General features: G+C 40.6%; 2 protein-coding genes and 7 long non-coding RNA genes across 9 annotated transcripts; 4 read left to right on the plus strand and 5 right to left on the minus strand.

The window, feature by feature from the left end:
* Nucleotides 1–30,620: 30,620 nt before the first annotated feature.
* On the minus strand, nt 30,621–31,461 carry LOC124270363. The gene is made up of 3 exons (XR_006896743.1): nt 31,381–31,461; nt 31,081–31,179; nt 30,621–30,678 (listed from the first exon to the last, which is right to left on the minus strand). It is a non-coding gene; the product is annotated as an uncharacterized LOC124270363 (long non-coding RNA).
* On the minus strand, nt 31,460–33,198 carry LOC124270361. Its single transcript, XR_006896741.1, has 3 exons — nt 33,022–33,198; nt 31,739–31,782; nt 31,460–31,537 (listed from the first exon to the last, which is right to left on the minus strand). It is a non-coding gene; the product is annotated as an uncharacterized LOC124270361 (long non-coding RNA).
* On the plus strand, nt 32,135–36,653 carry LOC124270354. Its single transcript, XR_006896736.1, has 2 exons — nt 32,135–32,296; nt 36,619–36,653. It is a non-coding gene; the product is annotated as an uncharacterized LOC124270354 (long non-coding RNA).
* Nucleotides 32,391–32,732, plus strand: LOC124270350. Its single transcript, XR_006896732.1, has 2 exons — nt 32,391–32,497; nt 32,699–32,732. It is a non-coding gene; the product is annotated as an uncharacterized LOC124270350 (long non-coding RNA).
* A 3,720-nt stretch (nt 36,654–40,373) lies between the features above and the next one.
* LOC124270358 lies at nt 40,374–40,904 on the plus strand. The gene is made up of 2 exons (XR_006896738.1): nt 40,374–40,570; nt 40,780–40,904. It is a non-coding gene; the product is annotated as an uncharacterized LOC124270358 (long non-coding RNA).
* A 1,483-nt stretch (nt 40,905–42,387) lies between these two features.
* On the minus strand, nt 42,388–78,308 carry LOC124270360. Its single transcript, XR_006896740.1, has 2 exons — nt 78,081–78,308; nt 42,388–42,664 (listed from the first exon to the last, which is right to left on the minus strand). It is a non-coding gene; the product is annotated as an uncharacterized LOC124270360 (long non-coding RNA).
* Nucleotides 78,309–102,768: 24,460 nt separating this feature from the next.
* Nucleotides 102,769–104,786, plus strand: LOC124270332 (mucin-12-like). The gene is made up of 2 exons (XM_046705379.1): nt 102,769–103,980; nt 104,697–104,786. The coding sequence occupies exons 1-2, from the start codon at nt 102,769–102,771 to the stop codon at nt 104,784–104,786; spliced, it is 1,302 nt and encodes a 433-aa protein (XP_046561335.1).
* Nucleotides 104,787–109,845: 5,059 nt separating this feature from the next.
* On the minus strand, nt 109,846–111,063 carry LOC124270362. Its single transcript, XR_006896742.1, has 2 exons — nt 110,945–111,063; nt 109,846–109,906 (listed from the first exon to the last, which is right to left on the minus strand). It is a non-coding gene; the product is annotated as an uncharacterized LOC124270362 (long non-coding RNA).
* An 8,039-nt stretch (nt 111,064–119,102) lies between these two features.
* On the minus strand, nt 119,103–121,175 carry LOC124270333 (probable splicing factor, arginine/serine-rich 7). The gene is made up of 4 exons (XM_046705380.1): nt 121,137–121,175; nt 120,777–120,913; nt 119,930–120,103; nt 119,103–119,289 (listed from the first exon to the last, which is right to left on the minus strand). The coding sequence occupies exons 1-4, from the start codon at nt 121,173–121,175 to the stop codon at nt 119,103–119,105; spliced, it is 537 nt and encodes a 178-aa protein (XP_046561336.1).
* Between the last annotated feature and the right edge of the window lie 17,188 nt (nt 121,176–138,363).

The following is a 138,363-nucleotide window of genomic DNA, read 5'->3' on the forward strand; positions in this document are numbered from 1 at the left end:
TATAAAACTGATTTTTTAAAGTCTGCTCCGAAAAGAAATTCAAGCTCTCCAACAGAGACATAATAAAGGAAAAATGTCAGTATAAACATCGGTGAGGCTCTAGCAGTAACTATAATCTGAGACATGAAGAATTATTAGTACAAACCTTTCATGTCTATTGCCCATGATATAACATTGAAAATATAACATCATCTGGGACAATGTCTCCTTTGAGTACAATGAAAATACCAGCCCAATCAAGCTAACAGAAAAGAAACATTATATAATTAATCCTCTGAGATCGTACAGATCTTGTTGCTGTACAAGTTACTTCCCCTTGTAGCTCAATACAGAAAGTAGGATTTTTTTCCTTGTTACCTGGCAGGGCAGAGACATTCCTCTGTACGTTCTTCACATTTGACAAGGTAAATAATACAAATAATACTGATTGTTACATGAACCCACCTTCATCCACTCACTATAGTATATAGCAAATATGGTCCATGTCTATCCCATAGACCTCACTTACCATACAAGGCGTTATGCTTTGCTGTTGTATCTGATTAATAATGTATGTCCATTTAAAAACTAGTGTCTCCCCATTTGTCAGAAACCTGACCTTTTAGACAAGTAGGGATTCTAAAAGCAAGATATTTTGGGATGCGGGATATACTTATTGAATACCACTAATTAACATGTGTGGACCATGTTATTTTATGAATATAATTATATACATGTGTAGCAAATTATTGGGATTAATATGTATGACCACTGTTACTTGGAGACCCCAAATAAAGTCACAGCTAACATGGCATTTCGGTTAAGATCATGCAATAATGGAGCAGTAAGGGTCACCTATAGAGGAGGATACCTAAACCAACATAGCCACATGTTGTCATGTGATATAATATGATATGTAATTATTACTGATTCTGAAAACCGATGATGAAAATCTGTAAAAAAGACAGCATTTTCGAAATATGAGTGATTTAGAAGATTGCAATGATATGTTAATATACCTTTAATGAATAACTACTATATAGGGGTTTCTCAACAGTTACTATATTCTGAGACAATCAGCATTATTACTACAAAACTTATGTTCATGTCTAATTGCTGTGATATATAATTGAAAACATATCCTCATCCGGGACAATGACTTTGATTACAATGAAGATACCAGCCCATTCAAGCCAACAGAAGAAAAAACAATCAAAACATTTTACAATCAAACATATTAGTCACCTGACTTGAGGCTTGAACTCTGTCACTAGGCTACGGGTGTATGACTTATCTAAACCTGTACAGATCTTGTTGCTTCACGAGTTACTTCCCCTTGTAGTTCAATACCGAAAGTAGGATTTTCTACCTGGGCAGGAGAGACATTTGCACTGAACGTTCTTCACAACTGACAAGGTAAATAATACAAATAATGCTGATTGTTGCATGAAACCACCTTCATTCACTCTCTATTGTGTGTAGCAAATGTGGCACTTATCTATTCCTAGACCACTAACCATACTTACAGGTTATCACTCGAGTGCATTAGGAATAAACATTGTATTTAGCGAGCCTTGGCAAGCTGAATACACAGTGTGTATTCCTAATGCAGGATTTTAACCACCCCAAAACACACGAGTGTGATAACCTATTTATCATTCAATGTCATTCTTACTTTATAAATATAGAAAACCCATGCGATTTCAATTGCCACAAATCATGAAACTAAACTTCGTGGAATGCGCGCAGATATCTATGACGTCACAAATATGTGCGTAGTAATACATGATGTAACAGCTCACGCCGAGAAAACACGACTGGCTATGGGGAGAGAATCCGTTTATTGTTGAGCAGAAGAAAAATACCCTGTAAATATTTCATTATAAATATACACCACAGTGCATTGTATCACAGTGGTATCACAGATTCATTAGCACGTATATGAGAAAAGAAGAAGGAAGACAACTGAAAAAACATGTAACGCATGATCACACTTTAAGAATAAACAAATACATTGATAACGAACAGTTTTCTCTTTGAAATATATTTCACTTCAATAACGATACTGTGTTTGTAATAGGAATTCAATATAATAGGTATATTCTCCATATGAGAATGAAAGGTACATGTTTAACATTTCATAATCAAAAGTAACTCACCCGTCCATCAGACAAAGCAACTGCGTTATCTCCCCGCCGGACGGCAACGTGATAAAAAATCTTAGTTACACAAAATGGGCAATTGTACATACATGACACGCATCCACAAATAACATGCCATGCACATCTCACTCCCTGCAGCCATTACCACAGCGCGGACATTCTACACATTAGATAACTTGGAGAGAATAAAATAATAGAATCCAACATTAAGTGTGGATATTTTACAGCCTAATCCGGTGTAAGCTAAGCATAACGTTTACATTTTTAAAATGCTAATATTAAAGAATGTTTAAATAGACGTTTTAGCCTAGAACAGTAGGTTAACTACATTACTAATACTTTGTAACCTGACAACTTTATAAAGCATTTGTACAACCAAGTATAAACTAACCTTGTGACAACTCTGACTTGGCCTCACTTGTTCGGCTCTCAGAACGCAATGACAACCACAAGACACCACGGGGTGTCATCTTTTTGAAACAGATGATTGTTGTAACCAGGCTACTTGGTGACTAAATCGTCCATTTTGAATTTATAATGAGACACCTGGACACCTGGCGTGTCTATTTTTAGACAATGAGTCACTGCTCTCTATTGTGTTTTGAGATCTATGGTGTGCACACCTGGTGTGCCTATTTTTAGACTCGGGTGGGTAATATAAAGTCCCCCGAACAGTCCTCCATATCATTCTGACTTCAGTCGGGCTACGTACGGATCTTATGTTCTTGACTCTACTGATAGCTGTTTACCTCGAAGATGGAAGCGGTTCACCGTGAGAGTTGTGATAACGAGGCCCTGTTAACACTTCCAAATCCCAGATGCCATTTACATTTAGGGGACGACGTCTATGTGACAGCCAAGACATGGAATGGAAAACTAGAAATTCATGTGAGGAAGTACGAAGTATACCCAAGTGGCAAGTGCTACCCAACCAAACGAGGCATCGTGCTTACCTTGAAACACTGGCTGGAAGTGTCTAGTGTTCACGTGCAGCTGAAACAGCAGGGAAGGTACTCACACGTCCATGTTGGAGGGAACATGTACGCTTCCTGGGACGACAATGGTATTGATGTGCGACAGTGGGAGAATGATCAGAAAAGTGGTAGAGTGATACCTACCAACCAATGTATTCTGTTGTCCCTAGATCAGTGGGAAAAGCTGGTAGATTGTGTAAGAGTCATGTCAGACTTTGTGCCAGAACTGAAGGACATAGTACCCTGTATGCTTCAGGACGATCATCAAAACCAGATGGGATACTTCCAGTGTTCCTTTTGCAACATTAGTGACTACAGTTACTGGGTGTAAAGCCATTCTTGGTTTAGACGCTGTACTGTGCTGACGTGTTACCATTGGTCTGGGATATCATGGATGTGTGTGGATATTACCCATTCGACAAGACTGTCGTTGCCGATTGCTGTGCAATCAAGACTGAATGGACTTCATTCCAGAAAAGACTCGATTCGTTTAAAGACTGGCCAGTGCAGATGAAACAGAGTCCTAGTCAAATGGCTCAGGCAGGATTTGTGTACTTAATCAGAGGGGACGCTTGCAAGTGTTTTCAATGTGGTCTCGTTCTCAAGAACTGGGAAGTAGATGATGATCCCTGTGCCGAACATGAAAAATGGTCTCCTGATTGTCCGTATTTGGCCCTGGTGGGAGTACCTCAGAAAGAGGTGACCCGTTGGGGTAGTCATGTGGATTTGCAACCAAGAGTGTGATGTAAAATGTGTGACTATTGGAAATAAATCAATGTTAAGAGTATGTCTGCCTTGGTTGTCTATGGATAGTATAAATAGAGGTTGACTCAAATACTAATCTCACTGAGATCCCAACCACGATAAGAGTTTGTTTGCTAGAAATAGTATGGCTAGGTACGTGTTAAAACATTACGAATTTTTAAGGTTCATGTTAATGTTTCAAGACATTGAGGAGATTCGACAAGACATCTTAGAAATGAACAGAGAACAGATTATTGCCATCAATGGTATTATCAATAGGTTATTAAAGGGAAGATTACCAGTGACTCGATATGAAAGGCGTCGTTTCCTGAGGAAAATAACTATCTAGCGGTGTTACGAAGATTAGTTCACCCCCTGTGGACGACAGACAGTAGGTGGAAGAGTCTTTTTGCCAGTAACATGCCAATCGTAGCATTTGTTTTGAAACCATAGTTTGTCAATGCACTTAGAGATGAGGCCATTCAAAATGCCTGGTTGTTTGACAGAGCATCGGCTTAGTATGTTTGGTACACCCGGTTTAGTTTCTCATAGTAGTGCATCCGAAACATCCTGGCAGCGATGTTGAAAGATATACCAAGGTTAATGAAGATATCTGTATAACAGGCCACAAGGGCTATCTAACTTCATTTAGCCGCGGACCAGCGACAGTGACGCATCACCTCAGACCGCCCCGCTTTCATCATGAATAATCCACGATACAAACTCTTCGCACCCGATGCCGAAAAAATGGACACGATTTTACATGCTCAGGGCTGAGGGGAAAGGAGACCCTTATCATTCTATAACACGTGGAGGAGAAAAATCTGCCATGTTGTCTGTCGATCGATATTTGGAACTGTATGATCCAGAGTGGAAGAAAGACAAACAAAAACCAGAAACCACAGAGCAACCTAAGATTAATTTCGTTACCCCTACTCAACAAGTGGTCGAACAAGCCAAGGCTCTTATTCAGATGCAGCAGAAAGGGGAATCTAAAGTTGGAAGTTCCTCCCAGTTTCCCATGAAGAAACGGAAGACGACTTTTTAGATAAAAGCAGTCTAGGACATGGTTCCCTGCCATTTAGACTCGGACCACCATGCAGTCAACAACGTGTCCCGTGTGCTATCAGCCGTTTTCCAGAAGGGATGCCATGCTTAGACATCTCAGGAATCAACACAGACAAGCAATGCAGCCCCCACAGCCTCCACCACCACCACCACCACCACCACCACCAACACCAACACCACCACCTCCACCACCTATGATACCACCAGTGCAACCACATGTGGGTGCTTTGGAAGAATGTAGACTGATTCACCCCTTCACCATGATTGTCTCAGGGCCAACCTCCTGTGGGAAAACCTACTTAGTGAAACAGAGTCTAGAAAGGATGAACATTAAACCTTATCCTGAACGTATTATATGGCTCTACAAACGATGGCAGCCCTTGTATAATGCCATTCAAACCCATGTTGATCCCTATGTGGAATTTCATCAAGGCATTCCTTCTGATCTCGAAAAGGATGCATTTCTAGACCCCCATGTGGTGAACGTGGTTATCCTCGATGACTTAATGTCGACAGTGAGCAAAGATCCACGCATTACAGATCTGTTTACGGAAGGAAGTCATCATCGTACTCTCTCAATGATCGCCTTGAACCAGAATTTGTATTTCAGTAAGGATCCCACACAACGAAGAAACTGTCATTATCTGCTTCTGTTCAACAACCCTATCGATCAACAACCCATCATGACTTTGGCGAGGCAAATGTATCCTGGTAACACAGACCATTTCATGGAGCCGTTTCAAAGGGCTACCCAGAAGCCTTATGGCTACTTGTTGGTTGATCTAAAACCCCAAACACCTCCCCATAGGCGACTTTGTCCCAATGCATTCAGTTTAAAAGGACACCTCCAAGCCAGGACAGTTCAGTCCGAGTTAGATGTTCAGCGTGAGCAGACGTGTGAAGAAAACCTCTCAACCATGCCATCTTGTGATGACTGTGGACTCATGTTTCAAGATGTGCAAGATTTGCAAAACCCAGAAGAAACTGGTGTCCCGAAAAGTCTTCAGTGGGTCCTCCTGGGATACCCCAAGTGAAAAGGCAGTGGGTGGAAGACAACAACTTCTCACCTGTGAAGAGACCACGTCCTCTGGTGGACTGTGACTATTGTGGTCAAGTGTTTAGCACTAACCATAACTTACAAAGACATTTACACGATAAACAATGTCCTGAAATGGAAAATGAGGACGATGATGTTGAATCATTAAGCGATGTCACACACAACAGGAAAAGTAAGATGGCTGATCTGGGAGAGCAAGGTATAAGACAATTGTATTCACGTACGCGTGAGCTGAATAAAGACTTTTTGGATGAGAAACGACAGCTGTACATAAAAAGAGGTTTAAACGAAGACATGATTCAAGCCAAACTGAACAAATTGATGTGGAGCACGTTTAAAGAGACGTATGCCCGATTTATTACTTATCTGTACCATATGCAGTATGGTCCAAAGACACAAGGAATACTGAAACAAGTAAAAGACACAAATAATATGTATCATGAAGTGATTTCAAAATTGTACCAATATAAGTCTTGGGTCGAAGGCATGACCGAAGATGAAGACATAACATCTGATGAAGAGAGTGAAGGGCAGGTGGATGATGATGAAGGGTAATAAGACAACAGATGTTAAGTAGGCATTTGGGAGAGCTCCTATCCTAATGTCTACTCATTCGAAACGGAGCTAATATACAATGAAATCTGTATATCTCTCTTGTTTCTTAATGTATTGTACCTCTGGGTTACCCTTCAGTAACCCATGCTTGTCATAAGAGGCGACTAACGGGATCGAGTGGTCAGGCTCGCTGGTTGACACATGGCACATGGTGTAGAATGACGCTCATGCTGTTGATCACTGGATTGTCTGGTCCAGGCTCGACTATGTACATTATGTACAGACCACCTCCATAGAGCTGCTGAGAGTGTACTTGACTCACTGAATGTATTGCTGTAGGATTGACATAAGACAACTGTTGTGCAATTCTTGGTTTTTATGGTACCAATTTCAACCCTATTTCACTGAATCCACAAAAATGTTTAACCTCCTCATACTAGTATCAGACATACAAGTTTCAGTTTAAACGTCATTCCTGTTGATTGAATACAAGATAACCACTGTTTCAGTTCATGGTATTGAAGATAGCCACTGTTACAGTTCATTGTATTGAATACACCAACAACTTTAATGATCTGTAATGAATATATTTATATATATATAAACGGTTTATAAATACATAAGCTATTACAAATGGTCACTAGTGTTGTAAAGCCATTTTTGGTCTACAAAGCCGTTTTGGACATGTAGCCGGTTTGGACATGTAGCCATTTTGAGTCAGAACCGTTTGCGAACCGGTTTGATAGACCCGTTTGCGATCCAGTTTGACAGAACCGGTTTTAGGTCGGGGCTGTTGGCGCCAAGATTTAATGCTCTTTGTTCACTGTGATGTGCAGCCGGTATGTTGTGCTGTGCGTGTTTAGGTATTCTGGCGGTTTCATGACCGTTTAAAACAGCACAGTAGGTGTGGAATTTATGTGATGGATCATTCTCTATTCTAATTTGTGAGTATTTTTGCGTATGAACGTATTGTGTGAATAATGTTGTTGACGACAGTATCGTGAGTACACATGTTAACAATGCGAGTACATCTACACACTAAAATTGGTTTTATCCAAGCTATAGTTTAGAAAAAACGATGAATCTAGGGAAAGGTTCTGATTATGATTGGACTGTGTTTATTGTGTTGGGATTTAAAGATTCGTGGCATATGGGAGTCATGTGTAATCAACTTTCTATCGATCGTACCCTGTGTGTGTATCGGGCTGTGTTTATTCATGTGATTGTGTGTGAGTTTTAAAGTAGGCTCATGGCATATGTGAGTCATGTGTAATCAACTTTCTATAGGTTGTATTCTCTGTGTGTATCGGGCTGTATTTATTCATATGATTATGTGGGATTTTAAAGTAAGTTCATGGTGACTCGTTCTACATGGGATATTTTGGTGAGAAGCATGCTGTGTGTGATTTCGCTTTGAGTTTCAACATTTTACTCAGTTTTTTTCATCGGCGGGCATGGCTAGGACTTTGTTATTTGTTTAAATCTATTTATTTATCATTTTTTTTCAAAATGGCGGCGGGGGACGCGGTCTATGACCTGGTTTCTTCAATGGGCGTGAAGGCCGTCATGCTTCTCGGTTCATTGAACGTAGGGAGAGGCAATGTTATGGTAGAATGAACATGACACACCTCACTCGGAGGCTGTCGCAAATTAAAAGAAAGTATTAACGTGGACACTCGGTAACATGTATTTGAAGGTATTTATTTTCACCCATTATACGCTTGTTTTCTTAATCCTCATGCTTGGGTGGGAGAGGGGATTCCCTTCCCGTAAACATAGCTTTGAATGGCTGTAGGTCGGACTTACGGGTGGGCGAATGAGTCATTCATTGTTGGAGTACAGTATGAATCAATCTGTTTCTTCACATGAATGGGTTACTTGTTCCAACCCCTCTAAACATGACGAATTGGTACCTATGGATGTGTTATTCCCTGATGTCATTCATATGGATATGATGAACAGAGGTAAGTTGACTTCATGTACACTAGTCTTTATCCCCAACACTCGTTCAATCTGATGATGATGTAAATCTTAATCTGTGTTACAATGTATTCTGTGTTATAAGATATGGACTGAAGGTAGGACGTTGTATACATTTGAATTTCACATTTTTAATAGTTATGGTTAGTCAGACGGGAATTGATACTGCGATAACGGGCGCTCGCTTTGAGATAAAAGAGAAATACACTGGTAGTATAATGTGTAGTCACTCCAGTGTATAATCCAAAGATGTTTTGTAATCCAGTGAGAAATACACCAGTATGTATATCCACAATGTTTAATTACTCCAGAGATGTGTAGTTGAGAGGCTGAGCTATTGAAAATATAAACCCAGTGAATCACACAGTATAATCCAAGGTTGTTTAGTAATCCAATAAGAAATACACTGGTATGGAGTGTATCCACAATGGGTAATCACTAGGTGTAGTGACTGAAACTGTGTATGAGGGCTGTTAGGGGAACCTTTTATTACCCACCCGAGTCTAAAAATAGGCACACCAGGTGTGCACACCATAGATCTCAAAATACAATAGAGAGCAGTGACTCATGGTCTAAAAATAGACACGCCAGGTGTCCAGGTGTCTCATTATAAATTCAAAATGGACGATTTAGTCCCCAAGTAGCCTGGTTACAACAGATGATCCAATCAGTCAATCAAAATCCTCAATATTACCACAAAGATTCCCACTAACATGAAATGCATGTGATATGCATATTCATCAACCTGGTGTAACCAGGGAACAGGCCTAGAGAATACCATGAATGCTGTTACTCACAAAACTGTACAAAACAAAATAAAAAAAGGAAATGTGTTTGTATAACTTGTTATTGACTTTTAAATAAAACAAACTACAATGTATAAAATACGTGAAAACGTCACTGCTACATTTACATCACAAGCTGGGTGGCACAATTTTCTACTGCTCACTCAGTTGGCTGTTAGGTCATCTAGTTCCAATATGTTGTGCTCGTTAACACTGACTATGGGTCAGGGAACTTTTATTAATTATCTTTGTAAGCATATGAAGTTCTATCTTGCCTCGTAATCCACTTCATCTATCATTAGCAGATATGAATATTCTTTCATCAAAGCGCTGACAGTACCGCATACACGGCCGTCACTCCGGACACGATCCCCGATAGATGGGCGTGACGTCATGTTTGTTTACACTGTCAAAGTAGTCCCTAAAGTTTGCATATGACCTCTCTAATTTGCATCGACATACGTATATGACCCCAGCGGATACCGAAAATATCCGTTGGCTTTATTCTCCTGAGAACAGTAGCCATTGTATGATAAAGGGCGTTGTGCTTTACTTTTGTATCTGATTAGAAATGTATTTCCACTAAAAACTAATGTCAAGTAGTCATCCTCAAAACAAGATATTTGTGGATACTGAATATATTTATTGAATACCACTAATTTAAGATGTGTGGACCATGTTATTTTAGGATTATAATTATATACATGTATAGCGAATTATTGGGATTAATATATATGACCACTGGTACTTAGAGACCCCAAATGAAGTCACAGCTAACATGGCATTTCGGTTAAGATCATGCATTAATGGAGCAATAAGGATCACCTATAGAGGAGGATACCTAAACCAACATAGCCACATTTTGTCAGGTGGTATAATATAATACGTACTTATTACTGATTCTGAAAACCGATGATGACAATCTGTAAAAAGACGGCATTTTGTAAATATGAGTGATTAAGAAGATTGCAGTGATATGTTAATGTACCTTTAATGAATAACTACTATAAAGGGGTTTCTCAACAGGTACTATATTCTGAGACAATAAGCATTATTACTACAAAACTTATGTTCATGTCTAATGCCCGTGATATATAATTGAAAACATATCCTCATCCGGAACAATGACTTTGATTACAATGAAGATACCAGCTCATTCAAGCCAACAGAAGAAAACATATTTTATAATCAAAGATAGTCACCTGACTTGAGGCTTGAACTCTGTCACTAGGCTACGGGTGTATGACTTATCTAAACCTGTGAAGATCTTGCTGCTGCACAAAGTTACTTCCCCTTGTAGTTCAATACCGAAAGTAGGATTTTCTACCTGGGCAGGACAGACATTTGCACTGAACGTTCTTCACAACTGACAAGGTAAATAATACAAATAATGCTGATTGTTGCATGAAAACACCTTCATTCACTCATAATTGTATATAGCAACTATGATACATATATATCTATTTGATAGACCACTGACTGACCATACATACAGGTTATCACGCGAGTGTGTTTTGGGATGGTTAATATGCTGCATTAGGAATAAACATTGTATTTAGCGAGCCTTAGCAAGCTGAATACACAGTGTTTATTCCTAATGCAGGATTTTAACCATCCCAAAACACATGAGTGTGATAGCCTATTTATCATTCAATGTCATTCTTACTTTATAAATATAAAAAAAACCCATGCGATTTCAATTGCCACAAAGCATGAAACTAAACTTTGTGGAATGCGCGCAGATATCTATGACGTCACAAGTATCTGCGTAGTAATACGTGATGTAACAGCTCACGCGGAGAAAACACGACTGGCTGTGGGAAGAGAATCCGTTTATTGTTGAGCAGAAGAAAAATACCCTGTAAACATTTTCATTTTAAATATAAATCACATTGCATTGTATCACAGTGGTATCACAGATTCATTAGCACGTATATGAGAAAAGAAGAAGGGAGACAACTGAAAAACATGTAACGCATGATCACATTTTAAGAATAAACAAATACATTGATAACGAACAGTTTTCCCATTGAATTATTTCACTTCAATAACGATACTGTGTTTGTAATAGGAATTCAAAATAATAGGTATGTTCTCCATATGAGAATGAAAGGTACATGGTTAACATTTCATAATCAAAATTAGCTCACCCGTCTATACTACAAAGTAAATCCGTTACCTCCCTGCCCGATGGGAACGTGATGAAAAATCTTAGTTACACAAAATGGGCAATTGTACATATATGACACGCATCCACAACTAACACATGCCATGCACAACTCACACCCAGCAGCCATTATCACAGCGCGCACATTCTACACACTAGATAACTTGGAGAGAATAAAATAATAGAATACAACATTAAGTGTGGATATTTTACAGCCTAATCCGGTGTAGCTAAGCATAACGTTTACATTTTTAAAATGCTAATATTAAAGAATGTTTAAAAGACGTTTTAGCCTAGAACAGTAGGTTAACTACATTACTAATACTTTATAACCTGACAACTTTATAAACCATTTGTACAACCAAATATAAAGTAACCTCTGACTTGGCCTCACATGTTCAGCTCTCAGAACGCAATGACAACCAAAAGACACCACGGGGTGTTATCTTATTGAAACAGATAATCCAATCAGTCTATCAAAATCCTCAATATTACCACAAAGATTCCCACTAACATGAAATGCACGTGATATGCATATTCATCAACCTGGCCTAACCAGGCAACGGGCCTAGAGAATACCATGAATACTGTTACTCACAAAACTGTGCAAGAAAAAGAAAGAAAAGAGTTTGTATAGCTTGTTATTGACTTTTAAATAAAACAAACTACAATGTATAACATACGTGAAAACGTCACTGCTACATTTACATCACAAGCTGGGTGACACAATTTTCTACTGCTCACTCAGTTGACTGTTAGGTCATCTTGTTCCAATATGTTGTGCTCGTTAACACTGACAGTGGGTCAGGGAACTTTTTATTAATTATCTTTGTAAGCATATGAAGTTCTATCTTGCCTCGTAATCCACCTCATCTATCATTAGCAGATATGAATATTCTTTCATCAAAGCGCTGACAGTACCGCATCCACGGCCGTTAATCCGGACACGATCCCCGATAGATGGGCGTGACGTCATGTTTGTTTACACTGTCAAAGTAGTCCCTAAAGTTTGCATATGACCTTTCTAATTTGCATCGACATACGTATTTGACCCAAGCGAATACCGAAAATATCCGTTGGCTTTATCCTGCCGAGAACAGTAGCCATTGTATGATAAAGGGCGTTGTGCTTTACTTTGTATCTGATTAGAAATGTATTTCCACTAAAAACTAGTGTCAAGTAGTCATCCTCAAAACAAGATATTTATGGATGCGGAATATACTAATTGAATCCCACTAATTAAGATGAGTGGACCATGTTATTTTAGGATTATAATTATATACATGTATAGCGAATTATTGGGATTAATATATATGACCACTGGTACTTAGAGACCCCAAATGAAGTCACAGCTAACATGGCATTTCGGTTAAGATCATGCATTAATGGAGCAGTAAGGGTCACCTATAGAGGAGGATATCTAAACCAACATAGCCACATTTTGTCAGGTAGGTATAATATAATACGTACTTATTACTGATTCTGAAAACCGATGATGACAATCTGTAAAAAGACGGCATTTTGTAAATATGAGTGATTTAGAAGATTGCAGTGATATGTTAATGTACCTTTAATGAATAACTACTATAAAGGGGTTTCTCAACAGGTACTATATTCTGAGACAATAAGCATTATTACTACAAAACTTATGTTCATGTCTAATGCCCGTGATATATAATTGAAAACATATCCTCATCCGGAACAATGACTTTGATTACAATGAAGATACCAGCTCATTCAAGCCAACAGAAGAAAACATATTTTATAATCAAAGATAGTCACCTGACTTGAGGCTGAACTCTGTCACTAGGCTACGGGTGTATGACTTATCTAAACCTGTGAAGATCTTGCTGCTGCACAAGTTACTTCCCCTTGTAGTTCAATACCGAAAGTAGGATTTTCTACCTGGGCAGGACAAACATTTGCACTAAACGTTCTTCACAACTGACAAGGTAATTAATACAAATAATGCTGATTGTTGCATGAAAACACCTTCATTCACTCATAATTGTATATAGCAACTATGATACATATATATCTATTCGATAGACCACTGACCATGCATACAGGTTATCACGCGATTGTGTTTTGGGATGGTTAATATCCTGCATTAGGAATAAACATTGTATTTAGCGAGCCTTAGCAAGCTGAATACACAGTGGTATCACAGATTCATAAGCACGTATATGAGAAAAGAAGAAGGGAGACAACTGAAAAACATGTAACGCGTGATCACATTTTAAGAATAAACAAATACATTGATAACGAACAGTTTTCCCTTTGAATTATTTCACTTCAATAACGATACTGTGTTTGTAATAGGAATTCAAAATAATAGGTATGTTCTCCATATGGGAATGAAAGGTACATGTTCAACATTTCATAATCAAAATAAGCTCACCCGTCTATACTACAAAGTAACTCCGTTACCTCCCTGTCCGATGGCAACGTGATGAAAAATCTTAGTTACACAAAATGGGCAATTGTACATATATGACACGCATCCACAACTAACACATGCCATGCACAACTCACACCCAGCAGCCATTATCACAGCGCGCACATTCTACACACTAGATAACTTGGAGAGAATAAAATAATAGAATACAACATTAAGTGTGGATATTTTACAGCCTAATCCGGTGTAGCTAAGCATAACGTTTACATTTTTAAAATGCTAATATTAAAGAATGTTTAAATAGACGTTTTAGCCTAGAACAGTAGGTTAACTACATTACTAATTAGGAAATAAAGTTCGCTCTACCCCAATGTGTTTTGTAGTAAAGTATAGTTTTGCCCTGAACTATTATAATTAAAGCACGAGGATAATTACGATTAATTTAAGGCAGAAAACAAATGACGGTGTCGGTGACCTAAATTAAGAATCCTCGCACAGGGCTAACTGGTGCGCTGTTCTATTGATGTGTCTGCCCCCCTTCGTTAAGACGAACGTTACCAGAAAACCAAAAAGATAACAGTTTGATGACGGTTTACGTTCGGATTAAATATCTTCTCTGAATTATTTTAATTACATCTGTCATTAACGTAAACCATATGGGCCAATATGAACGTCGCATTTCTACTACCAACGTAAGTTTAGATCAGTACATCCAGATGAAGCTGAGTAGTCAAGCGACATTCCACGATTGCATTGTGGGAATGTAAACATTGCGAACGTTACCGTGTCGCTGAAAACTTGTGAGTCGAAATGACACATTTTAACCGTCATAAAACATAAACGTAATGTTTCCACCAGTGAAGTTAGCTGCGTGAAGCAACTGCAAACCAAGAAACGGGATGCAACGAGTAGTTTACTGTAGGAGGCCGTACGAGGCGATGACAACTGACATGCATCGTAACGTCACTTACATTGTGACGTAATGTAAACTAATTCGATTACGAGGGGGCACACTAGAATGGCGCAGTGACGGGATAACGTCATTCACTTGTTACATCATCGAAAAAATAATACCTCTATTGTCTCATAATGTATTTTTTTTCCAATTGTTCTAACCGCTAGGCATCTTAGAATACTTTATAACCTGACAACCTTATACAGCATTTGTACAACCAAATATAAACTAACCTTGTGACAACTCTGACTTGGCCTCACATGTTCGGCTCTCAGAACGCAATGACAACCACACGACACCACGGGTTGTCATCTTTTTTAAACAGATGATCCAATCAGTCAATCAAAATACTCAATATTACCACAAAGATTTCCACTAACATGAAATGCACGTGTAATGCATATTCATCAACCTGGCCTAACCAGGCAACGGGCCTAGAGAATACCATGAATACTGTTACTCACAAAACTGAACAACACAAAAACATGAAATGTGTTTGTATAACTTGTTATTGACTTTTAAATAAAACAAACTACAATGTATAAAATACGTGAAAACGTCACTGCTACATTTACATCACAAGCTGAGTGACACAATTTTCTACTTATCACTCAGTTGACTGTGTAAGGTCATCTTGTTCCAATATGTTGTGCTCGTTAACACTAACAGTGGGTCAGGGAAGTTTTGTTAATAATCTTTGTAAGCATATGAAGTTCTATCTTTGCCTCGTAATCCACCTCATCTATCATTAGCAGATATGAATATTCTTTCATCAAAGCGCTGACAGTACCGTATCCACGGCCGTCAATCCGGACACGATCCCCGATAGATGGGCGTGACGTCATGTTTGTTTACACTGTCAAAGTAGTCCCTAAAGTTTGCATATGACCTTTCTAATTTGCATCGATATCCGTATATAACCCCAATAGATACCGAAAATATCCGTTGGCTTTATCCTGCCGAGAACACTAGCCATTGTATGATAAAGGATAGCATTGAGTACAATGAAAATACCAGCCTATTCAAACCAACAGAAGAGAAATATTTTATAATTTAACTTATCCACCAGACATGAGGCGTGAACCGCGTCACTTGGCTGCAGGTGTGTGACTTAGATGAGATTAACAGATCTTGCTGCTGCACAAGTTACTTCCCCTTGTAGTTCAATACCGAAAGTAGGATTTTCCACTTGGGCAGGACAGACATTTGCACTGGACGTTCTTCACAATTGACAAGGTAAATAATACAAATGATGCTGATTGGTGCATGAACCACCTTCATTCACTCATTGTATATAGCAAATATGCTACATATCTATCCCATAGACCACTGACCATTATAACTGAGGAAGTATCAGATTAGAAATGTATTTCCAAAACGTATTGATTCCCCATTTGTCAGACACTTGACTTACTTGACAACTTTGGATCCTAAAAGCAAGATATTTATTACCAAGATATTTTTATGGATTAATCTTCTTTAATCTTGTACAAACAACGTTTCGGGACCATTCCAGATCCCTTCATCAGGTGAACTGACAGTTGATACTATGACGTCGACCCTATGACGTCATAACTGCGCTATGACGTCACAATGCATGTGACTTCACAATCACAAGGAACATTACAGTATAAGTGTAGTTGAAAACTTGACCTGACATAATGATGATAAATTCATGCTAGAGTTGAAACTTGAATTGAAACTTGAATGTTAATGTTAATACACAATGATTGCCAATTACACAATGATTGCTAATTACACAATGATTACTTGGTAGTAGGTTTCTCAGAATGAATAGATTATAGACTTCACATTTATCAAAAGTTAATAAAAAAAAGTTCATCAAAAGTTAATCAAGAGGTCCCATGCACTTGTCAGGTAGACACCTTGGTCACGATTCATTGCCGGTTTATGTCTTCTTTTTTCAACAGCCTCCTGTAGTTTTTTCTGACGCCAGTGATTGTTATTGCTCGAAAGGACCCTGATGTTATTCCACATGATTACATGATTTGTGCTATTTGTTATGTGTTCCGATATAGCCGACTTGTCATTTTGTTTACATCCTGACGACTTGCATTCAGGGACATGAGTGTTGATGGGCCGCTAAAAGACAAGATATTTATTAACGACAACTTCTTTATTCTATAATGATGTTGTTGTTTCCTTATACTGTCTAACACTGCCATCTCATTAACTGAGTCAGTCTACTGTCCACACAGCTAAGCTAAGGGCGCTGAATATACTTATTGAACACCACCTATTAACATATGTCTACCATATTTTTGGGATTATAATGATATATAGTTGAATCATTAGGATTAAGATATATGACCACCTGCATTTAGACACCCCAAATCAAGTCACCGATAATATGATATTTAGGCTAACAATGTGCATTACTTTCTTTGAGAGGCAGTAAGGAAGGATAACAGTATATGGATGAACAAATTCTTTATTGCTTCTTCCTGAAGGTGAACAGAGTGGAGCAGTAAGGTCATATTTTGAGGGGGCACCCAAACCAGCATAAGCACATTTTGAGGGGGCACCCAAACCAGCATAAGCACATTTTGAGGGGGCACCTAAACCAGCATAACCCCATTTTGTCTTGTGGTAAAATTTGATGACCATTTATTTCTGATAAAGCTCTTGTTGACAATCTGTAAAAGGATGGCATTTGGAAATATGTATTATTTAATAGATTTCAATGATGTTTCATTTCAATACTTCATATGTTAAAGTGCACTGAATGAATAACTACTATAGAATAATGATACATGATTAGTCAGCAGGGACAATGATTTTGATTACAATGAAGATACCAGCCCATTGAAGTTAACAGAACACAAACATACTGAGTCAAAAAAGAAACTTCACAAAATGTAATTTGAAAAATAATGAGTAATTTTTCTCTGATGATACATCTATGTATCCGAAATGGGATCCCTATCTTTCGACTCTAGAAAAACGCTAGCAAAACCCACTCAAACCCATCCATTCGTCGTACAAATGACGTTAGTGCCAAATCAGGTTTTGCACGTGCAGTCAATCACGTGATCTTCGCATCGTAGTTTTTTTCATAGGCACGTGTTTGCATTGGCCTCAAGAATTGAAAAAACATTTTTAAACCACAGTTCTAACGGTACTTGAAATGCCACGATTGTCAAATGTGCAACGTGAACGTTGGCATGTTGCAAGCGGGCAGATCAGTTATTGACGTCGAAAGAGCAATGGGATGCAGCCGTCGTACTGTGTATGACTTGCGAGGTCGTCTACAACAAACTGGCACCACTTCTGATCGCCCAAGGTCGGGTCGTCCACGTGTGACGTCACGAGCAGAAGACCGTCAAATCGTCTTACGTCACCTACGTGACAGATTTCTGCCGGCTACACGAACCAGGGCTGAGATGTTTAGAGATCGACTGTCCTCACAGACCATTTGAAATCGGTCGCGGGCTGCCAATCTCCATTCTCGACGTCCATATCGTGGGCCAATATTGACGCCGTTTCATCAACGTCAACGTCCTGCTGTGGGCCCATCGTCACCTCCGATGGACCCAGAGAGACAGGAATCGAGTCGTCTTTAGCGATGAATCCATGTTTACCCTCAGATTCGCGGACGGCAGGCATAGAGTCTAGAACGGTATGGGCAATGTTGTGTACAGGAAGTCAACAGATTCGGGGGCGGAAGTTGCATGGTGTGGGGTGCTTTCTATGGGAACAACCGTTCCCGACTTCTGGTCATACGTGGAAACCTCACAGCTGCTGCTCACCGCGACCAGGTGCTCACCCCTGAACTCGTTCCTTTAATGGCGGCTCATGGCCCAGGTCAACAGTTCCAGCATGATAATGCTCGGCCGCATACCGCCATGTTGACACGAAATTTCCTTCAAAACGCTGGAATCAACGTCATGGACTGTCCATCGAGGTCCCCTGACCTTAATCCAATAGAGCACGTTTGGGATGCACTTGGGAGAAGGCTTCGTGGTCTTAGGAACCAACCTCAGAATTTACAGGAACTTGGCGCTGCTTTGCAAGAGCAATGGCGCAGAATCCCCAACCACGTGTTCACAAGCATCAGGCAGTCGATGAAGAGACGGTGTTTGGCAGTGGTGAATGCGCGGGGTGGCCATACACAATATTGAACTGAGAAATTTCGCATTTTTATTCTTGTGACTTAACATTCTGTATACCCATGTTTTGGAACGGCGGTGTTGCCTATTGGAACTGATTATGGCACTGTCAGTGTATCGAGTACATCACACAGATCTCAGCAATGAAATTATAACAATTTAACCATCTTACCATCTCTTGTTCTTTTATTGTGCCCTGAAGAAAGAATGTGAAGTTTTTTTTTGGATATATTTTATTATTAAGCATACTCACAGATCTTGTTGCTTCACAAGTAACTCCTCCTTGTAGCTCAATACAGAAAGTAGGATCTACTTCCTTGTTACCTGGCAGGGCAGAGACATCCCTCTGTTCGCGTTTCACAAGGTAAATAATACACATATTGCTGATTGTTGTATAAAAGAACCTACATTGACTCATTTGTCCATGCAGTAAATGTTGACACAGAACTTTTGACAAATAGATGAAGGCTCATCCCTGAAATACAAACATACTGCTACTTTTTCTGCTTTGGTTTGGATTGGATTTGACAGCCTAGATTGTTTTGATGAAACAGGATAATACACATATCGTCATACTACCGTACAACCAGAAATTATTGAGAATTTAAGATTGTAATTATCTTTTTCACTCATTACTCATTATATGTGAATATTAGCAGAACATAACTCCAGATTAAAAGACAGGTGAACAGTTAGTATTTTGTCAAGACACCATGGGCAGCAATGCAGGCTTCAATGCAGCGGGGCATACTACTGATCAAAGAAGTTAGTAAGTCGTGGTCCATGCTCTCCCAATATCGGACCACCTCTTCTTTCAATTCAGCAATGTTTGTCAGATTTTTCTTATTGACACTTTCCTTTATAAGTCCCCAAACATTTTCTATTGGATTTAGGTCAGGGCTATAGCTTGGCCAATCTACTAATGTCATATTTTTGGTCCGAAACCAGGTCTGTGAATGCTTTGAACGATGTTTTGGGTCGTTGTCCTACTGGAAAATGCAAAAATGTCCATAGAACATGTGAGCATATGGAAGTAAATGTCCCTCGAGAATATCTGTGTTCCGCTCACTGTTCATGTTCCCTTCAAATACACAGAGGGGCCTTGCCCCTAACACAGATATGCCACCCCACACGTTAAATTTCGGACTGTACTTTGGGTGGTGATACAAAGGTTTTTTAGTTTGTTTGGTCCAGAATTTCAGTGTATTAGAAAACAGCCGCACAGAACTTTGATCTGAGAAAATCATATTGCCCCAGTTAAAATGTATATCCTGTAAGCACCAGTTCAAGCTTCGCTCCTTTTGTTCAGGTTTCACGATCGGTGATGGAATTCCTCGACTTTTCTGCCAACCGATTGCATGCAGCTCAGTTCTAATTGTCTCCTTACAGACAGCCACAGTTCCTCTATCAATCATATCCAGCCTTAAGTTTTCTAAACTCCTTCGTTTGTTTTTAGAAACAAGAATACCAAGCTGCCGCCTGTCACCGACAGTCATTTTTCTGGGCCTACCCGTCCCTCCCTGTCGCTCAGTTCCATATCCATTTGCAGTATTTTTCAAAAAACGATAAACAGTGGACAAAGGGATGCCTGTCCTACTTGAAATCACTTTAGCTGATCTGATGTCCTTGTTATAAAACTCTTAAATCAACTTCCTCTTCTCTAAATCATCCATACTGAGGATCACTGAAATTGTCGTCTGCTAGCAAGTAAACAAAGGGGGATAACTCTTCACAAACTAATGAAAAAGGATTAACGGAGTTGTCCCTCTTGAATGAAACCAAGCACTTGATAGCTGGTCAAGATTGTTTATACTAGAAATCAAATTAAACATATTCCTAAAATTCTCAATACTTTCTGGTCATACTATATATTCGTGTTTGTCTATGGCTCGTCGCCATCTCTGTTATGTTGTCACACATTGTTTCGTTTCCTTGAAGGTACTGAATGTAGGATAGCATTTCGGTTTCGTGGGCTGTCACAAGCCAGAGATCCCGAAGTAGCCTCTTGAAATTTTCCAGGGTATCAACAATTACTGGACTTGTTTAGAAAAACACCCACTCACGCATGCATGCATGTCATCCATGCATGCATGCACACACACAAACTACTGCTCCCACTGCTGATGCTGCTACTACTACATACTATGGCCAATGGTTCACTTTGTTCATGCTGAAGAAGTATTACTTGAGTCATCAATAATTATGACTATTTGGAACACTCACTCCTGCTTACTACTACTACTACTACTTCTACTCACTCACTCTAAACTATTGAAATGAAAATTCGATACTTATCAGTATTCTAAAATATGGTTTGCATAATATTTCAGAAAACTGGATTGCGGTCAAAATAAGCGATTGGTATAATGGCAACATGTTTCTTGGGACCTGAAATGCTGTATATGGAAGAAACTATGATATTTTGAAGGATGGAAACTGACAACAAGCTGCCACGAGATGACACTGTTTCTGGATCCTCCACAAATGCATTTATTGCAACCAGGGGAAGACAACAGCCAGGGAAACAACATAGTGCAACACTGACAAAAGGTGGCGCTGTGGCTGGATCCCCTGCAGGTTCTTCTGTGGTGACCAGGAAAAGAAAGAGGCAGGGGGAACAACATAGTACAACACTGACACCAGGTGGCGCTGTGACTGGATCCCTTGCAGGTGCTTCTGTGGTGACCAGGAAAAGAAAGAAGCAAGTAGGACAACATAAGACAACACTGACACCAGGTGGCACTGTGGCTGGATCCCCTGCAGGTGCTTCTCTGGTGACCAGGAAAAGAAAGAAGCAGGGGGAACAACATAGTACAACACTGACACTAGGTGGCGCTGTGGCTGGATCCCCTGCAGGTTCTTCTGTAGTGACCAGGAAAAGAAAGAAGCAGGGGGAACAACATAGTACAACACTGACACCAGGTGGCACTGTGGCTGGATCCCCTGTAGGTGGTTCTGTGGTGACCAGGACAAGAAAGAAGCAAGTAAGACAACATAGTACAACACTGACACCAGGTGGCACTGTGGCTGGATCCGGTGCAGGTGGTTCTGTGGTGACCAGGACAAGAAAGAAGCAAGTAAGACAACATAGTACAACGCTGACACCAGGTGGCGCTGTTGCTGGATCCCCTGCAGATATTCTCACTGCCACAGTGGCAAGACAGCAGCAGGGGAGACAACCCACTACAACGCTGGCACCAGATGGCACTGTGGTTAGACCTACCACAGAAACTGTCACAGCCACAGAGGGAGGTCAGCAGCAAGGGGTTCAATCCTTTTCAACAACCACACACAACTACCTACCGGGTTAGACTGTTTGCAAAACTTGCATTTGTATTTCTTTTTAGGAAAGGGGGATGGGGCTCGGGTGCATGTGTTTGTGTGTGTGTGTGTGTGTGTGTGTCTGTCTGTCTGTCTGTCTGTCTGTCTGTGTCTGTGATATCAGAGCACCAAATGTTCGCCAAGTTAAATCCCTTGGTTGTATAAGAATCCTGTGATCTTTGTGTTCACATTGAATATTTACATTGATTAAGTATTTTGGATTGCCAGAATCACTTCTGAACTGTGCTTTTAGGTATTACCAAAGTCTAAGCCTTGCATCTTTTCCGGACTATCATTAATGTGGTTAACATGGAAGACTTTGGTTATTTTAGAATGTATGTCACTCCCTTACACCCTATCTCACTCACATCAGTGAAGAGGCTGTGTTATTAACAAATGACAAGTCTGATAGAGAGATGTCTAATTTCAATGGATTATAATGGAGTTCTTTTCCTTTCTTCAACCCAGGTTGTTCAGTTTCACATTATGACATGTCCAACTCCTCAAACACTGCAATCGGAGACAGCGGACATCGAGGCTGTATATCACAAGGTGGGATAAATCTAGATAACTACTTGATGTTTGTAAGTGACCAACTGTATAAACGACCTGCGCTTTGTTCTGAAGTTGTTCCATCAAGGTTACAACATCCATCTAAGTTCAGTAAAGTTTCAAAAGGTTTTACGGTAGATATGAAGAGAACATTTCCAATGTCTGTTGCATAAATGGTATGTATTAAATGTATTAAATGGTTCCCTGTTTTAAATGACCCCTATACATAAATAACCCACTGTATTAAATGACCCGCTGTATATAAATGATCCACCGTACATAAATGACCCGCTGTATATAAATGACCCGCTGTACATAAATGACCTGTTGTACATAAATGACCCACTGTACATAAATGACCTACTGTACATAAATGAAATGCTGTACATAAATGACCTGCTGTACATAAATGACCCACTGTACATAAATGACCTACTGTACATAAATGACCTGCTGTATTAAATGACATGCTGTATTAATGACCTGTTGTACATAAATGACCCACTGTACATAAATGACCTACTGTACATAAATGAAATGCTGTACATAAATGACCTGCTGTACTAAAATGACCCACTGTACATAAATGACCTACTGTACATAAATGACCTGCTGTATTAAATGACATGCTGTATTAATGACCTGTTGTACATAAATGACCAACTTTGCATAAATGACCCACTTTGCAGAAATGACCCGCTGTACATAAATGACCTGTTGTACATAAATGACCCACTGAACATAAATGACCCACTGTACATAAATGTCCCACTTTCCATAAATGACCTACTGTACGGAAATGACCTCCTGTACATCAATGACCTGCTGTATTAAATGACACGCAGTATTAATGACCTGTTGTACATAAATGACCCACTTTACATAAATGACCTGCTGTACTAAATGACACGCTGTATTAAATGACATGTACATAAATGACCTGTTGTACATACATGACCCGCTGTCTCAAATGACCTGCTGTATTAAATGACCCTCTGTATATAAATGACCAGCTGTACATAAATGACCATAAATGACCCACTTTGCATAAATGACCTGTTGTATTAAATGACATGTACATAAATGACCTGTTCTACATACATGACCTGCTGTCTCAAATGACCCGCTGTATTAAATGAACCGCTGTATATAAATGACCAGCTGTACATAAATGACCCTCTATATAAATGTTTTTAAGTGACCAGCTGTATAAACGATCTGCGCTTTGTTCTGAAGTTGTTCCATCAAGGTTACAACATCCATCTAAGTTCAGTAAAGTTTCAAAAGGTTTTACGGTAGATATGAAGAGAACATTTCAAATGTCTGTTGCATAAATGGTATGTATTAAATGTATTAAATGGTCCCCTGTATTAAATGTCCCCCTATACATAAATAACCCACTGTATTAAATGACCCGCTGTATATAAATGATCCACCGTACATAAATGACCCGCTGTATATAAATGACCTGTTGTATTAAATGACATGTACATAAATGACCTGTTGTACATACATGACCTGCTGTCTCAAATGACCCGCTGTATTAAATGAACCGCTGTATATAAATGACCCTCTATATAAATGACCCACTGTGTTAAATGACAAGCTGAATATATATGACCTGTTGTACATAAATGAGCCACTGTACATAAATGACCCACTGTATATACATGACCAGCTGTATAAATGGCTAGTTGTATAAATGACCTGCCTTATAAATGTCCCACTTTAAAAATGACCAGTTGTATGAATTACCCACTTTATATAAATGACCTGCCATACATAAATGAACCGCCGTATAAATGACCCATTGTATAAATGGTCCACTGTATAAACGACCCGCTGTATACTTGACCTGCTGTAGAATTGAACTGGTGCATATGAATGACCAGCTGTGTAACTGCCCTGCCCTATAAATGACCCACTGTCTAAAGGCCTGTTTATACGGCGACATTTGCACATGTGTATATTTTTTGCGTATGTATAAATTTGCTTACGTGAGTATATTTGGTCGTATAAACGCAATTACACATATGTAAATTTTACTACCCCAAGCTAAAATACTCCTGGCCTGGACCAGGTGCAAATGTTTTACTACCGGTAAATGCTTATTTTTTGCTACCCAAAGCAAATGCGGTCGTATGAACGCATATCAAATTTACTAAGGGTGAGTATTGTTTTAGCAACCCTTTTCTTTACATCCAGTTGGTTCCTCAACTGTATGATCAAAGGGAGAGAGCTCATCCTTCCGTCAAATGCAGATTAATTGATATGTTTCTCGCCACATTCTAAATGTTTCCACATTCGGCATCAGTGATACGGGCTCTAGCAACTTCAGCACCAAAGACTTGATGTTTGTATCTTCTAGAATTTCAGTCATGCGAACATCCAAGACCAACACTGATGTAATTAGGGAAATGCCGTGTCCTCCCATTCGTCAGACAACCCATTAGTTAGACACTTTGAAAAACCTAATTACACGGTTGAGTGAACAAATTTTGGATGGCTGTTACCCATGGGGAAATGGACTAATCCAACTTTCACCCCATTAGTCAGACATAAAGAGATTATTGAGATGAGATTAGACCAATTTCATTCCCTTTTATATATTATTTACCCACATTCAACATCTTTTGTAATTTTCATTATATCTGTCACTGTCATAATATCACACGAATATAAGTAAGATCGTCACATTCACTAGCACTACAGGCATAGTATGGAGGTGCAAAGTCAAATTCAGCCAAGCTCCACGAGCTTTCCAACAGCATCCAAATACTGCACTGGATTCTTGATTTCGGGGTCCTACTGCTTTCACTATCGGCCAAGTCGGTGGTTGATCTCCCTGTAAACCTTCTTGCGTGGCCCAGGAGCTGCACCAAAGTCAATCTGGATGATCTTCAACTTGCCGGCCTTCTCAGTCTTCTTGAGAATCTATATCAGTCTGAAGACATTCGGGTGTTAAATCCCTCAAGGCAGTTGTTGGTCCTCGGGCCGAAGGTCTCAGGATGGTCCCACAAAGACAGCCTAAACAGAGAATCATCATCCCCGTAGTGACCATGTAGTCGTTGAAGGCATAGGCCCTGGAACATCAGGGCAAGTTTTCATACATCAATCCAAGTCACCCTGGACGATTGCAAGAGGAAGCAGATGCGAGGCAGGTGCACTAGGAATCCGCTTCTCAACTTCGGGGTCGTCACGGTGTCTTTGAACGAGTCCGAGGGCTTGCACCTTGCGCCATTCAGCCGACATACTGTGAATGTCTTGACATTGCATCTCCAGTGCACATCTCTTGTTATTGTATACATGACGATCAAAGAGCATCCGAATCGTGCCTCTCTGCGATGTGATGAACTCTGCTTTCTGCAAACCCGCCGTTATTGTGCAGTACAGACAGTTTGGGAAAACTGAGTTGAGTCTCAATTTCTGTTTCTTATTTTGTATTGATTTACTCACAATAATGATTAAGCCACACCATTAACTATGCACAAGGAGACTCTTAATATTATGTGAGTAGATCAATTAAAAGGGATTAAACTTTAAAGTCAATGCTGACCTATGGGAGTTTGATCTTATTGTGCTTGAGATAAGCCATTTAGGCCTATTCCATTATCAATGTAGGTGGTCCACCCCAACTCTACTGTCTAACTTGTTGGGTGTCTGACTATGGAGGTATCACCGGGAAATGCCAATCCCTTCTTGATATCTCACCTCTTACTCCATCCAATTCTAGGGCAGAAATGATCTATCATCAACATTTACTACCACTTTGCTTACTGAACTTAAAGTCCGTATGAACGCACAGCAAATTGCACACTCTAGCAAATTGCACACCCTATGTAGATTTACTCATGCAAATTTGCACATGTGTATATGTTTGCCGTATAAACAAGCCTTAATTGACCTGCCTTATGAATGACCCGCTGTATAACTGACCTGCTGTATAACTGATCTGCCTTATTTTTTATTTTATGTTTGTTCTAATTTTCTCCAGAGAGTCTCAGTATAAGGATCAACCAACTCAGTGACATGTTAGTACAAACCCGTGCTCTTCACAAAGCAGAAGATCTTCTGAAGAGGCACAGCCATGTTGCAATCTGTGGAGCCCCTGGAGATGGGAAGACTACTGCTGCTCTCAGGATCTGTGAAACGTATATGAAGAAAAACTATCAAGTATTGTTTGTTGAAAATATTGAAGAGTTTGACATTGATGTCATCATTAAGCGAAAGTGTGACATGTTGGTTGTGTTTGATGATATCTTTGGTTCTGTTGCATTTCCTAGCAGCTTGGAGAAAATACACAAAGTGTTCAATGCCTTGGTTCATATTTTATTTCGACTTAAAAGAGACGAGGAGCTAGCAGCCGAGGAAGAAAGAAAGAAGAAAGTGAAGAAAGGTATGAAAAAGGAAGATGAGAAGAAATGTAATGATGAAACGACAAAAAACTGTCACTACAAGATTCGCTTCATTTTCACATCCAGGAACTACAACTGGAATGAGGGCTGTGCAAGACTACATCAGTTCAAAGTAAATCTGTTAAAACCTGAAACCATTGTTGATATGATCGAGACATGTTTAACCACTGAAGAAAAGAAACAGATCATGACATTGTTCAGGACCAGAAGCCAAATCTGCGATATCTCCGATAAGGACATGAAAACTATTACAGAGTTAAAAGACAGCATGTTTGGATATCCTTTGACCTGTAAACTGTACTTCACCAACCCAGTGTTCCAGATGCACAGTCTTGGAGACTTTTTCCTGAAACCGGTGACATACCTGAGAGGTGACCTTGACACCATTGTCCGTGAAGGCAGCAGCAGATCGGCTGCTCTGATTCTCCTGGTCCTGTGTGGAGGGAAACTGGACCTTGCTTCCTTGATGTGTGGGACAGACAAGAAGGTCACAGATCTGTTTCATGTTGTAAAGGAGAAGGTAGCACCATGCACTGATACAGACATAGAAAGAGAGATAGGCAATTTTACCGGCACCTACTGTGTCGTGGAGAATCATATGGCCTCCTTTTCACATCCATCCATCCACGATGCTGCCGCATGTGCTTTTGGGAATATCAACAGTGTTTTATTAGTAAAACACTGTTCCCTTCAGTTTTTGTATGAAAGAGTAAGACCATGCATGACTGATGCTCAACAGACAACCCAAGCTGATGATGTGACAAACATGATCTACATCACTTCTCGTCTTTACCAATTGATGATCGACAGGCTAGTAGAAGGTATCCGTGAAGATTGCTTCAGATGGACAGTAGGCTACCCTGTATTCAGAAACGATGAATTAGCATCCTCACTGATGACGGAACTGAAAAATGACTTGCCTCATATAGTCCATCGAAAGGACAACACATCTGGTGAATGTTTTCTATACTGGACTTCCTGTCTAATAATGATTTACTGTTCCGACAGTCGTTATTACTGATGAGTAAAAGGAAAATCTCTCCCCTGAAAATGTCAAAGACCTGTATGAGAGTATGTCAGGGTTGCATAAAGGCTGACAAGATGGGGAATCTGCAACGTATTGTTGATGTGCTAAAGCATCATGGAGAATATCATGCAGACAGAAGGATGGTGTCAACAAAACACTGCTCATAATTGCTGCAGAGGCTGGACAGTTGGATGTGTCTCAACTTTTACTGCAAGGAGGAGCAAATGTTTTATTGAAGGATAGGAAGGAAACAGTTGCCTTCATCATGCGTGTATTTCAGGAAAAAGAGATATTGTTAAAGTTGTTGTTGAAAAGTTTCCAGGTATGACTGATGATTGGAATAATCGGGGTTTTACATCTACAATGTTGTGTGCTGAGACAGGACAGGAGGAGATACTCAAGCTCCTGGTGTCACATGGTGCTGATCTCTCTGTTAAGACATTTGAAGGTCAGACTTGTTTGCATTGGGCATGTGCGAGTGGTCATTTATCAACCGTACAATATTTGTTGTCTTGTGAAACTATCGACATTAATGAAAGAACACTATTAAACACAACGCCGATTATGATGTCTGCTGAAAGGGAGCACTCCGATGTTTATCACCTTCTTGTGTCAGAGGGAGCTGATGTGTCACTTACTATTGAGATCGACAGAGACTGTCTGATGTATGCATGTGAGGGAGGTAACATGTCTATAGTTAGGCACCTACTATCTTTGGAAAAAATCAACATCAACAGGACAGATCACGACAACATGACACCAGTCATGATAGCAGTTACAGCCGGACACTCTGATGTTTATCACCTTCTTGTGTCAGAGGGAGCTGATGTGTCAATTACAGATAACAGGGACAGAGACTGTCTGATGTATGCATGTGAGAGAGGTGATATGTCTATAGTTAGACACCTACTATCTTTGAAAATAATCAACATCAACAGGAGAGATCACTCCAACATGACACCAGTCATGATAGCAGCTAAAGCCAGACACTTTGATGTTTATCACCTTCTGGTGTCAGATGGAGCTGATGTGTCAATTACAGATGACAGGGGCAGAGACTGTCTGATGTATGCATGTGAGAGAGGTGATATGTCTATAGTTAGACACCTACTATCTTTGAAAATAATCAACATCAACAGGAGAGATAACAGCAACATTACACCAGCCATGATAGCAGCTAAAGCCAGACGCTCTGATGTTTATCACCTTCTTGTGTCAGAGGGAGCTGATCTGTCAATTACAGATAACATGGGCAGAGACTGTCTGATGTATGCATGTGAGAGAGGTGATATGTCTATAGTTAGACACCTACTATCTTTGTACAAAATCAACATCAACAGGACAGATCACGACAACATGACACCAGTCATGATAGCAGCTAAAGCCAGACACTCTGATGTTTATCACCTTCTTGTGTCAGAGGGAGCTGATGTGTCAATTACAGATAACATGGGCAGAGACTGTCTGATGTATGCATGTGAGAGAGGTGACATGTCTATAGTTAGACACCTACTATCTTTGTACAAAATCAACATCAACAGGACAGATCACAACTACATGACACCAGTCATGATAGCACTTGAAGCCGGACACTCTGATGTTTATCACCTTCTTGTGTCAGAGGGAGCTGATCTGTCAATTACAGATAACAGGGGCAGACACTGTCTGATGTATGCATGTGAGATAGGTAACATGTCTATAGTTAGACACCTACTATCTTTGGACAAAGTCAACAACAACAGGACAGATCGCTCCAACATGACACCAGTCATGATAGCAGCTAAAGCCGGACACTCTGATGTTTATCACCTTCTTGTGTCAGAGGGAGCTGATGTGTCGCTTTCTGATGACATGGGCAGGGACTGTCTCATGTATGCATGTAAGATAGGTAACATGTCTATAGTTAGACACCTACTATCTTTGAAAACAATCAACATCAACAAGAGAGATCACGACAACATGACACCAGTCATGACGGCAGTTCAAGCCAGACACTCTGATGTTTATCACCTTCTTGTGTCAGAGGGGGCTGATGTGTCGCTTTCTGATGACATGGGGCAGAGACTGTCTGATGTATGCATGTAAGAGGGATATTTAGGTAACTATCTTTACAACATGGGAGATGTCACATGAACCTCATGATAACAGTTGAAGCTATAGTTAGAGATGGGAGCTACTATCTTACAGAAAACAATTAACATCAACAGGAGAGATCACAACAACATGACACCAGTCATGACGGCAGCTAAAGCCGGACACTCAGATGTTTATCACCTTCTTGTGTCAGAGGGAGCTGATGTGTCACTTACTGATGACATGGGCAGAGACTGTCTGATGTATGCATGTGAGAAAGGTAACAAGTTGACATGGGTGTCAAGAACCTCAGATAACGTGTCTATAGTTAGACACCTACTATCTTTGAAAATTATCAACATCAACAGGAAAGATTACGCAAACATGACACCAGTCATTGAAGCAGCCAAAGCCGGACGCTCTGATGTTTATCACCTTCTTGTGTCAGAGGGAGCGGATGTGTCACTTACTGATCAAAGGGGCAGAGACTGTCTGATGTATGCATGTGAGAGAGGTGACATGTCTATAGTTAGACACCTACTGCCTTTGAAAACAATCAACATCAACAGGAGAGATAACCGCAACATGACACCAGTCATTGTAGCAGCTAAAGCCGGACACTCTGATGTTTATCACCTTCTTGTGTCAGAGGGAGCTGATGTGTCAATTACAGATAACATGGGCATAGACTGTCTGATGTATGCATGTGAGAGAGGTAACATGTCTATAGTTAGACACCTACTATCTTTGAAAATTATCAACATCAACAAGAGAGATAACAGCGACATGACACCCGCCATGATAGCATCTAAAGCCGGACGCTCTGATGTTTATCACCTTCTTGTGTCAGAGGGAGCTGATTTGTCACTTACTGATGACAAGGGCAGACATAGTCTTATGTGGGCATGTGAGAGAGGTAACATGTCTATAGTTAGGCATCTACTATCTTTGGAAAAAATCAACATCAACAGTAGAGATCACAACAACATGACATCTGCCAGGATAGCAGTTGAAGCTGGACACTCTGATGTTTATCACCTTCTTGTGTCAGAGGGAGCTGATCTGTCAATTACAGATAACAGGGGCAGAGATTGTCTGATGTGGGCTTGTGAGAGAGGTGGCATCTCTATAGTTAGGCATCTACTATCTTTGTACAAAATCAACATCAACAGTAGAGATCACGACAACATGACACCTGTCATGATAGCATCTAAAACCGGACGCTCTTATGTTTATCACCTTCTTGTGTCAAAGGGAGCTGATGTGTCACTTACTAATGAGAACGGCAGAGACTGTCTGATGTATGCATGTGAGATAGGTAACATATCTACAGTTAGACACCTACTATCTTTGAAAACAATCAACATCAATAGGAGAGATAACAGCAACATGACACCAGTCATTATAGCAGTTCAAGCCGGACACTCTGATGTTTATCACCTTCTTGTGTCAGAGGGAGCTGATGTGTCACTTACTGATCACCAGGGCAGAGACTGTCTGATGTATGCATGTGAGGGAGATGACATGTCTATAGTTAGACACCTACTATCTTTGAAAACAATCAACATCAACAGGAGAGATCACGACAACATGACATCAGTCATGACGGCAGCTAAAGCCGGACACTCAGATGTTTATCACCTTCTTGTGTCAGAGGGAGCTGATGTGTCACTTACTGATGACATGGGCAGAGACTGTCTGATGTATGCATGTGAGGAAGGTGACATGCTTACATATGTGTCAAGAACCTCAGATAACGAATCTATAGTTAGACACCTTCTATCTTTGAACATTATCAACATCAACAGGAGAGATCACGGCAACATGACACCAGTCATTATAACAGTTCAAGCTGGACACTCTGATATTTATCACCTTCTTGTGTCAGAGGGAGCTGATGTGTCACTTACTGATGACATGGGCAGAGACTGTCTGATGTATGCATGTGAGGGAGGTGATATGTCTATAGTTAGACACCTACTATCTTTGTACAAAATCAACATCAACAGAACAGATCACGACAACATGACACCAGTCATTGAAGCAGCCAAAGCCGGACGCTATGATGTTTATCACCTTCTTGTGTCAGAGGGAGCTGATGTGTCAATTACAGGTAACATGGGCAGAGACTGTCTGATGTATGCATGTGAGAGAGGTGATATGTCTATAGTTAGACACCTACTATCTTTGTACAAAATCAACATCAACAGAACAGATCACGACAACATGACACCAGTCATGATAGCAGCCAAAGCCGGACGCTCTGATGTTTATCACCTTCTTGTGTCAGAGGGAGCTGATGTGTCAATTACAGATAACATGGGCAGAGACTGTCTGATGTATGCATGTGAGAGAGGTAACATGTCTATAGTTAGACATCTACTATCTTTGAAAACAATCAACATCAACAGGAGAGATAACCGCGACATGACACCCGCAATGATAGCATCTAAAGCCGGACGCTCTGATGTTTATCACCTTCTTGTGTCAGAGGGAGCTGATTTGTCACTTACTGATGACAAGGGCAGACATAGTCTCATGTGGGCATGTGAGAGAGGTAACATGTCTATAGTTAGGCATCTACTATCTTTGGAAAAAATCAACATCAACAGTAGAGATCACGACAACAGGACACCTGCCAGGATAGCACTTGAAGCCGGACACTCTGATGTTTATCACCTTCTTGTGTCAGAGGGAGCTGATCTGTCAATTACAGATAACAGGGGCAGAGATTGTCTGATGTGGGCTTGTGAGAGAGGTGACATCTCTATAGTTATACATCTACTATCTTTGAAAACAATCAACATCAACAGGAGAGATAACAGCAACATGACACCAGTCAGTATAGCAGTTCGAGCCGGACACTCTGATGTTTATCACCTTCTTGTGTCAGAGGGAGCTGGTGTGTCACTTACTGATCACCAGGGCAGAGACTGTCTGATGTATGCATGTGAGAGAGGTAACATGTCTATAGTTAGGCATCTACTATCTTTGTACAAAATCAACATCAACAGGAAAGATCACGACAACAGGACACCTGCCAGGATAGCACTTGAAGCCGGACACTCTGATGTTTATCACCTTCTTGTGTCAGAGGGAGCTGATGTGTCACTTACTGATGACATGGGCAGAGACTGTCTGATGTATGCATGTGAGGAAGGTGACATGTCTATAGTTAGACACCTACTATCTTTGAAAACAATCAACATCAACAGGAGAGATCACAACAACATGACACCAGTCATGACGTCAGCGAAAGCCGGACACTCTGATGTTTATCACCTTCTTGTGTCAGAGGGAGCTGATGTGTCACTTACTGATGACATGGGCAGAGACTGTCTGATGTATGCATGTGAGGAAGGTGACATGCTTTCATGGGTGTCAAGAACCTCAGATAACGTGTCTATAGTTAGACACCTTCTATCTTTGAACATTATCAACATCAACAGGAGAGATCACAACAACATGACACCAGTCATTATAGCAGTTCAAGCCAGACACTCTGATCTTTATCACCTTCTTGTGTCAGAGGGAGCTGATGTGTCACTTACTGATGACATGGGCAGAGACTCTCTGATGTATGCATGTGAGGGAGGTGATATGTCTATAGTTAGACACCTACTATCTTTGTACAAAATCAACATCAACAGTAGAGATGACAACAACATGACACCAGTCATGATAGCAGCTGAAGCCGGACACTCTGATCTTTATCACCTTCTTGTGTCAGAGGGAGCTGATGTGTCAATTACAGGTAACAGGGGCAGAGACTGTCTGATGTATGCATGTGAGAGAGGTGATATGTCTATAGTTAGACACCTACTATCTTTGTACAAAATCAACATCAACAGAACAGATCACAACAACATGACACCAGTCATGATAGCAGCTGAAGCCGGACGCTATGATGTTTATCACCTTCTTGTGTCAGAGGGAGCTGATGTGTCAATTACAGATAACATGGGCAGAAACTGTCTGATGTATGCATGTGAGAGAGGTAACATGTCTATAGTTAGACATCTACTATCTTTGAAAACAATCAACATCAACAGGAGAGATAACCGCGACATGACACCCGCAATGATAGCATCTAAAGCCGGACGCTCTGATGTTTATCACCTTCTTGTGTCAGAGGGAGCTGATTTGTCACTTACTGATGACAAGGGCAGACATAGTCTGATGTGGGCATGTGAGAGAGGTAACATGTCTATAGTTAGGCATCTACTATCTTTGGAAAAAATCAACATCAACAGTAGAGATCACGACAACAGGACACCTGCCAGGATAGCACTTGAAGCCGGACACTCTGATGTTTATCACCTTCTTGTGTCAGAGGGAGCTGATCTGTCAATTACAGATAACAGGGGCAGAGATTGTCTGATGTGGGCTTGTGAGAGAGGTGACATCTCTATAGTTATGCATCTACTATCTTTGAAAACAATCAACATCAACAGGAGAGATAACCGCAACATGACACCAGTCATGATAGCAGCTAAAGCCGGACACTCTGATGTTTATCACCTTCTTGTGTCAGAGGCAGCTGATGTGTCGCTTTCTGATGACATGGGCAGGGACTGTCTGATGTATGCATGTGAGCAAGGTGACATGTTTACATGGGTGTCAAGAACCTCAGATAACGAGTCTATAGTTAGACACCTACTATCTTTGAAAATTATCAACATCAACAGGAGAGATAACCGCGACATGACACCCGCAATGATAGCATCTAAAGCCGGACGCTCTGATGTTTATCACCTTCTTGTGTCAGAGGGAGCTGATTTGTCACTTACTGATGACAAGGGCAGACATAGTCTGATGTGGGCATGTGAGAGAGGTAACATGTCTATAGTTAGGCATCTACTATCTTTGGAAAAAATCAACATCAACAGTAGAGATCACGACAACAGGACACCTGCCAGGATAGCACTTGAAGCCGGACACTCTGATGTTTATCACCTTCTTGTGTCAGAGGGAGCTGATCTGTCAATTACAGATAACAGGGGCAGAGATTGTCTGATGTGGGCTTGTGAGAGAGGTGACATCTCTATAGTTATGCATCTACTATCTTTGAAAACAATCAACATCAACAGGAGAGATAACAGCAACATGACACCAGTCATTATAGCACTTGAAGCCGGACACTCTGATGTTTATCACCTTCTTGTGTCAGAGGGAGCTGGTGTGTCACTTACTGATCACCAGGGCAGAGACTGTCTGATGTATGCATGTGAGAGAGGTAACATGTCTATAGTTAGGCATCTACTATCTTTGGACAAAATCAACATCAACAGTAGAGATCACGACAACAGGACACCTGCCAGGATAGCACTTGAGGCCGGACACTCTGATGTTTATCACCTTCTTGTGTCAGAGGGAGCTGATCTGTCAATTACAGATAACAGGGGCAGAGATTGTCTGATGTGGGCTTGTGAGAGAGGTGACATCTCTATAGTTATGCATCTACTATCTTTGAAAACAATCAACATCAACAGGAGAGATAACAGCAACATGACACCAGTCATTATAGCACTTGAAGCCGGACACTCTGATGTTTATCACCTTCTTGTGTCAGAGGGAGCTGGTGTGTCACTTACTGATCACCAGGGCAGAGACTGTCTGATGTATGCATGTGAGGGAGGTGACATGTCTATAGTTAGACACCTACTATCTTTGAAAACAATCAACATCAACAGTAGAGATCACAACAACATGACCCCAGTCATGACGTCAGCGAAAGCCGGACACTTAGATGTTTATCACCTTCTTGTGTCAGAGGGAGCTGATGTGTCACTTACTGATGATATGGGCAGAGACTGTCTGATGTATGCATGTGAGGGAGGTGACATGTCTATAGTTAGACACCTACTATCTTTGAAAACAATCAACATCAACAGGAGAGATCACAACAACATGACACCAGTCATTATAGCAGTTCAAGCTGGACACTTTGATGTTTATCACCTTCTTGTGTCAGAGGGACCTGATGTGTCAGTTACTGATATTACAAGGGGAGAGACAGTCTGATGTGGGCATGTGAGAGAGGTAACCTGTATATATGGCTTTTAAGAACCTCAGATAACGTGTCTATAGTTAGACACCTACTATCTTTGAAAAGTATTAACATCAACATGAGAGATCACGACAACATGACACTCGCAATGATAGCAGCTAAATCTGGACACTCTGATGTTAATCACCTTCTTGTGTCAGAGGGAGCTGATGTGTCACTTACTGGTGAGGAGGGCAGAGACTGTCTGATGTATGCATGTGAGGGAGGTAACATGTCTATAGTTAGACACCTACTATCTTTGAAAACAATCATCATCAACAGGAGAGATCACGGCAACAAGACACCAGTCATTATAGCAGTTTAAGCCGGACACTCCGATGTTAATCACCTTCTTGTGTCAGAGGGAGCTGATGTGTCATTTACTAATTACAGGGGCAAAGACTGTCTGATGTATGCATGTGAGAGAGGTAACAAGTCTATAGTTAGGCACCTACAATTCCAGTAATTCTCCAATGAACCAATCATTAGTTGAATGGCACCTACCTTCAAACAATTTGTCTAGAATATTCGGTGATTTGGTGTTAGTCCTTCATGTATGTGAAAAGTGAGTGAGTGAGTGAGAATGATTCATTATTGCTTAACCTCACATTTGTTCCAATATATTTTAAGTGTTATGCCTCTTTGAGATCGTTGTAGGTTTGCTTGTAGTGATTGTTGGAGGCAGGAAATAACTGAAACAGTCGTGAAATATTGAGCGTTGTTACTGAGTGGCCAATCTTCACCAGAAGTGTGATTTGGAGTTACCTCCCCTGGCATACAAGATTTGATCATTCCAGAAGTTATTGATGTGTCTGTTCGAAGATGGTGGGCTGTATAAAGGGGACAGGGTGGCGATGTGAGGCTTTTAATGATCTGAATTATCTCTTTGCCAAGGGAGAGACAACTTACCTATCTGAACAGCTCAAATACCTAAGAGTTTCAAGAACACTTCATTTCCACCAGCAGAGTATGTGGAAGCTGCGAAGGCTGAGCGGGTTAGGCGGCTGACTTTGTGTGCTGGCCATAAGGTGCCTGGCTCTGGGGCTGTGAGTTTGAATCCCGGATGGGACTCAACCCAGCAAAAGTACTAGAATCTGTACTTTACTGAGAAAGTTTAATCCCAAGTATAACATGTTACATTTGACCACTTTCTTAATGGCATTGTGTATTCATAGCAGAGTGTGTGCCTCAGTCAAGACATCTGCAGTGATTGTCAGGAGTGCAGGTGTCATGTCACCCATTGGTATTGCTGCTTTCACTTATTTGATATATTTGTATTGCCTTATTTGTTTCTGTGAATCATGTTCATTTTTCACTGATCGTGTTTAGTTTGTAGTTCTGTACAAAGTTGTTTGAGAGTTAACCCACTGTAGTAAAACAATACAGAACCCAACATGTTAATGTTTTGCAATGGAAGTTGTTGTCCATACGTTTTGTACAAATTGCTGTTTTCCCTATTTCTACTTGTCCTGGGAAACCTGCTATTTTTTCTTTTTGATTTTCATTCATAAACCTGTGTAAAATAGCTTGTTATGTTGTCAGAATCATACAATGTACAGTGTTTAGTTTTAAGCAGTTAGTTCTCATGTTTATGGGAAAAGTTTTCATGAATATTATTATTGATTATGTTTACTGTCAAACATGACCACGATTGTACCGATGAACATGGACAGATTGTGTGTTTGTGTGTATATACTTTTTGCATGTATTTTACATATGTTTATGTATATAATGTTGTAATGGGATAATGTATTCAGATAAGAAGCACGGCCATGGTACTGACAATAGCGAGCACAGCACTAACCAACATGGGCGGATACTGACAAACATGACCACCATTGTACCAATGAACATGGACAGATTCTGTGTTTACTTTTTGTATTTTACATATGTTTATGTATATAATGCTGTAATGAGATAATGTATTCAGATGAGAAGCACGGCCATGGTTCTGACAATAGCGAGCACAGCACTAACCAACATGGGCGGATACTGACACACATGACCACAATGGTACCTATGAGCATGGGCAGATACTGATGTTCATAAGGACAGTGCTGACTGACATGGGAACAGGGGCAGATACTATGTTCATAAGGACAGTGTTGACTGACATGGGAACAGGGGCAGATACTATGTTCATAAGGATAGTGTTGACCGACATGGGGACATGGATAGATATAGAGATTACTAAACGAGTGTCTGTCAGATATCATTTATCTTACAAAGAGTTGTTTCAAAACGTATTTAACGAGCGAAAGCCTGACTGTCTGACAGACACGAGTACAGTAATCTGGTTTTTTTACGCACCATTTTATGGTCGAATAGATTCAAATTTCCTATTTTCTCCTCGTAGCTGTGCAATATGAATGAGTGACGTCACTTGGCGTCCCAATCACTGCTCATCCCAAAGGTAACCCTCCACAAAAAAGTTTCTGCCACATCTTCGCGTCATCAAGGCAGTAGTGATAATGCCAAGTAGATAAGATCAAAGAAAATTAATTAAACACTCTAAAACGATGATGTTACCATGAAAATGTGTGCAATTTAAATTCTTGCAAGCAAAAAATATTTGCCAGTCTCTGTGACGATGCACATGCCTACGGCGTAAATATGCTATACAGGAGTTCATCCTGTGATTCAAAGGCAACATAGGTTTCCACATCAAGATTGTCAGTCATAAACACAAAAAAATCGTTTCTCGCAGTGTGAAGTTGTTCACAGTGTAGGAGTATATGAAAATCATAATCATAAGTATATTTGTTGCATAGGTAAGATTCTTTAGATATTTTGCCACGTGATGAGATTTTAATACATATTTGGAGGGCAGATTTATAATTGGGATGCAAGTATGCCAATTGCCAGAGGATATGATAGTTTAACTTGGAATGGACCCGTGCATAAAGCGTCATGTTTGTATTAATTGAGGTTTGTATAACCCATCTGTGTTCTTCATAGCTATGTACAGATGTATTTACAATTTTTCGCCATTCGTACTCTTGAACTGCAGTCAGACTTGTTGGTCATATTTTGTTATTGTTTAGGTAAGACCTTGCATTATATTTTTCATGTGTTACTTGACGTGCATTTAATGTATGGAAGGTTACTAAATAGATTTTAACTTATATGTAACGTGTATGTAACTCTTGTCTATGCAGCAAGCATACTTAATAAGTTATATTTTGACATTGCAGAATAAGTTATGATCAGAAATACTAGACTTTGACATGTATATGTAACTTGCTATTTCATAATATCATTTAGGTAGTTCTGTTTATGTAATTGTAATATACCTCAGGTATACATGTAATCTATAACCATGTTGTCAATTTCTCAAATATGTGTTTGATTATGACCGACCGAGTTTGGTTTTACGCCGCTTTTAGCAATATTCCAGCAACATCACGGCGGGGGACACCAGAAATAGGCTTCACACATTGTACCCTTGTGGGGAATCGAACCCGGGTCTTCGGCGTGACGATCCAACGCTTTACCCACTTGGCCACCCCACCGCCCCGTTTGATTATGAATATATACTAACGTCATTATTCTTGTCTTTACAATAAACACTCTTGAACTGCAGTCAGACTTTTTGGTCATATTTTGTTATTGTTTAGATTTAGATAACTTGTGAGATACAGGGAAACGGCCCGATCTCAATTCGAAGGGAATCCCGGTCTTTATCTTTAACAGCGATTTTCACATAATTGTTTTAACACACAGGTTTCACTGATTGTTCGAGAGATTTTGAATTCATGACTAGAGATCAAAGGTTTTAATAAAAGGAATTAGAAAATAAATAGATTTGTGTTATATTTCCTACAAATTCTGTTTCATTGTGTAAAGGGGTTTTTTTTGGCACGAGTAACAGGTATCTGTTCGATTGAAGCATGAGTAACTTATCAATGAATTATAATCAGGAAAGTAGTCCGTCATAACCTGACCCTAAGTCATCACCATGGAGTAGCCAATCACGACTGACATGGGAACATGGGCAGATACTGATGTTCATAAGGACAGTGCTGACCGACATGGGCATGGTATGGATCCAGTGATTGAGTATTGATCTATGCATCTGTGATATCTAAAAGTCAGGCCTGATACTGACAATCGTGAGCCTGGCACGAACCAACATGAGCATGGTAGCTATGAACATGGACAGATACTGACGTTCTTAAGGTCAGTGCTGACCGATACAGTGTTGACGAATACAATTTGGGTGTTTATGTGTTAACTTTATGTATTTTACATATGTTTATGTATATAATGCTGTAAGCAGATAATGTATTCAGATGAGACGCACGGCCATGTACTGACAATCGTGAGCACAGCACTAACCAACATGAGCATGGTACCTATGAACTTTAGTATCTGTCCATGTTCTTAAGGAGAGTGCTGACCGATACAGACATGGCATGGATCCAGCGATTGAGTATTGATCTAGATACAATTTTGATACGATAACATGTCAGTCAAGTCACAACTTCTGATGCAAATCAATCTTCCATAAAAACTACCATTTGTGTTGTTCATGAACGGCCCTGGATACAAAACATGGGCTCAGTATTGACCAACATGGTCTGATCCAGGATCACACAGGATGAGGGAGTCCGGGTGATCACTTAAGAATTTAGAAAGTAGGTCAATCACCAGTCTCTTTAAAATCCTGACAGTTCCAAGTTACTGGTTCATCAAGTAACACCTTACAAATTGAAAACAAAACAGAGACAAACTTCTTTTGTTGGCTTTTATTCCAGCAATCTCATAATAAAACTTACTGACAAGCATTGATGATAAAATATCAGTTAGGTGAAATAAGCACCTTCTTTTGATAAGAAAGTAAGAAAGTTTATGGATAACAACTACTTTATTATATATGATGCGACGTTTCGGTATGGATTCTTATACCGTTGTCAAGCAAGAGTGAAGTACTACAGCACAGAACAGACTTATATACATGAACAGGGATTAAGTAATAACGACATGTAGGACTGAATGAAGGGGATTAACAATAACAACAAGGCACGGTGGCAATAATGTATCGACAATAGGAAGCCCATGGTGGTGGAGGTAAAAAACAAAATATACATGCTGATGAGATTAATTAACAATGATGGTTGAGGTGCTCTAATCTGTTGTTTTTATGAGATCATTGTATGCAGAAGGGATTAGATATCCCTGGTCTCTGTTGATTGAGGGCTTGTGTCTCCGGATTTGAACTGCTTCTGCAAGTTTCTTTTAGGTGAAGTCCTGGTGGATTTTGGATAATATGTCCACATTGTCCCAAATTATGTTGTGATTGGGGCAGTTGATGATGTGGTCTGATATTGCCGATTTTCTATCAGATTTAGTGGTAGATGATAAGTGTTCTGTTATCTGTCAAAACAGAGAAAATGAACCGGTTACTTCTAGCAAATTATTGGGTCATCTACCACATTTGACAATGGAGGAAAAGGGTCACCCATCACTGCCAGACTACAAACAGAAAACTGTGGAGATCCAGAGTTAGTGATACAAATGAAAACACACATTACAACTTGTGAACATCCACAGCAAAATTGAAGTGAGACAAATCATTTGACATTTCCCGGCCCTAAATCAATGCCTTCTTCCTGGTTTGACGTGTTCAACTTGACAAAACAATTAGTTTAATTAAGCGACCTGCATGTCTAGAACTCAGACATATTACCAATAAGCACACGTGTTAACAGACAATGGTAAATATACAAGTACGTCAGTTTGAGCACATTAGATCAACGTCATGACACTGGAAAAGGTTTTGAGTATCATGACACAATGTATGACATTTTCTAAGATCGCAACTTATGTCAAAACCGTGGAAGTAGCGTTACATAACACACTAAAGTGTCATGTCACAACATGACGTAAAGCAAGACATTTCACAAGATCGTAATTTATGTCAAAACCATGGAAGTAGCGTTACATCACACACAAAAGTATCATGTCACAACATGACGTAAAGCAAGACATTTCACAAGATCGTAATTTATGTCAAAACCATGGAAATAGCGTTACATCACACACAAAAGTGTCATGTCACAAACTGACGTAAAGCATGACGTTTTGTCACAACACATTATCCAAGTCATCGGACATGTTGACTTAAACATGACTGAATGCACAGAACATCTATAATGCATCCTCTTTATCACCAAGGGCTTTCAGTAATCCTACACTAAACCTCTTGAGCCATTCCCATTGTCCCTGTTACCCACCCTCGGTTTTCATTGCCATTTTAGCAACCAATTTAACCTTGACATTAAGAACAGAGAAACCATCACCTAGAAACCAAAGCCACCAACTGTTATTATTTGACAGTAAGACATCCAGTTTTTCAATACTGAATTTCTCAAGAACTTCGAAATCAAAGGGACTGGCCTCCATGTTAATACTGTCAACCCAACATTGAGGCTGGTTTGTAAGTCACATTGTGTTGGGCATGTAAGAGGTAAAAATAGCAAAAGGACATCAAGTTATGGTAATTTGTCCTCATAAGAACCACAGAATGGATTCAGAGTTAGTGTAGGTTTACGGAAATAAAAGATGTATGATTTGGGAGATATAGAGGATGCTAACAATGTTTCAAGACTTTATTCAATGCAATAACACGAGACATGACTAACGGTTTATGCAAGGTGATCTGTCGGGACACAATGTTGTAACACAGTCCTGTGTAATAATATTCAAACATACAATGCTGTGATGCATCATGTGACCAAATTTACATAACACGCAACATGTAAAACTCCGCAACCAGTCAAAGTTCATCATGTGCCAAATGCCACTATGAAGCTCAAATGAAGTACATGTTGAGAAAACCCAAAACGACAGTGATGACAGTTATTACCAATCACGATGTATCTTAGAATTGTCTCCCGGAGATTTAATTTGTTGTTTACGCTGTCCTCAGCAATATTCCTGCCATATGATGGCCGTCTGTACATAATAGAATCTGGACCAGACAATCCTGTGATTGATATCACAGGCATCAGTCTGTGCAATAGGACACCATGGAGATTGATATAATGCTACCTTGAACAGTACTTCACTGAGTGTATGTCTCAATGGATCCAGAAAGGCACCAGGTACAGATGCTGAACACTTTGCTGAAACTGATGTGCAGATGTGACGCAGACAAAACAAGGTTGACAAACTTGATATCTGAACATATCAAGCTGGAACCAGTGTGAAGGGCACTAACATGGAAATCCTAGGATGTTTTCAGATTCTTCAACAAGGTGAAACATCTTACTTAAGATACGTAGGGGGAATTGATTGCCAAATGTTTTAACAAGAATATTATTTTCTATGTTGGCGCTAAACTGCCATCATGGGTGGATACAGATAGATTGTTTTGTTCCTTCTTCAACAATCCACATTTTTCAGAGATGTTCACAGTGAAGTGTTGATATTAGTTTGTTCAATAGAAGGACTAATTACACCTGATATCAAAGTAGCCAACACCCCCCAACCCTCCTAAAGAACACCCTCACAACAAAACAACCCCACAGATCAATAGCTCTCTTATTACGCTATACACAATCATAAATAGGATAAAACGAATTATTGTCTACTCATTCTATCATGTTCAACATGCTAACTAGATCTTATCTGCCCTGGGCTTACAACTAACCACTGTAAGCCTTCACTGTCGAAAACGACCTTTGTGAATTCCACAAGCACCACAACATGAAAACAACATTAATTCAAAAAGCACCTCATTAAAATCCTTTTTTGTTGGAATTAATGCTGTTCTGGTGATAAATGTTTTCACAAATTCTAGTACATCTAAGGTAAAGAAATAAAACATGATAGTTCTCAGTTATCTTTGATGCAAAAATACATTGTATGGTAAAACAAATAGAAAGGTTTGGAAATGGATGGCATCATGTCAAAAGAAATACAAATAACTCATGCTGACTGTCATGACTAGTAGAAAATCTCTACTTCCTTCAAGGATGTCGGTTCCCCTCAAAGCGGAATTGTTGGGACAATGCAGGGCATGGACTTGGGGATACTCAGTCATCAGCAGGACTTGGAGAACCACTCCTTTCTTTTTCGCTTCTTGCAGGGGATGAGGCTCTTGAGGCATCAGACTCACCCCGATCATCTTGCTCACCATTTGTTTGTTCAACAGATTTACTTTTTGAACGACTTTTGGATTTAGAGCGACTTTTAGACTTGCTAACCGATTTCTTTTCAGACCTGGAAACAGAAATGGACCATACCTAATCATGCTGTCAGCATTACCTTGTCTCTGTCCAAATAGTGGAAACTACAGCCAAAATGACAGATACACACAAGACAAGACCTTCCTGACAATCTATGCTACTTCCCCAACCCAAGACTATCAACCCCTGGATGCTGAGGGTGTTTTTAACGTACATCTTTACAAAGATACTGGATCTACATACGGCTGTAATAATTACATTGAGGTGTAGAATATTACATTTCCTATCCAATGGTGTAAAATAGAAAATATGGATGTGGTTTGAAAAACAGACACTGTTAAGCGGCCTTCACACGCCAAACTAAAATTTGACAACACATGTTGAAATTTCAAAAGTTGTCTAAGTTGCGTTTTCACACGTCAAACACATGTCAAACTTTCGTGTCATTTGAGCGCCATGATTCTATCGGTGAGGTCACGTGACAATTGCGTTCACTGTGATTGGTTGTTTCTAAACAACACGAGTTTGACAACACTTCACACGTCACACTCGAGTTTGACAACACCGAAAGTTGGATGGAAAAGTTGGTGAGAATAGAGACCGATCCTACTTCTCAACAACAGTTTGACAACTCTGAAACTGGTGTTGGTGGCGAGTTGTTGGAATGTTCACACTCTCAAACTCGAGTTTGATAACATTTGCCGTGTGAAGGCCGCTTTAAAAGTCTTCGGAAAATCTGTTATGCATTACAAACAAATGATTTCACTGCTTTACATCGTACACCAATACAAGAACAATGTTTTAACTTGGCATCTTTACGGAAACTGTGAGCGAGCCAAATACTTCCTGATACCTGAACATCATAAGGTTATACATTAAATATATACTTAACAGCAAACGAAATGTAAGTCTGGCGTATAGCCACCTTGAGTTTGCACACAGGCCGTTCAACGTTGAGTTCACTAGAGTCTTAAAGAATGCCTGAGGCTATTGGTTCCGCTCAAACACCAATCTCTATACCAATTGCGGAAGTGTGAGTGGTTGTCTACCTGCAGCAATCCTCCGTCCAATTTTGTGAATGTTCAATTGGAGCCATTTCCGGGGAAAGAGACGACCATGGAAAAAACGTTAATGTTGTTCTGAGCCAGACAATCCATCGACACCCTTGCTGTGTGAGGGCTGCAAAAAGTCACTGGCGTTGACGTGCCAAAATTGGCCACACATATGGCCTTTGGCAGTGGATTCTAGCAGCCCGAAGACGACACCTAATCGAATCGCTTGGCACTGCTCCCCTTGACCGAAGAACTAAGGATGCTGTTACTGTTGCTGCTTGAGTTCGGTTCCTTAGATGAGGTGACCCGGATGAACCGATCTTGCGCATGAGTTGTCACTCGTTGCCGTCCGGTACGGGGATGATCAGCAGCAACCCCGGTTTGCTGATGACGTTGAGCAAGTCGTGTAATGGTGGTAAGATGACAGCTCAATTGTCTAGCTACAGCGTTTTCAGAGCAACCTCCGTGCAACTTTCCAATGGCCATTCCCCTCTGCTCAGTCGTTAGTCTAGGCATCGTTTGTGTGGCGTGTACACCACCCAGCGTCAATACTGAACTGTTTTTTTACACAAACCTTAAAAAAGGATACCTCAGAGTGAAATGCATGCCTTTCATCCAGAACTGTCGATGCACGTGCTAAAATTATGGTTTTGCTGCACTGTTGGTGTGTTTGTGCGAATGGTTCATATGGACGTCAAATTGCATGACATCCTCTCATCTGTGATCATTACGTCACTTTACCATGAACGTTCCATAAACATGAACGCTTACCTTCATGAGCTTTCATTTTTTCGAATCTTGCGTTTCTTTTGCTGTTCAGTATATTTTAAAAAGCCCGCCACAACTGAGGAAACTTGATTTCCCCTCTAGGGCATCAAGCAATGTCATAAAGAAAAAGCAGAACAACTCTGCTATGTATAAGATGCCTCTTACAAAACCAGCAGGTTATATGACAGCAGAGGCCCTGATAAGCTGCGTATCCGGGTATAATACGCTTAGAAAATGTCCAATTACGCACTGAAAAATAATTGTTGCGTACCAATTGCGCATTTAAAATGTTAGATACGCAAAATGTTTAAAACAAATGCGTACCGAATATATTTATAAAAATCGCTTGCGTAAGGAAAAGGACATCGATTGCTATCAAGTTGAACTGTTAGTATAGGACTAGTGTTGTACTGTCAGTATAGGATGAGGGATTTTTAATGAAATCATTTCCATTATATTTAAGTTGGTTTTGATTAGGTATGACATAAGGTAGAACATACTTGCTTAGTAAACTTACTCAATGACATCATACTTAGGTGAGTAAAATGACTGAAATACAAACATATTTGAAAGCAGTGGGTAGCGGAAAATGAAGTACCCACTCAACATGCATAATACCCACTCCCAAAAAGTACAGTGGGTACAGTACCCACATGAGCTAAATCTTATTTTGAGCTCTGGCATGAGACACATTCTAACTCAGAAGCCTCATGATGTCTGATACAGAGTGAGTGAGTTTAGTTTTACGCCGTTTTAGCAATATTCCAGCAATATCATGGCGGGGGACAACAGAAATGGGCATCACACATTGTGCCCATGTGGGGAATCGAACCCGGGTCTTCGGCATGACGAGCGAAGCCCTTAACCACTAGGCTACCCCACTTCCCCAGTATGATACAGAGTCCTTGTGATGAACACACAGAAAGGAAGATTCCTCACCTGCTTCGAGAACGACTCCGTGATGCTCTCCTCTTCTTGTCCCTGCTACGACTTCTGCTACTGCTGCTCCGGCGACTACGTTTACTGCGTCTGTCACGGCTTCGGCTGCGACTTCGACTCCTCTTCCTCCTGTCTCGACTCCGACTTCTTCGAGATCGGGATCTAGATCTGGATCGGTAGCTGGAAGGAGAAAAACTTGAGTCAGTTCACCCTCTAAAAGCTTGAATACTCAGATCTGGTGGAAAACTAATTCTTACCTGCATCTTAAAAGGGGATTCTTAGCACTACTGGTAGTATCATAACACTGATAAGTGACACAACAGAGTCCTAGCAACTCAGACTCCAGCCATACCACTACTGGTATAAAACCCAAAATATCAACCACAGCATATTCTACACAAAGAGGATATTTGGGCCTATTCCCAATGGCATACCAACACAAAAACAAGGACACTCGCACAAGCCCAATCCTGTCACAGATGAATCCTGTCACAGATGGATTTTTTGATTCCGCTATCATAGAGAAATGTCAATAAAATTTAACTGGCAGATATGAAATTGGAGAATTTGCATTTTCTTTACCAGCAGCCCTTTAATTTTAATTGTTTTCAAGCTTTTCAACTCATTTTTTTATAATAAAATAACCAAAAAATATTTAATATGAGATTCCAACATTAATCCTTCAGTAAAACAAAACTAGAATAAATCATTCTAAATTTACACATTCCAGTGGCATTTATTACATGTATTACATAAACTATGTTTACATCGAACCATAAATAAACATAAGACACTATGCATATTCCAGCTTGAATATTATGGCTCTATCACTGCATTGTCAATGACATAACACAACAGACAATGTCTGGAGTTACCTCCCCCTTCTCCTCCTTGGTGACGGTGACCTGTATCGACTGCTTCTACTTGACCTCCGTGGTCCGAAGGACCTGTCATCAGGACAATCTCGGGCCCAGTGTCCTGGACGGTGGCAGTGGTAGCACTCATCATATCCCTGGCAAGAAATAACGTTTTGATTTTAAAAATCAGGGAATGAACACGAATTTTGTTTCAAGTCAGTTTACAGATTTTAATGTCATAAACCATTGGTCGAATAAGAACATTTCAATGTTCTTCGATGTTCTCTTTGCAAAAAACAGAAAGAGTTGGCAGGAAGATAGTATGTTAATACTGAGTACCAGAGTACAGTAGCTCACCTTTATGCAGTTGTACACAACTGAGGATGCGCTGAACTGACACATGCTAACTAAACACCCACAACAGCTCAGAAATATAGTTGCACACAACAACTGTAGTGATAGAGTAAGTGAGTGAGTGACAATCAAGTGATCAACATCATGAGCATCGATTTACACAATTCAGACACGATGACATGTGTCAACCAAGTCAGCGAGCCTGACCACCCGATCCCGTTAGTCGCCTCTTGAGATAGCCGTGGGTTACTGAAGATCAATTCTATCCCGGATGTTCACTGATGTATTGATAAAGAGATGCCATCACTTTCAGGAATCATTTAAAACTGATCTGATTAAATGGAGCCATTTTTTATGTCACACACAGCTTAATTTGAGTTACCAAAGACATAATAAGGCCATTTACATATCGCTAAACTCCACGCTGCACGGACATATTCTAAACACATACAGCATAATGGACATTATTAGCCCAGTTAACCCAACCTGCCTGTGAGGCGCTAGAAGGTTAATAGTCACATCACTTATACCACCGGGTACCCATTTTCCGTTTGGTGAGCAGAGGCAATTATAAACAAACTCACTTGCCGAACGTGACACCACAATTGTGTCACATGTGGATTGTTGTGGAGCAGGACTGAAGTCCTGAAAACTTTCGGGAGTCAAGATGCCAAGCATGGTGACCTATCCAAGAATTCTCTGTGACCAACATTGCTTTACTTTAACTGAATTGTGACCTGGGCTCTATGCACAAGACCACCAGGACGTGCACGATACACGTTTTCATGAGGAATGTGTTTGTTGTTTAACACATATGCCAACGGCAAAGGAAAACTTAATTCTGGACCAGACAATCCACTGACTGATATTATCAGCATGGTCCGTGACCTTGGGGTACACTGACACGCCAACAAGAAGACAATGGAGTTTGAGCATCCATTAAGTCACCTCTTCCAATGAACATGCTTGGGACAAATTGTAACTAGGAATCCTGCTGGGTCAACACAGCCAGTGCGTGAATATTGTTTAATGTTGAGCAATGTTGCAGCTATTCACAGCTATGGGTTGATAAGGGGACAAACCCATGATTCTCAGATCCCAAGGGACACAACTCGTCACAGCAAAGTCTGACACCTTTAACCACTGTCAAACCATCTCCAACATAATAACAATGAATGGATATTATAAACTGTATCAAAACATTGGAAGATCAAAGCTGTTGTCTAGTACAATCCAGCAACAAAGAGGATAGAGAAATGTAAGAGGTGTGGACCAATCTATTCTACGGACCGGCTTCTCTACCTCCCGGTTGAATGAAGAAGAAGAAGAAGAAGGGTTTATTTTGTTTAAAGGCCATACGACCCATCGTACAACGTGGTACAATAGTGATTTTGGTTACCATTTTCATACAACAACGCTAACAGGAGCAGAATAAACATGTTCTAAGAACTTGACAAAATTATTTATGATGTTATTGTCGGATGATGTACATGTGCTGCGGAGTGAATAATAATATCCATGGACCGTTTTCGGAATGTAACGCCGACGCATATCCTCATAGCGTTTACAAATATAGACAATATGGATTTCATCCTCAATACTTTTACAGTGTTTACATAATACAATATCATCATTGCAGGAGGCGGTACCTCTTCTAACATATTTGATACCTAGTGCATTACACCCTGATCTAAATAATGTGAACAGACGCTTGCACTCATTACTTATGTTCAATGATAAATATTTTTCACAGGTCAACAGAGATTTATGGGACTTATAGAAGGACAGCAAAGGAACATCTAGGGACAAATGCCACTCTTGCATAGAGCAGTTGTTAATTCTTTCAGTAAACATATATAGAAACATTTTTGTATCACCGACATCTTGTGAAATCCAAGCTGTACCAAAGCCAAGATAAAATAACAAATCACTGACATGCCGAGCCCATGTGGGACGTTTCCTGAATTCAACAGATAATAAAAAATTATAACATTGATATGGATATCTACTTTGATGCATTCTCAATAATCTTAGCCAGTATTTAATACATTTGACATAACACACATTGCTTAAGGGTGCCCTCCCACATTCCCCATATGCAACAGCATTAGATGATCTGTAACTAATCTGAAGTAAAAATTTGCAAAATTTTCGATGGACAATTTCAATACTTTCTCTCTTTTTAAAACCTCATATCTCAGCACCATATGTTAGAATTGGTACAATCTTTTTATCAAAAATATAAAATCCTTCTGAGAGTGACATATCATATCGTCTTATAAATGACTTGATCGGCCACAGCGCCTTATTAGCTTGATCATATAAAGTTTTACATGCCCTAGTCCAAATCAATTTGGGAGTTATCATAAGTCCTAGATATTTATAAATATTGACAGTTTCCATTCGAATGCCATTATAGAGCCATTTTTCGTGTTTGGACAAGGGTCCACCCATTTTAAGAACAATTATTTTACTTTTATCCGTATTAATATCCATGCCCCATTTATGGGAATACATATGTAGGGCGTCAAGGCGGCGCTGTAATCTAACAACAGTATCAGCTATCAAAACCAAATCATCTGCAAATAACAGAGCAATAATATTCAACATATTTTCGGAGATAAATATACCGTCATCCAACTTATTTTCTAAGGTCAATTCGAGCTCATTAATATATAAAGAAAATAATACCGGACTAAGGACACAGCCTTGCCGAACCCCACAGGTGCTATCAAAATATTCAGTTAATTTCTTACCATACTCATAGGTTACAGTTGCCTTGACATTAGTATACATATTTTTAATCAACTTGAAAAAATTTCCATGGATCCCATTTTGCAAAAGAACACACAGTAATTTAAACCTATTCACCATGTCAAAGGCCTTGCGAAAATCTATGAATGCAATATATAACTTCCCATTTTTACGTGTTAAATACTTCTGAATGATTGTCTGGAGAATAAAGATACTGTCCACAGTCGAATGATCTGTCTAAAATCCACCCTGATATTCTCCAATTATCTCACGAAGTTGCAAAAAGTACTCCAATCTTTTGTTTAGAACCGAAACAAAACTTTTGCTGATTACATTCAGAAGAGCGATCCCCCTATAATTATTCGGGTCAGATCTACTACCTTTCTTATGTAGTGGGATAATAATGCCAGTTGACCAGGAATTTGGCCACAAGCCGGATGAGAGTATCTTGTTGAACAGTAATACTAAATAGGGAACTATTATATGTTCAGAAATTTAAAAAAAACTCTGCGGGAATACCATCATCGCCTGGGGATTTGTTACATTTTAGATATCTGATTTATTACATCCTGATCTGTAAAGCCACATGATAGAATATCATCGTCATTGATACAATCAACACATGTATTAAAGTCATGTTTATCAACATATGATTTGGCATCTTCTGAAAAGTTGCCATCTATTGGCAACGTTGGGTTTAACAAGTCCTTAAAGTATTCAGCCCATGTTGATGGCGTTACTCTTTCTTCCATGGCACGAGTTGTGGTATATTTCTCCAAAATGCTGAGCAGTCTCTGGAACAAGCTGCATCATGTATGTTTTGAGTAATGGAACGTTTATAACTATCTTTCTTAGTTTTACAAGTCTGTTTGAACTGAGATCTAATGTCTTTGTATCTATTCAGATTCTCAAATGTTGTTGTTTTTCTAAACACATTAAGCAGTTTATACTTTTCATGTTTAAGAGTCTGACACTGTTGATCAAACCATTCTGGTTGTTGTTTAGCGTTGATGGTTTTGGGTTGTCTACATTCCATATCTCGCCCACAGGTTTGCAGAATGAGCTGCAGTATATTTAATTCTTTGTCAGTGTTGACATGTAGACTGCTTATGAAGTCCGGAAACAAATCACTTGTATCAGCATTTTGCAGGTTATCAAGATATAATTGTGATTTTTCATTTTTCCATTTAAATTTATTTATGTTACTACAATGAAAATACTTATCATCGGCTGGCCTGTCCTCATCGAACAGGGATGAGATTGTGGTTGTGAGTGGGAGATGGTCAGACTCCGTCCGAGAAACACTCTTGAAGTCCCCCACATAACGGTATAACGATGCTGACACTGCAATGTAGTCCGGTGTGCTACAGCCGGTAGGACCAATATATGTATAGTCCCCCTCATCTGAGAATCTGCCATTTAACAGGTACCATCCAAAAGTTTTGCATAAGTCTAGTAATTCTCTTCCATAGTTATTTACAACAAGATCTTTATTTTTACGATTTGGGTACACAGGTGGGGCATCTAGTTCCTCGTATGTATCCTCGTCCATAGGTAGAAAATCAAAACTATCATCAACAATATAGTCTAATTCAGAGCCAGTTCTGCCATTAAAATCGCCACAAATAATGAAGTCAGTATCTGGATATTCGTTTTTCATTGCCACAATGTAACTTTCCAATCGCTCAACCCCATCGTTACTGTTAGTTTTTTCCGGTGTTATATAGACACAACCCAGAATAAGCCTTTTGCCTGACCGTATACGCCGAATGGAAACAAGAAACACGGCGTCCACCCACTCCTCGTGTATACGGTGGAAAAAAGATGAAATACTGTCACCCATAAGTATACCAACGCCACCGCTGAACCGGCCGATGTTGTTTATCTTAGGGCGAACTGATTGAAATCCTGTATAACAGGCAATTTAGTTACTAAAGTCATCATAACTTTTGGCCCAGGTTTCGGTCAAACATATGATATCATATTTAGAGATAAAGTCACAAAAGTCTGGATGGATTACTTTACTATATAGGCCGTTTACATTCCAATACAATAGGCTTATTGGTTGTAGAGAATGTGATGCATCCGGAATACCCGTGGAGCACGAGCTTTCTGATCGGGTGTCAATGTCAATGTCGATATCAGTCACAGGGTCAAGGCCAACCTGCTACAGAACACTGTGGTTTGGGTCAGCATGACTTAGCGAGTGTGGTCCTTGTATATCTCCGGCGAATTTGACTAGAGCCCCAGAACTATCCGGCAGGAACTTAACATCAACTATAACTAGAAAGTCGCTTTTGATGTATGCTGTTTTGCCTTGGTCCCTGGCTTGTTTGAGGTGGGGTGTGAGTTGTTTTCTTCTGAGTCTTGTTTTTGGAGAGAAGTCCTCAGATATTCTCAATGTTGTGTTGCCTTTCAGCTCTGCCTTAGCCTTGTTGAGGACGCTACGTTTGTCGTCTCTGGAGACGAACTTCATCATGATAGGCGGGTTCCCCCCTGTTCACGCTTTGTACCCAATCTGTGGACAGTGTCGAAAAGAATATCATCTCCATTTTGTAGACATAATGTATCCTTCAGAAATGAATAAACTTTCCTTTTAGATTCACCAGACTCTTCATGCCGTCCTTCCATGTCCATTCCAAATAAAATCAAATTATTTCTTCTGGAGTAGTTCTCACTTTTTTTCAAGTTTGGCCTCGGGATTAACATTGTATATCAGTAGACTGTGACTCATTAGCATAATGACAGTTAACGTGACACCAACTGCGTACAGCCTGTAGGCGAGATCCATACCTGGAGTCCATGTTGTCTCCGACATGTACTTGCTAACATGTTCAATTTGTCTGTGACCCCTGGGCATCTTAAAACACCCAATTCTACATCTCTAACTGTCCACGTCGATCCCCATTCTTCATTAAGCGTATTGTGCCCAAGAAAAAGGCACTACAAAGGCTTGACAGAGAAAGAAAACGTATTGTTTTCTCCCGCGATGTCGTCGCCGTATCTACCTATTCAGGGGGCAGGTAACCAGCTCAATGGCTGTCTTACCAAAGGTCGCCTTGGGTTGCCTTTAGCTCACTCCACTATAATGCTTGAGCCACACAGTTCACACCAATTCTCATACTTGACAGCATCCTGAAATTGGTGAACATGTGTGAGGCACTGTCCTCGTCCCATCAAGCCACAACAGGGTCACAAACAGCATACAAATAACATGCCTGATTTGAGTGGACACATCCCCTTGCCTATCTCTCTATCTCCCACTACCTTTAAGTCGTTTCTGCAACTATTTCCCTCACGTACTGTAGAGGCATTGCTACAACCTGTCAACCTTTCTTTAAATCATATCTTACTGTAACAGATTGTTCTTAAAGGTTCCAGTTTGAAAATTCTCCAAATACAAGTTGAAATGTTGACAGATGTACAATAACCTCCAGGCTAAAACCACATATCTCAAACTGTGCTAAATTGTTGTCTGAAACCTATTGTGGTAGAGTATTCCATTCCTGTCTCAGTGCGTTCTCAAACTCATCCAGCGTCTGTGGTTGGGCAGGAAGCTGTAAAAAGTCGGTGCTGGAACTGGTCCCACACATGCTCGATTGGAATCAGGTCCAGTGAGAGGGCAAGCCACACCATTCGCTGGATAGTTTCCCTTTGCAGGTTTTCCTCAGCCATACGTGCACGATGAGGACGGGCGTTATCGTCCATCAGAATAAAGTCTGGTCCAACTGCACATGCAAACAACCTTATAACTGGGAGCAGAATTTCATCCCTGTGTCGGGTAGCATTTAGAGCTCAGTGTCGTATGGCTACCATGTCATTGCGACCCGTAAGAGGTGAGGTGAGGTGAGGTGAGGTGAAATGGAGTTTACGGTCGTGCTTGAGAATATTTCGCTCATATGACGACGTGCATGCGTGTGTATGCGTAGGTGCAGCTGCTTGTACTAGCCCAGATTGAAGCTGGTTTTATAGTGCTAGCCCACTGAGATACCATGACGCAGTGAAGCATAAATACCCCACTCAGACACAGTATACTGACTCCGAGCCGACCAGTCCTTGTTGTACACCACGAAGGCGGTCGCGACCCGCAAGAGAGATCCCACCCCATATCATCACAGAGCCACCCCCAAACCGATTGTGCTCAGCTACCAGATTCTGTCTGTATTGCTGTCTGGCCTCCACAAACGCCTACAGCCATCATGGAAGTCCAGACAGGGCCTTTACTCATTTTTGAAAAGCACTGACTCCCAACATCGTCGATCCCAATCCACATGTTGACGTGCAAATTCCAAGCGTCCTTGTCGATGACGTGGAAGAGGTCTGGAACGCACAACTGGCGTGTAAGCCCTCAGATGGGCATCATGCTTGTGTCTGTGTCTTAAAGTCTGGGGCGCTATGTGTAGGCCTGGTGCAGCATTAAACTGTCTAGCCAGTCTTGGAGCAGGTTCGAAGCGCTGTCTCCGAGCCAATTAACGATGTGACGGTCTTGGCGTTGTGGCACGTGGTCTACCACTTCTAGGCCTGTCATTAGTTGTACCAGTCGCCTGGAATAGTCTCAACAGTCTGGAGATTACGCTCTGGAAACGCTGTACATAGCAACATTGCGTTGCGTTTGTTGTAGCGTCTTTGTGGTGGCATGCCTTTACTAAAATTACGTTAATTATCCGCACTTTTTATCCATACCGTGGCGCTGCCTCACAACTTATTGTCAGTGTCACACCACAAATCAAATTTTAACATATTTTGTTCGTGCAAGTGCCACTCGTGAACAAACATACAGTGAACCACAATCAACTCCTTTGAGTGGCATTTAGAAGTTGATGTGATGAACCACGAGGAGAGGTCTACGGATATACAACTCCTTGAATATTAATATAAGCGACGTTACGGTGCAGCTACTAACACCGTTATCAAGCAAGCGTTATATATGGTAATTCACGTCATGTTATTTTTAATTACCATCATCACACGTTTATTACTCAAAATAATCCACCATCGGTGGTACATGAGTATAACAAAGGAGTACATACGAGTGAGTTGAGTTGGGCTTTACGTCACATCGGCATTATTCCAGCCATATAGTGACGAGAACAAGTTTGCATTAGTAAACATTGTAAGTACATACTCGGAATGAGTTTTAGTTAAAGGACATATATTGATTACATTGTCATTTAAAAGCAAAGAAAGTCATGGCATCAAATTTAAAGGCAGGCAATTTGTTAGTCACGTTTCATAGTTACAATTTATGGTTGTTACATTTCGCAGTTACAATTTATGATACAGATCAGCGGTGAAAATGGAACTGTTGTCGGGGATCCTAGAGGAGACAGTCTTGGTTCCGATGACTGTAGCGCTAGCAACTTGGCCATCGTCCTTGGATCCGTCTGTGAAAATGGATCTATGGGTGTTATACTTCGAACGTAACTGGTTGTATTCCTGTTGGAACACCAAAGGATTTGTTTCAGACTTTTTGAGTTTGGTGAGAGTAAGATCGACCTGTGGTTTCACCATTTGCCATGGTGGTGAGGACAGAAGTCGGTAAGGTGCAATGATGTTGAGATCAATTTTAGCTGCAGATATGTGTGGTTTGATCCTGATTCCAAGTGGTGGAACCAGGCTTGGCAGTTTAGGAAACAAGTTTTCAAAGAGCGGGTTGAAAACACAATTGTATGCTGGATTGGACTCATTTGAACGTAATTTAGTGATATACTGCAATGAGAGTTTAATGCGGCGTTGTTCAAGGGAAGGTTCATTGGCCTCCGCATATAAGACTGTCTACCGGAGAGGTCCTAAAAGCTCCCAGGCAGAGCCTGAGCCCTTGGTGGTGGATAGAGTCTAATTTTTCTAAATTGCATCTTGTACAACAAGATGACTAAATGATGCATCATTTAAAGTGTTTACAAACAATCTTAATGAACTTGGATACATTTTAAGGGTAGATATTTTACTTGAAAAAAGTTGACGGAACTTTGACAAATTTGGCCGGGAACGATAAGGTTCTTTAAACGAAGATTTTCGTATGGCTGCAAAATAATTACATTTAAACTAATAGTGAAACTCATCTCCAATCAAATCTGAGCCCCATATGTTACAAAATCTTTGTTCTTTTGGAGTATTTTGCCACCTACAGTTTCTATGGGAAGTTTATGGTTGCATGTTTCAAACATTTCAATGATCCCTAGTTTATTTTCTCCAGTATATATAGATAAAACAAGCTTACACCACGCAAGGTGGGAGACTGTACAAAGACACAATATAAACAGGTAGCCAATTACACAGGATTAATGTACAAGGATAACAATGTAAGGATGAAGTTAATGAGATTAACGGTATAACAATGTAAGACGAAGCCGATGATAACAGCACAATAGAGTATACACTGGGGAAGGTAAATGCTTGGGTTAATGGCTGGCTTATTATAAAATCCCGCCGCGCGTTTAGCGCGAAGCGGGGGATATAGTAATAGGCTCCGTCCGTCCGTACGTACGGATTGAAATATCTTAAGAATCGTTGACTAGATTCTTTTCACATTCGGTACCTAGGTTCATCACAGTATAAGACAGGTCCCAGTCAGGTTTGGTGACCTTGACCTTCATTTGCAGGTCACAAAGGGACTATAACGTTTTACCCTTGTCAGCGAGATATCTCAAGAACCGTTCTCTAGATTGTCTTCATATTCAACACCAAGCTTTATCTAGAGAAGGCACAAGGCGACCTCACTTAATTTTCAAGGTCACGGCGACACTTTGAAGATTTCAGCATGTTAAACTGCATGTTAAGATTTTCAGGGAGATATCTCAAGAACAGTTCACTGGATTTTCTTCATAGACTTTCCAGACTTCCCTTGAATGTTTTTCAATAGGCAATTTCTTTATTACTATTTTTTGCTTTTTTCGTACACTGACATGACATTCATGTCAAGGTCAAAGTAAGTCTTGAAAATATGTGTGCGTTTGAAAAACAGCAAGATATAAAGAGAGGTTGACTGGTCATGTTTTTGTTGACATTTAAATACGACCTTCACTTTGATTCCTTTTTAAGTTTGATTTGATAATTTGCGGCGGGGGATTATGTCACCTTAGTGACAATGCTTGTTTCCTTTGGATCTTGATGCTCTCTTAAAGTTTCCTCTTTTCTCCAGTGGTTGATGTTGGTATGTAGAATCCTGATTTGTTACCAGCAAATACGGTGGTCGGGATTTTTGATGAGGTGTTCCGAGGGCAGATTTCATGTGACATTTTTCTGCAAAGGTCTTATGTTCTTTTATCCTGGTAGTTATAGAGCGTGCTCTCTCTCCTATGTATTTGTAAATGAAAGGTAAATAGTACAAATAACGGTGATTGTTGTATGAAACCACCTTCATTCACTCACGTTTGCGTCGAGTAAATATGGTACATATCTAACCCTTAGACTAATGACCATACATGGCGTTATGCTTTACTGTTACATCTGAGTAGAAACTGAGGGAATTTGTGGCTAAAAAGGTATAACGATCTACTGGCATAGATGGGACTTTGTCATAAGTCAGGTGTGGACATGTATCAGTCAAACGTCATCTGCCTGTCTCTCAGTAATTTGACCTCTTCCTCGGTAACGTGACTTTTTCATTTATAAATTTGTGTGGCACATTTGTCACACACCTGATTGATGGCAACCTGTGAAGAGATGGTGTTTGGGAATATGTTGAGTTAGAAGATTGCAATGATATTTGATTTCAATAGGTGATATGTTAATGCATATTTAATGAATAACTATTAAACGGGTTTCTAACATTTATTATAGACTGAGACATTACACATTATTGTGAACTTATGTTCATGTCTAATGTCTATGGTAAATCATTGAAAAAAAAGGGACAATGACTTTGAGTAGAATGAAAATACCAGCCAATCCAAGCCAACAGAAGAGAACAACGTCACTTAGCTGGAGGTGTGTGCCTTATCTAAGATTGTACAGATCTTGTTGCTGCACAAGTTACTTCCCCTTGTAGCTCAACACAGACACTGGGATTTACTTCCTTGTTACCTGGACAGGACAGACATTTGCACTGAGTTCTTCCCATTTACAAGGTAAGTAACACAAATAATGCTGATTGTTGCATGAAACCACCTTCATTCACTCACGTTTGTGTATAGTAACTATGGTACATATCTGTCCCACAGACATCTGACCATACAGGGCGTTATGTCACAGTTAACATTTAGACTAATGTCGTGCATTAAGTGGAGCAGTAAGGGTCACCTTCACAGGTGGGTACCTTGATCAACATAGCCACATTTTGTCTTGTGGTAAAATGTGATCGACTATTATTTCTGATTCTGAAAAGCCTTGATGACAATCTGTGAAAAGATTTCATTTTGAAATATGTGTGATTTAAGAGATTGTAATGATATTTCACTTCAATAACTGATACATTAAAATACATTGAATGTATGACCACTATAGAATAACCATATAACAAAATCATTTAATAAAAATGTATCGTTATCTCTCACAATGACTTTGAGTACAATGAAGATACCAGCCCATCCAAGCCAACAGAAGAGAAATATTGTGTAATCAAACATAGTCACCAGACTTGAGGCTTTAACTGTGTCACTTGGCTGCGGGTGTGTGACTCATTTAAATCAATACAGATCTTGTTACTTTCCCTTGTAGCTCAATACAGAAAGTAGGATTTACTTCCTTGTTACCTGGCAAGACAGAAACATCCGTCTCTACGTTCTTCACATTTTACAAGGTAAATAATACACATATTGCTGATTGTTGCATAAAAGAACCTACATTTAGTCATTTGTCCATGTAGTAAATATTGACACAAATTTTTGACAATAGGTAAGGGCTCATGCCTGAAATAAAACATACTGGATTCTATTTGACAGCCTGCACTGTTCAGATGAAACCAACTTAATTGTTGATAGATGGCACACAGGGCAACACAACTGTCAGGATAATACACATTCGTCATACTATATTCGTTATGGCCTCAGCCTGTCTCTGGGCATGCATCCATTGTGCAGTCCTTGGCCGGGTCAGTGAAGCACCAGCTCAGCATGTCCAGGAAACCATGCTATATAGGCATTGGTGAGACAATTGAATATGACAACAATAGTGAAACATGTCACTAAATTTGAGTTCTGTCCAAATGAAAGGCAGAACCTTGTCCTTTGTCATTACGAGATTCGTCGTCTTCTTCGTCTTCCTGTTCAGTTTCCTGACACAAATCCATCATTCGTAACGCCACATGTCCATTGTATTCAACACCAGACAAGCCACTAACTCATCATTGGTGGCGAAGGAATCGATCATGTTGTAGGTAGCTAGCTGAAAACGGTCTATCTGCTAAATAAAACAATTTTTGTAATTTACAAAAAGGAAGTAACTCTATATAAGTTTCAGAATTTTAAAGACTAATGATATGGGCGGATCCAGGATTTTGGAGAACGGGCTTGCACATATATCACAGGTTAGGGGGAAATACTCCTCTGGGACATTTTTCTCGGGGGAGAAGGTGGTGATGGGGATGGGTGTGTGTGTGTGTGTGTGTGTGCGTGCGCGCGCGCGTGTGTACGCGTGCGTGTGTGTATGTACGTGCGCGTGCGTGTGCGCGCGCCCCCGCACCCTCCCTAGATTTCGCCCCATCGTCAACTGTTTTACAACGTGTGAATTCTTGACCAAATATAAAGCCTCTTGTTTTCATGCCCTGATTTCATTCTACTGTCAATATGGATCAGTTGTATGTACACCTAAGCCCGTTTTATTATTACGTATATGATACTCTGTTCCCTTACATATGCTAACTTGATATGAAACATAGTTACATAATAATGCCATATACATTTCAATATACTGCCATAACTTTGATTGACATACGACATCATTACTGCTATATCGATTTCACTTGCCAACAACACTCAAATGATTATTTTATTAGGTCACCACAATAATATTATCTTCTCTCTGTGATGTACGGGAGAAGTGTTTGCATAAGCGTCTTGCTTGTTCACCGATCCTCATTTCTTGCATTTCTCAATATAATATGTTTAAACTACATATGCTAACTTAGATATGAATCTTACTGAAATGTACTTGCAACACACAACAGATGCTACCTTTTGTTTGGAGGACCCTCTAAAAGTGTCCGTTGGTCAGACTATATAGTAGCGACTTCTAAGGAGACCGAGGTGTTATCAGCAGACATGCCCATCAACTGTGTCATGAAGTCAACATAACCTGGTTACTAACAGTTACGCTGGGGGTTTATCTCTCTCTACTCTAGTGTAAGTAAACATTGTCAAAGCTGAACATGGTCGAGATAGCTGACTTAGTGACGGAGTTTGTAATATAGTGTGATTTCTTCATGGATTATTTTACTGCTATTTCTTGGGTATAAATCGATGAGTCAAACTTACCTTTTATTATAGTCTGTAGTTAATTCACAGTAAAGATATACAACCGTTGGTAATCATGTTATTTTTGGTAATCCGTGTGAGAAATAATCCCCGAATTCCAAGTAACATGAATTTCGTGAACAGTGTACTGAGGTTGTGATAATTGATAAAGTCATATGTCATTTTATACTAAATCACTAAAACTGGATTAAAAGAGTTCCTGTTAAAGGTAAAGAAACTATTCTGTATAACATATCACCTTATGAGGGTAAAAAAATGTATGAGTTGTCATAGTAGTACATCATGTGATTTACATCATTATTTCGTTGATATAGAAACATGTGTTTTAATTCATTTGCAGGTTGATATATGTTGTCACCTGATCTCACATTCCCATATCGTCTACCTACCATTGGTACAGAAGACAAATATAATCACACCTGTCAATATTGTGTACATAACGATTGATAAATGGATATAGAGAATTAATTGCAAGCTGATAAGAACGCTGTGTTCCATGACGTCACCGAACAACCGAAGTATGGTGTCACGTGAGGGGGATTAGAAACACCTGTCAAAAATAAGCCCCTATACAACAAATGAGATGTAACCAAGCCAAGCTTTGGGGTGGGGTGTGTGTTAACGTAAAAAGATAACAACATAATACGAAGCCAATTAAAAAAGATTAATGTGCAAAGCTAACAATAAAAGGATGACACCAATGAGATAAACGATATAAGAATGTAAGACGAAGCCGATGATTATAGCACAAAGGGGTATACACTTAGAAGATAAATGCCTTAATCTTGATTTCTTGCCAGGAAATTTGATGGTCGCGAATTTTGATGTCAGATTTTTCTGAAGTGGTCTAGCATTTACAGAGATGTTTAAAGTTAAATATCTGCAAATAACTTTGTTCTTCACAAATTTCTTGTGTTTTTTACTGCAATTTGCTCATGATTAGTATTTTTGTTTTATCTGATCAAATATGTGTCTTTGCAACATTTTCGTATGTTCAAGAGCTATTATGTTACATAAGAATAAGGTTTCTGCAGCTGATTTCTGTTTGTGCATACCCGTGAAGGTCCGGGTTAGAATATTGATCTTCAGTAACCCATGCTTGTCGTAAGAGGTGACTAACGGGATCGGGTGGTCAGGCTCGCTGACTTGGTTGACACATGTCATAGGGTTCCCAAATTGTACAGATCGATGCTCATGCTGATGATCACTTGATTGCCTTTTCCAGAATCGATTATTTACAGACAGCCGCCATATAGCTTGAATGTTGCTGAGTCCGGCGTAAAACTAAACTCACTCACTCACTCTGTTTGTGCAACACTGTTATTAGTTGGTTTGTTGCCTTTCTGAGATAAAATTTGTGTGCATAACAGTTTAGTGCAAGATGATTCACAGTCAAAATCCGAGTCATCTTCAGATGATAAGTTGTGTTCATCCATATCTGTAGCTATGTTCGTCCGATACTGACATTCGTTGATATTGCAGTGACAAGCCCCGGTGCATCTTAGTTGACTGACTCTGTATGTGCAACGAATACTGGCGCAATTCTGACATTTGCAGCTAACACATGCAAGCACAGATTTTGGAGCTGCTGGGGTGTCCATCCAGTGCACTATAATGTCTCCATCAATCCTCCAGCCATTCCATAGATCTGTGCATAAGGGTGTAAACGGAATTTAGACCAGATGGTGGATTATCTATCACAGGAAGGTACCATACTGTGTGTGGCAAAGGAATGACTTCATGCTCTCCTATTAGAGCATTGAAACCACACCAGCCAGGAGTGGACTGAATGTGTTCCTCTTGCGGGCATGTCAAGTCAGCAGTAAGCCGTGACATGAACCATACCATGTCTGTGTTGTATGCATGTTCTCGTTCTTCTGCAGTTCTGTAAGCTAACAGTTCCACTGCCCCCTGAATTCGTTCAAGTCCAAAACGTTTGTTGCAAATGTATACTCTTCAATCAACCGGTTGACAATTGGCTGCATTGATCTTCTGCGAGTCGGAGCAGTATCTGCCTCTCTTTGTGTGAGAGCACAAGTTGATACTCTAGGCTGTATAACAATTCCAGTGGTGCAATGAGTTGTGTTCTTGCCAGAAGGAGTCTCTTCCTGGAAGTCATTGTTATCCCAAACTAAACATACTGGAACATTTGAAGATATGTTTGCCGGCACCACTGCAGCCCTTTGATTTTGTGAGCGCATTTCTGCTAGGGCGCTTTCTACTTCTTTGGAGCCTTGATTTTGAAATACAATGTCCGAAGCGGTTTAATGTAGACACTAGTGCCACACTACCTGTTAGATGATGCACTGAAGCAGCAAATGTTACATGCTTTGGAGCACGTATTCTACCTTTACGGCTACAATACACTATGTCTTGTACAATTGCAAGAATTTGCCTCTCTACTGTCTCCGGAACTTTATACCGATGTTCCAAATTTAATGTTTCGTGTTTATCAGCTACGATTCCAACAAAAATCCATGCCAAAAGATTGAATAGAATCACAGGAACCGCACTGCTTAGTGACTCCTCTGAAATGTCCTGACAAGGCATGTCTCTCACTGTTGGTACCTCATGGTGAACCATCAGTGATACTAAGCATACCTGACGCACTTGTTCAGCTTTCTCATCAAGATGTAGTCCAACATCATCACAATCTTCCATATCTTGCTCCCGCAAATCTCTGACATTTGAGGTGCTTCAATATACATGCCTTTTGGGACGATATAAGAAAACATCATCTCAGATTCACTTCGAAACTTTGGATGCCAGAAAGAAATCGTCTTTCCAAATGTCTTTATGATACGTGTCTTCAGTTTTTCTGACCTGTAATTTGGCTGATCGATGCCCACATCTTGAAGAATTTCAATAAATCTATCTGTAACATCAGACATCTTTCAAACTTCTCATCCATCAATGAACCCCTTTTGAATTTCATTTGAAAGACGTTTGAATGCCTCATCATAGGCATTGTCTGGTGATGTGTTTTCTTAGACAAAGGTAAGACGTTTACTGTTCGTATACGAACTACAACATGATCTATGCACAATTTCATCACCAGCAATACTATCAGTTCCTCCTCTTGCACCTCCTGACAGCTGCATGAGTACCCTCTGATCATTTGTAATTATCGCAGCTTGCCGTAATGTTTCAACAGCTGAGTACAAAGTCATTGGACTGGCAGCTTCTAATTTGCGTCTCCGCGCAGACGTTTGTCCTTCTGGCAAACGATACACTTCAATATATCTGATTGAGAAACACTGGATCGTGTCAATGGTGTTATTGTCACATCAGGCACAAAACAAAACTTGAGCTACACTCTGATGTTTCACTTTGTTTCTGTATCTGCTGTGTTTTTGTTCAGAGAGTTCAATACTCTTGCTTGAGGTGTATGTAGCGTAACAGTTGTGATGCTTTACAGCCTTGGGTAACTCAATTTCACCAACAATATACTCCTACAGAATGTGTTCCACGATGTTTGTGTAAATGTTTCCAATTTTCCCGGATTTTGTGAGTAACCATGGCATAACATTCACTCCATTTGCCAGCACTAGCTGTACGAGGTCGTTTTATCTTAGGCTCCATCATTTAGATCTTGAATTCACAACATAACAGTCATATAATCACGATTCCATCCTGTTTAGTTGTGCAATGATATCTAGCAGATTTGCAGTAAATGCATGGTATAATGTCTAAATAAAGTGATTCCACAGATTCCATACTCAATGTTCTTGGGCTCACCCTTCACTCACATTTGCTCTTGTTAGGGGAAGGGTAGGGGTATTGAAATGTTAATTAGTTTCTTCAGGCTTATTGGATCTTGATAATTCTTTTTCTGTGTGATAGAGTTCAAATATACTAACATATGAATATGCATGCATCATAGTATAAAAGCAAAAGTTATCCTAATATAACAAACAATGTCATTGTGAGAGTTAAAATAAGATATAAAAAAGAACAATATGGGACAAAAATGTGCTAATTTATCACATGTGCACTTACAAACATTATTGTAAGAGCATAATTGTTGTTGTTAGTTATATACGGTATAAAGTAAATGATAGTGGGGAAACATTTGTCGTAAATTCATCATTTTTTGGCATATGGTCACACATTGTTATGTAATCCTTGAAGGTACTGAATGTAGGGTATAGCACCATGATTTCGTTGGCTGTCACAAATCAGAGACCCTGACGTAGGCTCTTGATATTTCCGAGGGTATCAACATTCTGGACTTGTGTACATGGAGTAGGACAACATGGACTATTCTAACAAACTTGTAAGGCATGGAACAATTAGAAATGAAAACACTACTACCGCCTCTGCTGTTGCTGCTGCTACTATTATTACTACTACTACTACTACTACTACTACTACTACTACTACTACTACTACTACTACTACTACTACTACTACTACTACTACTACTACTACTACTTCACCACTATTACCACCACCACTGCCACTACTACTACTGCCTCTGCTGCTGCTACTACTACTACTACTACTACTATTACAACTACTATTATTACTACTACTACTACACCACTATTAAGGCCACTGCTACTACTACTATTACTACTGCCTCTGCTGCTGCTGCTGCTACTACTACTACTACTACTACTACTACTACTACTACTGTCTCTGCTGTTGCTGCTGCTGCTACTACTACTACTACCACCACCACTAGTACCACCACTAATTCTACTGCCTCTCCTGTTGCTGTTACTACTACTACTACAACTACTACTACTACTACCACCACCACCACCACTATTACCACCACCACTGCTACTACTACTACTACTGCCTCTGCTGCTGCTACTACTACTACAGCTACCACCACTATTACAACCACTACTACTACCTCTGCTGCTGCTACTACTACTGCCTCTGTTGCTGCTACTACTACTACTGATACCAATGCGCTACTGTGCCTGCTACCACAAGTATTACAACTGTTGCTACCACAACAACCACTATTGCTACTACTACTACTACTACTACTACTACTACTTCTAGTACTGGTTCAATGTGCTAATGCTATTACTACCACTACCACCAGTACTACTACTGTTGCTACCACAACAACCATTACTGCTACTACTACTACTACTACTACTACTACTACTACTTCTAGTACTGGTTCAATGTGCTAATGCTATTACTACCACTACCACCAGTACTACTAATGTTACTACCATCACAACCACCACTACTACTAATGATAATGATGTTAATGCATGTATATAGCGCCTGCTTCGAAAAAGTATTTACTCAACGGCGCTGAAGAAAAAAGTCTGTAAACAGGTGATATTTTAGGGCTTTTTTAAAAGAGTCTTCACAATTGATTTCTCTGACAGTTCCAGAGTAGTGGGGCTGCAGTTGAGGCTCTGTCACGGATAGTGGTCTAGGTGGTTGGCTGGGAGAGAAAAAGGGAGCGGCTAGAGCGTAGTGATCTGCTGGGAGTATGGAGAGTTATACGACTCTTCAGATATCTGGGAAGGTCATTATCATAAATGCAGCTGTGTGTCAAGAGGAGAAGCTTGAAATGGATTATGAAGGATATGGGGAGTTAGTGAAGTTGTTCGAGAATGGAAATGATGCTGTCATACCGGGCAACACGGACAAGAACTCAGGCCCAACAGAGTTTTGAATTCTTTGGAATGTTTGGCGAGTAGATGTCCACCCTATTAGGGTGCCTGTGTATGGCAACCCTGGTACTGCTAGCATCATCGCATGGCAATCAGGAGGCTCCTGGGAAACTATTCTGATGAACACTGTTAGGGTACAGTGACTCACAGCTACTGAGTCGGCTCACCTGATATACTTTTACATGACAAGCGACAGACTCCTGGGAAACTATTCTAATGAATGTCCCGACTGGTACTAACCATATACCAATCAATATTCAAAGATATGTTTTGTTTGTTGTTGAACTCAAAACGAACAGTTGGAATACTGGAAATCCCGTCCCTGGAAAAGGAAATGCTATGTATGGAACAAACTAAGATATTTTGAAGGATGGAAACTTCCACAGACACTGTCGCTTCCACAGAAGCAAGTCAGAAGCAGGGGAGACAATCCACTTCCACACTGACGCCAGGTAGTGCTGTGGCTAGACCTTCCACAGATACTCTCATTCCCACAGGGGAAAGTCAGCAGCAGGGGAAACAACCCACTACAACACTGACACCAGATGGCGCTGTGGTTAGACCTACCACAGATACTGTCACTTCCACAGAGGCAAGACAGCAGCAGGGGGGACAACCCACTATAACACTGACACCAGATGGCGCTGTGGTTAGACCTTCCACAGATACTCTCACTGCCACAGAGGCAGGTCAGCAGCAAGGGGTACAATCCTTTTCAACAACCACACACAACTACCTACCGGGTGAGGCTGTTTGCAAAACCTGCATTTGTATTTCTTTTTTAGCAACAGGGGTTCATGGTGACGATTGAGTGCGCGTACGTGTGTGCGTGTGTCTGTGCCTGTGAAAGTAATCAAAGCCACCATTGTTCACAGAGTTTAATCCCTTGATTGTATGTCACTCCCTTAAAGACTTTCACACTCACATAAGTGGACAGCTCGCAATATTAACAAAGTACAGGTCTGATAAGCAGATGTTTAATTTCAGTGGATTATAATGGAATTCTTTATCTTTCTTCAACCCAGGTTGTTCAGTTTCACATTATGACATGTCCAGCTCCTCCAACACTGCAATCGGAGACAGCGGACATCGAGGCTGTAAATCACAAGGTGGGATAATAAATAACCTACCAGATGTTTTTAAGTGGCCTGATGTATAATGCCCTCCTGTGAATAAACGACACGTGTATGAAGTTGTTTGATTGAGGTTACAACATCCAAGGCCTCGGTAAAGCTTCAAAAAGTGTTATGGTAGACAGGTAGAGAACAATTCAAATGTTTGCAAAAATATTACCTGCAGTTTAATTGACCTTCTGTATAAATGACCTGCCGTATAAAAATGTATAATGACCCACTGTAAATGACCCGTGGAATAAATGACCTATTGAATAAATGACCCACCGCATAAATAATCTATAAAGAGCCGGCTGTATAACTGACATGCTGTATAAATGACCTGTTTTATATAAATGACCCGCTGTATAAATGGCCCATTGTATATAAATGACCCGCCATATTATTGACCTGATGTATAAGTGCACCACTGTATAAATGACCTGCTCTATAATTGACCTCCTATATATAAATGACACGCTGTAAATTGACCTGCCATATGAATGACCCGCTGTATAGTTGACTTGCAGTGTAAATGACCCACTATATATAAGTGACCGGTACTTCTCCCATGTTGACCCAATGTTGAGCCATATTAATTTTCTGTAAAAATACCAGTAGTACATATGGTATTCAGAATTATCTGGAATTCAGAATGATCCAAAGTTTCGCAAATTTTGAATTTCAGTTTTAATTTTATGTTTGTTCTCATTTCCTCCAGAGAGTCTCAGTATAAGGATCAACCAGCTCAGTAATATGTTAGTGCAAACCCGTGCTCTTCACGAAGCAGAAGAACTTCTGAAGAGGCACAGCCACGTTGCAATTTGTGGAGCTCCTGGAGATGGGAAGACTACTGCTGCTCTCAGGATCTGTGAAACGTATATGAAGAAAAACTATCAAGTATTGTTTGTTGAAAATATTGAAGAGTTTGACATTGATGTCATCATTAAGCGAAAGTGTGACATGTTGGTGGTGTTTGATGATATCTTTGGTTCTGTTGCATTTCCTAGCAGCTTGGAGAAAATACACAAAGTGTTCAATGCCTTGGTTGATATTTTATTTCGACTTAACAGAGACGAGGAGCTAGCAGCCAAGGAAGAAAGAAAAAACAAAGTGAAGAAAGGTATGAAAAAGGAAGATGAGAAGCAATGTAATGATGAAATGACAAAAAACTGTCACTACAAGATTCGCTTCATTTTCACATCCAGGAACTACAACTGGAATGAGGGCTGTGCAAGACTACATCAGTTCAAAGTAAATCTGTTAAAACATGAAACCATTGTTGATATGATCAAAACATGTTTAACCATTGAAGAAAAGAAACAGATCATGACCTTGTTCAGGACCAGAAGCCGAATCGATATCTCCGATAAGGACATGAAAACTATTACAGAGTTAAAAGACAGTATGTTTGGATATCCTTTGACCTCTAAACTGTACTTCACCAACCCAGTGTTCCAGATGCACAGTCTTGGGGACTTTTTCCTGAAACCAGTGACATACCTGAGAGGTGACCTTGACACCATTGTCCGTGAAGGCAGCAGCAGATCGGCTGTTCTGATTCTCCTGGTCCTGTGTGGAGGGAAACTGGACCTTGCCTCCTTGATGTGTGGGACAGACAAGAAGGTCACAGATCTGTTTCATGTTGTAAAGGAGAAGGTAGCACCATGCACCGATACAGACATAGAAAGAGAGATAAGCAATTTTACTGGCACCTACTGTGTCGTGGAGAATCATGTAGCCTCTTTTTTTCATCCATCCATCCATGATGCTGCAGCATGTGCTTTTGGGAATATCAACAGTGTTTTATTAATAAAACACTGTTCCCTTCAGTTTGTGTATGAAAGGGTTAGACCAAGCATGACTGATGCTCGACAGACAACCAAAGCTGATGATGTGACAAACATGATCTACATCACTTCTCGTCTTTACCCATTGATGATCGACAGGCTAGTGGAAGGTATCCGTGAAGATTGCTTCAGATGGACAGTAGGCCACCCTGTATTCCGAAACGATGAATTAGCATCCTTACTGATGACCGAACTGGCAAATGACTTGCCTCATTTAGTCCACCGAAAGGACAGCACATCTGGTAAATGTTTTCTATACTGGACTTCCCTGTCTAATAATGATTTACTGTTCCGACAGTCACTACTACTGATGAGTAAAAAGGAAAATCTCTCCCCTGAAAATGTCAAAGACATGTATGACAGTATGTCAGGTTGTATCAAGGCTGGCAAGGTGGGCAACCTGCAACGTATTGTTGATGTGCTAAAGCATCATGGAGAATATCATGCAGACCAAAGGATGGCGGCAGACAAAACACTGCTCATAATTGCTGCAGAGGCTGGACAGTTGGATGTGTTCAACTTTCTACTGAAAGAAAGAGCAAATGCTTTACTAAGGGACAATGAAGGGAACAGCTGCCTTCATCATGCATGCAATTCAGGAAACATAGATATTGTGAAAATTGTTGTTGAAAGGTTTCCAGATATGACTGATGATCGTAATAATCAGGGTTTGACATCTACACTGTTGTGTGCTGAGACAGGACAGGAGGAGCCCCTCAAGTACCTGGTGTCACATGGTGCTTCTCTCTCTCTTAAGACATCTGGATTTCAGAGTTGTTTATATGTGGCGTGTGCAAGTGGTCATTTATTAACTGTCAGATATTTGGTGTCTTGTGGACTTATCGACGTTAATGAAAAAACAATAGTAAACAGAACGCCAATTATGATGGCTGCTGAAGCTGGACACTCTGATATTTGTTGCCTTCTTGTGTCAGAGGGAGCTGATGTGTCACTTACTGATAACATGGGCAGAGACTGTCTGATGTATGCATATATTGGAGGTAACATGTCTATAGTTAAGCACCTACTGTCTTTGAAAAAATTCAACATCAACATGAGAGATCGTTACAGCAGTACACCAGTCATGATGGCAGCTGAAGCCGGACACTCTGACGTTTATGATTTTCTTGTGTCAGAGGGAACTGATGTGTCACTTACTGATCATGATGATCATGGCAGAGACTGCCTGATGTATGCATGTATGGGAGGTAACATGTCTATAGTTAGTCATCTACTATCTAAAAAAATATTCAACATCAACAGGGGAGATTGCGACAAAAGGACACCAGTCATGATGGCAGCTAAAGCTGGACATTCTGATGTTTATGATCTTCTTGTGTCAGAACGAGCTGATGTGTCACTCACTGATAACCAGAACAGAGACTGTCTGATGTATGCATGTGAAGGAGGTAACTTGTCTATAGTTAGGCATCTACTATCTTTGAACAAAATCAACATCAACAGGAGAGATTGGTCCAACAGGACACCAGTTAAGATGGCATATGCAGCTGGACACACTGACGTTTATGACCTTCTTGTGTCAGAGGGAGCTAATGATAACAGTCCAATTTTATAGAGCTAGTTCCTTGCTAAATGCATGCTCAAAGTGCACAGTAGAAAGAAGATTCAGGGAAGAAAAGCTTGTATGAAAAGATGGGTTTTAATCCTGTTTTGAAAGCTGATAGAGTTCCTGAGAGACGGATCATCTGAGGAAGAGAGTTCCAGAATGAGGCGGCGGCAAAGGCAAATAAACGTTGGCCATAAGTTGTTGTTTTGACTTTAGACACACAGAGGAGTTGCTTTGATTCAGAGCGCAGAGAACGGCTAACGACATAGTGGTTGAGTAAGTCCGACAGATAGGAAGGAGCTTGATTCTTGAGGCACTTGTAGGTTAGGCAAAGGACCTTGAATGTGATTCTGTGAGAGACTGGAAGCGAGTGTAGATCCCTTAGAATTGGTGTGATATGGTCTCGTTTCTGACTTTTTGAGATAATTCTGGCGGCGGTGTTCTGCCCTGGTTCTTGTTTGTAAGGTACAGAGGAGCACCTCAGTGGACACTATTACAATAGTCCAGTCTCGAGATGACGAGGGGAAGAACCAAAATTTTGGTGGCGTCTACCGTCAGATATTTTCTGATGCACCACCCGATGTTCCTGAGTTGAAGATATGATGTGTTGACAAGATGGTTGACTTGCCCTTCGAGACTAAGCTCTGGATCGATGATGACCCCAAGATCACTTACGGATTCTGATAAGGGAATGTGCACTGTCCAAACGTGAGGGAGTCAAGTCTACATGTTTCCGTTTTGCTTTGGATCGAATCATCAAATATCCAGTTTTAGAGTCGATTAATTTCAACTTGTTGACATCATCAAAGCACTCCGAAAGGCTATCTGCAGCAGAGGTGACACTCAAGGCATCAGACTGGATCATCTTGAATCGTCAGCATATTGATGGCGAAGAATATCATGGTCTTGAACAACCCTGGCAAGGGCTTTTATGAACATGGTAAAAACCACAGGGCTAGTACCGAGCCTTGGGATACTCCACATGTCAGTTCCTGGGAACCAGATAAACATCCATCGATGAGGACAGATTGCTGTCTCTATGAGAGGTATGAGTGAAACCACGACTTGGGCCTGTCCATCGATGTGATATTCAGTCCGAAGTCTCGAGGTCAAGCAGTTGTGATCGATGGTATCAAATGCTGAACTCAAGATCAAGCAAACCAATAGGGCAAGATGACCTCTGTCCACACCAAGCCTCTAGTCATTGAGGACCTTGACAAGATCTGCCTCGCTGCTGTGGTGCTTTATATAGGCCGACTGAAACTCATCAAACAATCCATGCTGACCAAGATGCGAGAGACGTTCAGCAGCAACTCTTTCCACAAGTCTTGATAGGAATGATAAATTTGAAACAGGCCTGTAGTTTTTTTAAATTGTCAGAGTCTAAGGATGGTTTCTTCAAAAGGGGCTTTACAATTGCTGTTTTCAGAACTGACGGCATCAGTCCTGACTGGAGGCAAGCATTGATAAGGGAGACAATCACCGGAAGAAGAATATCCAATTTGCAGGAGGGGTTTTGTTGGAATCGGATCCAATCGGATAGCAAGATGTTGGCTTAGATCTCGTTGTGAGTTTCAGGACTTCCTCTTCAGTGAAAGGTTCAAATTCACACAGCTGACTGATGGTGATCTGGGAATGTGGATCTGATTGCGTTGATCTATGCGAGTGTTCAAGAATTCTTTCTTGTTTTTAATGTATATCGAAACTAGATTCCTAGCTTTGCAGAAGATTTGTGTGTCGACCTCCAAACATGACTTGAGCCAACGTCTCTCTGCTACTATCCTTTCAGCCTTAGTCACTATGTCACTTACTGATGACTGGGACACAGATTGTCTGATGTATGCATATACGAGAGGTACCAAGTCTATAGTTAGGCACCGACTTTCTTTGAAAATACTCAACATTCACAGGATACATTGCTCCAACTGTGCGAGCTGGTCTGTCACTTACCGATGACAAGGGCAAAGACTATCTGGTGTATGTAAATAAGGGGATCACTTTAACATGTCTATAGTTAGTCATCCACTGTCTTTTAACAGTAGAGATCGCGACAAGTGTACACCAGTCATGATGGCTGGACACAAGTTGATGTTTATAACCTTCTTGTATCAGAGAGAGCTGATCTGTCACTTACTGATGACTGATGTATGCATGTTAAAGAGGTAACATGTCTCTTGTTAGGCAACTACTCTCTTTGAACAAAATCAACATCAACAGGAGAAATAGCGTGGACCGTACAATAGTGATGATGGCAGCTGAGGCTGGACACTATGATGTTTATCACCTTCTTGTGTCAGCTCAGGTAACTGATGCAGATGTACAGATGGAACATTTTGTGACTGAAAAGATTTTGCTTTTAACAGGAAAGATCTGTCTGGTATAATTGAAGAAGATCCTTTTCACAATGTGTTGTTACAAGGAAGTAGGAACACAAAGTATCACTTGATCATGTACATTTGAGATACCTATGACAAATGGGTAAGGTGTCCTACAAAACCAGCCCATATCAGAGTCTATGCTAAAGACTACTGTCAAACAAGGATAAGTTGAGCACCTCCCTGACAATTGGCCTGTATTAGCATGTATGAGTGCCACCCACTGGCGCTTGCCATTCCGAGCGAAGGGGCCCCAGGTTGTCCGCGATCACATGTAGTGCGATGGGTGCAACACGTGGCCTGTCTCAGCAGCTACGTGCGTAATCAATTTCATCATCATGCACTGCATGTGCACTAGCCTACATCTGCTCTACCTTTCACGAACCAAATGGGTTTGCCCATTGCCGTGCACTGCCTATTTCTCGTAAACACATTCTCTGCGCCAGCCCAGCTTATCCTTGTTTGCCAGTAAAGCCTTATGTTTAATTAACAAACGCTAAGAGTAGAATACAGTCTGTAATAGAAACTTGGTCTTCTCATTAAAAGTAATCTCCAAACGAATCAAGATTGAACAGTGAACTTGAAATTATGAATGCATTGTGTCTCAATTAATATAACTAAAAATCTTATATTTTTTATTAACTTGTATTTTTTTGTGTAACTATACAACCTTTTGTGCAAGCTTCCTTTGTTTAACTTCACAGTCAGCAATATTTCAGATGAGTTCGGAAATTGAGGATCACAATTTCAGCTGTATTCTCTCTTTTAGAAATGCACTGATTTAACCAGACCTAGGAAATAATGAAACACGATTTTCAGTTTTCATATTTGTGTAATAAGCCTTTTTGGGCGACTGTACGTACATTTGATAATGTAACCATTTGTATCCAGAGCTTACACAATGATGAGGACAATTCCAGTAATTCTCCATTGAACCAATCATAAGTTGAATGACACCTATAGTCCGTTTGGCTCAAAAGCGGACCGATGAATTGCAATCTAACTCGAAAACTAATAAACATAAAATACTCAATGAAACGCTGATCATAATCTAAACATCAGACCAACTCTGTGATTTCTTTGCAGAATTTATGTTCTAAAATTAATAAGTTGTTTAACAAACTATCATTAAAAGTTTGACACAGTTCACTATTTGTTACGAGGGAGGAGTGCAGAGAAAGGGACAGCCAGGTGTTAGAGAAGCAAGTGCCGACAAAGTTATGATTCATTAACCTGTGCTGTACCGTCTCCATCCTTTCTCGCACACCTGGCTGTCCCTTTCTCTGCACTCCTCCCTTGCGTCTTGGTTCTCCTTTTAGTCATATCTACAAGCACGATAAGGAGAGGGATGAATAATTTTGTCTATGTTATTGTTATTTCATATAGATACAATGCATACACCCACCCCACCACCCCTACACACACATACACACACAATGCATACATGAATACATCCGTCCATCCATCTATCCATACATACATAGGTACGCGCTTGAACGCACACAGACACACACAGACACACACTCTCTCTCTATCTCACACCACACACACACATACACACACACACTCACACATACTTTTGAAGTTATGATGTTATCTGATGGCATTTACAGGCTTTTATCTATAGAAATATCAGTGATTGTTTTGTATCCTTATATATCAGTACAAGTGTACCCATCACCTGCACGCATTAACTACATATACTGTACCTGTAAATAAGTTAAAGAATAAATTTTTTAAATTATATTTTTTTGCGTTTATGCACGTGTCTGTGTCCTTGGGATGAACACCTGGTGTGCTAACTTTTCTTTTTGATTTTCATTCATAAACTCTGCTTGTTTTGTTCTATATTATTATTGATTGTTATGGAACCAGTATTTTAGTTAGTTCTAACAAACATGGTCACAGTTCTGACAAGCATTGGCATTGTACAGACAGACCAACAGGGAAAGGTATTTACAAACATGGTCACAGTACTGATGAACATGGTCACGGTACTGATGAACATGGTCACAGTACTGATGAACATGGTCACGGTACTGATGAACATGGTCACAGTACTGATGAACATAGTCACGGTACTGATGAACTTGGTCACAGTACTGACGAACATGGTTACAGTGCTGACGAACATGGTCACAGTACTGACGAACATGGTAACTACTGACGAACATGGTCACAGTACTGACGAACATGGTAACAGTACTGACGAACATGGTCACGGTACTGATGAACATGGTCACAGTACTGATGAACATGGTCACAGTTGTGACGAACATTGTCACGGTAGTGACGAACATGGTCTCTGTACTGACTAACATTGTCAGGGTACAGACAAGTATTAACGAACACGATTTGGGTATTTGTGTGTTTACCTTTTGTGTTTATGCATATAATACTGTAATCAGATAATGTATTCAGATGAAAAGCACGGCCATGGTACTGACAATCGCGAGCATGGCACGAACCAACATGAGCGGATCCTGACAAACATAACCACCATTGTACCTATGAACATGGACAGATTGTGTGTTTGTCTGTTTACATTTTGTACTTTACATATGTTTATATATATAATATTGTAATGAGATAATGCATTCAGATGCACGAACCAACATGAGCATGGTACCTATGAACACGGACAGATACTGACGTTCATAAGGAGAGTGCTGACCGACACGGGCATGGTACTGACCCACATGGATCCAGTGATTGAGTATTGATCTAGACAATTGTGATACGATAACATGTCAGTCCAATCAAAACCTCTGATGCAAATAAATCATCTGATCCTCCATAAAAAAACTGCCACCTTTGTTTTTCATGTACACCCCTGCATTCAAAACATGGGCACAGTATTGACCAACATGGTCTGATCCAGGATCACACAGGATGAGGGAGTCCGGGTGATCACTGAAGAATTTAGAAAATAGGTCAGTCACCATTCTCTTTAAAATCCTGACAGTTCCAAGTTACTGGTTCATCAAGTTAAACCTTACAAATTGAAAACAAAACAGAGACAAACTTCTTTTGTTGGCTTTTATTCACAACAATCTTATAATAAAATTTACTGACAAGCATTGATAATAAAATATCAGTTAAGTGAGATAAGCACCTTCTGTGACTTCACTGAAATTAACTGGCATTTTGTGATAATAATTATTTCAGAATGTTAGCAACCTGGATTGTTGTTAAAAAGTCTGAGAAAATGAACCTGTTACTTCTAGCAAATTAATAGGCCATCTACCACATTTGAAAATTGAGGGAAAAGGGTCACTGCCAGACTACAAACAGAAAACTCTGGAGAGTACAACTGTGAACATTTATAGCAAGTTTGAAGTGAGACAAACCATTTGACATTTCCCTGCCCTCAGTCAATGCCTTCTACCCGGTTTGACGTGTTCAACTTTACAAAACAATTATTTTAATTAAACAACCTGCATGTCTAGAACTCAGACATGTTACCAATAAGCACACGTGTTAACAGACAATGTTAAATATAAAAGTACGTCAGTTTTAGTGCATTGGATTAACATCATGACACTGGAAGAGTTTTGGAGTATCATGACACAAATGTATATTTTGTAACATCGTAATTTATGTCAAAACCATGGAAGTAGCATTGCATCACACACTAAAGTGTCATGTCACAACAAGTCATCGAACATGTTGACTTAAACATGACTGAATGCACAGAACATCTGATAATGCAGCCTCTATACCAGCAGAGCCTTTCAGTAAGCCTACGCTAAACCCCTGGAGCCATCCCCATGGTCCTCACCCTTGATTTTCACTGCCATATTAACCTTGTCATTAAGAACAGAGAAAGGGAGGTAACTCATCACCTAGAAACCAAAGCCACCAACTAGTAGTATTTGACAGTAAGACATCCTTTCCATTAATTGATTTTCAGTTTTTCAATACTGAATTTCTCAAGAACTTCAAAATCAAAGGGACTGGCCTCCATGGTGTTAATATTGTCAACCCAACTTTGAGGCTGGCTTGTAAGTCACATTCTGTTGGGCATGTTAGAGGTAAAAGTGGCAAAAGTGAGTGAGTGAGTGAGTTAAGATTTTAAGTCACATCGGCAATATTTCAGCCATATCGTGACTAAAGCAAGTTATAAATCTATCAACAATTTAAGTGAAATGATAAAATTCTGCCGACGAAGGACAGTAAAATAACTAGATTATCACAGATATACATGTAAAACTAGTAATTGAATCTAAAACATTTTAACTAGAGGGGACAACACAATATAAAAATGGGCTATAGATCGCTAACAACTGAAGTTAGATCACCATACTAGAGACCATGGGGACTTACAGTACATTTGCTTCCTGCATGGGACCTAGCTGGATTTACATCATCCCTTCAGCTGTTAGCAATTGAGATAAATCTAGCCATACGTTAAAATTACACATATTCTACGATTAAAAAAACCCCGAAAGTTGAAATTTACTTTGAATGTTTGGGGACTTACGTACCCTCTCGGGAGGACAATAATTTTACAGTACTTTAACCCCCCTCGAGGATACAGCCACTAACAATCTGTTACTAATTCGAACTTCCAATCATAAAATATTTAGCTATTTACAAATCTGTTAACAAATCTAATTCTTTTAAAAAGGCAATAACTAAATGAGAACTGACATTATTAAAAAGATCTTTCAATGTTTTGACATTAAAATACTTATCCCTTGTGATGGAGTATTCAATGCAGTCAAGCAAGACATGCTTGACTGTGATCCTTTCATCACAAAGGGATACAAAACGGAGGATCTTCGCCTTTCAATAAATATTCATGAGTATATCTGGTATGGCCAATGCGACATCGTCGCATAATGACCTCTTCAAATCTGGACTGACAACCCAAGTAGGTGTAACCAATATAGGGTTTTATTGCATGTAACTTATTAATACCTACTTGGGCGTCCCACTTCTTCTGCATCAGATCACGGATGTAAGTTCTAATGCCAGCTTTATAATCAGAGTATGGAATAAGAAGTGGTGTCACAGATTTGTTGAGTGCTGCCTTGGCAGCAAGATCAGCCATGGTATTCCCAGAAATGCCAACGTGGCTGGGTAACCAACAAAAAGACGATGTCGCATTGGCCAGTAGCAAGATCATTATATAATTCGATTATTTCAATTAAAAGTGGATGTTTGCAAGAGAGATTTTTAATCGCCTGAAGGCAAGAAAGAGAATCTGAAAATATTATATATTGTTTATGTTTGGGATGTCTTTGAATATATTTAAGAGCTGTTAATATGGCGTTTGCTTCTGCTGTAAATATAGAGCTGTTATCCGGTATTCTGGAAGATATTGTTTTGGACCCAATGACAGTGGCACAAGCAACCGCGCCACCATCCTTGGATCCATCTGTATATAAGGATTTATAGGTATTATATTTATTTCTTAATTGACTAAATTCTTGTTTATACTGTAAATCATTAGTTTCAGATTTTTTAAATGTGGTTAATGTTAAGTCAACGTCTGGCCTCACCAATTGCCAAGGAGGAGAAGAAAGAAGACGAGAAGGAGATATATTCTCCAGCTCAATGCCGGCAGCAGAAAGGAATGGTTTAATTCTGTGCCCAAGAGGCGGAACAAGAGAAGGCTTTTTGTTATACAAATCCTCGTAAAGAGGACTGAAAACACAATTAAATGCAGGATTAGATTTGTTTGAATATAGTTTAGTAATATATTGTAAGGATAATTTAATACGGCGTTGGGAAAGCGAAGGCTCATCTGCCTCAACATAGAGACTATCAACTGGAGAGGTTCTAAATGATCCAAGACAAAGTCTTAGACCTTGGTGGTGAACAGAATCAAGTAATTTAAGGTTGCTTTTGCAGGCTCCGCCATATACGATCGAACCATAATCAAGTTTAGATCGTACCAATGCTCGGTATAAGTGAAGGAGCGTAGTTTGATCCTCCCACTTTGAGCTGGAAACAACTTTTAACAAATCGAGTGCCTTCAGGCATTTAGTTTTAAGTGTTTTAATGTGTGGTAGAAACGTTAAGTGTGAGTCAAAAATAATACCCAAGAACTTGGCCTCCTTCACAACTTTGATAGGAGTGCCATTTAGAGATAGTTCCGGGTCTTTATGCGGCTTATATTTTCTACAAAAGTGTAGACAATTAGTTTTGGACTTGGAAAATTTAAAACCGTTTTCAAGACACCATTTATGTATTTTATTTAAACACAGCTGCAGTTGCCGTTCAATAGTATGCATATTCTTACCACGACAAGAAATATTAAAATCATCCACAAAAAGTGATCCATCTATTGAATCATTTAAAACCTTGGATAAACTGTTGATCTTGATGCTAAAAAGTGTGACAGACAAAATACTGCCTTGTGGGACACCCTGATCCTGATTATAATGGTCAGACAGGGTAGAACCCACTCGGACTTGAAATTGCCTGTCAGCTAAAAACTTGGATATAAATTGAGGCAAACGGCCTCTCAATCCAAAATCGTGTAAATCTCTTAAAATACCTTGTTTCCATGTAGTGTCATATGCTTTTTCTAAATCAAAAAAGATTGACACTGCATGTTGATTATTAATTATGGCATTTTTGACAAAAGATTCTAAACGCACTAAATGATCGATGGTACTACGGTTTTTTACGGAAACCACATTGTATATCTGTTATTAAGTTATTGGTTTCCAGGTACCAAACAAGTCGATTATTTATTATGCGTTCCATGGTCTTGCAAACACAGCTAGTTAGTGATATTGGTCTATAATTGGAAGGATCAGTATGATCACGTCCAGGTTTAGGGATGGGCACAATGATAGCATCACGCCACGACGAAGGGAAATTTCCAGTTGTCCAAATATCATCAAAATATGTAACAGTGTCTCCAAACATGACTCTGGCAAGTGCTTCAGGAGTTGATAATGTATGTTATCAGCTCCAGAAGCAGTATCGTGAGCCTGATCAAGAGCAGTATGAAGCTCATGTATCGAAAAGGTTTCATTATAGTCTTCCCCATTATCTGAATTAAAATTAATAGCTTTCTTTTCTTGCTGTTTTTGATATTTTTGGAATTCAGGTACATAATTTGTCGAGGAAGAATGTTTGGCCAACGTCTCACCAAGTTTATTAGCAATATCAGATTTATTAGTAAGTAACTCGTTCCCATCCTTGAGATGGTGTATGCTAGACTTAGAGCCCTTACCCTTGATTTTCTGGATCATATTCCACACCTTGGATATAGGTGTGCGAGAATTAATTTTTGATATATAGTTTCGCCAAGATAAGCGTTTACTTTGCTTGAAAGTACGTCGTGCTTTGGCGTTTAACATTTTATATTTGTCCAAATTGTGGACCATAGGATGGCGACGGAAATAGTGCTCGGCTTTCTTCCGTGCCTTCCTAGCCTGTTTGCAATCATTGGTAAACCATGGTTTTCGTACATGAGGAATTGCAGAGGACTTTGGGATACACCCGTCAGCTATATTATTTAGTTCATCCGAAAAACATTTTATGGCATCAGGAATACCATTAAAAAGTTCAGGCCTAAGTTTCTCACGACAGAGATTTTCATATAAAGGCCAGTTAGCCTTTTTAAAATTCCATCTTGATGATGGAGGAACGTCAGATGGATTCAAAGGTTTTAGCAATGTTGGGAAATGGTCACTTCCACAGAGGTCGTCGTGGACTGACCATTCAAATTCACACAATAGGTTGGAGTCAGTAACTGACAAATCAAGAGCTGTATATGTTCCTGTGCCAGGATGAAGATACGTATTTGAACCGTCATTATAAATGCATAAATCGTTGTTGGAAATAAAATCTTCCAGTAATTTACCTTTGGTGTTTGTATTAGTGCCACCCCAGAGTGGGTTGTGGCCATTTAAATCACCCATGATTATACAAGGTTGGGGTAGTTGATCATAAAGAGCTTGCAGAGATCGGTTAGTTGAACAATTGATGAAGGCGGAAGGTATAAAAGAGCACAAAGTAAATGCAACGTGCAACGTAAGACGCACTGCAACGGCTTGGAGATTGGTTGTGAGTGGAACTAAGCTATGGATAATATTGTTCCTCACCAGGATTGATGATCCACCAGAAGCTCTATCACCTGGAGGAGAAAACTGTGATATGCATTGAACTGACGTAAGTCAAAGTTATCTGTCTCTTTCAGGTAGGTTTCTTGGATGCAGAACGCTGACGGTTTAAAATCTTGGTTTAATAACTGTAAATCGTTTAAATTATTCCGGAGTCCTCTACAGTTCCATTGTATTATGGGTGAAGACATTATTTCTGTGGCGGATGGACAGGAGATCTACCCCTCACCTTCCTTGAGGGTGACAAGCTATGTGTCCTACCATGGGTATGGTCGGACACATCCATGTCCTCAAGAGATCCAAACTTGTTAAAAGTTGGACCTGGTTATTTGACCCTTCTGGGCTCTGGTACTTTGATTCCTTTTGTTTTCATAGTTTGGTTTGGATTTGCTTTTCACAGTTGCTTTCACATTTGTGTCTGATGATTTAGATGGTTGTTTCTGAGATGTAGATGTATCTTTCTCAGTAGATGAACTTGCCTGACTGAATGTTTGTGAAGATATGGTTTGTGCACTGGAAGACACCTTTGCAGGTCTCGCGTGAGTTTCAGCAGAGAACAAGGTAGGAGCCGATGTTCTAGCCCAGGTATAGTCCGTTTGACAACCTACTGAAGCACATGAAACATGTTTGGATTTAGAGGCCTGAACCGAAGCAGAAACAGTGGTAGCATAAGTCGGACCTGATTGTTCTTCTGACAGAACAATCTGTTTTGCTTCGAAAAATGACACGTTTCGCTCATGTTTCACTCGCGATATTTTTGACTGTAACTTCCAGGAAGGACATTCCTTGGAAGAAGAGGGATGGCAACCAGAACAGTTGACACAAACGGGTGTTTTGTCACAGAGGCTACTGTCTTCGCATGCTCCAGCACATCGTTGGCATGCTGCTGGATTGTTGCAAGACTTGGAGCCGTGACCATATTTCTGGCAAGAATAACATCTTAATGGATTGGGGATAAAAGTATCAACCTTTAACCTGCAATAACCTGCTTTTAGTGATTGTGGGTGTACCGGCAAACAAAATGTGAAGAGATAGGTATTTGTTTGGAATAGTTCATTGTTCCTTTTAGCAGTGAAGCGTTTGACATGAGTAACTCCTTGAGAATGTAGTTCTGTGACAATGTCATGTTCACTCATGTCTGAAAGGCAGCGTCCAATATCACGGACGATGCCTTTGCTATGATTTAATGTCCTGTGAGGGGACACCTCCACAGGAACATTAGCTAATACTGTGGTTTTTCGGAGAATCTTAGATTGGATTTCTTTCCTGCATTCAATCAGCAAGGAACCAGATCGCAACTTCTTAATTTCTTTCACTTCTCCAGCCAAACCCTCTATGCCCTTTGATACGGCAAAGGGATTTAACTTGAGAGGACCACCATCAGGTGCACACATTACCAGGAATCGAGGCCAATTATCAGGATTGGTGACAGTTGTTTTGACTTCATCTTCTGAAGACGACGAATCGTCAGATTCGTGTGTACGTTTTTTAAGTGGGGGTGCCATGGTTGAAATATATACGATTCACCCTCCTAGCTCCCCACCCACCATGGAGTGTCAACAAGGACGATGTCTCATGTCTGCGGATCTCCAACAGACGACACCAAGGATACTAGGAGGGTATACTCAAGCAGGAAAAATCTTGAAAAGATAAATCCTACCGGATTGGCCCATGAGCCACCGCCTTCTGGCATAGGACTCTAGGCAAAGTAACAATTCACTAATTATGTTTTCAACAAACATTTATAGCCAAGACTATACAGTATAATTTGGAATACATCAAAATTTGTGCAAAATATTTACCATGCACAGGGCTTGGCATGACCAGCCGATTGGTTGAACCGGGCCCATTCAACCACCCGTCTAGGTGAAGTAAGGGGCGAAGTGGTGTGTTGGGCAAAGGAACACTGTTCCTGGAACCAGTGCCCTCAACCACCAGCCTCCCGTCCTCCACCGACACAGGGGGCGCAACCCACGGCAAACGGGTTGGTGGACCAAAATATCCCCCCCGGGTCCACAACGGGGGGTTGAAAGGCGCTTAGCGTGACCCAGCACCCACCACGAGGAGGTGGCCTTTCATGGGTGCCAAAAGTGGCAAAAGGACATCAAGTGATGGTTATTTGTCCTCATAAGAACCACGGAATGGATTCAGAGTTAGTGTAGGTTTACGGAAATAAAAGATATATGATTTGGGAGATATAGAGGATGCTCAAAATGTTTCAAGATATTATTCAATGCAATAAAACGACACCTGACAAACGGTTTATGCAAGGTGATCTGTCGTGACACAATGTTGTAACACATTCCTATGTCATAATGTTCAAACATAGTGCTGTGATGCATCATGTGTCCAAATTTACGTAACACGCAACATGTAAAACTCCACAACCAAAGTTCAAGATGTGCCAAATGCAATACATGTTGAGAAACCCAAAACGACAGTGATGACAGTTATTACCAACCATGGTGTATCTTAGATTTGTCTCCCTGAGATTTTATTTGTTGTTTACACTGTCATCAGCAATATTCCTGCCATATGATGGCCGTCTGTACATAATAGTATCTGGACCAGACAATCCTGTGATTGATATCACAGGCATCAGTCTATGTAATAGGACACCATGGAGATTGATATAATGCTACCTTGAACAGTACTTCACTGAGTGTATGTCTCAACGGATCCAGAAAGGCACCAGGTACAGATGCTGAACACTTGGTTGAAACTGATGAGCAGATGTGACGCAGACAAAACAAGGTTGACAAACTTGATATCTGAACACATCAAGCTGGAACCAGTGTGAAGGGCACTAACTTGGAAATCCTAGGATGTTTTCAGATTCTTCAACAAGGTGAAATCTCTTACTTAAGATACGTAGGGGGAATTCATTGCCAAATGTTTTAACAAGAATATAATTTTCTATGTTGGCGGTAAACTGCCATCATGGGTGGATACAGATAGATTGGTTTGTTCCTTCCTCATCAATCAACATTTTTCAGAGATGTTCACAGCGAAGTGTTGATATTAGTTTGTTCAATAGAAGGACTAATTACACCTGATATCAAAGTAGCTAACAACTGGTACCCAAGGATGACGTGGAAAGAGATAATTTTAGATGGAATTAGATATGGGTTTAAACTTGCAGAAACAGATAGTGTAGGCATGCAATCTGTATGTATTGCTAAACATAGATCGGCTAATAAATTTAAAGACTTAGCAGAAAAACAGACAGTAAAAGAGTGAGTGAGTGAGTTTAGTTTTACGCCGCTTTTAACAATATTCCAGCAATATCACTGTGGGGGACACCAGAAATTGGCTTCACACAGTGTACCTATGTTGGGAATCGAACCCGGGTGTTCGGCGAGACGAGCGAAGGCTTTACCCACTAGTCGATCCCACCGCTCAGATAGTAAAAGAGATTAATTTGGGTAACTATGTCATCACCCATGACAAGACGAGTGTGGTGTCCTCATGGTGCGATATTGAAAGCTAACAGTAAAGTTGATTCACGATGGGAGTATACTTGTTGACAAGGGGATGAACAGTTTCATGGTTGATTTTGAAACGGAATATATGGTCGATTCCAACGAAAAGTGTTCACAGCTAGGTACAAGGTGTCCAAAAAAAAATTGCTTGCACCTTGTAATTCTTTTTACCAGTGTAAAGTCAACATATTTGCGTCTTATGAAAATCAGTTGCCATCACTAATCTCTAAAAGTGACTACAAAATTGACAAACTTTATGGATAACAACTTCTGTATTACGAGAGTGCGACGTTTCGATACAGATTCTTGTGCCGTTGTCTGGCAGGAATGTAACATACATTGGTGGCAAAGTATATATACTGAGTGTAACAAAGAAAACAAGATAACACGGTAATTAACACAACAGGGTGGGCTTAGGGGTGATAAAGCCAGTGGGTAGACAATGGGGGAAGCCAGAGATGTACAAATGAAAGGGGTGGGGGTGGAGGGTGGGGTGGTAATTTAATAAGGATGAGATGTTTATACAGCTGATTGGGATTGGTGGAGGAGTGCATCATAAGCAGTTGGAATGTAATATCCTTGATCTCGATTGATGGTAGGCTTATGTCGTTTGATATGAATGGCTTCGGTGAGTTTTCGTTTGGTGAAGTCCTTTTGGTTGTTGGCCAGAATGGTGATGTCAGTCCAGTTTATGTGGTGATTAGCTAGGGTTCGACTGGATGTGATCAGAGATGGCTGATTTGTTGTACGACTTCGTGACGGAGGTCTGGTGTTCTTTCACTCAGGTGTTGATAGACCGGGAGGTTTCGCCTATGTAACTCTGTCCACAATCACAGTTTATTTTGTAAATCACACATTTCGGGGTTTTTGTTGTCGAGAGTTGGGTGTTTTCTTCCGTTGTTAAAACCTCACTAAAAATAAAGTTGGTTAGTTGTAACGGGTGTCATATACATCCTATGTTATTGTGACTTGGGTTTATTTATATAAGGGTGGTGGGGTAGCCTAGTGGTTAAAGCGTTGGCTCGTCACGCCGAAGACCCGGGTTCGAATCCCCACATGGGCACAATGTGTGAAGCCCATTTCTGGTGTCCCCCGCCGCGATATTGCTGGAATATTGCTAAAAGCGGCGTAAAACCAAACTCAGTCAGTCAGTCAGTTATTTATATAACATTCTTACAGAAAATGTAAAATACACTTTCTAATCACCAAGATGTTGTCTGCTCTCATCTATGATGACTTCCAAATGGAACACATGTCACGTGTTGTCATTCCACCAATCTATTTGAATGTGATCAGTTGTTGGTAGTTGTAGGTAACATTTGGGAGTTAAAATTTACCTACGAATACAGGTTATTCTGTGTGATATCTTCGTAAAAACAGCACAGAAAAGGTTCAGATGTGGCACACGTATATCTTGATGCCCTTTGCACTTGAACTTAGGATATAATTCACTAATGTGTTCGTCTGTGGAAACAGCAACATATTTAATGGTATTTGTAGGTAAGGTGAGTGTTTTTACCAAATCAGACTTTGATTTTCTAACATGTGTTTAGATTATTACTTGTAAGAAATATTATGCAACGTCATTGCATTTGAGTACTTTACATATTAATGCTGTAAAATGTAACACACATAACCTTGTGTTACATTTACATGAATTGACAGTCATTGAAAACTGTACTCGTTGGTAACGCAATAAAATATCACTTGAACACAAATTACCAAAATCACAAATTAAGCCCTAGACAGGGGATTTATTAACGAAATCTTTGGCAGTCAGATTAATAACCTTTTGTTCATACAGTTTGACTAGTATTTAACACATAACATGTTTTCAACAATTCATTTTTAAAATATAAGTCAAAATGAATAAAAATGGCCTGTTTGGGGCCCCCATAAGCCTGATTCTTAATTAAAAATAGTCATGTTATATATGGCCCGAATCGTCTCACTTGTTCCGATGTGATGGGCACCCCGGAATAAATGAAGATAGTATTACTAAAATGTTATGAGCCCAAACATGCTGTGTACACTTTTCGTTGGAATTAACCATATGGATCTACGTCATGCGTTGAAGTTAATCAAACCAGGCTGTTATCTACTAAACTTGACCCCAAAAGCGCTTATCGCTCAGTGAAGTGAGTTTGCATAATCTATTTAATATTTAACGTTGAATTAACTGGCCTTAGCTGGCGTCATTTACAGCTACATGCTTATCTGATCGATAAATCACATTCCCCAACAATCACATTCCAAAACATTTTGGTTGAAAACAATTCTGGAAGATGTATATATTGACATCTCATATCTAAACTTGTTGCTGCACCAGTTACTTCCCCTTGTAGCTCAATACAGAAAGCAGGATGTACTTCCTTGTTACCTGGGCATACATTCCCTCTGTGCGTTCTTCATATTTTATAATGTAAACAATCCAAACAATGCTGATTGTTGTATAAAACAACCTTCATTCACTCACTTTTGTGTGTAGTAAATAGTACAAATGTAACCCTTTGACCACACACCATACAGGGAATTATGCATCTGATTAGAAATTGAGGTCATTTGTAGTCAGCAGTTGCAGGCTCAAAGGTTACAGTGATCTAGCTGCATGTGACTTTGTCCCTTATCAGTCATGTGTCCACCTCTAGCTGGCTGGAATGTTTTCACACTTCCTACACCCGACTGCCATTCATTAGACAGCTAAGGATCGGAAAGGCAAGATATTTATCGACTTTTATATTCTATTATGATGCAATGTTTCCTTTTACTGTTGGCATTCTGCTTAACAAGGGGATAAGGATCTATACTGTAAGGCCCCTGATCGTTGTGTAACACCGCCCACTTGGGCTCATTAGCTGCCATATGTCAGTCTACTGGCTGACACAGCTGAGCTGAGGGTGCTGAATATACTTATTGAATACTACTCTAATTCAGATATGTTGACTATGTTATTTAAGGATCATAATAACATATTTGAATATTAGGATTAAGATATATGACCATTAATATACTGTACCACAAAAGAAACGCCACACCGATAGAGTTCAAACTTGACAGTTATTCAGAGGCCCAGATAAGCTGCGTATCCGGGTAAAAGACGCATAGAAAATTTCCAATTACGCACTGAAAAATAATTGTTGCGTACCAATTACGCATTTAAAATGTTAGATACGCAAAATGTTTAAAACAAATGCGTACCGAATATATTTATAAAAATCGCTTGCATAATGAAAAAGACATGGATTGCTATCAAGTTGAACTGTCAGTATAGGACTAGTGTTGTACTGTCAGTATAGGATGAGGGATTTTATATGAAATCATTTCCATTATATTTAAGTTGGTTTTGATTAGGTATGACATCAGGTAGAACATACCTGCTTAGTAAACTTACTCAATGACATAATACTTAGGTGAGTAAAATGACTGAAATACGCACATATTTGAAAGCAGTGGGTAACGGAAAATGAAATACCCACTCAACATTCATAATACCCACTCCAAAAAATACAGTGGGTACAGTACCCACATGAGCTAAATCTTATCTGGAGCTCTCTCAGTTATGATTAATACATTTTGGGGAATCACGGTTAGAGTTCACACAAACAAAAATCACTAGAAATGGAACCATTAGGATACCTCAAAGTCAGTATGGTGTGTGGTCTCAATGGGTATTGATGACGGCACTGCATCGCCTGTACATTGAATGAATTAGACGGTTGATGAAGGCTACAGCACTTGGGCCATTATTCTGCGAAACGCCTGATCAGTCCAGCCGCAGTTGTTGGCCTTGGTTGGATGAGTAGTATACACCATGGGGCTAAGGGACCAGGTTCCTCCTAAGGGCTCAATTTAAAAAAATGAGCCCTTGGTAAGTCCCTAATCCCGTAGCCCCATGGTGTATACTACTACCTAGGTGCATGCAAAATTTGATGAAAATCGGTCGAATAGTTTCTGAAATATTGACTTTTAAGTGAGCATGGTGTCTGTCGGGAAACAGGCTCGGGTCGCCTCCGGGGTGGTTGTTCCTCCGAGCGCTGTGGGCGGACGAGTCGCAGTGCGTGTTCGTGTGTCTCTCTTTTGGTTGGTGTACGGGTGGGTGGGTGGCTGGCTGGCTGGTTACATGAAGCAGAAAAATAAGCATGCAAGACCGATAAAAAATCATGACGAGAAACTATCATCACACGGTGGGTGATGTGTAAGGGACTGTGTCGTGAGGTAGGATCCTCTTGAACGAATGCTCTCGGCTGCCCGTCTTTCAAGTAGTACAAGTTCAGTTCGCCGTCTTTGATGTCGACGAGGTCGACGTTGCACGTTTTCATGGACCATATCAGATCGGTGGCGCGTTTTCTGCTGTCTGGTGACTTCATTGTTGATGACACATCCACCACTCGTGGCAAGCGTACAACCCATTCCGTGTTTCTGTTTCCGGGATCAATTAAATCCTGTGAGTATTGGTGCGAGAACAAGCGTTCGGCTACGGTGCGATTGAATCTCCCGACGATGGATTGGCTAGGGTGAGCTCCCACTATACCTCGTCTCACTTGGACTTTGTGCTTGGCCAGCAGCTGTGACACGGCTCCTATGAACTCGCGTCCGGGGTCGACTTGCAATATTGGAGGCCATGTCAAGCGACTGCATTTGTATATGCGTTCAAAGGCTTTGGCGACGTAGTTCGAATCTTTTGTCGTCAACGGTTCGGCTTCCTTGTAGCGACTGGCGACGTCTACCACGGTCAGGACGTACTTTTAGGTTTTGCGAAACAGGAGGTCGGCTTGGTGGACGCGATTCGGCGTCGAAATGTCGATTTTTCTTCTCGGGATGTACTGAGGGGCCGGCAGGTAGACTTGACAGATGGCTTGTTTTTTTAGCCAGGCTTTGGCTTTCTTTTCCGAGACTCAAGCCGTTGGATTGTTGCCACCTTGGCAAAAGGATTAAGCGTGGTCGTTTTGATGCTGCTATATAATAATATCAAGCAACCACCACCACCACCAACACAACAGCAGATGATGCAATTAGAAATAAATCAGCATGTTATGTTATATAAAATAATAATATATATATATATTATATACACACACGATATCGTCCGAAGGAAAAACATTCGTCAGCGATGCATATCACGGCACCGTGATCGCCGGACTAACTGTAGGTTACGCTTAAAGAAAATGGTTCTCAAACAGCAGACGATCAAACTCAATTTCTATGTGCAGGACATGGGCATGCTTGTCATCGACTTAGGGATGGTGATGGCCACCAAGGACATTCTCATGAAACAAGGAATTGGAAAATATTTTGAAGTAATATCTAAATAAACCACATAATATTTAAAAAGAAATGGCTACGATTGTCATGATGGTCGGTGGTGCATTAGTCAACGCCCTCGCCCTTCCAGGAGCAATTATCTCTTCTCCATTCTCCAAATTACGAACGTCAAACGTGGCTAAAGTGGAAGTGGAACATAAACATCATGATCTGGCTCTGGGGAACTGCAAACCACTCATGTCGAGTACGCCAGAAAACGCATGCAGAGAATACAGTTCATCAACGACCAACTCCCGCACGAAAACCACGCCGTTCAAACGTTCAAGAACGTCGACAATACCATGCGAGAATACTACCTGCAAACACCTCGAACCTCACGGCAATGAACACACCCTCTCGCAGTTTACATGCCTTCCCCAGAACAGAAAGACCGGGAACTGATTTTCCCGGCGCTGGGTCTAGCGGCAACCGTGTTGATCATCAAACAATTAGACTAAAATATATTTATGTGTATATACAGAAAGATAGGAAGGCGTGCACCGTATAACTGCAAGTACGTGCTGCTAGGACAAAAAACGAAACCTGCAGCAGGAAATGCATCACCAAATATTGCAACATACACATGATGTCCATACAAAAGGGTTTCGTGAATTACATGTGCGAAGTGTGCGGCGTGGGCATGAAATTATCATTGTTGCAAAGCCCACGGAGTTGACGTGGTCCGAGGTCATCTCATCTACTTGATGAAAAGAGACCATCTCAATGAACGCAACTACTGCTGAGAATAAAAATCTAACGTGCTTCATAAAAAAACTCTTTTTATATTTATTAAGGACGGTTGAAAGTTTAACTATCAAACATATTGATGGGGTTGCTAACATTTAACAGCGAGACATACCTCGCACACCAACAAACTACTGGAGATTTTGACTCGCTGCCGAAAATGCGATGAAAATCCTGGATTTGACTTCACATGTGAAAAACCCTATTAGAGATTTGACTTCGCTTCTGAACATACCGAAACTCAAAACCCTATTAGAGATTTGACTTCGCATTTGAATATAATTATTTTTCATTTAGAAAAAAAATTATCACACATTGATATAGCAACGATATTAACCGTTCGGGAACTGAAAAGGATTGCCAAAAAACGTGGAGTGATCGGTTACTCCCGTTTGAGGAAACCTCAGCTGTTGAGATTGCTCAGCATCGTCGACAAACAACCTCCCATTGTGAAGCGTTGATGACATCAAAGCCTTGGTCGCCGACAAGTCAACAAGGAACTGAAGGATCTGGGAAGCCTCAAATTTCAACTCACAGTGAAAATGTCACTGGATAAACAGCAGACGGACGGCGCAACCGAGCACATGCAGCCCTACTTCAGAGGCAAGCAAAAAGTCACCACTTAACCCGAATCCATCGACGTGTCCATCGACACCTCGTTGCAAAAAATATGAGAACCACTGGAACACTACACGCACATGGGTTCGGGTTGGGTCGTGGACAGGATCGACACTGTCTATCTGAACGTAGTGATATTCATGCCGTTCAAAGGCGGATCGAACCTGGACTTGCCACCATACTACAAGAAGAAACAAGCCATAGTCAACGTCAAAAACAAAGACAACAACTGTTTACCGGTGTCGATCATAGCCGACTTGCATCCAGCTACCCATCATCCAGACAGACTTTCCAGCTATCCCTCCATCGAAGAGCTGGGCCTCGACATTACGGGGATAGACAGACCTCCTCTCATCTCACAAATCGCTCAAGTGGAAAAACAAAACCATCTGACTATTAACGTCTTCGGACACAAAGGGAACACAACTATTGTGCACAGGATAAGCCGCGTCCTAGATAAAACCGTGCAAAGGATCAATTTATTTCTGGTTGAAAAAGAGGACAAGGATCACTACACGACGATTAAAAGGTTGAGCAGACTGTTGTACAATGAATCAAAGCATAAAGAAAGGAAACACTTCTGCGAACGGTGTCTGCACGGCTACACGCAAGCCGACCTGCTGAAATCACACCGAGAGGATTGCCGAGGCGTGGGACAGACGGAGTATGAATCGACATGCCCAACGAAAAGAAAAACACGCTAAAATTATTCAACCACAAACATCAAATGCGCGTGCCTTACGTCATCTATGCCGACTTTGAAGCCCTCGTCAAAACCGTCGACACCGTCGCTTCATCGTCCCTGAAAAAATGTTTCACGCACAAAACGCAGGAACATGAAGCTTGCGGGTTTGGGTACCTGGTCGTTTGGTACCTGGTCGGAAAATGAACTCTCCCGTGGTCTACAGAGGTAGGCTGCGAAGGTCTACGGCAAAATAACGTGCATCCCCAACAACATGGAAAAATACATCTCGTTCTCGTTAGATGTTCTGAGATTTATCGACAGCGTTCAGTTCCTGCTTTCATCTCTAAACAGTCTGGTGAACGCCAGCAAACGAACGATTTCAACATCACCAATAGTTACACCGCCGAGACTCGACCTCTGCTGCTGAGGAAGGGCGTCTACCACTACGAGTTCATGGACGATTGGTCCAAGTTCGATGAGACGCGATTACCTCCCATCGACCACTTTTACAGCAACTTGACCGATTCCAATATCTCTCAGGATGATTACGTGTACGCCCAGCTTCTGCTGGTCGAAGTGTTCGGTATTTCTCCTCCCCTGGTCTCTCTTTGGATGCCTTGTTGAAAAAGACTGAAACTACTGACAGTTTACGACATTCACCTGTTCATGGAGAAAGGCCTACGAGGCGGAATTTCGATGGCATCCAAGAGATACGCGAAAGCTAACAACCAATACCTGAAAGACTACGACTCGAGCAAACCGACCAAACACATCCTCTATCTCGATGCCAACAACCTGTACGGCTGGGCCATGAGTCAGTATCTCCTCACCAGGGCATTGGAATGGGTCTCCCCAACTGGTATCGATGTGAATAGCATCATGCCAGATTCGAACAAAGGCTACATGCTCGAAGTGGACTTGTAGTACCCAAGAGAATTATCGCACAGCAGCTATCCCCTGGCTCCCGAACGATTGACAAGTATCAACGAAACTTGCTGGGAGACAACAAGCTGGCTAACGTCGAAAAACTCGTGCTGAACCTGAGGAACAAGTCAAAATACGTCATTCAATATCGCAATCTGCAGCTGTACTTGTCACTGGGAATGAAACTCACGAAAATACACAGGGCGCTCCAGTTCGATCAAAGTCCATGGTTGGAACCTTACATTCGGTTGAACACGAAGCTGCGAAAACAAGCCACGAACGACTTCGAAAAAAATCTTGTACCAGCTCATGAACAACTCGGTGTTTGGCAAGACGATTAAGAATTTGAGAAAACGCGGTAATGTGAAATTAGTCAGATCCAACGAGGAAGAGAAACTTATAGCCAGCTCGGCGTTCAACCGAAGCAAGATATTCAACGACAACTTGGCAGTGCTGCACATGAACAAAAGCCACATCAAGATGAACCCAACCACTGTGTTTTCGTGTGTCAGCCTGAGAAGGCCAGTTATGACAGCGCATCTCGCTTTTTAACCATCTCCTTGTTGGCGCTGCAGTCGTTCAGGATGAACAGCATCGATTCTCCTTTTACTTTGTCGTGGTAAGCGTGCAACCAGTCCTGCGGACAAATTCCACGATCGATTTCGTCGATGCGGCGTCCGCTGCCGTGCAGCCTGTTGTCGTCCGTGTATCACATATCCAGCCCAGCGTGGAATGCTTATCCAGGTACATACCGAGCGTCACGTAGGTGAAACCCAGGTCTTTGTTGACGTTGTTGACTTGAGATGAGTGCCTTGGCTGAACAGCTGGTTGGTCACGCCTTCGAGGGTCACTTCCACTTTCGTGATCTCTGGATTCCAAGTGAATTCGCTGTTTCTTTGAAACGGCTTGTATTCTACCACATGAATGATCAAGATGCCTTTCACCGATTGAGACGGCATGTTCAGGTTGATGTTCCACAGTGCGTCGCTCTTGTCCTTGATGATCGTCCTGTGCCGCAGCACGCAGTCATACAGGATGGACAGCTTTCCCGAGTACTGTTGGCGAATCTGCCGGGACAGTTCCGAGCTCGTGACCATCTCGAACTCCAGCAAGATGTTGTCGACGATGTAGCCATCCAGCGTGAAGATGACTTTGCCATAGTCGTTAAACGTGAGTTCGTATTCCAGCCGATTGCCCAGCGTGGCCTGGTAAAAACCGATTCCCGTACGCCTCGGCGATGGCTTTTTCTCCTGCCGTTATATTGCCGTGCTGGTCTGGTGCGTAAACTTTCCCAGACACATAGGTCGTTCCCACGGCAGTTATCCCGACAAAGTCCTTGATACATGTCAGGGCGTTCATTCGAGGTTCTCCACAGGTCCATGTGAAAGTAAAACACCTCACTGTCGTCGATGTTCACCACCTCGTTCCCGCTGATTTTGATGGCGGCTTCCTTGACAATGGCACGGCACAGGTTGTGCACGAACGTGGGTTTGTCGTTCGCGGACTCCAACGTGATCTGAAAAGCCAGTCAAGCCGTGCCAGGGACGATGACACCGCTCGCACCCAGGTTGGGGAATCGAACCAGCAATGTTTGATTTTGATCAATCCTGCTCGGATTGTTGGTGATGGTCACCGACTGATGCACGGCTTTGACACCGAGCGGTTCTCTCGATCTTCGGAAAGGATCTAGCTTTTGTCCGAATTGTGACATTGTGTATGTTGAAACTATGTATTATATATATTTAATATAAAAAAATAAAATGATGAATGATATTCCCCTGGACGATCTCGACATACACCAGCTGAATGACGATGATGCAGTAGCAGCCATAGACACCTCGTTCATGGGCGACACCGTGGGCAACGAACTTTTAAGCAGGCATTAGACGATTATCACGATGCCCTAAAGCACCATAAAAATTGTGTCGAACCATTGGGTCACCACTATCAAAAGTTCAAAATCGACAACGAAGGGACGCTGCGATTGAAAACTCATCCAGAGGTCGATGTCATGAACAAACACACGAGAAAACCGCTCGCCTTGTCTACACTAGCCAGTGGCCCCAGCCGTAGTCAACTGATATGCGACGAAATAAACCTGCGAGATTACGGTGGTGCACGACCCAAACAACTTCCGCAAAAGGTCGTCCGAGATCTGCAAAACGTACGGACCGAACTTGGTGATGCTGGCGCCGGCGATCATCCGAGAGAAATGTCCCAGCACGCCAAAGAAGCGTCTGACGAAATCGAAAGTATATTGGTCACGTACTGGAGCAAACTGTTGCCCGGTTTCGATTTTCCTCTTAGGGAACTTCGGGGTCTAGTTGAAGCCTTGAAAAATTTTCGCAAGAAAAGAAAACTCAGGATCGTTGATGACGACGAAGCCACGAAAAAATCATAAAGAAAAGATTGCGTGACCTGGTAGACGAGAGACAGACCCGATTGGAAGCTGCTTCCTCCAACCGAGATGCCCTCTGATCACAAATCAGCACATTGTCCGACAGGATCCGAATTCTGTTCTGGGAACAAGGAATAACCATCGCCATCGTTCTGACGGCTTTGGGCTTCATCATATCAACCCTGGTTGTATCGCTGACGGGAGGCACACCACCAACAACAAGCCCATCATCATCGCCATCACCAGGCAGCAGAGACTGGATAAAAAAAACATTTGAAATCGCTCAACGAAGCCCTAGCTAAACTAGCTGGCAAGCCGCCAAAGCACTGCCTGTCATCTTGGGCAGCATCGTTTCCTGGTTGTTAGGCTTGTCGTCAAATACTGCCACGTGGCTCGGTCAAAATCTGTTGGCTCTCGTCGTCGGCATGGCGAGTCTGGTGTACGTCGCCGGTTAAGATTTTCTTACCAAATGAAGCACAGTCGAACCACAATCCCGTTTTACAATTGATGTGTTGCTGATTTTCGACCATGGCATGTACGGATGGGTGTGGTGATGCAGGTTGAAAGCTAGGCTCCAGCGATGACATCACGATCCCCGTTTCACCGGTACTTGATGTGGGTGCGACGTGACTAGATATCGGGGTTGACACCCAACTTTTGATCGCTGGTCGCGATGACGATTTTGTTGTAGCCCACCACTTTGTGGATCCTCAGTTGCATGTCGCTCGGCGCCATGTACAACTCCACTCTGAACACAAGGTCGACTTTCGACTGGGCGTTTTGCAACACATTTTGATAGTGTTCAATGGCATTCGGCAGATCGACCAGTCTGGCAATAGCATCCTCGACGTTGGCCATGAATTGTTTCTGTGCATCGAAAGCCATCCCTTTACCCACGATGGTGGAACGCATTTGCGCTTGCGCAAGCACCAGTGCCCACACGTATGTTCGAATCGAATCGTTCAGTCTGACAACACCAGGATGAGAAAACCCCTTCGACGTATCCAGCATAAAGACTTTCGAATCGTCTTCACCCTATTGAGGCTGCTCCACCTTTTGAACGGTGAAAGCAACACCACCATTAAAATTCATACGATCATCTCGCCATTCATTACTCGACAGAGCAAAGTCCTGTAGGAGCCTATCGCTTTTCAGTTAACATTCACTGACTTCTTTCATGGATTTCGCTCCACTGTATGGAATGCCCAACCGGTTGTTCGTACCCGGTCTACGCCAATCTGTGTTTGGATCGATTTTGAAATCACCACAAATCCGTTCGTAAGCTCGCCGATCGTATGGATTATTTACAGCATACCACGCCTTGTCCTGCGGATCGGGGCTCTAATTTCTTTCAAAAGATGTCTAATCTGGTAGTACACGTCATAAGGAACACAGACTGACTCAGCGGACCCCGACAAGTGTCGTTCAACGTCATGCCACACCCCGTTGGCGTGCCCCACACGGCGAAATTGAATTGATTCTGCCACCACTGCATCGGGTTGTTAAACAAAGCGTACACTGTTTTCGCATTCATGATTGAAAGCCTATGCTTTTTAAATACATAAATAAATCGAACTCGAAAGTGGGAACCATCCTTTGCATCGACCACAATATTCGGTTGCATGAGATTGGTAGCACTTATATTATCGCTTTTAGAATAAAACACTCTCGGTTTATACATATTGGAATTGTTATATAGTATACATATCCTCTTTATTAATATGTACGTGACGCTTCCGTTAATCACGAGTGGCGAGTTATTCATCGATGGAATTCGCCACGATTTGTCCGACGGTTATTACAGCCTTTGCATGCTGAAAAACGAAATTGTCAAACCCATCAGAGCCAGCCTCAAACACAACGCGTCGAATGGCACGATAAAGTTAAAGACAGGAAAAAAATCCATCAGGCTCGGTAAAATCTTGGTGGAACGACATACGACCGCAAATCACCGCCGCGTGTTCGAGATATCCCAGCCTCGTCGTCTATCATGAGGTGTTCGTTCATCTCGATCAGGTAAGCATGACCAACAACGTTGTAGGCGAACGACCTTCAACCCTGCTGAGAGCCGTGCCGGTGAAAACAGAAAAGTGCAACGACGGTAGAACCGAATCGTTTTCATCACGGCAGTACAAAAAAGTAATCTGGGGCAACATCACGGAATTGAAAATATCAGTTTTAGACATTAAACACGATAAAACAAGTATAGGACATCTCAGCGCGACGTTGCACGTACAAAAACAATGACCAAAGCTTCGGGTCCGGGAATGAGCATGCGACCGAGAAAATGTCCTACCATCGCTCTCTCTGATCTCGGGGACACGCATGGAGTTGACGAGCCCGGAATCAAGGGCAAACTGTATGCATTGCAACTGAAAAACACCATTTACAAACGCATCGAAGTGACAGCCTAAGGCGGCAACAACAACATCAGTGCCCTAAGCGATTTGGTCAACACCGAAGGAGCGGTCAGCAATGAGCGGTACGACCTTGTCTGCAAAGACGGGGACGAATGGGCGATATCCAGAGCCTTCGGCGGCAAGCTGTTCGACCTGAATGACTTCGAGACCACGGTCGTCGCTCAAAACATGCCTTACACTTTCATGTTCACGATTGGCTCTTTTACAGAAATCAAATACCACTACCTAACCAAAGTCGTGAACAAGGGGATTATGCTCTTGGCTTACGTCCCAACGCAAAGAGGCAGCTTGATCCTAAGCCCGCTCTCGCAAAAAATAGCCAACACAATATCAGGCAAATCTGGATGCAAAACGTAAGTTTGCAGATGGTGTAGGAATTTGACGAATTGGTTAACTTCATGGAAAATCTGCCGGAGAATTCCACGCTGATCATCCAAGTCTCCCTAGGCGAACCCCCGTCTGCATCGTGCGAAGTCAAAATCGTGAGTGGGATCAAACTCCGCTGGTCCAAGAAAAAACAACACCACATTTGCTCCGATTAGGTTGTGGTGAACGTCAACTCATACACCAGCCTGCAGGGAGTCCTACCCGACAACAAACATTTCATAGGCTTGAAGTGCACCTATAAGAAATTATCCGAAAACTAATTGAAAACCATTTCGTAACACATTATATATAAACGAGATGAACCATCGACCCACCGTCACGCTAGCCGGTCTCGGGGATACGGAGGGATTAGATCTGCCAAGCAAGGAAAACACCTTGTACGTCCTGCACTTAAAGACAACGTATACGAGCGGGTGTCACTAGCAGACTTCGAACAGCCCGACTGGCTGAATGACATGACCCACACCTCACCCTACATACCTTTCAAAAACGATGGTTACGTTTCCAAAATTACGAACAACGGGATCCTTCTCACGTCTTTCACTCAAGAATTTGATGTACAGGTTTTACGAATACCAGGTCACACGGGCAACATGTTAGCTTCAAACGACATGGCTTCATATTTACGGTTCGACGTACACGATTACCAACGGGATTTTTTTCGATTCAAATTTGACTCTCAAATCACACAACACGCTCGTAGTAGGTGTCTATCTTGCAGACGCTCGTGGGTCAGAACGAACACTTTTGACTGGGTTGACAATGAATTGGTTCGCTAAACACAATCACCAACAGTGTAGTATCGTCATAAGACCGGGATCAACACCCTTAGTAAGCCTCGATGGAGTGCGTGTTATTGAAATAAATCCGATTCATGTCTCAAATATTTACGTGTACGATAATCTAAACCTTATCAGCCTCAAATACATCGATCGGATATTAACTGAAAACCAGTTAAATATTATTTTATTTAAGAATAAATATTATATACAGGACGGGACTGTACCCAGTCGTGGATGAAGTAGCATTTTTTAAATTGAACCCTTGGGAGGGACCTGGTCCCATAGCCCCATGGTGTATACTACTGGAGGTCATTCAGTCATCTTTGAATCTCGTCCCAAATGTGGTCGATTGGACTTAAATCCGGACTGAGTGCAGGCCGTTGAAGAGTTTGGGATGCTATGCTGTCTTAGGAAGTCCAATGTTGCTTTGGCAGTGTGGGCACGAGCGTTGTCTTGCTGGAAGATGTGATTTCTGTGACGCCAAAAATGTGGTACAACGTGGGGTCTTATGACTTTGTTAATAGAGAGAGCACCTGTCATGCCATTTCCTCCTCCTGGGCCGTGATTCTGGAACACCACGGGGCCAACTCTCTGGTTCAGACCGATTGCACCCCGCACCATGCTGCTTGGACCACCCCACGAGTCTCTTTTTAAAAAATACAGTCATTGGAAAAACGTTCCCCACGCCTTCGCCATACTCTCACTCTGCCACCGGTTGTTGAAATACGGTATCGGCTTTCATGAGAAAAACGCAGTGTTCTCCATTTTCGATAATGCCAATTTTGATACCCATTGCAGTCAGATTTAGTGTTGAAGATCGTTGAGAACAGGGCCACGATATGTTTTTTGACAGCAGAAGTTTCTTCCGCGCAAACGTCGATGCACTATATCGGCACTCATAGTTATGTTGTGAGTCCCAATGGTCTGGCTTGCTGTTTCCGTTGCACTGGTGAAGAGATCCTGCAGATGGTTGCGCACATGGTTTCCTTTGATCTCTCGTTAGTCGTGACATGACGATTCTGTCAACACAAGAATGACACCAGGCGAGACTCACCTTCATTGGTAGGGTTGTCAGGATATGGTGCATTTTCATTTGGTTCTGAAAGGTAGCGTTTCTTTTTCGATTCAGTATACTTAGATACCCCCAGATTAAGTCACAGCTAACATGGCATTTAGGCTAACAATGTGTGTTAAATAGAGCAGCAATAGTCACCTTAGAGGAGGGTATCCAAACCAGTATAACCACATTATGTTATGTGGTAAAATTTGATGCACTATTATTTCTGATTCTGAAAAACCGTGATGACAATCTGTAAAAAAATGGCATCTTGAAATATGGGTGATGTAGAAGATTGCAATTATATTTTTCATTTTAATGGGTGATATGTTAATTACTTTTAATAATAACTACTGTAAAAGGGTTTCTCAACAGTTACTATATTCTGAGACAATAAGCATTGTTACTACATAACTTATGTTCATGTCTTATGACCATGATATAGTATTGAAATTATAACATCATCCGGGACAATAGTTTTGAGTACAATGAAAATACCAGCCCATTCAAGCAAACAGAAGAAAAATATTTTATAATCAAACACAGTCAACAGATTTGAGGTCTGAACGGAGTCATTTGGCTGCAGGTGTGTGACTTAATTTTGTTGCTGCTCAAGTTACTTCCCCTTGTAGCTCACTACAGAAAGTAGGATTTACTTTCTTGTCACCTGGCAGGGCAGAGACATCGTTCGCGTTTCACAAGGTAAATAATACACATATTGCTGATTGTTGCATAAAAGAACCTACATTGACTCATTTGTCCATGTAGTACATATTGACACAGAACTTGTGACAATAGATAAGGGCTCATTCCTGAAATAAAACCATACTGGTATTTTTCCTGCTATCATCATGTTTTGATTCTGTTTGACAATCTATACTGTTTAGATGAAACCAATATATTTGTTGATAGATGTCACACAGGACAACACAATTTTCAGGATAATACACATATCGTCATCCTTTATTCGCGATAGCCACAGCCTGGGTATGCAGGCATTGTGCAGTCCTTGGCCGGGTGAGACAAATTGAATGTGACAACAGCAGTGAAACACGTCACTGTACTGAGGTCTGTGACTCATCGCCATCTCTGCTATGTTGTCACACATTGTTTCGTTTCCTTGAAGGTACTGAATGTAAGATAGCACTTTGGTTTCGTCGGCTGTCACAAGCCAGAGATCCCGAAGTAGCCTTTTTAATTCTTCCAGGGTATCAACAATTACTGAAAAACACCCACTCACGCATGCATGCATGTATACACGTACACACTACTGCTACCAATGCTGGTGCTGCTACTACTAGTAGTCATACTATCGCCAATGGTTCACTTTGCTCATGCTGAAGAAGCATTACTTGAGTCATCAATAATTATGACTATTTGGAACACTCACTCACTCATTCCTGCTTACTACCACCACCACCACCACCACTACTCACTCACTCTAAACTAGTGAAATGAAAATTCGATACTAATCAGTATTCTAAAATATGGTTTGTATATACTATTTCAGAAAACTGGATTGCGGTCAAAATAACAGATTGGTATGATGGCAACATGTTTCTTGGAACCTTAAATGCTGTAGATGGAACAAACTATGATGTTTTGAAGCATGGAAACTGACAACAAGCTGCCACGAGATGGCACTGTTTCTGGATCCTCCACAGATGCTTTTATTACAACCAGGAGAAGACAACAGCCAGGCAAACAACATAGTACAACACTGGCACCAGGTGGCGTTGTGGCTGGATCCCCTGCAGGTTCTTCTGTGGTGAGCAGGGAAAGAAAGAAGCAAGTAGGACAACATACTACAACACTGACACCAGGTGGCGCTGTGGCTAGATCCCCTGCAGGTTCTTCTGTGGTGACCAGGGAAAGAAAGAAGCAGGTAGGACAACATAGTACAACACTGACACCAGGTGGCGCTGTGGCTGGATCCCCTGCAGGTTCTTCTGTGGTGACCAGGAAAAGAAAGAAGCAGGAGGAACAACATAGTACAACACTGACACCAGGTGGCGCTGTGGCTGGATACCCTGCAGGTGCTTCTGTGGTGACCAGGAAAAGAAAGAAGCAGGAGGAACAACATAGTACAACACTGACACCAGGTGGCGCTGTGGCTAGATCCCCTGCAGGTTCTTCTGTGGTGAGCAGGGAAAGAAAGAAGCAGGGGGAACAACATAGTACAACACTGACACCAGGTGGCGCTGTGACTGGATTCCCTGCAGGTTCTTCTGTAGCGACCAGGAAAAGAAAGAAGCAAGTAGGACAACATAGTACGACACTGACACAAGGTGGAGCTGTGGCTGGATCCCCTGCAGGTTCTTTTGTGGTGAGCAGGGAAAAAAAGAAGCAGGGGGAACAACATAGTACAACACTGACACCAGGTGGCACTGTGGCTGGATCCCCTGCAGGTTCTTCTGTGGTGACCAGTGAAAGAAAGAAGCAGGAGGAACAACATAGTACAACACTGACAGCAGGTGGCGCTGTGGCTGGATCCCCTACAGGTTCTTCTGTGGTGACCTGGGAAAGAAAGAAGCAAGTAGAACAACAAACTACAACACTGACACCAGGTGGCGCTGTGGCTGGATCCCCTGCAGGTGCTTCTGTGGCGACCAGGAAAAGAAAGAAGCAAGTAGAACAACAAACTACAACACTGACACCAGGTGGCGCTGTGGCTGGATCCCCTGCAGGTGGTCCTGTATTGACCAGGAAAAGAAAGAAGCAAGTAGAACAACATAGTACAACACTGACACCAGGTGGCGCTGTGGCTGGATCCCCTGCAGGCGCTTCTGTGGCGACCACAGATAGTCTCACTGCCACAGAGGTAAAACAACATCCGGGGAGACAACCCACTACAACACTGGCACCAGATGGCACTGTGGCTAGACCTACCACAGATACTGTCACAGCCACTGAGGCAGGTCAGCTGCAGGGGGTACAATCATTTTCAACAACCACACACTACTACCTACCGGGTAAGGCTGTTTGCAAAACCTGCATTTGTATTTCTTTTTTAGGAAAAGGGGATGGGGGTCGGGTGCGTGTGTGTGTGTGTGTGTGTGTGTGTGTGTGTGTGTGTGTGTGTGTGTGTGTGTGTGTGTGTGTGTGTGTGTGTGTGTGTGTGTGTGTGTGTGTGTGTGTGTGTGTGTGTGTGTTTGTGTTTGTGAGTGAGTGAGAAAGTAATCAAGGCACCAAGTGTTTATCAAGTTGAATCCTTTGGTTGTATAACCATCCTGTGATCTTGTGTTCACATTGAGTATTTACATTGATTTATTATGTATTTTGGGTTGCCAGAATCAGACCTGTGCTTTTAGGTTTTACCAAAGTGGTTCACATCTGAGTCTTGCATCGTTTCCGGTAAATATCATTAGTGTGGTAAACATGGAAGACTTTGGTCATTTTAGAATGTATGTCACCCCCTTACACCCTATCTCACTCACATCAGTGGAGAGGCTGTGATATTAACAAGTGACAAGTCTGATAGAGAGATGTCTAATTTCAATGGATTATAATGGAGTTCTTTTCCTTTCTTCAACCCAGGTTCAGTTTCACAATGTAACATCTCCAACTCCTCCAACGTTGCATTCGGAGACAGCGGACATCGAGGCTGGATATCACAAGGTGGGATAACTCTAGATAACTACCTGATGTTTTTAAGTGACCAGCTGTATAAACGACCTGCTCTTTGGTCTGAAGTTGTTCGATCAAGGTTACAACATCCATCTAACTTCAGTAAAGGTTCAAAAAGTTTTATGGTAGATATGAACATTTCAAATGTCTGTTGCATAAATAAGCTGCTGAAAATAACTCACTGTACATAAATGACCCGCTGTATATAAATGATCCTCTGTATATAATAACCCATTGTATTAAATGACCCGCTGTATTAAATGACCCATTGTAAATAATAACCCGCTGTATTAAATGACCCGCTGTATTAAATGAACAGCTGTACATAATGTCCCGCTGTATTAAATGACCCACTGTATTAAATGACTCTCTGTATGTAAATGAGCTGCTGTACATAAATAACCCACTGTACATAAATGACCCGCTGTACATAAATGACCCACTGTATATAATAACCCGCTGAATTAAATGACCCATTGTAGTAAATGACCTGCTATTTTAAATGACCTACTGTATATAAATGACCCGCTGTACATAAATGACCTGCTGTATTTAATGACCCGCTGTATATAAATCATCCGCTGTACATAAATAACCCGCTGTACATAAATTACTCACTGTACATAAATAACCTACTGTATATAAATGACTCGCTGTACATAAATGACCCGCTGTAGTAAATGACACACAGCATAAAAAGGATCCGCTGTATGTAAATGACCTGCTGTATTAAATGACCTGCTGTATTAAATGACCAGCTGTATTAAATGACCAGCTTTACATAAATGACCTGCTGTAGTAAATGACCCACTGTATATAAATGACCCGCCGTACATAAATAACCCAGTGTACATAAGTGACCCACTATACATAAATAACCCAATGTATTAAATAATCCTTTACAAAATGACTCCACTGTACATAAATGAACCCAATGTATTGAAATAAATAACCCTGTATTAAATGACATATAAATGACTCATAAATAACCCACTGTATTAAATGCTGTATATGAACTGTATGACCCGCTCCGCTGTATATAAATGACCTGTACATAAATGTACCCGCTGTACATAAATAACCCGCTGTATTAAATGACCTGCTGTATATAAATGACCCAATGTACATAAATAACCCACTATTAAATGACCAGCTGTATATAAATGACCCGCTGTATAAAATGACTCGCTGTACCCGCTGTACATAAATGACCGGCTGTAGTAAATGACCCACTGTATATAAATGACCCGCTGTACATAAATTACCCTGTATTAAATGACCCGCTGTATATAAATGATCCGCCAATGTATATAAATGACCGGCTGTATATAACTGTACATAAAACCCGCTAACTGCCATATATAACTGTATATAAATGACCCATCTGTACATAAATGACCCACCCACTGTACATATAAATGACCCGCTGTATATAACCATGACTAGCTAGCTGTACATAAATGACCCGCTGTGTATATAAATGACCATTGTACATAAATGCTGTATTATGAAAAATGACCCGCTGTATATAAATGACTAGCTGTACATAAATGACCCGCTGTATATAAAAGACTCGCTGTACATAAATGACCCGCTGTATATAAATGACCCGCTGTACATAAATGACCCGCTGTAATAAATGACCCGCTGTTTATAAATAACCCACCGTACATAAATGACCCGCTGTATATAAATGACTGGCTGTACATAAATGACCCGCTGTATATAAAAGACTCGCTGTACATAAATGACCCGCTGTATATAAATGACCCGCTGTATATAAATGACCCGCTGTACATAAATGACCCGCTGTATTAAATGACTCTGTATGTAAATGAGGTGCTGTAGTAATTGACCCACTGTATATAAATAACCTGCTGTATATAAATGACCCACTACGCACACATGACCGGCTGTATAAATGGCTAGTTGTATAAATGACCCACTGTACATAGATGACCAGTTGTAATAATTACCCACCGTATATAAATGACCTGCCATACATAAATGAACCGCCATATAAATGACGCACTGTACAAATGACCTGCTGTATAACTGACCTGCCTTATAAATCATCCACTGCATAACTGACCTGCTTTATAAATGATCCGCTGTTTAACTGACCTGCCTTATAAATGACCGCTGTATAACTGACCTGCCTTATAAATGATCTGCTGTATAACTGACCTGCCTTATGAATGATCTGCTGTATAACTGACCTGCCTTATAAATCATCCACTGTATAACTGACTTGCCTTATAAATGATCCGCTGTTTAACTGACCTGCCTTATAAATGACCGCTGTATAACTGACCTGCCTTATAAATGATCTTCTGTATAACTGACCTGCCTTATAAATGACCGCTGTATAACTGAACTGCCTTATAAATGATCTGCTGTATAACTGACCTGCCTTATGAATGACCGCTGTATAACTGACCTGCCTTATAAATGATCCGCTGTTTAACTGACCTGCCTTAGAAATGACCGCTGTATAACTGACCTGCCTTATAAATGACCGCTGTATAACTGACCTGCCTTATAAATGACCGCTGTATAACTGACCTGCCTTATAAATGACCGCTGTATAACTGACCTGCCTTATAAATGACACAGTGTATATCAATGAGCTGCGGTGGTTCTTCCATGTTGACCCAATGTTTAGTCATATTGATTATCTGTAAAATACCAGCAGTAAATAATATTATATGTGGTATTAAGAATTACATTGAATTCAGAATGGTCCAAAGTTTCACAAACTTTGAATTTCAGTTTTAATTTTATGTTTGTTCTTATTTTCTCCAGAGAGTCTCAGCATAAGGATCAACCAGCTCAGTGATATGTTAGTACAAACCCGTGCTCTTCACAAAGCAGAGGAACTTCTGAAGAGGCACAGCCATGTTGCAATTTGTGGAGCCCCTGGAGATGGGAAGACTACTGCTGCTCTCAGGATCTGTGAAACGTATATGAAGAAAAACTATCAAGTATTGTTTGTTGAAAATATTGAAGAGTTTGACATTGATGTTGTCATTAAGCGAAAGTGTGACATGTTGGTTGCGTTTGACGATATCTTTGGTTCTGTCGCTGTTCCTAGCAGCTTGGAGAAATTACGCAAAGTGTTCAATGCCTTGGTTGATATTTTACTTTGCTTTACAAGAGACGAGGAGCTAGCAGCCGAGAAAGAAAGAAAGAAGAAGAAAATGAAGAAAGGTATACAGAAGGAAGATGAGAAGCAAAGTATGGACGAAACGACTGAAAAAAGCAACTACAAGCTTCGCTTCATTTTCACATCCAGGAACTACAACTGGAATGAGGGCTGTTCAAGACTACATCAGTTCAAAGTAAATCTGTTAAAACATGAAACCATTGTTGATATGATCAAGACATGTTTAACCATTGAAGAAAAGAAACAGATCATGACCTTGTTCAGGACCAGAAGCCAAATCTGCAGTATCTCCGATAAGGACATGAAAACTATTACAGAGTTAAAAGACAGCATGTTTGGATATCCTTTGACCTGTAAACTGTACTTCACCAACCGAGTGTTCCAGATGCATAGTCTTGGGGACTTTTTTCTGAAACCGGTGACATACCTGAGAGGTGACCTTGACACCATTGTCCGTGAAGGCAGCAGCAGATCGGCTGCTCTGATTCTCCTGGTCCTGTGTGGAGGGAAACTGGACCTTGCCTCCTTGATGTGTGGGACAGACAAGAAGGTCACAGATCTGTTTCATGTTGTAACGGAGAAGGTAGCACCATGCACCGATACAGACATAGAAAGAGAGATAAGCAATTTTACTGGCACCTACTGTGTCGTGGAGAATCATGTAGCCTCCTTTTCACATCCAGCCATCCACGACGCTGCCGCATGTGCTTTTGGGAATCTCAACAGTGTTTTATTAGTAAAACACTGTTCCCTTCAGTTTTTGTATGAAAGGGTTAGACCAAACATGCCTGATGCTCGACAGACAACCCAAGCTGATGATGTGACAAACATGATCTACATCACTTCCCGTCTTTACCCATTGATGATCAACAGGATAGTGAAGGGTATCCGTGAAGATTGCTTCAGATGGACAGTAGGCCACCCTGTATTCAGAAACGATAAATTATCATCCTCACTGATGACGGAACTGAAAAATGACTTGCCTTATATAGTCCACCGAAAGGACAGCACATCTGGTGAATGTTTTCTATACTGGACTTCCCTGTCTAAAAATGATTTACTGTTCAGTCAGTCATTATTACTGATGAGTAAAAAGGAAAATCTTTCCCCTGAAAATGTCAAAGACCTGTATGAGAGTATCACAGGTTGCATAAAGCCTGGCAAGGTGGGGAACCTGCAACGTATTGTTGATGTGCTAAAGCATCATGGGGAATACCATGCAGACCTAAGGATGGCAGGAAGCAAAACTCTGCTAATAATTGCTGCAGAGGCTGGACAGTTGGATGTGTTCAACTTTCTACTGCAAGAAGGAGCAAATGTTTTATTGAAGGATAGGAAAGGAAACAGCTGCCTTCATCATGCGTGTATTTCAGGAAAAAGAGATATTGTGAAAGTTGTTGTTGAAAAGTTTCCAGGTATGATTGATGATTGTAATGATGAGGGTTTCACATCTACACTGTTGTGTGCTGAGACACGACAGGAGGAGATCCTCAAGTTCCTGGTGTCACATGGTGCTGATCTCTCTGCTAAGATATTGGGAGGTCAAAGTTGTTTACATGTGGCGTGTGCAAGTGGTTATTTCTCAACCGTACAATATTTGTTGTCTTGTGAAATTATCAACATTAATGAAAGAACATTATCAAACACAACGCCGATTATGATGGCTGCCGAAAAGGGACACTCTGATGTTTATCATCTTCTTGTGTCAGAGGGAGCTGATCTGTCACTTACTAGTGAGTTGGGCAGAGACTGTCTGATGTATGCATGTGAGGGAGGTAACAAGTCTATAGTTAGACACTTACTGTCTTTGAAAACAATTAACATCAACAGGAGAGATCACAACAACATGACACCAGTCATGGTGGCAATTGAAGCCGGACAGTCTGATGTTTATCACCTTCTTATGTCAGAGGGAGCTGATGTGTCACTTACTGGTGACAAGGGCAGAGACTGTCTAATGTGTGCAAGTGAAAGAGATAGCAAGATTGCAGGGCTCACAAGAACCTCAGGTGACATGTCTATAGTTAGGCACTTACTGTCTTTGAAAACAATCAACATCAACAGGAGTGATCGCGACAACTGTACACCAGTCATGATGGCAGTACAAGCTGGTGACTCTGATCTTTATGACTTTCTTGCGTCAAAGGGAGCTGATCTCTCACTTCCTCACGAACATAGTTACAGTACTGACAAACATGGTTACAGTACTGACGAACATGGTTACAGTACTGACGAACATGGTCACACTACTGACGAAAATGGGCACAGTACTGACGAACATGGTTACAGTACTGACGAATATGGTAACAGTACTGACGGACATGGTCACAGTACTGACGAACATGGTTACAGTTCTGACGGACATCGTTACAGTGCTGACGAACATGATGACAATACTGACGAACATGGTCACAGTACTGACGAACATGGTTACAGTACTGACGAACATGGTTACAGTGCTGACGAACATGGTTACAGTACTGACGAACATGGTTTCAGTGCTGACGAACATGGTTGGAGTGCTGACGAACATGGTTACAGTACTGACGAACATGGTCACAGTACTGACGAACATGGTTACACTACTGACGAACATGGTTACATTGACTGACGAACATGGTTGACGAGGTACTGACGAACATGGTTTACACGAACATATTATGGTTACAGTGCTGACGAACATGGTTACAGTACTAATGAATATGGTTACAGTACTGACGAACATAGTCACAGTACTGACGAACATGGTTAGAGTACTGAAGAACATGGTTAAGGTGCTGACGAACATTGTCACAATACTGACGAACATGGTTACAGTACTGATGAAAATGGTTACAGTACTGACGAACATGGTTGGAGTGCTGACGAACATGGTTACATTGCTGACGAACATGGTTACAGTACTGACGAACATGGTTTCAGTGCTGACGAACATGGTTACAGTACTAATGAATATGGTTACAGTACTGACGAACATAGTCACAGTACTGACGAACATGGTTAGAGTACTGAAGAACATGGTTAAGGTGCTGACGAACATGGTTACAGTACTGACGAACATGGTTGGAGTGCTGACGAACATGGTTACATTGCTGACGAACATGGTTACAGTACTGACGAACATGGTTTCAGTGCTGACGAACATGGTTACAGTACTAATGAACATGGTTACAGTACTGACGAACATGGTTACAGTACTGACGAACATGGTTACAGTACTGACGAACATGGTTACAGTACTGACGAACATGGTTACAGTACTGACGAACATGGTTACTGTACTGACGAACATGGTTACAGTACTGACGAACATGGTTACAGTGCTGACGAACATGGTTACAGTACTGACGAACATGGTGACTGAACATGGTTACAGTACTGACGAACATGACGAACATGGTTACAGTAGTGACGAACATGGTTTCGACGAACATGGTTACAGTACTGACGAACATGGTTACAGTGCTGACGAACATGGTTACAGTACTGACGAACATGGTTACAGTACTGACGAACATGGTTACAGTGCTGACGAACATGGTTACAGTACTGACGAACATGGTTACAGTACTGACGAACATGGTTTCAGTGCTGACGAACATGGTTACAGTGCTGACGAACATGGTTACAGTACTGACGAACATGGTCACAGTACTGACGAACATGGTTACACTACTGACGAACATGGTTACATTGCTGACGAACATGGTTACAGTACTGACGAACATGGTTTCAGTGCTGACGAACATGGTTACAGTACTAATGAATATGGTTACAGTACTGACGAACATAGTCACAGTACTGACGAACATGGTTAGAGTACTGAAGAACATGGTTAAGGTGCTGACGAACATTGTCACAATACTGACGAACATGGTTACAGTACTGATGAAAATGGTTACAGTGCTGACGAACATGGTTACAGTACTAACGAACATGGTTACAGTGCTGACGAACATTGTTACAGTACTGACAAACATGATGACAATACTGACGAACATGGTCACAGTACTGACGAACATTGTTACAGTACTGTCGAACATGGTTACAGTACTAACGAACATGGTTACATTGCTGACGAACATGGTTACAATACCAACGAACATGATGACAATACTGACGAACATGGTCACAGTACTGACTAACATGGTTTCAGTACTGACGAACATGGTTACAGTACAGACGAACATGGTTACAGTACTGATGAACATGGTTACAGTGCTGACGAACATGGTCACAGTACTGACGAACATGGTTACAGTGCTGACGAACATGGTTACAGTACTGATGAACATGGTCTCAGCACTGATGAACATGGTTACAGTACTAACGAACATGGTAACAGTTCTGACGAACATGGCTACAGTACTGATGAACATGGTTACAGTACTGACGAACATGGTTACGGTGCTGACGAACATGGTCACAGTACTGACGAACATGGTTACAGTGCTGACGAACTTGGTTACAGTACTGATGAACATGTTCACAGTACTCATGAACATGGTTACAGTACTGACGAACATGGTTACAGTTCTGACGAACATGGTAACAGTACTGACGAAAATGGTTACAGTACTGACGAACATGGTTACAGATCTGACGAACATGGTAACAGTACTGACGAACATGGTTACAGTACTGACGAACATGGTTACAGTACTGACGAACATGGTCACAGTACTGACGAACATGGTTACAGTGCTGACGAACATGGTTACAGTACTGATGAACATGGTCACAGCACTGATGAACATGGTTACAGTACTAACGAACATGGTAAAAGTTCTGACGAACATGGTAACAGTACTGACGAACATGGTTACAGTGCTGACGAACATGGCTACAGTACTGATGAACATGGTTACAGTACTGACGAACATGGTTACAGTACTCACGAACATGGTTACAGTACTGGCGAACATGGCTACAGTGTTGACGAACATTGTTACAGTACTGACGAACATGGTTACAGTGTTGACGAACATGGTTACAGTACTGACGAACATGGTTACAGTACTGACGAACATGGTCACAGTACTCACGAACATGGTTACAGTACTGACGAACATGGCTGCAGTACTCACGAACATGGTTACAGTACTGACGAACATGATTACAATACTGACGAAAATGGGCACAGTAATGACGAACATGGTCACAGTACTGATGAAAATGAATAAAGTACTGACAACATGGTTTACACAGTACTGACTAACATGGTTACAGAACATGAACATGGTACTGACACCGACGAACATGGTCACAGATGACAATACTGACGAACATGCAATTGACGTACGAACATGGTTACAGTAAGTACTGACGAACATGGTTACAGTACTGACGAACGAACATGGTTACAGTACTAGAACATGGTAACGGTACTGACGAACATGGTAATGGTTTACACGAAACATGGTTACAGTACTGACGGACATGGTATTCACAGCAATTGACGAACATGGTTACAGTACTGACGAACATGGTTACAGTGCTGACGAACATGGTAACAATGACGAACATGGTAACAGTACTGACGAACATGGTTAAGGTACTGACGAACATGGTAGCAGTACTGATGGTAACAGTATGACGTGGAAACAGTACTGACGAACATGGTTACAGTACTGACGAACATGGTTACAGTACTGGACGAACATGGTTTACAGTACTGATGGTCAGTACTGACGAACATGGTAACAGTACTGACGAACATGGTACAGTACTGACGAACATGGTTACAGTACTGACGAACATGGTCACAGTACTGACAACATGGTTAACAGTACTGACAAACACGCAATGGTAACAGTACTGACGAACATGGTAACAGTACTGACGAACATGGGTGTTCGTGTGTTTACTTTTGTATTTTCCATTACTGTACATAATGTTGTATGGTAACAGTACTGACGAACATGGTAATAAAACATGGTAACAGTAATGACAAACATGGTTTACAGTATTTATGAACATGGTGATGCTGTATTGATGAGAAGCATGGTCACAAGTATTGACGAACATAGTACACAGTACCATTGTACACTGAACATGGTTACAGTACTAATGAACATGGTTGTAACGATAATGTACTGCTCAGTAAAACAACACAGTACTGACAAACATGGTTACAGTACTGACGAACATGTACCATAACATGGCATATTATGAAACATGGTAACAGTACTGACGAACATGGTCAACAGTACTGACGAACATGACCACCATTGTACAGTACTGACGAACATGGTCACAGTACTGATATCATGTAACATAATGTTTGTAATGAGATAATGACGATTATGGTTACAGTACTGACGGACATGACCACCATTTACATGGTGTTCGTGTGTTTACTTTTTGTATTTTCCATATGTTATGCATATCATGTATATAATGTTGTAATGAGATAATGTACATGTCTTCATGTGAGCACGACATGAACCAACATGGGCGGGTACTGACAAACATGACCACCATTGTACATGAGCATGGACAGATTCTGTGTTTACTTTTTGTATTTTCCATATGTTATGCATATCATGTATATAATGTTGTAATGAGATAATGTACATGTCTTCATGTGACCACGACATGAACCAACATGGGCGGTACTGACAAACATGACCACCATTGTACATGAACATGGACAGATTGTGTGTTTACTTTTTGTATTTTCCATATGTTATGCATATCATGTATATAATGTTGTAATGAGATAATGTACATGTCTTCATGTGACCACCATTGACATGAACCAACATGGGTGGGTAATTGACAAACATGACCACCATTGTACATGAACATGGACAGATTCTGTGTTTACTTTTTGTATTTTCCATATGTTATGCATATCATGTATATAATGTTGTAATGAGATAATGTACATGTCTTCATGTGAGCACGACATGAACCAACATGGGCGGGTACTGACAAACATGACCACCATTGTACATGAACATGGACAGATTCTGTGTTTACTTTTTGTATTTTCCATATGTTTATGCATATAATGTTGTAATGAGATAATGTATTCAAATGAGAAGCACGGCCATGGTACTGACAATTGTGACCACTTCACTAACCAACATGGGCGGATACTGACAAACATGACCACCATTGTGCATGAACATGGACAGATTGTGTGTTTACTTTTTGTACTTTACATATGTTATGCATATCATGTATATAATGTTGTAATGAGATAATGTATTGAAATGAGAATCACACGCATGATACTGACAATCATGGAGCACGGCACGAACCAACATGATCATGGTACCTATGAACATGGGCAGATACTATGTTCATTGAAAAGAACAGTGCTGATCTATTCAACTGTGATATGATATGTTCAAAAGTATTCAACTGTGATATGTAAAAGACAGGCATGATACTGACAATCGTGAACCTGGCACGAACCAACATGAGCATGGTAGCTATGAACTTTTTGTATTTTACATATGTTTATGTATATAATGCTGTATTGAGATAATGTAATCAGTTGAGAAGCACAGCCATGATACTGACAATCGTGAGCACAGCACTAACGAACATGGGCGGGTACTGACAAACATGATCACAATGGTACCTATGAACATGGACAGATACTAATGTTCATAACGACAGTGCTGACCGACACAGACATGGTATGGATCCAGCGACTGAGTATTGAACTATACAATAGTGTAAAATGCAAATATGATGGATGACAACTTCTTTATTGTGTGTCACAACTTTTCTGACCTTTTCCTTGCCCCTTCGTCAAGTGAAATATTTCTGGGTTATTCTTTGCCCCGTCAGGTGAATTGTAACAAGCAAGATACATCTATGAGATCATATATTAAATGTACAAGAAGCCAGTGCTGCGTGTATATACAATAAATTGGATAGAAACGGGAGATGAAAGAGTGACATGTACTGAAGATGGGCATTGTTTATACAAGAGATTAGCAGATGTAGATAGAAGCCAGTAATGAGCTAATTAATTTCCCAGGCACTGGGAGGTACACTCCTTGATCCCTGTTCACACTTCACCTGACGAAGGGGCAGGGAATAGCCCAGAAACGTTGTGACATACAATAAAGAAGAAGTTGTCATCCATAATATTTGCGTTTTACTTGAAGACCAACTTCTAAATGCCTCTCAAGAACATATACAATTGTGATACGATAACATGTCAGTCAAGTCACAACTTCTGATGCAAATAAATCCTCCATAAAAAACTACCACCTTTGTTGTTCATGAACGGCCCTGGAAACAAGACATGGGCACAGTATTGACCAACATGGTCTGATCCAGGATCACACAGGATGAGGGAGTCCGGGTGATCACTGAAGAATTTAGAAAGTAGGTCAATCACCATTCTCTTTAAAATCCTGACAGTTCCAAGTTACTGGTTCATCAAGTTACACCTTAGAAAATGAAAACAAAACAGAGACAGACTTCTTTTGTTGGCTTTTATTCACAACAATCTCATAATAAAACTTACTGACAAGCATTGATGATAAAATGTCATATATAAAAAGTGAGATAAGCGCCTTCTTTTGACCTCACTTAAACAAACTGGCATTTTGTGATTATTATTTATTTCAGAATGATCCGTCTTAAAAAGTATCAAAACAAAGAAAATGAACCTGTTACTTCTAGCAAATTATTGGGTCATCTACCACATTTGACAATTGAGGGAAAAGGGTCCCTGCCAGACTACAAACAGAAAACTCTGGAGAACTAGAGTTAGTGATACAAATGAAAACTCACGGTACAACTTCTGAACATCCACAGCAAGATTGAAGTGAGACAGATCATTTGACATTTCCCTGCCCCCAATCAATGCCTTCTACCTGGTTTGACGTGTTCAACTTGACAAAACAATTAGTTTAATTAAGCGACCCACATGTCTAGAACTCAGACATGTTACTAATAAGCACACATGTTAACAGAAAATGTTAAATATACGCCAGCTTTAGCACCTTAGATTAACGTCATGACACTGGAAGAGGTTTCGAGTATCATGACACAATGTATATTTTGTAACATCGTAATTTATGTCAAAACCATGGAAGTAGCGTTACATCACACACTAAAGTGTCATGACACATCATGACGTAAAGCATGACATTTTGTCACAACACATTATCCAAGTCATCGGACATGTTGACTTAAACATGACTTAATGCACAGAACATCTGATAATGCAGCCTCTATACCACCAGAGCCTTTCAGTAAGCCTACGCTAAACCCCTGGAGCCATTCCCATGGTCCTCACCCTTGATTTTCACTGCCATATTATCACCCAATTAAACCTGGTCATGAAGAACAGAGAAAGGGAGGTAACTTATCACCTAGAAACCAAAGCCACCAACTGGTATTATTTGACAGTAAGCCATCCTTTCCATCAATTGATTTTCAGTTTTTGAATACTGAATTTCTCAAGAACTTCATAATCAAACGGACTGGCCTCCATGTTGCTAATATTGTCAAACCAACATTGAGGCTGGTTTGTAAGTCACATTCTGTTGGGTATGTTAGAGGTAAGTGAGTGAGTGAGTGAGTTTAGTTTTACGCCGCAGTCAGCAATATTCCAGCTATATGGCGGCAGTCTGTAAATAATCGAGTCTGGACCAGACAATCTAGTGATCAACAGCATGAGCATCGATATGTGGTATGTTAGAGGTAAAAATGGCAAAAGGACATCAAGTGATGGTAATTTGTCCTCATAAGAACCACAGAATGGATTCAGAGTTGGTGTAGGTTTACGCAAATAAAAGATATATGATTTGTTGTAACACAGTCCTGTGTCATGATATTCTATCATACAATGCTGTGATGCATCATGTGACCAAATTTACGTAACACGCAACATGTAAAACTCCATAACCAGACAAAGTTCATCATGTGCCAAATGCCACTATGAAGCTCAAATGAAGTACATGTTGAGAAAACCCAAAACGACAGTGATGACAGTTATTACCAATCACGATGTATCTTAGAATTGTCTCTCGGAGATTTAATTTGTTGTTTACGCTGTCCTCAGCAATATTCCTGCCATATGAAGGCCGTCTGTACATAATAGAATCTGGACCAGACAATCCTGTGATTGATATCACAGGCATCAGTCTATGTAATAGGACACCATGGAAATGGATTTAATGCTACCTTGAACAGTACTTCACTGAGTGGATGTCTCAACGGATCCAGAAAGGCACCCGGTACAGATGCTGAACACTTTGTTGAAACTGATGAGCAGATGTGACGCAGACAAAACAAGGTTGACAAACTTGATATCTGAACACATCAAGCTGGAAACAGTGTGAGGGGCACTAACTTGGAAATCCTAGGATGTTTTCAGAGTTTCAACAAGGTGAAACGTCTTTCTTAAGATACGTAGGAGGTATTCATTGCCAAATTAACAAGAATATTATTTTCTATTTTGGCGCTAAACTGCCATCATGGGTGGATACAGATAGATTGGATTGTTCCTTCTTCAACAATCCACATTTTTCAGAGATGTTCACAGTGAAGTGTTGATATTTGTTTGTTCAATAGAAGGACTAATTACACTTGATATCAAAGTAGCTAACACCCCCCACCCCAATCCCTCCAAAAGAACACCCTCACAACAAAACAACCCCACAGATCAATGGCTCTCTTATTACGCTATACACAATCATAAATAGGATAAAACGTAATATTGTCTACTCATTCTATCATGTTCAACATGCAAACTAGATCTTATCTGCCCTGGGCTTACAACTAACCACTGTGTGCCTTCACTGTCAAAAACGGCCTTTGTGAATTCCACAAGCAACACAACATGAAAACAACATTAATTCAAACAGCACCTTAATAAAATCCTGTTTTGTTGGGATTAATGCTGTTTTCTGGTGATAAATGTTTTCACAATTTCTAGTACATCAAGGGCAAAGAATTAACACATGATATTTTCCAGTTATCTTTGATGCAAAAATACATTGTATGGTAAAACAAATAGAAAGGTTTGGAAATGGATGGCATCATGTCAAAAGAAATACAAATAACTCATGCTGACTGTCATGACTTGTAGAAAATCTCTACTTCCTTCAAGGATGTCGGTTCCCCTCACAGCGGAAGTGTTGGGACAATGCAGGGCATGGACTTGGGGATACTCAATCATCAGCAGGACTTGGAAAACCACTCCTTTCTTTTTCGCTTCTTGCAGGGGATGAGGCTCTAGAGGCATCGGAAACACCCCGATCATCTTGCTCACCATTTGTTTGTTCCACAGATTTACTTTTTGAACGACTTCGGGATTTAGAGCGACTTTTAGACTTACCGACTGATTTTATTTCAGACCTGGAAACAGAAATGGACCATACCTAATCATGCTGTCAGCATTACCTTGTCTTTGTCCAAATAGTGGAAACTACAGTCAAACTGACAGATCCACACAAGACAAGACCTTCCTGACAATCTATGCTACTTCGACAACCCAAGACTACTTTATGCTGAACGTGACCATCAACCCCTGGATGCTGAGGGTGTTTTTAACATACATCTTTACAAAGATACTGGATCTACATACGGCTGTAATAATTACATTGAGGTGCAGAATATTACATTTCCTATCCCATGGTGTAAAATAGAAAACAAATATGTATGTGGTTTGAAAAACAGACACTGTTAAGCGGCCTTCACACGGCAAACTAAAATATGACAACATATGTTGAAATTTTAAAAGCTGTCTAAGTCGCGTTTTCACACGTCAAACACATATTGTCAAACTTACGTGTCATTTGAGCGCCATGTTTCTATCGGTGTGGTCACGTGACAATTTCGGGGACACCAGAAATGGGCATCACACATTGTGCCCATGTGGGGAATCGAACCCGGGTCTTCGGAATGACGAGTGAACGCCTTAATCACTAGGCTACCCCACTGCCCCTGTATGATACAGAGTTCTTGTGATGAACATACAGAAAGGAAGATTCCTCACCTGCTTCGAGAACGACTCCGTGATGCTCTCCTCTTCTTGTCCCTGCTACGACTTCTGCTTCTGCTGCTGTGGCGACTACTGCGTCTGTCACGGCTTCGGCTGCGATTTCGACTCCTCTTCTTCCTCTCTCGACTCCGACTTCTTCGAGATCGGGATCTAGATCTGGATCGGTAGCTTGGAGGAGAAATACTTGAGTCAGTTCAACCCAACAGTAAGTCACCGACAAGCATGGGTGGTGGAAAACTAATTCTTTCCTGCATCTTAAAAGGGGATTCTTAGCACTACTAGTAGTAGTATAACAGTGATAAGTGACACAACGAGAGTCCTACCAGCTCAGACTCCAGCTACAAAACTACTGGTATAAAAAAAAAAAAATTACACCCACAGCATACTCTACACAATGAGGATATTTGGGCCTCATCCCCATGGCTTACCAACACAAAAACAAGGACACTGGTACCAGCCCAATCCTGTCACAGATGAATTCTGGGATTCCGCTATCATAGAGAGATATCAACAAAATTTAACTAGCGGATATGAAGAAAATTGCAGAATTTGTTTTTTCTTAACCAGCAGCCCTTTAATTTTAATTGTTTTCAAGCTTTTCAACTGATTTTTTATAATAAGATAACCAAAAAATATTTAGTATGAGCTTCCAACATTAATCCTTCAGTAAAACAAAATTTGAATAAATTATTCCAGTGGCATTTATTACGTGTAATACATAAAATATGTTTACATCGAACCATCAATAAACATAAGACACTATGCATATTCCAACTTGAATATCATGGCTCTATCACTGCATTGTCAATGACATAAAACAACAGACAATGTCTGGAGTTACCTCCCCCTTCTCCTCCTTGGTGATGGTGACCTGTATCGACTGCTTCTACTTGACCTCCGTGGTCCGAAGGACCGGTCATCAGGACAATCTCGGGCCCAGTGTCCTGGACGGTGGCAGCGGTAGCACTCATCATATCCCTGGCAAGAAATAGCAAAATAACTTTATTTCTCATTTAAAAATCAGGGAATGGGAATGTAAAACAGGTCTTTTCAGTCAGTTTTCAGATTTTAAAGTCATAAACCATTAGTCGAATGAGAACATTTCAATGTTCTTCAATGTTCTCTTTGAAAAAAACAGATGGAGTTGGCAGGAAGATAGTATGTTAATCCTGAATACCAGAGTACAGTAGCTCACCTATACGCAGTTGTACACAACTGAGGATGTGCTGAACTGACACATGCTTACTAAACACCCACAACAGAAATATAGTTGCACACAACTACTGTAGTGATAAAGTAAGCGAGTGAGTTTAGTTTCACGCCGCACTCAGCAATATTCCAGCTGTACAGCGGCGGTCTGTAAATAATTGAGTCTGAAGCAGACAACATCAACATCATGAGCATGGATCGATCTAAGCAATTGGGATACGGCGACATGTGTCAATCAAGTCAGCGAGCCTGACCACCTGATCCCGTTAGTCGCCCCTTACAACAAACATCAACCAAGTCAGCAAGCTTGACCACCTGATCCCGTTTGTCGCCCTTACAACAAGCATCAACCAAGTCAGCAAGCTTGACCACCTGATCCCGTTTGTCGCCCTTAACAACAAACATCAACCGATTCAGCAAGCTTGACCACCTGATCCCGTTAGTCGCCCTTACAACAAGCATCAACCAAGTCAGCAAGCTTGACCACCTGATCCCGTTTGTCGCCCCTTACAACAAGCATCAACCAAGTCAGCAAGCTTGACCACCTGATCCCGTTTGTCGCCCTTTACAACAAGCATCAACCAAGTCAGCAAGCTTGACCACCTGATCCCGTTTGTCGCCCCTTACAACAAGCATCAACCAAGTCAGCAAGCTTGACCACCTGATCCCGTTTGTCGCCCCTTACAACAAGCATATGCATGCCTTGCAGAGAGCCATTTATAGGCATATGCTTCACTGATTGATAAATAACATTCACCTTAAACAGTTTGTTTAAAAATAATTCCGGAATTCTCTAAAATCTAAACTTGAGGCTTGAACTGCCTCACTTGACTGCAGGTGTGAGACTGATTTGAAACCCTAGAAATCAGTTGTTGCTGTACAAGTTACTCCCCCTTGTAGCTCAATACAGACAGTAGGATTTACTTCCTTGTTACCTGGCAGGACAGATACATCCCTTTGCACGTTCTTCACATTTTACAAGGTAAATAATACACACATTGCTGATTGTTGAATGAAACCACTTTCATTCACTCACTGATGTTTATAGCAAAGTTGGAAAATATCTGAAAACCAATGAGGACATAATCTGTAAAAAAGATGGCATTTTGAAATATGGGTGATTTAGAAGATTGCAATGCTATTTTATTTCAATAGGTGATATGTTAAGTAATGTACAAAACACTATAAAAGGGTTTATAACAGTTACTATAATCTGAGACATGAAGAATTATTAGTACAAACCTTTTGTTCATGTCTAATGCCCATGATATAACATTGAAAATATAACATCATCTGGGACAATGTCTCCTTTGAGTACAATGAAAATAACCAGCCCATTCAAGCTAACAGAAGAGAAATATTTTATAATTAATCCTCTGAGATCGTACAGATTTTGTTGCTGCACAAGTTACTTCCCCTTGTAGCTCAATACAGAAAGTAGGATTTACTTCCTTGTTAACTCAGGACAGGACAGACATCTGCACTACATATGTTCCTCATATTTTAGAAGGTAAATGATACAAATAATGCTGATTGTTGCATGAACCCACCTTCATTCACTCACTATAGTATATAGCAAATATGGTACATATTTATCCCAAAGACCACTGACCATACAGGGCGTTATGCTTTGCTGTTGTATCTGATAATGTATTTGCATTTAAATACTAGTGTCTCCCCATTTGTCAGACACCTGACTTCTTAGACAAGTAGTCATCCTAAAAGCAAAATATTTATGGATGCGGAATATACTTATTGAATACCACTAATTAAGATGTGTGGACCATGTTATTTTAGGATTATAATTATATACATGTATAGCGAATTATTGGGATTAATATATATGACCACTGGTACTTAGAGACCCCAAATGACGTCACAGCTAACATGGCATTTCGGTTAAGATCATGCATTAATGGAGCAGTAAGGGTCACCTATAGAGGAGGATACCTAAACCAACATAGCCACATTTTGTCATGTGGTATAATATGAAACTTAATTATTACTGATTCTGAAAACCGATGATGACAATCTGTAAAACGACGGCATTTTGTAAATATGAGTGATTTAGAAGATTGCAATGATATGTTAATGTACCTTTAATGAATAACTACTATAAAGGGGTTTCTCTACAGTTACTATATTCTTAGACAATAAGCATTATTACTACAAAACTTATGTTCATGTCTAATTGTTGTGATATATAATTGAAACATATCCTCATCCGGGACAATGATTTTGAATACAATGAAGATACCAGCCCATTCAAGCCAACAGAAAAAAACATATTTTATAATCAAACATAGTAACCTGACTTGAGGCTTGAACCGTGTCACTGGGCTGCGGGTGTATGACTCATCTAAACCTATACATATCTTGTTGCTGCACAAGTTACTTCCCTGGACATTTGTTCTGAACGTTCTTCACAATTGACAAGGTCAATAATACAAATAATGCTGATTGTTGCATGAACCATCTTCATTCACTCATTGTATATAGCAAATATGCTACATATCTATCCCATACACCACTGACCATTATGACTGAGGAAGTATCAGATTAGAAATGTATTTCCATTTAAAACGTAGTGTTTCCCCAATTGCAATGGTCCCGAAACGTTGTGTGTAAAAGATTAACGAAGATTAATCCATAAAAATATCTTGGTAATCTATAACAACTTCTAAATGCCGCTAAAAGACAAGATATTTATTAATGACAACTTGTTTCCTTATACTGTCTAACACTGCCGACCATCTTTTTAGGATTATAATGATATATGGTTGAATCATTAGGATTAAGATATATGACCACTGGTGTTTAGACACCCCAAATCAAGTCACCGATAATATGATATTTAGGCTAACAATGTGCATTACTTTCTTTGAGAGGCAGTAAGGAAGGATAACAGTATATGGATGAACAAATTCTTTATTGCTCCTTCCTGAAGGTGAACAGAGGGAGCAGTAAGGTCACATTTTGTGGGGCTCCCAAACCAGCATAAGCACATTTTGATGGGGCACCCAAAGCAGCATAAGCACATTTTTGAGGGGCACCCAAACCAGCATAAGCACATTTTGAGGGGGGCACCCAAACCAGCATAACCACATTTTGAGGTGGCACCGACATCGTCGTTTGTTTTCTGCCTTAAATTAATCGTAATTATCCTAAGAAAGCATTAAATTTAAGGCATCTTAGAAAGAAATCCAGTTCGCTTTACCACCATGTATAGGAGTAATAAAGACACTTTCGCCCTGAACTATTATAACGTTAAAGCACTCGGACGCAAGCATGCTCGTAATTTAACTATAATAGTTCAGGGCGAAAGTGTGCTTTATTACACTAGACATGGTTGTAGAGCGAACTGTATTTCTTAATTATGACAAGTTCTTTATTCTATTCTATTATAGTGTTGGCACTCATGCTTAACAATGGGATAAGTATCTATACTGTAAGGGTTTCTCATCATTGCCTAACACAGCCCTCTCATTTAGCTTCCATAAGTCCGTCCACTGGCTGACCCAGCTGAGCTAAGGGTGTTGAATAGACTTGAATACCACCAATTAAGATGTATCGGATTATAATTATATATAGTTGAATTATTGGGATTAAGATATGTGACCACTGGTATTTAGACACCCCAAAGTAAGTCACAGCTGACATGGCATTTAAGTTAACATTGTGCATTAAGTGGAGCAGTAAGATCACCTATAGAGGGGGTACCCAAACCAACATAACCACATTTTGTCATGTGGTAAAATTTGATGCGATATTATTTCTCAGGAACTGAATACCGATGATGACGTTCTGTGAACAGTTGGCATTTTGAAATATGGGTGATTTAAGAGATAATGCAATGATGTTTGATTTATTAGATGATATGTTAATGTACATTTAATGAATAACTACTATAGAAGGTTTTCTAACAGTTACTATAGTCTACGATATTAAGCTTTTATATTACTACACAACTCATGATCATGTCTTATGCCCATGATATAACATTGAAAATGTAACATCATCCGGGGCAATGGTTTTGAGTACAATATGTGTATAGATACCAGCCCATTCAAGCCAATAGAAGAAGTGCTCTTATAATTAACCATAGTTACCAGACTTGAGGCTTGAACAGCGTCACTTGGCTGCAGATGTGTGACTTAATAGTATCTTAGATTATACAGATTTTGTTGCTGTACAAGTTACTTCCCCTTGTAGCTCCATACAGAAAGTAGGATTTACTTCCTTGTTACCTGGCAGGACAGAGACATCCCTCTGTACGTTCTTCACATTTTACAAAGTAAATAATACAAATATTGCTGATTGTTGTATAAAACCACCTTCATTCACTCACTGATGTTTATAGCAGAGTTGGTAAATATCTGTAAACTGTTGGCATTTTGAAACATGGTTGATTTAGAAGATTGCCATATATATTTGATTTCAATTGGTGATATGTGAATGTACATTTAATGACATAACCACTATAGAAGGGTTTCTTACAGTTACTATAATCTGGGACATTAAGAATAATTACTACAAAACCTTTGTTCATGTCTTGAATGTCAATGATAGATCATTGAAAACATAACATCATCCGGGACTATAACTTTTGAGCACAATGAAAATATCAACCCATTCAAGCCAACAGAAGAGAAATAGTTTAAAACAAGCATTGTCACTAAGGTGTTAAGGTGAACCTAGGTACCAAATATGAAAAGAATCTAGGTAACGGATCTTAAGATATTCCAATTCGTACGGACGGACGGAACCTAATACTTTATCCCCTGCTTCGCGCGCTAAACGCGCGGTTGGGGATAATAAAACATACTCACCAGATTTAAGGCTTGAAGCGTGTCACTTGGCTGCAGATGTGTGGCTTATCTAAGATTGTGCAGATATTGTTGCTGTACAAGTTACTTCCCCTTGTAGCTCAATACAGAAAGTAAGATTTACTTCCTTGTATCCTGGGACAGGACAGACATTTGCACTACATATGTTCTTCACATTTTACAAGGTAAATAATACAAATAATGCTGATTGTTACATGAAACCATCTTCATTTACTCACTATTGTATATATATAGCAAATATGGTACATGTCTATCCCATAGACCTTACTGACCATACAAGGCGTTATGCTTTGCTGTTGTATCTATAATTAGAAATGTATTTCCATTTAAATACTAGTGTCTCCTCACCTGACTTATTAGACAAGTAGCCATCCTAAAAGCAAGCTATTTATGGATGACAACTTCTGTATTCTCAATACAGAAAGTAGGATTTACTTCCTTGTTACCAGGGAGGACAGAGACATCTTCACATTTTACAAGGTAAATAATAGACATATTGCTGATTGTTGTATAAAAGAACCTGCATTGACTCATTTGTCCAACTAAGTGACAAATAGATACCGGCTCATCCCTGAAATAAAAACATACTGTACTCTTCCTTCTATCATCATAATTGTATTCATTACAAACAACCTTTATGATTTGACTACTAGTACCCGAGGGTTAGGGGCGGTTGAACCCATAGGATGATATTTTATGCGCTCATTTGTTTTATTGTTACCATGTTTACTATTTTGAATACCAAAGTTTTCTTATCGTGCTCCAACTATGCTCCATCAACACTTTATATAGCTATTGTTTATAAATATCACTTTGACACCTTGCTTCGATCCAAAATGGTTACCACCTTCGGTATTTTTCACAATGATTGACAAACTAAAGATTATCTCTCTGAACTGTAGAGGTATAAATGATAATTTGAAACGCAAAGATGTATTTGCATTTTGAAAACGTTAAAGGTCATCTTTCTATGTACAAGATGTGCATTTCACTGAAAAAATGGAGAACACTATTAAGGAAGAATGGGGAAATAAGAACTGTTTTTTCAGTTCTCTTAAGAGAATAACGACAACACCCAATTCTATGAAACCCTTACGCAAAATATCAAAACTGTTCATAGCGACCATGTAATCATATGTGGTGACTGGAATGTGGTACAAGATTTTGCTGTTGATACGTATAATTATAAAAACCTGAACAACCCTAACGCTAGAGAACAGATTTTGAAACTTAAAGATGAACTAGACTTTCGTGACCCTTGGCGACAAAGAAATCCGTTTGACCGGCGATACACATGGCAACAGCCGACCCAAGTTGAAACAAGCGTACCTGGACTATTTTCTTGTATCCCATAATATGTTACCATCAGTCACAGAATCAGTAATTGAACCCGGTTTCAAATCAGACCCCTCGGCGATATCAATGACATGACTGTCAGACCTATCACGTGGAAAAGGGTTTCGGAAATTTAACAATTCTTTATTTAAGGACCAATCATATGTAATGAAAATTAATGTCATTACTTCCCAAAAGTTCAGCAGTACAAAGTTGGGACAAACTAATATAGTATAAACGACCAGCTTCTTTTTGAAACTATTTTACTGATGATAAGAGGTGAAACCATAAAGTACTCTTCATTTCTGAAAAAGGAAAGAATTAAGAAAGAAACACAACTTACAGATACACTCAATGAAACAGAAGTTACGCTAGATGAATCAAACGATGCCACAATAAAGGCAGATCTGATTTCTGAAATTAAAGAATTACAGCAGGAACTCGAAGAAATATACGAAACCAAAACTCAAGGGTCAATTCTAGGTCCAAAGCTACATGGTTCGAAAAGGAGGAAACCAACTTCTTTCTTTAAATTTAGAATGTAGGAACTTTCTTAAAAATCATTTTCAAGAACTGAAGATGCGAATAGAAAAATTCTAACCACCCAAGATGATATCCATAATGAAGTACAAATGTTCTATCAAAAGATTTTTATAGTAATCATAACGTTTCTAATATAAATCTTGACGACCTATTGACTAACTGTAAAATTTCGAAACTGAGTCACAGCGTATCATACAGCCTCGAAGGTGAACTTAGCAAAGATGAAATCCTAACTGCTCTTAAATGTCTTAAGAATGATAAAAGTCCAGGCGCAGATGGCTTTACTGCAGAATTCCTTAAGTTCTTCTGGAATGATTTAGGAGAATACCTTCTACATTCTTTAAACTATGGATACAGAAATGGAGAACTATCAGTTACCCAAAAGCAAGGACTTATCACCTGTATTCCTAAGGAGATAAGCCTAAACAATACATTAAAAACTAGCGCCCGATATCACTACTGTCAGTATTTTATAAAGTTGCCTCTATGGCTATCTCAAAACGAATCAAGTCTGTTCTTGACACTTTGATAAGTGAAGATCAAAAGGGTTTCATGTTTGGAAGATACATAGGTGATATAATTAGGCAAATTCCCAGATTTGATTGATTACACCGATGCATACCAGATTCCTGGAGTTTACTTTGTAGATTTTGAAAAGCATTTGATACAGTAGACTGGTCATTCATCGAAAAGACACTCACTTCGTTCAATTTTGGAGATTCCATCCAAAGTGGGGTACGTACATTTTATTAAAATATAACTTCAAGTGTACTCGTTAATGGTTTTGGTTCTTCAAACTTTAACATCTATAGAGGCTGTTGTCAAGAAGATCCACTTTTACCATATCTCTTCATACTTTGTGTTGAAATTTTAGCAATAATGATACGAAATAATGCAGAAATAAGAGGAATACATGTAAACAATGTTGAATACTTACTCAATCAGTTTGCCGATGATACTACCTGCTCTTTAGATGGATCTGAACGCTGTCTGCAAGCAGTGCTTCAGGTTTAAACGTGTTTTGCCCGTTTCTCAGGATTGAAAGTAAATATAGACAAAACTAGAATTTTATGGATTGGCACTAAAACGCGCTCAAGAATAAAGCTCTGTTGAATTTCAATCTAAATTCGGAACAAAGTAGTTTTGAATTACTCGGAATAAAATTTGATTTAGATCTTGATGAAATGGTTGATCTTAACTATAAAGATAAATTGAAACACTGCGAAACCCACATGTTAATTTGGTCTAAAGGAAATCTCACTCCTTTGGGTAGAAATACTGTACTTAAATCGTTAAAATCATTCTAAAACTAAATCATCTCTTCGCGTCCATCCCAAATCCTCCGTACAAAGTAATAGATGACTTTCAACGAAAATGTTTCAAATTCATATGGAGAAACAAACCTGATAAAGTTAAACGTGATCAACTTGTATGTAATATTAAAGATGGCGGTCTGAACGCACCGAATATAAAGGAAGGTGATGCAGGCTCAAAAGTGTCGGTTATAAGACGTTTCTACATAAAGTACAGGCAGCAAACTAACTTGCAGAAAATGTACCTAAACTTCGATCTGCAAGTATGTTTGAATATAATTGTCCAAATCTAAGAAACGTTCTCACTCCATTGGTTCGCAAGAAATTCTACCGAGAACATTTTTTTATACAAACTGGAAGGAAAAATGTATACTTTTATAAACGACCTTCTTAATGACGCTTGCAAATTTCTATCATATGAAAAATTTAGAACCACATATAATCTAAAAACTAATTTTCTAGATTATTGCGGAGCCATTAGCGCAGTTAAACCTTCTTTAAAAGCAAACACATCAATTTAGAAAACATCAACACAAAAGTTAACCCAATACAACCATTTATCTTCAACCTTCTGACAAGACAAAAACTGGTTGTCAAGTTTATTACAGGGCTTTATTGGAAACAAAAACAAATCGCAATCAACACTGTATGAAATGGAATATTATATTAGGAAATGAAATTGCAATTGATATAGATACTTCGCACAACTATAGCCATATTCCCTTTCGTTGTACAAAAGATACAGATCTTCAATGGTTTCAATACAAACTGTTTCATCATATTTTGCCAACGAATGGTAGACTTTTTAGAATGAAATATATTGACCATAACCAATCTTGCTATTACTCAAATTCTATAGAAACAACACCCCACCTCTTGATGATTGTAGCAAGGTTACCCTGGATGGTAGAAACTCGATAAATGATTTAAATTTGAATTTCACAAGACAACAAATTCTTCTTGGATTCCGTCGTAAACATAACGACCCAATTAATGTGATCCTCATCCTATTCAAAAGTATTATTTTTTAATCGTAAAACATCCGGAAATATGCCAACATTTCAGTTTATGTTGAAAAGGCTTACCCACATATTACAATTTAACCAAATATGCAGCTATGTTATGCTCCAAAATCGACGATTTTTTACAAATTCTGGTCGGCATGTCACAACCTGTTCAACGACTGATTTATTTTGTATTGCCATTGCTACATGCTCTGTATAACCTCTCTACGGAGGTAGCCATCTGACCTGCATGTTGGAGCCCATGTGCAACTGTAAAAAAAAAATAAAAATATAAAAACAATATTTGATTCTGTTTGACAATCTACACTGTTTAGATGAAACCGATATCTTTGTTGATAGATGACATACAGGACAACTCAATTTTCAGGATAATACACATATCGTCATACTATATTCAATGTTAGCCCTCAGCCGCACACTGAGTCCCAGGGTATGCAGCCATTGTGCAGTCCTTGGCCGGTTGAGACAAATTACGTATGACAACAGCAGTGAAAACATGACACTCTACTTGAGATCTCTGACTCGATTCCATTATTGTTATGTTGTCACACATTGTTCCATTTCCTTGAAGGTATTGAATGTAGCATAGTACCTTGGTTTCGTGGGCTGTCACAAGCCAGAGATCCCGAAGTAGCCTCTTGAATTTTCCAGGGTATCAACAATTACTGGACTTTTTAGAAAACATCCACGCATGCATGCATGCACGTACACACTACTGCTACCACTGCTGATGCTGCTACTACTACATACTACATGGCCAATGGTTCACTTTGTTCATGCTGAAGAAGTATTACTTGAGTCATCAATAATTATGACTATTTGGAACACTCACTCACTCACCACCCCGCTTACTACTACCACCACCACCACCACCACTACTCACTCACTCTAAACTATTGAAATGAAAATTCGATACTAATCAGTATTCTAAAAATATGGTTTGTGTATACTATTTCAGAAAACTGGATTGCAGGTCAAAATAACTGATTGGTATGATGGCAACATGTTTCTTGGGACCTTAAATGCTGTATATGGAACAACCTATGATGTTTTGGAAGCATGGAAACTGACAACAAGCTGCCACGAGATGGCACTGTTTCTGGATCCTCCACAGATGCTTTTATTACAAACCAGGGGAAGACAACAGCCAGGCAAACAACATAGTACAACACTGGCACCAGGTGGCGCTGTGGCTGGATCCCCTGCAGGTTCTTCTGTGGCGACCAGGAAAAGAAAGAAGCAAGTAGAACAACATAGTACAACACTGACACCAGGTGGCGCTGTGGCTGGATCCTGCAGGTGCTTCTGTGGCGGTGACCAGGGGAAAGAAAGAAGCAGGGTGGGAACAACATAGTACAACACTGACACCAGGTGGCACTGTGGCTGGATCCCCTGCAGGTTCTTCTGTGGCGACCAGGGAAAGAAAGAAGCAGGGTGAACAACAGAGTACAACACTGACACCAGGTGGCGCTGTGGCTGGTTCCCCTGCAGGTTCTTCTGTGGTGACCAGGGAAAGAAAGAAGCAAGTAGGACAACATAGTACAACACTGACACCAGGTGGCGCTGTGGCTGGATCCCCTGCAGGTTCTTCTGTGGTGACCAGGAAAAGAAAGAAGCAGGGGGAACAACATAGTACAACACTGACACCAGGTGGCGCTGTGGCTGAATCCCCTGCAGGTTCTTCTGTGGTGACCAGGAAAAGAAAGAAGCAGGGCAAACAACATAGTACAACACTGACACCAGGTGGCGCTGTGGCTGGATCCCCTGCAGGTTCTTCTGTGGCGACCAGGAAAAGAAAGAAGCAAGTAGGACAACATAGTACAACACTGACACCAGGTGGCGCTGTGGCTGGATCCCCTGCAGGTGCTTCTGTGGCGACGAGGAAAAGAAAGAAGCAAGTAGGACAACATAGTACAACACTGACACCAGGTGGCGCTGTGGCTGGATCCCCTGCAGGTGGTTCCGAGGTGACCAGGTGAAAGAAAGAAGCAAGTAGGGACAACATAGTACAACACTGACACCAGGTGGCGCTGTGGCTGGATCCCCTGCAGGTTCTTCTGTGGCGACGAGGAAAAGAAAGAAGCAAGTAGGACAACATAGTACAAAACTGACACCAGGTGGTGCTGTGACTGGATCCTGCAGGTGCTTCTGTGGCGACGAGGAAAAAGAAAGAAGCAAGTAGGACAACATAGTACAACACTGACACCAGGTGGCGCTGTGGCTGGATCCCCTGCAGGTGGTTCCGAGGTGACCAGGGAAAGAAAGAATCAAGTAGGACAACATAGGTACAACTCTGACACCAGGTGGCGCTGTGGCTGGATCCCCCGTACAGGTTCTTCTGTGGCGACGAGGAAAAAGAAGCAAGTGGGGACAACATAGTACAACACTGACACCAGGTGGCGCTGCGGCTGGATCCCCCACAGATATTCTCACTGCCACAGGGGCAAGACAACAGCATGGGGGACAACCCACTACAAAACTCACACCAGATGGCACTATTGCTAGACCTACCACAGAAACTGTCACTGCCACAGAGGGAAGTCAGCAGCAGGGGGGACAACCCACTACAAAACTCACACCAGATGGCACTGTTGCTAGACCTACCACAGAAACTGTCACTGCCACAGAGGGAAGTCAGCAGCAGGGGGGACAACCCACCACAAAACTCACACCAGATGGCACTGTTGCTAGACCTACAACAGAAACTGTCACTGCCACAGAGGGAAGTCAGCAGCAGGGGGGACAACCCACTACAACACTCACACCAGATGGCACTGTTGCTAGACCTACCACAGAAACTGTCACTGCCACAGAGGGAAGTGAGCAGCAGGGGGGACAACCCACTACAACACTCACACCAGATGGCACTGTTGCTAGACCTACCACAGAAACTATCACTGCCACAGAGGGAAGTCAGCAGCAGGGGGGACAACCCACTACAACACTCACACCAGATGGCACTGTTGCTAGACCTACCAGAGGTACTGTCACTTCCACAGAGGGAAGTCAGCAGCAAGGGGTTCAATCCTTTTCAACAACAACACACAACTACCTACCGGGTGAGGCTGTTTGCAAAACTTACATTTGTATTTCTTTTTAGGAAAGGGGGATGGGGGTCGGCTGCGTCTGTCTGTCTGTCTGTCTGTCTGTCTGTCTGTCTGTCTGTCTGTCTGTCTCTGTCCGTCTGTCTGTCTGTCTGTCTGTCTGTCTGTCTGTCTGTCTGTCTGTCTGTCTGTCTCTGTCTGTCTGTCTGTCTGTGATATCAAAGCACCAAATGTTCACCAAGTTTAATCCATTGGTAGTATAAGAATTCTGTGATCTTTGTGTTCACATTGAATATTTACATTGATTATGTATTTGGGATTGCCAGAATCACTTCTGAACTGTGCTTTTAGGTATTACCAAAGTCTGAGCCTTGCATCTTTTCCGGACTTTTTATCATTAGTGTGGGAAACATGGAAGACTTTGGTCATTTTAGAATGTATGTCACTCCCTTACACCCTACCTCACTCACATCAGTGGAGAGGCTGTGATATTAACAAGTGACAAGTCTGATAGAGAGATGTCTAATTTCAATGGATTATAATGGAGTTCTTTTCCTTTCTTTAACCCAGGTTGTTCAGTTTTACATTATGACATATCCAACTCCTCCAACACTGCAGTCGGAGACAGCGGACATCGAGGCTGTATATCGCAAGGTGGGATAAATACAGATGTTTTTAAGTGACCAGCTGTATAAACGACCTGCTCTTTGTTCTGAAGTTGTTCCATCAAGGTTACAACATCCATCTAACTATGGTAGATATGAAGAGATCATTTCAAATGTCTGTTGCATAAATAAGCTGCTAAAAATAACCCACTGTACATAAATGACCCGCTGTATATAAATGATCCCCTGTATTAAATGACCCCTATACATAAATGACCCACTGTATTAAATGACCAGCAGTATATAAATGATCCACCGTATATAAATGACCCGCTGTACATAAATGACCTGTTGTACATAAATGACCCACTGTACATAAATGACAAGCTGTATTAAATGACACGCTGAATATAAATGACCTGTTGTGCATAAATGACCCTCGATATCAATGACCTACTGTGTTAAATGACAAGCTGAAAATGCATGATCAGCTGTACATAAATGACCCTCTATATAAGTGGCCCACTGTGTTAAATGACAAGCTGAATATAAATGACCTGTTGTGCATAAATGAGCCACTGTACATAAATGACCCACTGTACATAAATGACATGCTGTATTAAATGACATGCTGTATTAATGACCTGCTGTACATAAATGACCCACTTAACATAAAATGACCTGCTGTATTAAATGACAAGTTGAATATAAATGACCTGTTGTGCATAAATGACCCTCTATATAAATGACCTACTGTGTTAAATGACATGCTGAATATAAATGACCAGCTGTACATAAATGACCCTCTATATCAATGACACACTGTATTAAATGACAAGCTGAAAATACTTGACCAGCTGTACGTAAATGAACCTCTATATAAATGACCTACTGTGTTAAATGACATGCTGAATATAAATGACCTGTTGCGCATAAATGAGCCACTGTACATAAATGACCCACTGTACATACATGACATGCTGTATTAAATGACACGGTGTAAAATGACCTGTTGTACATAAATGACCCACTGTACATAAATGACTTGCTGTATTAAATGCCAAGCTGAATATAAATGACCTGTTGTGCATAAATGACCCTCTATATAAATGGCCCACTGTGTTAAATGACAAGCTGAATATAAATGACCAGCTGTACATAAATGAACCTCTATATAAATGACCCACTGTATTAAATGACAAGCTGAATATACATGACCAGCTGTACATAAATGACCCTCTATATAAATGACCCACTGTGTTAAATGACAAGCTGAATATAAATGACCTGTTGTGCATAAATGAGCCACTGTACTTAAATGACCTGCTGTATATAAATGACCTGCTGTATCAATAACCTGATGTATAAAGACCGCCTGTATATGAATGGCCTGTTGCACATAAATGACCCACTGTACATAAATGACCTGCTGTATATAAATGACCCGCTGTATCAATGACCTGCTGTATAAAGACCGCCTGTAATAGAAATGACCCACTCTACATAAATGATTCTCTGTATGTAAAATGAGCTGCTGTAGTAAATGACCCACTGTATATACATGACTGGCTGTATAAATGGCTAGTTGTATAAATGACCTGCCTTATAAATGACCCACTTTATACATGACCAGTTGTATGAATTACCCACTGTATATAAATGACCTGCCATACATAAATGACCCACTGTATAATCGACCCGCTGTATACTTGACCTGCTGTATAATTGAACTGGTGCATATGAATGACCTGCTGTATAACTGCTCTGCTCTATAAATGACCCACTGTCTAATTGACCTGCCTTATAAATGACCCGGTATATAACTGATATGCTGTATAACTGATCTGCCTTATTTTTATTTTATGTTTGTTCTCATTTCCTCCAGAGAGTCTCAGCATAAGGATCAACCAGCTCAGTGATATGTTAGTACAAACCCGTGCTCTTCATGAAGCAGAAGATCTTCTGAAGAGGCACAGCCATGTTGGAATTTGTGGAGCCCCTGGAGATGGGAAGACTACTGCTGCTCTCAGGATCTGTGAAACGTATATGAAGAAAAACTATCAAGTATTGTTTGTTGAAAATATTGAAGAGTTTGACATTGATGTCGTCATTAAGCGAAAGTGTGACATGTTGGTTGTGTTTGATGATATCTTTGGTTCTGTTGTATTTCCCAGCAGTTTGGAGAAATTACGTAAAGTGTTCAATACCTTGGTTGATATTTTACTTCTCTTATTAAGAGACGAGGAGCTAGCAGCCGAGGAAGAAAGAAAGAAGAAAGTGAACAAAGGTATGAAGAAGGAAGATGAGAAGCAATGTGATAACGAAACGATAAAAAAATACAAGCTTCGCTTCATTTTCACATCCAGGAACTACAACTGGAATGAGGGATGTGCAAGACTACATCAGTTCAAAGTAAATGTGTTTAAACCTGAAACCATTGTTGATATGATCAAGACATGTTTAAGCACTGAAGAAAAGAAACATATCATGACATTGTTCAGGACCAGAAGCCCAATCTGCATGATCTCCGATAAGGACATGAAAACTATTACAGAATTAAAAGAGAGTATGTTTGGATATCCTTTGACCTGTAAACTGTACTTCACCAACCCATTGTTCCAGATGCACAGTCTTGGGGACTTTTTCTTGAAACCAGTGATATACCTGAGAGGTGACCTTGACACCATTGTCCGTGAAGGCAGCAGCAGATCGGCTGCTCTGATTCTCCTGGTCCTGTGTGAAGGGAAACTGGACCTTGCCTCCTTGATGTGTGGGACAGACAAGAAGGTCACGGATCTGTTTCATGTTGTAAAGGAGAAGGTAGCATCATGCACCGATACAGACATAGAAAGAGAGATAAGCAATTTTACCGGCACCTACTGTGTCGTGGAGAATCATGTAGCCTCCTTTTCACATCCAGTCATCCATGATGCTGCAGCATGTGCTTTTGGGAATCTCAACAGTGTTCTATTAGTAAAACACTGTTCCCTTCAGTTTTTGTATGAAAGAGTTAGACCAAGTTTGACTGATGATCGACAGACAACCCAAGCTGATGATGTGACAAACATGATCTACATCACTTCTCGTCTTTACCCATTGATGATCGACAGGCTAGTGGAAGGTATCCGTGAAGATTGCTTCAGATGGACAGTAGGCCACCCTGTATTCAGAAATGATGAATTAGCATCCTCACTGATGACGGAACTGAAAAATGACTTGCCTCATAGAGTCCACCGAAAGGACAACACATCTGGTGAATGTTTTCTATACTGGACTTCCCTGTCTAATAATGATTTACTGTTTAGACAGTCACTATTACTGATGAGTAAAAAGGAAAATCTCTCCCCGGAAAATGTCAAAGACCTGTATGAGAGTATCACAGGGTGCATAAAGGCTGGCAAGGTGGGGAACCTGCGACGTATAATTGATGTGCTAAAGCATCATGGAGAATATCATGCAGACAGAAGGACGGCGGCAGACAAAACACTGCTCATAATTGCTGCAGAGGCTGGACAGTTGGATGTGTTCAACTTTCTACTGCAAGAAGGAGCAAATGTTTTATTGAAGGACAGGGAAGGAAACAGTTGCCTTCATCATGCATGCATTTCAGGAAAAAGAGATATTGTGAAAGTTGTTGAAAAGTTTCCAGATATGAATGATGATTGGAATGTTCGGGGTTTTACATCTACAATGTTGTGTGCTGAGACAGGCCAGGAGGAGATCCTCAAGTTCCTGGTGTCACATGGTGCTGATATATCTGTTAAGACATTTGGGGGTCAGACTTGTTTGCACTGGGCATGTGCGAGTGGTCATTTATCAACCGTACAATATTTGTTGTCTTGTGAAACTATCGACATTAATGAAAGAACATTATCAAACACAACGCCGATTATGATGGCTACTGAAAAGGGACACTCTGATGTTTATCACCTTCTTGTGTCAGAGGGAGCTGATGTGTCACTTACTGATGATATCGACAGAGACTGTCTGATGTATGCATGTGAGGGAGGTAACATGTCTATAGTTAGGCATCTAATAACTTTGAAAACAATCAACATCAACGAGAGAGATCACGACAACATGACACCAGTCACGATAGCAGCGAAAGCCGGACACTCTGATGTTTATCACCTTCTTGTGTCAGAGGGAGCTGATGTGTCACTTACTGATGACAAGGGCAGAGACCGTCTAATGTATGCATGTGAGGGAGGTAACATGTCTATAGTTAGGCACCTACTATCTTTGAAAACATTCAACATCAACGAGAGAGATCACGACAACATGACACCAGTCACGATAGCGGCGAAAGCCGGACACTCTGATGTTTATCACCTTCTTGTGTCAGAAGGAGCTGATTTGTCACTTACTAATGAGAAGGGCATAGATTGTCTGATGTATGCATGTGAGAGCGGTAACATGTCTATAGTGAGACAGCTACTATCTTTGGACAAAATCAACATCAACAGGAGAGATCACGACAACATGACACCCGCTATGATAGCAGCTA

This window comes from Haliotis rubra, unplaced genomic scaffold, assembly GCF_003918875.1.
Source record: "Haliotis rubra isolate DU_JTF1 unplaced genomic scaffold, ASM391887v1 Scf151, whole genome shotgun sequence".
NCBI classification, from domain to species: Eukaryota; Metazoa; Mollusca; class Gastropoda; order Lepetellida; family Haliotidae; genus Haliotis; species Haliotis rubra.

Coding starts and splice junctions, on each gene's coding strand:
- LOC124270332 (XM_046705379.1), top strand. CDS start 102,769: ATGGAAACTGACAACAAGCTGCCACGAGATGGCACTGTTTCTGGATCC. Junction 103,981..104,696: donor ATAGTCTCACTGCCACAGAG/GTAAAACAACAT, acceptor TCTTCAACCCAG/GTTCAGTTTCACAATGTAAC.
- LOC124270333 (XM_046705380.1), bottom strand. CDS start 121,175: ATGTGTCAGTTCAGCACATCCTCAGTTGTGTACAACTGC. Junction 120,914..121,136: donor CCTCAGTTGTGTACAACTGC/GTATAGGTGAGC, acceptor ATTTCTTGCCAG/GGATATGATGAGTGCTACCG. Junction 120,104..120,776: donor CCAAGGAGGAGAAGGGGGAG/GTAACTCCAGAC, acceptor TTCTCCTCCAAG/CTACCGATCCAGATCTAGAT.